Raw genomic sequence first — 144179 nt, forward strand, 5'->3', positions numbered from 1 at the left:
CTGGAAAACATGTGACAGCTGAAATTCAAATTTTTCATGACATGGCGAAAATTGTGTAAGACAGTAAATATATTATTATGTATAATATGTAAATGTTCATGCCTTGCATATACAAGCAATGGACTACATTGAAAAATGCATGCACCTGTGTGCAAAAATAGCCACATTAGAAAAACAGTATATATGCATAGTTTCTACTTTTATTTAATTGGTTGAGTTGTGTTCTGGGTTGGGCAAAAAAGGGGGGAATATTCTATTCTATTCCATTCCATTCCATTCTAAAAACTCAGTAAAAAATCAATAATAGTAAGTAGTAGTAGGCAGCCTACAGTTGCCTCATTTTTTAAAAAAAATAGAACAGAAGTTATAGCTCAGAGTTGAACAATCTGACCTTGATTGTTTTCCTGAAGTTCTTTCATTCGGTAAGGTAACAACTAGCAGTGGCAATGTTACCCAGCTGGGTAATGAAACATCTGTAAGAAAACAACTCAGCTTAGAGAACATCCATGGTCCTGTACAATGGCCCCGTATTATGTTCTATGACCTTCACCAAAAGGCAGTGTGGTCAGTTTTCTCTCTTGACCTTTAGCCTCTTTACTAGTTCCATGTTCTTCCAGGCCTATAAATCCAGGGTAATGATCAGTGGTGGGATTCAAAAAAAATACTACTGGTTCTGAGAGCATGGCTTGGTGAGCGTGGCAGAGGAAGGATATGTAAAATCCTCATTCCCTCCCCACCCCACTAACCTGCTTTCCAGCTTCGTTCTCCTATGCAGGGCAACCAAAGAAGACCCAGCCGATCAGCTGGGACTCAGGAGGCAATGAATAGATAGGAGCGGGGCCAATCAGAGGTAGTATTTACCGGTTCTCCAAACTACTCGAAATTTCCACTACTGGTTCTCCAGAACTGGTCAGAACCAGCTGAATACCACCTCTGCTAACGATGGAATATTGCCCTTATTCATTCTCTACAGTATATCATTCTGCCTCTCTTTTTCTCAAGGCCTCGTTTAATTTAATTATTCATTTGTTTTCTGTAAGCCTTCAAAAAAAACCTTATATCATTTACAGATGAATCACATGAGCAACATCCATTAGGGACACCAGATAAAAGAGCTTTGGCTCCAGCGAAATTGAATAAAATGAAATAAAATTATTTTTTGAGCGTGATATGTTATATCACAATACACAAAGCTTCTTGCGGATTCTGATTTTTCGTGCATGTCTTTCTTGGTCATTGGAGGCTCCCATGATCTTTGCAGCATTTTAATTTAAAAGCCAGACATTTTCTTTGGGTAGTACAGAACACACAATCAATTAATTATCCGATAGAGACTAAATGATGTATGCAATCCAAAATTCAATTAAAACGAGGATGATTGGTTAATATGCTGAGAGCTGTTTCTACAGGCAACCAAAATCATAATTACGTGTCGCTAACAAAGTATTGTTTTTATCTCCTCTAGCTGCGTTTTGCGTTGCCTCTAAATGTTTTCACTCTCCTCAATTTTGGAATGCAATTTCAGCTGCCATCCAAAACAACTTCAGAAACTCTTTCATTTTTATGACAGTCTTTATTCAGGAAGATTTTTCTGGTTTCAAGCAAATGTTTAGTCATCTTAATATTGTTTTTTAAGCAAGCTTAATTGCAAAAAATTAAAATAGGTGACAGTTTTGCTTACAAAAGTGAAGCAAGCTTTATTTCAGTATTTAATTAGCGTGCTATTAAAGTAAACCTGCAGTACTCCAACCTGTCTATAACTATGAAAAGATAATTTTACCCAAGCTGCATGCAGTATTTTGTCTTTCAGAGGCAGTTTCCTGTCTATTTGTTTATTTGGGATTTTCTTTACTCCTGTTCAAAAAAAAAAAAAAAATGACAAGATGTTAGCCCTTTTCAAGTTTTCTTTCCTTGCATTTTTTATATCCTGTAATTGAAACGGTGAAGAGGAGAGAATAGGGATTACTTCAAAAGATTCCCCTTCTCTCTTCCCAAATCACAAGAGGAAATGGCAGCAGATGTCATTTTCATCTGGTTTTAGTATCAGATTATTCATATTCTGAAATCTAGTTTGGAGTACAAGTAGTTCTTGACTTATAGCCACAATTGCAACCAGAGCTTCCACGTTATGTGATGCAGTCATTAGGTAAGTCATCTTGTAACTGGTTTTGGAACCCATTTTTTACTGAGGTCATTAAGTGAATACTCTGGTCATTCAATGAATCCAGCTTCATCCATTAACTTTGCTTGTCAGAAGCTGGCCTGAAGGCAACCGTGTGGCCTCAGGTTGCCACAATCATTGTAAATAAACGTTGTTTGCCAAGGGCCCAAATTGTGATCATGATAACCATGGGGATATTATGATGATTATAAGTACAAGGAGTGATTGCAACTTGCCTTTTTTCAGCAACGTAGTATCTTTGAACGGTCGTTAAATGGATGTTTACAAGTTGGGGACTACCTGTAGAACGTAAGGTACTGGACTATGAACAAAGACACCAAATATCTAGTCATGCCTTAGGCATTCAAACCAATGAATTGTGTGACTTTGGATCAGTAATCTTTTCAAAAACCCAGGAGCAAACAAACAGAAAATCTGCTAGAAAGCTGCTGAGGATTGGTCCATATCTGTGTCTCTCTGTTTATCTGTATCTATCTATCTATCTATCTATCTATCTATCTATCTATCTATCTATCTATCTATCTATCTATCTATCTATCTACCTACCTACCTACCATGTACATCTATCCATTTATATCTTTCTATCCATCTTTATCTCTCTCTATAACTATCCATCATCTGTCTGTCCGTCTGTCCATCCATCCATCCATCCATCCATCCATCCATCCATCCATCCATTATCTGTCTGTCTATCTATCTATCTATCTATCTATCTATCTATCTATCTATCTATCTATCATCTATCTATCTATCTATCTATCTATCTATCTATCTATCTATCTATCTATGAGAAGAAACAGCCATCTTGTGATCTCTGGAACTAAAATTATATTTATTATACTTACTAAACTTTTGTCCGTCTCTGCTGACATCATCAGAGTATTAAACTATCTACCCATCTATTTATCTATCTCTGCCTATCCCTCCCTCCCTCCCTCATTATCTTTATCACCTTTCACATTTGTTTTTCTCCCTGGTTGTTCATGCTGGATTTTATGAATATTGTGTCTGCATACTTTTGAAATTGGGCATCAGACATTTTTTTAATGTGTGCAAGTGTGTTCACTGAAAAAAAAGTCACAATAAAGGTTATCAATTCAATTTCAGTAGCATTGTAACAAACAAATCATCCTCAGTTATGAGCAGGGAATTGGACTAGATGACCTTCAAGGTCCTTTCCAATGTTGCTATTCTGTATTCTATTCTGTATTTTGGGGGGTCAGCATTCCTATGGAAAGGGGCACCCAATCGATTAAATGTTGCTGGTATGAACATCCATATCCAAGCTAATTTCTTCATAGGTGGTCTCCTGTTCCACCTTTTTAGAAGAAATACTCTAACTACACGCTACATAAGTTCTAGTTGTGCTTGTTATTTCCTCTGTGCTTCCCCACTTTCAGCCTCAAAGCCAGATTTATGTCTTCTTCAAAGCTGGCATCATGACTGCATCATGTTAATGTGGGCGCTTTGTTTACTCAAAGGGCAACATGTTGGACCAGATGAATGATTTCTAATAGTTATCTAATAAGAACATCTTATGAGAGGCAAGCCAGCTGGCTCTTGATAAATGATTAGCTACATTCTTCAGCTTTTGCTAGCAGGCTGGCACCGAAGATACAACAGTAGCCCAATAATTGGATAGGCACAGTTACAAATGTCTTGCTTCATTCTGCCTTTCCATCCCACCCCATCCTAGTGGATTATTTGTAATTTTCACAACCTGGTGCCAAAACAGAGGAATCGGGGATGTGTGGGTAGGAGGTTAGGTGAATGTGACATATTTTTGCTTAGATGGCATCCTAGCTTCTGGGAAATCAGGTGCAGCAGAAAACGTTAAACCAGGATAAATTAGCATTGACAGGAACAGCGGGAGGGTGAAGACAAGCAACCAAGAGGAAGAAACAGGATTCAGGACCCTGGAGAGCTCCAAATGAATCCTATTGATTTGAGTTTCCTCCCTATTAAGACAATGATACTATAATAATAATAATAATAATAATAATAATAATAATAATAATAATAATAATAATAATAATAATAATAATAATAATAATAATAATAAAAGTCTTATTCCAAGTCAAAGTTCAGGAATTTAGTGGAAGACTCTGGATCCAAGACAAGAGTCTTGTGGAAATGTTCGGCAATTTTCTACCATCTCTTCTAGGCTTATCTACAAATGCAGTGGGGAATTCCATTCCAATTCAGGTGGATCTGATTAATGTTCTTGGATCTTGGGAAAACTCCTAATTGCTGCCAACATTCTTACACAAGTGCACACCTGTACACCAGTGGTGGGTTTTAAAAAAAAATTCCTACCAGTTCGGAGAGCTTGCTTTGCACGTATATGTGCAGGGCTCAATCACTGCCCTTTGTATCAAAGCTGGTGAACTGTGCAGGTATGCCTAATGTGCACACATGCCAAATGCATGTGCAGGGCTCAGAAAGTACTCCCTGTACCAGTGCTGGTGGAGCTGTGCTGTTTTTTTAGCTCAGCTGAAGTGCGGCAATCCGCTCTGCCACGCAAATCAGCTGAGTTAAAAAACAACCTGTTGTAGTCTGATGGAAGCCTGCAAAGTCAGACAGTGGGCAGGAACATGGGCCAGTCTGGGAGTCTGGGAAGGACATGGATGAGGGTCTTGCGACTGATACAGAGATGGGGCCAGTGCCATCTGGGAGTTATGTGCTGACTCCAGAGCCTCCAGTATCTGACAGCAGCGAGGCAGAGGAACAAGGGGAGCCTGTTCCCAGTGCACGCTTGCACAGAGTTGCCAGAAGGCAAGAGCAGTTAAGACAAAAGGGGTGACTCAGGAGTAAGGCTTGGAGGTGATTGCCCCTCCCATAAGATATAAAGGAGGAGCTAAGGGACAGGAACCTTTGCAGGAAGCAACATCATTCTCTCTGTTCAGATTAAACCTTGAAGCTCTGTGTGGACTTTGTACTCCGTTTGTTTTTTTACAGTTAATTTGGCACTTTAGATGTTGGCAGCAATTCAAAGGAGAGAAAGGTGGGTGCTTATCTCGAGAGAATGTTTGGGACTCATTACAGGCTGGGAATGAACATAATTCCCAGCGTTGAAATAAAAAGAGAGTTGTTTGGACTAAGTGTGTGATTAATTATGGTCTCAGGAAGCCTTGGTCAGAACATAAACAACAGAATATAGGAGAGGTAAGAGCAGGGGCAGGTGAGCGGGCCCAGCCAGAGGTGGTATATTCTGGTTCTCCAAACTAGTCAAAATGTTTGCTACCGGTTCTCCAGAACTGGCTGAATACCACCTCTGATGCACACCCACACACCCACACACACCAAAAGGTTGAAGTCTGCTTTTCTGTGCATTGCTTTGTTACTTGCCAGGGACATTGTTGTCATAAGCATGGCAGTTGTGAAGGATTTTCAAATGACGGTAGGCTTGGAATTGGAAATCACTAGTTCAGGTCTCAAATTCTATTTAAGTGCAGCACAAACAAACTTCCTGTGGAACAACAATCTTTTCTTATCCTTTTATTAGACACAGTCACAAAGATCGTTGTAAAAAACCCAGAAAGGGGTTGGGGGGGAATGCCTTGTGTGAACTTGGTGGAAATGGTAGGTATGATGATATTCATAAAACTTTAGTACGCGTTCAACTGAGCGAACAATTTTATGGTACTTTTACAAGTCCTTTTTTGAAATCTTTTTTTATATACTTTCTCCCACTGACATAGGGTCTTCGGCAAAAGATAAATATTTGGCTGAAGATTTCTCCCCTTCGTGAACAATATAAATATTCCTGGAAAAGAAATGTCACTCATTTTTCACCCACTGCAATTTCATGAAAAAAGATCTTTTTAGGCAGGGATGCTGTCCAACTAAATGTTACCTCTACCTCCCACTACAAGTGCCAATTTTGAGAGCAGGGCTGGTTTGTTAAGCCTCTGAATAACAAACAGCATTTTCTAATAAAATTGCTGTCACGCCCATAACTATTGTGGTCAGGGACACTGCAAATTGTTGATAAAAACCATGGGCTGGAAGGGTTTGGCAGTCACAAATCTACTTTTGGTAACATGTAGTGATGGATTTGTTTTTAAATTAAAACTTTTTTTGTGGGTAGCTAAAATCCAAACCCATCAAGAAATGATGTTGCATTTCTGGATTGTTACAAAAAATAACAAGAACAATACAAATTGTGCATGATGTAATGGACAGAAAGTTTGCATGGCTTGAGTGGAAGATACAATAATTGTAGCAGGCTGTATATCTTGTTGACAGTAAATGGTCTCAAGTAGCATCATCAAAGACAAGAATGGGGACGCTTAATGTGGAATCTGAATCTAGGCAATCTCCTGCCAAGTTATTCTTCCTCTCTATCAAAGACAAAGACACCATTTCATGGATTGAAAACTAAACTTTGTGCTTAACTTAAAACTGTCCAGAAGCTTTTTCAGGTAGTAAACATTCCAATATCTGCTGAAGATTAATTGATTTGTATATTTGAAAGAAAAACAGTTCAGAATTCCTATTTGTTATTCACTGGTAAACTAGTTAAGTTTGGGCTGGCTTGCTAGCAAATTGATTCCTTGTAACCTAATTCCCAAGGAAAAAGACAACTGACATGCTTACTTATTAAACTCTAGTGAGGTACAATATTTATCCATAGCAAAACTGCTAAACTGGAACTCAGGCCATTTACAGATCAAATCTGCCGGCCAAAAGATAATTGATATCAGGCTGTTGATGTCACAGTAGACTTTATCTCTACATTTAAAGAGTCTATGATCTGTTTTTATGCACTGTTTAGCTATGATTTGTTTTATCCATGGTTTGTTTAATATATCACTGCTGGCTGAGTTAATGCAATTATAAGCATAAACCATAGTTTATAGGCAATGATAGCTAGGTCAGAAAACCCAAACTCATTGCACTATGGTTTAGTAGTAGCAAGGGACCTTGTAGTTCATCTAGTCCAACCCCCTGCCTAAGTTGACCCTACACCATTTCCTCCATCTTATTCTTGTTCTTTAATATTTGCTAAATGGACATTTTGAATCCCAGGCTGAATCTGCGATGCTTTTGTTTTCATCTCAGTTTCAGAAACTTTGGAAGTCAGATTGAGATGGAATTATTAAAAATCCTGGTTTATACAGATATGCTAATAAACCAGCTAAGCAGCTGAACAAAGCACTTTGGAAGTAGATGTGGCTTATTTTATTGTTTTCATTGATAATAAATTCCATAAGAATATACGAGAAATGAAAACCATTGATTCACACAGCTGGGCTATGGGAACCCACTTTTCAAAAATATTTTTTCTATTTATTTGAACCAAGTGTTTTATTTATGTTTGACATTGGCCAAGAGAGGGGCAGTCCTTTCTGTTTTCAAGTTATGGCTCTCTTCTTCTCATCCTTCTAAAATAACATTTAGAGTTTGTTTATCTGTCAAAAAATATTAGCAGTGGAGCAACAAAGAATTCCAGATCCACACAGCCAAACAAAACAGATCAGCTAACCCAAGAGGAAACAGTGTGGTATACACAAATTTAGCCTGTATCCAGACTCTGAGGCAGATCTGGGAAGAAATTACATTGGCTCTTCTTAAAAGAAAAGTCCATTTATTACAATGAAAACTGCCTGCATGTTTGTGCATGAAATAACAGATGCATGGGTTTGTAGAAGATACATTTAAATTGGCTTTATCTCAATGTATAATTGATTGGGAATTTCAAACAAACAAAATAAATTATATATCAACTGACCTGCTTATAAATAATCCAGTAGCCTCCAAAGAAGTGATTCTTCAACTTGGCCATGGATTAAGTATATTCTCTGACTGGGAAATACATGGAAACCAGTCCTGGCAAGAACATATTATGTGAGTTTCCTCCTTCTTCAGCAATTGTGTGACAAAGATAATGGCCTTGACTTTGTGGTCCTAGCTGGTCTTAGAAGTTAAGTCAAGCAGCCAAATTACATTCTGTAATTTTTAATTTGAATGCTGTAGTTGTAGATACTCACTGTGAGATGAGCAACATATAAATTTAACAAATAAATAATTTAAAGCAGGAAATTTAAGGTAATGTTCTTTTCCATATTTCTTTTCAGCCTGGTCACACCAAAACTTTATCCTTACTTTTCTAGGTTATTTTATGAATCACATCAATAGACCAGCTGACTTACCGGATAAGTCTCACAGTTCTAAAGTTCCAATATGCAGATGATTTCTGTGCAAAATCAAATAATTAGTGTTCCATGATATCATGAGTAAAAGTAGGTAGAAAGCAGGAACGATATCTTCAAGGTAGGCAGAATGCAGCAAAAATTTCCCCAAATTGGCCAATTAATGGACTGTGTGTATGTGTGTAGCAAGAGAGATAATTTCTGGGTTCTTCAGCAGGTAGGCCTGGTTTCTATCTTATCTGCAGTATACAACTTATCTGGCCATGGTGTGTCTGTGAATTTCTATTTCAAGTTCCTGAATAGGGAATTAAGTGCCTGGAGAATCAAGATTTATTGCTAAGCCTAGCAAGAGATCTGACACTGTCAGGTGCAAAGAATCAGGATCATCTGTTAGATTGCAGAAATAGAAGATTTGTTCAACCCCATACACAAGAATCTGATCAACAAAAGCAACACAAAATTGGTACTAGATAAGGATTAATAGAATTCGGGTGGGATTGGACATGGAGCCCTTGTGAGAATGCAACGACTCTAGGCTGATGGCATGTCTAACTCCACCTCCCAGCTCTGACTACTCTTCTCCTACAGACCCATGCGGACAGATCATGCCAGGGAAGAAGAGACCTGTCATTTGTTAAAGCAATGGAACATTTTTTCTCAATATCTTATTATCTTATCACTTTACTGTGCTTTATAGCCCTCTCTAAGCAGTTTACAGAGTCAGTATATTGCCCCCAACAATCTGGGGTCCTCATTTTACCCACCTCAGAAGGATGGAAGGCTGAGTCAACCTTCAGCCTGGTGGGATTCGATCTGCCAAATTGCAGGTAGCTGGCAGTCAGCAGAAGTATCCTGCAGTACTGCACTGCGCCACCGAGACTTCAATTTTCTACTTCACATTTCATTCACAGTATTTTAGTCGCATGCAGGCTGAATCTCACAGGCAAATGAGGAGCACAGGATTACTGTCTGTATGAATGGGCACCCAGCCCATATTTGCTGACTCAATGAGGTTTGCAAATGATGATTGAACATCTCTCCCAGCTTCATCTTCTTTTTATTTATTTGCTAATTGGTTATTGTTTCAAGAGCGCTCCCTTCACTCTAACCCCTGATAAAAACTTCGTAAAGTATTAATAACCCTAATAGCCTCCTTGCTACAGTGAAGTCTAGACTTTATAAAATACAATTCATGATTGATTTATAAAGTAGCAATCAATTTATAAAATCCTTTAAATGCATCCTCATTGTCTTTTTGATCTAATTTGCTCTAGGATTAATCTTTAGTCTTTTGCCATCTTCCATAAGATAATGTATGTTGGAAATGTGTAGGTATTTAAAAGAAAAAGAAAAAAAGACAAGAGGGAAAAAACATTCGGGATAAAAGCTTATTTTTTCTGAAAAAGAATGGGTGGTTTATAGTCTTCCTTCCTTCCTTCCTTCCTTCCTTCCTTCTTTCCTTCCTTCCTTCCTTCCTTCCTTCCTTCCTTCCTTCCTCTCTCCCTCCTTTCTTTTTCTTACTTAATCGTTTCCATGAATTTTTAGAGATGCAACAAGGATACCCTTTTTATCTCAAGTTATTTCAGTTACCTTCCACATTCTAGACAATTTTGGGAACATAATGTGGAAGGGATGTTCTACTGGAGAGCAAAAGGTTCAATAGGTTATGCTTCAACATCCATTTCCATTGCCCTTTGCTGCACTGTAAGCATTTTCTCCAACTTCCTTTTTGTCTCTTCCAGCTATACTTCTCTGAAAGTTCTGCTCTGCCTCACAAAATAACTCTATACTCAAAGGATATCAATATGCTTGGATCTCCCAAATGGCCATTGAAACTCACTCTGATATGCAGGGAAGACAATTTCAACTGTAACAAACCTTCATTTTGCTCCAAAATGTAGCATCCTTCTGTTTCCTCTGCTCCCTCCTCTTCAAAAATGAATTAGGAGAAAGTTAGATTTCTCCTGCAACCAGATACTGAATCAGATATAAGATCTGTGTGTGCAACTCTTCTGGGTGGTAGATGACAGTAATATTAAAGGTCATTTCTATTTCTATGCTTGTGGCCTTTAAAATGGGTCATTGCTCATAAACCAGAGAACTGTCATATTCAAAACAACTGAAGAAGAGAAAGCATCCTGTGGGGACAAGGCTGAGATTTGGGGAATCCTTACCTAAAGATTAAAGGTAGATGGGGGGGAGATTAGGGTCATCTAATCTTGCTATTTTCTGGATGACATATAAAATTAATTCCTCTACTTGGATTCAATGACTGGCATTTTCTATCCTGTCTTCTGTATGACTTTAACCTGTCAAGTGCGTAACTGCATAGCTTCCATCTTTATGTTAATTTACTTGTGTTTATTGCATTTCTAGCATACCATTTCTGTAATGGCTTGTGTCTACCAAGAGGAAAATGGTGTGATGGACTATAATGAAGCAGCAATTTACCAGGAAGAAGGGAACACAATCCAAGGAGGGGGTGATACAAGAAACAATAGAATCTGGAGTTGCATTTGAGTCAGAGGAAATAATTTAGGATAGACTCTTCCTAGAATTTTCTAGGGTATATTCATTAGGTTAGGATAATATACATTTATTCTGGTAAGATACTGTCTATTGATGTGAAAAAAGAAATAACTGAACTTTAGCTGGATTGTTCTATGTTATTCTTGGCCTGGGCCTGCCAATTTGTTAGACAATTCAAGAAAATAAATTAGGTAATAATTCTATTTACCAACTTCCAGAGAAGTATGTCAAACAGAAAATAGCTTTGCAAAATGGAACCATTGATGGCGTTAAAGACCAAGGAACCAGTTCCTTGAACAGGAGAAGGAGAGGACAGGAGATCACCCACATATGATTCAGATGGATGCTCCTCGTGAGAAGACAACAGTACATCATTCTTCTGTGTATTTGAATGCCAAAAGATGACAGGGTCAGCTATCTAGCTCCCACAGTCATGGGATCAAAATTTGAGTACCGGTTCTTAGCAAGGGATGTGGTGGCTAAGACGCTGAGCTTGTTGATCAGAAAGGTCAGCAGTTTGGTGGTTCAAAACCCAAGCACCGTGTAACAGAGTGAGCTCCCGTTACTTGTCCCAGCTTCTGCCAACCTAGCAGTTTGAAAGCACGTAAAAAATGCAAGCAGAAAAATAGGGACCACTTTGGTGGGAAGGTAACAGGGTTCTGTGCACCTTCAGTCTTTAGTCATGCCGGCCACATCACCACGGAGACATCTTTGGACAGTGCTGGCTCTTTGGCTTTGTAACAGATATGAGCACCGCCCCCTAGAACCAGAAATGCCTAGCACATATGTGCGAGGGAAACCTTTACCTGTACCTTTTTACTTAGCAACTAGCATGTATTTATGATGGTTACAGAATCCTGGGCTTATGTAATTGCAATTTGTTACCCTCCCAGTTTGCTTCTGACATGTCAAGTCAGTGGGGGAGAAAGCGAGATTGACTGAACACCCACAAGAAAAAAAATCACTTAACAACAACAGGAAAAAAGATTCACTTAACATCCATAAGATTCACTTAACAAATGGCTCATTTAATGATGGAGGTTCTGGTCCCATTTGTCATTGTAGATGGAGAACTATCTGTATTTGTAGCTAATCAATACCGCGTTACTTGGACACAAGTTGAGTTCTACACAAGAGTAAAAGATCAGCAGCATGTTTGAACCACCAGAATTGAATCACTGGCTGCCACCTCAAACGCACTGAGAATGTACTACCTAAATTTGGAGATATACATTGCATATTCTGTTTATGTATTGTTTTTTATTAAATCACTCTGTATGCTGCCTGACACCAAATGATTCTAGCTGCTCACCAGTAGAAATATTAAAAGCAAAGGGGAAAAAAAATCAAACAAGAGAGAAAAATAAACTAATAAAAGATGGGAAAATTTCAAAAATGGGATAGGAGCAAAAAGTGAAACAAATCCATTCAACCTTCACCAAGGGCTTAGAATTTAGGCTGACAAAAGTAATCGCTGTGGAATTGTCAATCAATAACATTGCCCAAATATGCAATGCTATATATGAATAAACTTAGAAATATATATTTCCAAGAAATAACTTAATTCATGATGTTAATACATTAAAAATATATATCTGATGACTTAGAAATACAAGCCCTCCCCACGCACACATATACACATACGCCCCAAGAATAGCTTTCAAATCATTATAGCTTTTGCCCTTTATTTTGCTGCATAAACTTGTGAAGAGAGTTATAATTGGACAGTAAGCATAAAACTTCCAGGGCTTATATATTGGAAGGCCATTAAATTTAGATTCACAGACACTGTGGCATCTTTTTAATGGACATTCTGTAAATAAAAAACTTTCAGATAATTTTTTTAGCCCAATTACAGCATTTGCCAGAGTCTGTTCTTTCATAATTAAATTCATGGAAGAGGCTCTTTTATATCATCTTTAAAAGAAGTCCTAAGTGAACAAGTCTCTTTTTCCTTCACACTTCTCGTAATAGGAAGTCATAATGTTAATCTCACAAAGGTAGTTTTATATATAATGTTCATCCCATTGTTTTCCTTTTGGGAGAAAAACACATATGGAATAAATGTAAAACTTCAGTGAAGTAGGAAAATAGAAACTTCTTGAGGTCTAATCTAATTTGAGAAGTTGTGACTTGAATTCTGGCATTATTATTATTATTATTATTATTATTATTATTATTATTATTATTATTATTATTGTTGTTGTTGTTGTTGTTGTTTTTCTTCCTCCTCCTCCTCCTCCTCCTCCTCCTCCTCCTCCTCCTTCTCCTCCTCCTCCTCCTCCCACTCTTAAATGACAATAATTATAGTAGTCTTCCTGGTATAGTAGTCTCCATATAGCCTAAATGGCAATAATTATAGTAAAAAGAAATAGGGATTACAAGGCTTGGAGGAATTTTAGCTCTGAAGAACTACCTTAAAAAAGCCCACAAAATTAACAAATTAATTGAATTGTATTCCAATGATATATTCAGGGAAGAATTCAGATGACAAATAGGGATATTGAAATATTTTTTGCTAGTGCAGAAATTTAAGAACATTTAATTAATCCTTATGGGGCATTGAAAATGAATTTATGCTTGTGTAACTGGCAAATGAAGTGAACAAGATACAAATTCATTTATATAGATATATACCTAGTAATTACTATACACGTCCATTGGCATGTTAAGACTGGCAGGCTGTTGGAGAAGATTTACCCCTCAAGAATCTGAATAAAAGAATCAAATAAATATTCTGGATTAGTGTATGGTTGATTGGATAGAAGACGGTACAACCTGAAGTCCATTGAAGAGCCAACTTACTATTTCAATTTTTTTTTCCCTCGTAATATTGTTCTATCTTTCTGAAGTTCCTTTTCATCAGTTGAACTTAGTTAGCTAGTTTTATTTCTGGAGAAACCTAAAATAGTTTGGGAGTAATGAAATAGCTAAACTTTTAACTCCATCCAGTCAGCTATAAGGGTATGATTGTCTTGAACACCTTGAAAAACCTTAAATTTTACCTGCAGAGTTAGTTTTGTTTTACCTCTTTGATTACTTTTTAGTACCCATTGTGTGAAAGGATTTCATTGGCTTATCGTTATGATCAGAAGATCAATTGCATGTGTTTGGTAAATGTTTCCCATTAGGGAAACTTTGTTTTTCATTAGTGTTTCTCACTCTTGGCCTCTTGGTGTGGACTTCAACTCCGAGAATTCCTGAGCTTGAAGGTCGCACATCTTAAAGTAGCCAAGATTGAAAAACACATTTTACACTATTATTAGGAGTGCAGAACCTGTCATAACCTATGGAAGATATTGGTATTTCTAGTTGAGTAAGCTTTGGAGGGCCACATATATTGTTCCCCTGTCCCAAATCAAGACCTACCACTTGAAGATACCTAAAGCTAGCCTAACATTACCAAAGAGATATTCAAATATTATTTGAACTTCTGGTATATATATAAAAAAAACCATAATAAATCTCAATTGCAAGATTGGGCAACTTAGACATAAGATCTTCCAGAGTCCAAAAGCATTTGTCTGAAGTCAACATTTGTTTTGGAAGACTGCCAGGAACCAAGAGTCACATCCTGAAGCATGGAAATGGGAATTAAAAGTGAACTTCACTCAAGGAAGATTGTATTTACATTGATTTGAAGCAATTTTGTGATGGAGAATTACAATAGATTTTGCAATTTCCACCAATGTTTCCAAAATGCCCTCCTAGAAATATCAGCTCTGGGTCTCTCTCTCTCTCCCTCTCCCTCTCTCTCTCTCTCTCTCTTGAGATCAATTGCTCATAAATGATTAGACATAGAATATATGTATCCAATATCTGAGCCAGCATGACCAGAAAAAGAGACTTACTGGGAACTCTTTGAAAAGTTCCACAATTAAACGTCCTCCTGGGAGACATTATCAGAGAATAATTTATAATGCCAAGGGATGGATGATCTTGTCAGATCTGTTTCATTTCTTCTTCTCTTCCATTTTACATCAGTTTCCATGATGTACAAAGCCAGAGCTTAAGTAATTCTATCCCCATTATTCATAATGGACACATTTCTGGCAAACGATGTACTTGTTATTTTATTTATTTTCCCCCATTTTTTATGACCAGTGTGTTTTAGCAAAGCAGCATTTCAAAATCTGCTAAGGACTGAGTATTATTGGATGATAATTTCTAGTAGTGGAGTTCATATCTGGTAGCCCTAACTTATACTACTATATACTATTTATATTATTCCACTGGCATATCCTGTAGTATTGTTTCTCAGATGTGGATAAAATATTGTGTGGCTGTACAAGTTCGTAGTATTCTGTACTACTACTAGTAACCTCCTGAGCCTGAAACTCCTAGAATGCTATTATTTGGACTCTTAAAACAGGTAAAAAGGTAAAGATTTTCCTGTCCAGTCATGTCCGTCTTCACTGAAGTGGTACTATTTATCTACTCACATTTGCTGCTTTCGAACTACAAGGCGGGCACGAAGTGGGACAAAGAACAGGAGCTCACACTGTTGTGTGGTGCTCAGGGTCTCGAATCCGGACTGTCAGCTTTCCAGCTGACAAGCTACACATCTTTAACCACTGAGCCATTGCACCCTCTAAACAATGATTATACAATAATACTAAATTGTACTGTATATACTATACAATGATTATTATACTACCATTTTAATAATACTATTATTAATAGGGAAACTTTGCTTTAGTGTTGCTGTTTCTCAAACTCAATATTGTGTGGTTGTGCAAATTTGTTAGCATTCTGTACTACTGCTAGTAACCTCCTAGGGCTGATGCCTAGAATGCTATTACTTGGACTATAAAAACAATTATTGTATTAGTATTAATTCTTTCCTCTGAGCCTAGAACCAGTACTATTCATTTATTACTCTGCAATTATTGCCTGTAGTAACCCTTTGAAAATGAAGTCAATATTACTGAGGTTACTGATCCCTCCGTGTCTGAGTTGATGCCGGAAAAGTCTTTTTCTCTAAACTACTCTTCTAGGATGCATTTGGTTCTGCCATTTCAAAATGTGAATGTGTTCCAAATCCAGATCATTTTTAAGCTCAATCTCATTATTTTATTTATTGTTATTTTATTATAATTATTATATTACAATTCATCGAAATTTATCATTATTGAAATTTTAGGCTTAGACAACCTAGAACTACGCCGCCTTCAGTCCAACTTAAGCGTAGTACATAAAATTATCTATTGCAATGTCCTACCTGTCAATGACTACTATCTTCAACCTTATGGGACCAGTTCCATGGAGAGAGGTTTTTTCTGTGGACCAGATGGGGCTTCACGTGTTGGCATGGCCCAGTTTCTGGCATGCCACAGCCCAATGCCAGTCTACAGATGGGAATTGGGGGGGACCCTGTTCTAGAACCCTCTCCTGCATCGAAATAAATATAACCTACTTATTACATCTGTAATATAATCCACCCTAACATAACTAACATCCTGGTGAGAGAGAATTTCCCTGAGGATGGGCTCCAAGACAAGTCTGAAATCTCGGATGACTAAATTTCTAGTCACCGTGACTGACCCAGATTGGATTTTGATTACTTTTACGCATCGGTCCTGGGATTTCCCATTCCTTTCGTGGCTTGATCATTAGCATCCTGTTATGATTCTATCCAAATGCAAGAAGCAGTTTAATGTAAGCTGTCACCGCTGACACATTTATGCTCTAACTAACTTGGCATCACAATGCGATGGTAATTATGTGTTATGCTAATTATATTGTCTTCCTTTCTTCCCCTCTTTCTCTTTGCTAGTGCATGGAGACCCCCATGTGCCACTGCTTATGATTGAACATGTGTTCATCAAGTCAACCCCATCAGCATTATTGAAATGTTCGTTAGTTCTTTCTTTCTTTCTTTCTTTCTTTCTTTCTTTCTTTCTTTCTTTCTTTCTTTCTTTCTTTCTTTCTTTCTTTCTTTCTTTCTTTCTTTCTTTCTAATTATTATTGCCAACTTCAGCTTGTGGTCATTGAATGTGATACATTTAATGCCCAGGAATAATCTTCCTTAAAGTATATGCTGTGCTAGGCTGTTTTAGTAATTGGATCTCCTTGAATATGCTGCGCTGAAGATGATGACTCCCATATGCACAGAGGTTTGCCTGAAAACCAGATTACTGTAATGTGCTCTTGATGAAGAGATGAAAAATGCGTTCTTGATGAGCATCCAAAAGTTAGGCTGGATTATATTATAGATATAATAAATAGATTATATTTATTTCAGTACAAGAGGGGATTCTAGAAGCATTGCACAGCACTTTATAATTTCTGGGAACTTTCCTGAATCATACAAACAAAATGGAAGGTGCTCCTGTAGTCCTATGAGGCCTTACATTGGTTTTTGTCACACTTGTGTTGTGGCATGAGAAGTATTAGGGAATTATGAGCCATGGTGGCACAGTAGTTAGAGTGCAGTACTGCTGGCTTCTTCTACTGATGGCTGCCTGCCTGCAGTTTGGCAGTTCAAATCCTACCAGGTTGACTCAGCCTTCCATACTTCTGAGGTCGGAAAAATGAGAACCCAGATTGTTGAGGGCAATAGGCTGACTCTGTAAACTGCTTAGAGAGGACTGTGAAGCGGTATATAAGTCTAAGTGCTATAGCTACTTTCCTCCCTCCCTCCCTCCTTCCTTCACTATCCATCTATCCATCCTTCTCAGCTCAAGGTTGACTCAGCCTTTCATCCTTCCAAGGACAGTAAAATGAGGATCCAAACCATTGGGCGCAATAGGCTGTAAACTACTTAGAGAGGACTGGAAAGCTATAAGTGCTATTGTTATTGCTATTTATGGAGTATTACTTAATGAATAATAATAAATAAGTCACATTTCATAATAATATTGTAAAATGTTATTGAAAGTAAATTTGAAAATATTTAGCAATATTTTTAAAGAGAAGACACAGGTGTTATTCTATGAGGATAAGGTGCAGGGAGAGACTTATATTTAATGAGTTAATTGGAGTTAGTTGGATTTTAATTGGTCTGATATATGTAATTGAAATAAAGTTTTAATGTAGTTTTGGGTTTGGGATTACAAAGTGTTTTTTTTTTTCCTTCACGTCTATAATGCTTGAATAATTTTTAAAGCTTGTAAAATGTTATTACAGATGAATTTTAAACTATGCATGTTAAGAGGAAGTTTTAAAAAGATGTAGTTACTGATTTTAGAAATGTTTTTAAATAAAAGTTTCGTGTTTTAAAGTCTGCATTGGCTTTTGACCAGAGGTGGTATCCGGCAGGTTCTGACCAGTTCTGGAGAACCGGTAGCGGAAATTTTGAGTAGTTCGGAGAACCGGTAAATACCACCTCTGACGGGAGATTTTGCAGTATCCTTCCCTGCCACGCCCACCAAGCCAGGCCCACAGAACCGGTAGTAAAAAAATTTGAATCCCACCACTGCTTTTGACCCAGTTAGTTGCTTTATGGTGTGAGACATATCAGAAATTTATGTAATGAGTTTCCTGAATAGGCCTAGTTAAGGAATTATGAGGGAAAGGAAAAAGAAAATAATTGCTATAGATATTATATCTGGGAATTCACAGTCAACATTACTGGAGACTGGAAAAGGCTTTTGAAAGAGGAAGGCAGGAGGAAATAATGATTATATTAATGAAGGTGTCATCATGCAAATGAGGTACACAGACTCCTTAAAAGGTGGGTTAAATTCACTTATAGTAGACCTGGGCATTTCACACACCCTAGGCAACATCTAGTTATTTGGCAATCTCTATCTGGCCCGCATAGATTGCTTCTGGTTTGAAGGTGACTACTGTTTTATTTTTTCAATGTATATATGTGCATGTACCTGTGCACCTTCATAGCCTTATTCGTTTGGCCCTCTACAACCATCTCAGTTTCTCTTTTGGCCCCTTGGGAAAATTAATTGGCCACCCCTGACTTATAGGTTTGCATAACAGTTTCACCAACTCAAAGTCTTTAGATATAACACTCGAGTGTCATCTCAGAATGCTTTTTAGGATAAAAGAAAACCAAGTCCTTTATAACAAAGTTGGAAAACAATTTGGCAAAGCTGCTAATTTCCTAATTAAATGAAACATCAAAGTAAAATAAATCAGTTATTTTCTGTTCCTTTCCTTTCAAGTGGAAGCAATAGGGCACTGTTTTTCATCTCGGCATTGAAATAAGGATGTATTCAGGTACATTCTTATACTCAGGTATGAACAGGAGCCAAGAGTTATGATGTACCTGGGGCTAGCCTGGTGTCATTAATTTTTAAGGACACAGTGAAATCACTGAGAATTATGCTGAAGAAAGTGATAGTAAAATATGGTTCAAGAGTCCTCTAATATCATGTAGCTTTCTAAGGCACACCTGCATATTTATGAATTTTCTAGAATCTACCTATATGCCATTGCAGGTCTAGGGGTACATTCAACCATCTGTTTTGTTTTTATTATAGCTGAAATTTCCCCATTACTATGGACCCTTGAGATTGGCTGGGCTGGATGAATACTGGAACTATATATTATACTGTGGTCCTCTCAGCATTTCTTGATCGGCTAATTTGGATCCTGGGATGCTTGATACGGACGCTGCCTCCAATTCAGAACAGACAAAAAAAAAAATCTCCATAAAGAAAATTAATCTGCTTTTCCTTTATCTTTGAAATGCAATATCCATGAACATCTAGGCAAAAGGGCTGCCATCTAGTGGAATAAATGTATCCCCAAAGCAGATTTCCTTGATCATTTGTGACCTGTCACCTTTGTTTAAAGTGGCTTTCCCTGATCTGCTGAATTTCAAGTCGGTTGGGATTGCTTCTTCTGAAACTGCCAGACAGATTGGCCAGCAAGGTGAGAAAAATCAGTTCAAGTTGTTGTTGTTTTTAAAAAAAGAGTGAAGGTTTATGATAGAAGTTCCCTAAATTCACTAGAGGATGAATAGAATAGAATAGAATAGAATAGGAGAGGAGAGGAGTGGAGAGGAGAGGAGAGAAGAGAAGAGAAGAGAAGAGAAGAGAAGAGAAGAGAAATATTGGGGACTAGCTGATGTCTCATTCTTTCAGTAGTTTTGTGTAATATATCAGAATAAGATAAAAGTGGGTTTGTATTTTTGCCTATTGTATGAACTGGAACACATAACTAGAATGCAGCAGGTTTTCAAGACAGAAGACTTACAGAGTTCATTCGATCATTTGTTCCCAATGAATAATGAACCAGAACATCAGACCTATTCATACTACCAGCTACATGGGTTATTTATCCTAGAACTGCCCAGCATCATTTTTCATGAGATAGGGAGCCATATAAATTTGTTTAATAAACAAACAAACAAACCTAGTTTTCACCTGTAAACTTTTACCTGTTATGTTAAGCCTGGTTCTGTTGGAGGTGAAATATAGCATTAGCTTTAACAAAGGATTATACAAATGGAAAGATTCTTCAGCAGGACAAAACAGGAAAGGCCAATGAATCTAAATGGGATTCTCAAAGAAGAATGAAGAAAGTACAAGTATTATGCTCTTAAGCCCAATAATGTAACCAACCAACCAATCAACAACACAAAAGCTGAGAATAATGAGAGGTTAGAAGAATGCCAGCCAGGTTAGGCCAGTCTGCATTTGATGCAAACTTAATATAATTCACACAGCTCCAACTGATAGATAATCCAAAATGTGCCCATATGTCTTTCTTTCTGAATGATGCACTGGCTTTTAATAATTAAAAAAGCAAAATAAATAATTTTTAAAAAGTCCTAAATGAATAGAGGAGAGTGCAACCAAAGAAGTGAAAATGATATTTTTTTTCAACAAAAACATTAATGAAAACTATGTAAAGGTAAAGGTTCCCCTCGCACATACGTGCTAGTCGTTTCTGGCTCTAGGGGGCGGTGCTCATCTCCATTACAAAGCTGAAGAGCCAGCGCTGTCCGAAGATGTCTCCGTGGTCATGTGGCTGGCATGACAAACGCCAAAGGTGCACGGAACGCTGTTCCCTTCCCACCAAAGGGGTCCCTCTTTTTCTACTTGCATTTTTTACATGCTTTCAAACTGCTAGGTTGGCAGAAGCTGGGACAAGTAACAGGAACTCATTCTGTTACGTGGTGCTAGGGATTCGAACTGCCGAACTGCCGATCTTTCTGATCGACAAGCTCAGCATCTTAGCCGCTGAGCCACTGCGTTCCTTCTAGGTGAGATTAGCCTTGCATTAAACCAGGAGATAAAAACAGAACTGTGTAGGAATGTGCAAAACGGAACGGGTGAAAAACATCCTGGAAAAATGCCTGACAAGCTAGGTAGAACAAGGGGAAAATAAAGGGGCAATGCCATCTAGCTTCTGCTTTTAAGCCAAAATGGAAGGTGGGCACCAGACAGAGTGAAGAAAGGAAGAAGTCAAATGCTTATAAGAGCATGGTTCATACGTACCCAAACCCCAAAGGCAATCAAAGCAGATGTTATAGATTCAGCAAAGCCCCCAAATCAAATTTCTTTGTTGTCCCATGTCTTTATTCTCAAGCAGAGTGAAGGCAACATTCAGATCTTTGGGCAGGAATAGGCCTTTCTATTTGGGAACTCCAGAGGCAAATGAAGAAGAGAAAGACAAAAGTTATAATCTGCATTTGAATTCTCTGGCTAAGAAGGGAAAAACCGCCTGCTAGTAGACGGCCATTCTCAACGGGTAATTGGCTGTTCCTTTGGGGCTTTCTTCACCATCTGATCATCATCTCATTGACATGCTGCTTCTGGACATTTTGATTTGCTCCTGTCACAGTTATTTCTGTTTTGTCCGTGCATCATCATTTCTGAGTCCAACAGGCTGTAGAACATTTCCATATCCTGTCGCTTTTCAGCTCCTGGGCTGGCTCTGCTGAGAATTAGTTAATGGTAAGGAAGCTATTGTGCTGTTGGAGAACGTAACTCTCAAATCTTCCAGGTCGAAGTGCCTTTCCTAGAAAAAAATGCTCGATACCACAAGTGCAATAATGACTTTTTATTTGCACTGGGGGGAAATGAGAGCCCATTACTTCTCCATTTGGGAAAAGGGAAACCAGAATATTCTCTGCTGACCTATTTAGGGAGGGATGATAGATCCATATGGTTGGCCAAGCATTGCTTAGTTTCATGTTAAAGGCAAACACAGCCACTGGGAGCCATCAAGGGCTAAGCTTGGCATGGGTTTTATGAGCAATTCATTCTGGACCTTATTCTCATTCACAGAACACTGCTCAACAGGACACCTTTGATTCCCTGAAATCAAAAGGTGAACAAAATGAGAACATTATGACCAATCCTTTGCAGGGCAGGAAACCAAAGCAGTTTCACACTGCAGCAGGTTTTTCAGGATAAAAGACTTCAATTATGAGATTCACAGGGCTCATTTGATCATTTGTTCCCAATGAATAATTAAGCTCGGTTTATTATATTCCACCACCACCCCCATCCCACCAAGTCTGTATAAGTTTACACGAATGTAATAGTTTATACAGAATGATTACATCCTGTCTGAGAACGGGGAGGAGAAAATTTCACACAGGGCTAAAGAAAGGGGGGTAGGGAAAGAAATAAATCTTCAATAATGAAGAAGCCCATGTATAAAAGCAAAGAAGATTAGTGGATGAATAAGAGCAAGGAGGAAAAAGTGCAGAGTTTTGAGCAGCAAAATATGGTATCTTGAAATTTTCCCCTACAGGTTTTCTGTGTTTCAGTTGTAGCTTCCCTTCCATCTTCCTCTCTCCCTGTCCCTTTCCCTCCCTCTCCCCTTCCCCCTCCCCTCTCTCCCTCTCCCTCCTCTCTCCCTTTCCCTCCCTCCCTCTCCCTTTCTTTCTCCCTGTCCCTTTCTCTCTCTCCCCCTCCCTCCTTCCCTCCCTCCCTTCCCAAATAGTTGAATGAAATTATCCAGGTGAGATGTGCTTTTCCTGTATTTTTTTTTATAACTGGCGTGAGTCTTAATATATATCACACAATAATATCTCCAGAATCTTTTAATACAGACTTCAGGGTTCCTGGCTTCTTATGCTTTCATTCTTTCCCAAAGGAAGACGGAATTCCTTCCCAAGGTTTTATTTTCAATAGTAGAGCTGCTGCCTCCATTTAAAAAAAAAAAAAAGGTTTTATCCTCAATAAATGGTTAGAGACTTTTAGAGGTCCACTGGAGAACTTTTGAGAAATCATCTACTCATTTTGCTACCTACAAATTACATGGGCAATTTCAAACAACAATCAAGGGCAATTGAATGAGACTAATATGAAAAATTCAGTGCATTTTCCCGTTATGAACCTCCTCCTCCTCCTCCTCTTCCCCCCCTTTTAAAAGAAAAGATCTACATCAAGTTCTATGTGAGGTTCAACACAATTTTCTATTTCCACCTTTTTCTCCCTGCAGTGATGAAACTTCTGCAACTACATTATATTATAGATAGAGGATAGTTCATTGTCCTTTTATCCACTATTCATGCTAAAAAAAAAATGTTGGTGTTATGTATCTTGCTGTAACATGCATTTGATTCTCTGAAACTTCCTTGGATGAGGGTTTTTTTAAAAATGTGACTCAGCCTTGACATTCATTTTTTAAAAAAAATATGACTTTCCAAATATGTGCTGATTTTTCCATAATTCTCCCAAGTGTATGCTGATGTTTATGAATGTTTGGATCTGGGTAGCGTTAGCCTCCAGTTATTATCACCATCTGCACTAAAGTTCTGGCACTTGATAAATAAGAACCTTTTATTTAACCAGCCCCTTTAAATAAGCTATTCTTCTTTGCCTGGGACTTTTCTGTTTGTTTTTGTTTAAGTTGCTTGTTGCATTGCTGATTATTTTGCTATTTCTGTTCTCCTGTTCTAGTCTTGCCTTGCTGTTGACCACCTAGAGTCATAAATGATTGAGGTGGCCTGCAAATATTAAAGTAAAATCAATAAACACAAATGAGTAAACTTTCTCCATGCTGATGTATTTTATTACTTAGATTTGGGTTCCTTCAGGAACTCAAAGACGGCATCCATGCACAGAGCATTCCCTCCTCCCACTTTCCTCTCACAATAACACTCTATTGAATAGATTGGTTCATAAGTACTAGCACGATTCACAGAATATACTTTATGAGGTCAAATGTATGTGGAGATTCTCAATCATCCAGGTTATGTTGTCCCAAATGTGTTTTTTATTTTCTCCTCCAAAAGAGAATTAGACTTTTTGGGTATTTTCTTTGAAAACATTTTTCTTCTCATCCAAGAAACTTCTTGAGTACTAACTGAAGAACTGAAGAACTATTAGAATGGAAGAAGATTGTTGGATAAGAAACAAAACATGTTTAAGGAAACCACCAAGAAAGTCCAGCTTTGGGACATGGATGAGGTCAACTATATTCCTAAGGACTGCATTTTCAATCCACCATATGCTAAACTGGGCCGCTTTTAACCAGATTCAACACTTATGGTTGTCAGCCTTGGAAGCCATATTTCACGTGGAAGCTTCAAGGTTGTCACATTTAATGGCTGGGAATTTGTGAGGTGGGGATTTCATAGAGAGGTGGAAGATTAGACTCAACAACATTATTTCACAGAAAGTCAAGGACAAGTCACCCTGCACCTGGAGAGGAGTGTCTGGAGGAATGTCTCCAATTGGGAGAACATTTGATTGGTGGGTCCAGGTGATTGACTTTGAATTTCTATTGGGAAGGGGAAACCTGGAACTCTCAGATTCAGGGTTTTCCCAGATACGCCAATATGACAACTCTAATAAAATGAGGAAATGCTTGTCTTGGAGTTTATTAGGTTGGAGTTTGTTAATTGGAACGCTGACAATGGTGCTATTTATGGAACAATGGATTGAAAGATGGACATTTTTTGCAGAAGGCTAAAGGTGTTCTGTAATCAGGTCCAAATCATAACTGAATTTCCATGACCAAGGGTGGATTTGAGCTCTCTAGCTTAGGCTGCATTTTAATGACTTATTCATTGATGATCCATGAATACAGCTTATGTTAGGAGTTAGCTATTTTAAATGAGTATGTGTTTAAAAAAAAAAAAAAAACCCACCAATAATCAGGGATTAGTTATTTTTGTTTCTGTTTTGCCATTTTTACCGTGACATTTTGGAAAACACATTCTTATTCATCAGCGGCCCAGTCATCTTGCTCATTATTTCCTCCTTTTATCATAAATGAGGCTAGTGAACAAGAATGGAAAAAAAAACATGTTCACGACATTAACACCAAGCTTAGGACAACTCATCAACCCTTTTTGTAAAAGCAATCAAACTTTGCTGCTCCCTGTATTTAGCAATTGCATCATTCATTAGGGATATTCTCTCTTTGGCAATTTTCTAACAAAATGAGGATGCAGCAGGAACAGGGTTTGGAACTAATGGAGGTTAGAAGAGCGAGGAAGGTTTTAGCAACTCATATTCTGTCATTCCACATTATGCCTGGTGTTCAACGATAATAATGAAGTTTCTAACTACAGCCGGGCAGATAATCAAATCAACCAGCTATTTTTAGTTGCCTGACTCAAGGGACTATAATTATCATTTTCTTTGTGGCATTGTTTATTAACCCTTAAAACTCAGTACGTTTTTTGTCTACTCTAGCCCAACTGTTCTCCAAACCAAAGCTTTCAGATTTTTATGAAATATTTGTGTCAGATTTGGGTTAATGTCAGCATTTCAAGAAAATTCTCCCTCTCCATTCACCACTGAGAGACAAAGTTAATCCAAGCAAGAATTTTTTAGAGAAGTCATATTGGCACATCTGGGAAAACCCAAATCTGAGAGTTGTGGGTTTTCCCACCATTCTCCTGCATCCATCAGTCCATTACATAGCCCAGTCAAATCTTTGTCCCATCTGGAAACATCCCTCCAGTCACTCCCCTCCAAGTGCAGAGTAGCTTGTCCTTGACTCTCTGAGAAAAGAATACTGTTGAGTCTAACCTTTTGCTTCTCTATGAAATCCCCCCTCCCAAATTCCCAGGCACTGAATGTGGCAGCCTCGAAGCTTCCAAGGTAGAAATGGCTTCCAAGGCTGACAATTCACCTGATTTGACTTCCTGAATTCTCATCCATCAGGAAATTCTACATTTATTTTATTTATTTATTTGTTGTCATTTGTCAAACAGAAACCAAAAGTATGTATGTATGTATGTATGTATGTATGTATGTATGTTATTCAGCTTTGTTTGGGTATTTTCCCACGTCTTTATAGTTGTGCTTTTAAAATAATATAATATAATATAATATAATAATATAACATAATATAATATAATATAATATAATATAATATAATATAATATAATATAATATAACAACATATAATATAATATAACAACATATAATATAATATAACAACATATAATATAATATAATAACATATAATAACATATAACATATAACATAGAGGCTCCAGAGGAAAAAGCAGAAAATAAGAAAATGAAATAGTTGCATCAGTGCAAGCTGATGTATTAAACATTGGCCTTATTAAGAAAGAATAAGCTGTTTTCAATCCCTTTCCACATAACACTTGATAAATCACCAAAGGAGTGAATGGAAGGCATATATTTTTTATTATTCTGAAATGATCCTGAAAAGTAACTTAAAAATCCATTCACTTCTCATTTACAGCAGCAGAAGATAGCTTTTGTTTATGATAAATTAGGGTCAAGCCAACGTTCCTTCAATTTGTGCTTTCTTGACTGCAAGAAAGAGAGAGAGAGAGAGAGAGAGAAAAGAAGAGAGAGAAAGAAAGGAAGGAAGAGAAAGTGAGGAAAAAAGAGAAAGAAAGAAAGAAAGAAAGAAAGAAAGAAAGAAAGAAAGAAAGAAAGAAAGAAAGAAAGAAAGAAAGAAAGAAAGAAAGAAAGAAAGAGAAAAGGGAGGGAGGGAGAAAGAGAGAGTGAGAAAGAGTGAGAGAAAGAGAGAGAGAGAGAGAGTGAGAAAGAGAAAGAGTGAGAAAGAGATTGAGAGAGAAAAAGAGAGAGACCAAGACAGCAAGAGAAAGAGAGTGAAAGAAAGAAAAGAGGGAGGGAGAGGGAGGATGGGTCACAATAACGACAAAAGTGCCACTTTTTCTCCAACTGACATGTATATTTAACTGACCAGAGCTTAATTACATGGCAATGCTAATCTCAATAGGTTAGTCTTCATTGTACTTGATTCTAAAGGTGAAACAAGACCTCTGAGTACACAGTCCACCATCGCTGGGTTTTTTGGTTTTTTTTTTTTTTTGTAGATTTTGCAAAAAATCTTTTGATTTCAGCAGATGGCAGCACTTGGCTGACCTTCTTTGAGCCTGGAAGTAAGCAGAGTTGGAATTTGCTAGCAGTTAATGGGAGATTCCACAGGGACTAATAAGGCTTTAGACTGGGATGTTGAATTAAGGTTCTGGAAAATGAAATAGGATATTGTGTCTATATTGTTGCTAAGAAAACTTCATGGGTGTATCTAGGACATCATGAGCTTTACACAAGGAAGGCTTCCTTTCTAAGAATCGTAAAACCACCCCTGCAAGGTTGGCAGAGCTGGAATCTCTCTCATCCTCTTTCATAAGAATGTAAGAAGACCCTGAGTAAAATTCTGACTATTTGCAACTGTCACCAACTGAAAGTTGCTACATTGCTGATAAACAGGACATTGGTGGTGTTATTAGACTATGGTTAACATTGGGTAATTGATAGAAATTTGAGATGGTGAAGAATTAACAACAGGAACAAATCAAGGATGTAACACTCAAAAAGGTTATGTTGAACAGCCCAGCGTTACAGAATTTCTGCTTTTCTCTGTTGGTGATGAAAACTCATCTTTTTCTGAAATGTCTGTCCAAAGGGAGTAGAATCTGGATGAAATTCACACAGGTGGAATGTGTTATGTTTGTATTTTTTTTATAGTATTCTCACCAAGGAGTTGCGTATGAATGTCCCATCTTTCGTGGTTTAATTGTCTCTTTTGCAGTTCTTTGATTTTGACATTTTAAGACAACTCTAGATGTGCATTTTGAAGTATCAGTATTCTTTAGCTGCTCTTAAAAATAAAAAAAAAAAGGTTAAATCTTTCCCCTGGAGAAATTCAAACAAAAATCTTCCATCTATTCTTTTCTGCCTGCGAATCTGAAAAAGCCATTGCTGGTCATTTTTCCTTTCCCAAATCTCATTTTACTTGCTCAAATCTCTTTCCACCACCTAACCTCTCAGGGCAGAATTGGCAAAATAAACAAATAAACAAACAAACAAGTAAGAGAGTGGAAAGGGTCAATCAGTAGAAGACGTGAGTTCCATCAATTCCTCGCCACACTTAGAGAAGAGGAATGAAAACCTTCCAAGCTAACACAAGGCTCGAGTAGGTTCATATGTGTCCTGAATAATTTTTAGTAAAATAGTAACACTATTTTTGTGTTCCTTTGAATAGGAAGGGTGTTTGGATTCAATCTTCAATGAATTAATAATATGAGGTCCATTGGTCTCCAGTCATTTTTTTTTCATAATTGGGACTGGGTTGATTTTCTTAAAGTTATGAGTTGAATATCTGAAGGTGATGCAATCAAGTCTACTGTCTAGGATAAATAGAAATGGGTATGTGGGAAGGGCAGAGGTGGTATTCAGAAGGTTCTGACCAGTTCTGGAGAACCGGTAGTGGAAATTTTGAGTAGTTCGGAGAACCGGCAAATACCACCTCTGACTGGAGATTTTACAGTATCCTTCCCCTGCCACGCCCACCAAGGCACACCCACAGAACCGGTAGTAAAAAAAAAAAATGAATCCCACCACTGGGGAAGGGGCAAAGCAAATAAACTCACATTGTAATAGGCAAAATATATATAGATGGCACAAATGATTTGCAAAAATCTTTGGAATGCATTCAGAAAAGTTAGAAAGTGGGTTGAATATTCATTACCTTTCATGCTGATGGGGTGACAGGATTAAGTGAATGAAAAGTAGGGAAAATAAGATGTTGAGTGAAATTGAACTTGATAGATTTAGCTCCAGGGAATATAGTGGTGGAGAAACAGAAGTTATTATAAGATAGACGGCACTGGTAAAGCAACATTTTTTAAGAACAGCCCTATTGGATCTGATTAAACACCCATCTAGTTCAGCTAGTAGTCTACCTGATGTTGCTCAGAAGCCCAAATTAGACATCAGGGTTGAAATATCCTTGGACTGCTCTTTCTTGGTAACTGCTAGTTCAAAGGGAAAGAAAAAAGTTAGGATGAAATACCTGATGCCTGAAATGTTGAAAGAACCCTACCTTTCAAACTAATGTCCTACAGAGTGTTCTTTGAGCTTGGTTGTTTTCTTGCAGATGTTTCATTACCAAGCAAGGTAACACCATCAGTGCACTACCTCATTTGGTAATGAACCACCTGCAAGAAAACCACCAAGCTCAGAGAGCACCGAAGACCCGACAATTCAACTCTGAGCTGCAAATTTTCTTCTGTTGATATGAACATCCTGCTTTGTACAAAAGCATGCCTGCCTACATATATCCTTTTTAAATCATAGAATATGGCCCATGTTCATTATTGTGAAGCAAAATTGGGAGATTTGGTTCTGATGTGGTACTAAAAAGCAATCTTTTAAGCCATTTTCTCTGTGCTTTTGGAGCACCTGATGGACTTTTGCAGCATTGACTTCCGCTGAAGTTAAAACTAGCTATCAATTGCTCGTTTTCCCCACCTTTCCTCTTGCAGAAGATGTTCTGGTTCAACCCCATTGTCTCTTTTCATAAACTTCTCCTCCCTTCGGGATGCTGTTTGCAACATGAAGCATCTTAAAAATTGAGGGAGGGGAAAAACATATTTAGGAGAGAGTAAAATAAGGTCTCCAAAGACTGAGATTGTGGAAAGCCACATGGCATTTTTTAAAACACCCTTTTTATGTGCATTTAAAAGACTTTCCAGGGCTTCGTGCATTCATTCCTGAGAATAGCAGGCACTCGCATTTATAACAAGCACTATAAACCCTATGGTGCCAGCTGAAAAGGAGTGGGCAACTACCCACTCGTGCCTTCATTTCAAAAGTCATTTAGAAGGGTCTATTCAGCCAACTGGCAAGAGTGATTGGCCTCTTCCATCATTTGATAGTCCACTTGGACTACGAGAAGAGCAGCAAGAGGCGCAATTAGACGAACTTAGACTTTCTGGGGATAAGGACATAGGAAGCCTTCCAACAGGAAAGTTATTTCCTGTATTCTGAAGTCATCATTACCGTTTTCTTTAGAAGGCTATGACTGCTATGGCTTGAGTAGTAAAGCGGGCAGTTTAACATTTTGCACTGTTGAAAGTGTAAACAAGTGAAGGAAAGAGGAGGTTTTATTTCAAAGAAAGGGGACAGAGGATGGATTTTTGCCATGAATTCTACCAGTCACAGGCTTTAGATCTACCCATTCTTGCCCTCCACAACCCCCAAAATAGCTCATAATACTTTTTAGACTTTATTTGCATGGTGCGTAGAAGAATCATCAGTGTGTTCCTGAATGCATCAAGCATGACTTCTCCATGTGTTCCTTTCAGAGGTCCATCTCATGTACGTTGAAAGTCAGTGAACTATAAGAAATCTGCTTGAAAGTGCACATTTATATACTTAAGGCCAATTCCAACCCACTTAGTTACTGTTTCTAGAGCGCTGGGCACCTTTTGTTTAAAAATGTTGGGACTTAAAGGTTAGACTATATATTTCATTAAGCCCATTCATTCTCTTCCCTCCATAGCTGGCACTGCTACATACCTTTTTTTTTGGAGATTAAGTCTTGCTAAGCCAACTGGGACTTATTTCTTAGTAAATACACACAAGATTAGCTTCATTGCTTTTGGTCTATACGCATTTCTTGGACGGGAACACAGTTAAACAAAGCAACACTTACTCCTGGCTAAATGTGCCTGGATTCAGGATGGAAATAAACATCGAGCATTGAAAACAGACTGATGCCCTCTCGTTTTCCCCTCTGTGGTTCTTTCTGCCATTCAGAAACTGGATAATGTAATGTTGTGTTGTTCTGCTGTCACCTAGAAACATATGTTCATTATGTTCTGGGCCACCAGCCTAAACTTTAAAGTATTGAAACAGAACACAAAGGCTTGCTTAAGAGATGCCTATTGCTTTGCTGTTACCAAGACACATTCATAACCAAAGCTCAGAAAGAAGTAATTATGGTTAATACTGGTGGTCCTAAGAACAGCTGCATGTGGTTACCTCCCTGTTTTACACAAGCAGATCTCCCCTCTCTCTATCCCGTCTTTATTAGTGTCATAATAGAAAGGGCAGGGTAAAAACAATGAGAGACACACACATACAGAGTTCATGGCCAATAACCACACTATTTAGAAACAGCGGGTACACAGAACAAGCTGCAGAGGCTTTGGAGAGGAAAAGAAAGCAAGATAAACAAGTAAACCAGTTAATGCAATTCCTGATATAGGTGGGAAGTTAAGAGAAACAGGTGTAATATCATTTTGCTGTGGGGTTGAGAAAATATTTCTGATTCAGAAGTGGTATTCAGCAGGTTCTGACCAGTTCTGGAGAACCAGTCGTGGAAATTTTGAGTAGTTCGGAGAACCAGCAGCAGAAATTTTAAGTAGTTCGGAATACCAGCTCTGACTGGCCCCGCCAACCCCATCTATTCTCTGCCTTCCATTGAGTCCCAGCTGATTGGCTGAGTCTCCTTTTGTTGCCCTGAACAGGAGAACAGAACTGGAAAGCAGGTTAGTGGGGTGGGGAGGGAATGGGAATTTTGCAGTATCGTTCCCCTGCCACACCCACCCAGCCATGCCCACAGAACTGGTAGTAAAAAATTTTTGAATCCCACCACTGTTCTGATTCTGCTTTATTTATATATGGATGAGAAAAGATGTAAAAGGTTGGTAGCAGCTGTAAGCACTAGGGCAATGCCAGCTTTGCAAATTTTGTAAAAACTTGTTGAAAACTGCTGCAACCAGAGGCGGTATTCAGCGGTAGCGAAAATTTTGAGTAGTTTGGAGAACCGGCAAATATCACTCTGACTCCTGGCACTGATCATGTTACTGAGTTTGTGTAATGAAACATCTGCAAGAAAACAACTGAGCTCAGAAATGGAGATGCGTTTGAATATATCAGATTTCTCAGAAACTAGCTGTTGGTGCCTTCCCACCCCTTTCTTATTTATTGTAGTTATGTATCCTGCTGGGAAGAAAAACACTATATTTTATTAATACCAAGTATTTCTTCCATTGCCAGAGGTATTTGCTGCCCTAATCCCCCCCAGATCATTTTGCAAAGTTTCGGATTGCATGCAGTTTTCCTGATTGGCAGAAAAATTTCTATCACGCCAAAGAATCCCCTGACAAAGAGAAGGATAAGGCAGTCATTCGCCGGGCATGTTTGTGATTTTTATTCACATCATAGAACTAATGGAACAAAAGAACTACTGGAAACCCAAAGATTTTGTTGCATCCCCGTTGCCAAATAAGGTCAGCATTTCAGTCTAATAACTTTTTTTTAAAAAAAATGGTTCCATAGATTGTTGTTAGTGCTTTACGCAACACCGGATTTGTCGCTTCTACAATAAAATAGTTGCACAGAAGGAAACCAGCTCTAAAACGTGTGCGTATGTGTGTTTGTGTGTGTGTTGCTCTTTCATTTTTCACTTTCTCATCCAAGACTTGGGAAAACAGTCTGTATTTACTGGTAGCAACTGTCGGTTTAGATTCAATTCAATTAGGCTGATTTATAATATTTGGAAGCACCAGAGGAAATGTCTGAATCCAGGTTTTTCACTCAGTGGTGAGGTTGCTTCATTTCAGTGAGAAATACTGGAGATTTAGCATTAACAGATAATGGGATTTAAAAATAGGAATTTGGAAGCACTTTGTTCTAATCCCTTTAGGTGTGAGTTAAAAATTAATCAGGGAGAAACCCGTGCCAAGTTTTCTAATTGCTGGCATGAGAATATTGTTAACAAGCAAGAGAATATAAGACACCTGTATTTCTTTTGGTGTTCTCAGTTCAGCTTGCCCCTTTAAAATGATGCCTCCGATGTGAGAAGAACAACTGGTTACAAAACTCAGCCAACTTCCACTTGTCACAAAATTATTTGAAAACGAGCCCAAGCCATGCCTCTTTCCAACTAAAGAACGCATTCATTTAAGAGGCCTTCAGCAAAACTTAGGGATGTGGTGGTTCAGTGGCTAAGACACTGAGCTTGTTGATCAGAAAGGTTGACAGGTTGGTGGTTTGAATCCCTAGTGCTGCGTAACAGAGTGAGCTCCCATTACTTGTCCCAGCTTCTGCCAACCTAGCAGTTCGAAAGCATGTAAAAATGCAAGTACAAAAATAGGGACCCCTTTGGTGGGAAGGTAACAGGGTTCCATGCACCTTGGGTGTTTGGTCATGCCAGGCACATGACCACGGAGACGTCTTCGGACAACTCTGGCTCTTCGGTTTTGTAACAGAGATGAGCACAGCCCCTAGAGCCGGAAATGACTAGTATGTATGTGCGAGGGGAATCTTTACCTTTACAGCAAAACTCCTCTCCTTTTAAGAACTAGCATTTTATGACTTTGAGTAGATATTCCTGCATTTTGGGTCAGTGGTGGATAACCTGAACTTCCCAATTCTGCTTTCAATGGGCCTTCAGAAAACTCAAATTACTCTTCCATTTCTCTACTTTGAGGTGGGAAAGCACCTCAAAGTGTACCCAAGCCTTAAAGGAAGCATACTTTTTTTTTTCTTTTTAATAGTCTCCAGTAACTCTGATTCCACTCATACATGTGATGATGGTGTCATCCAAATGGTAGTCCTCAGGCCTTTCAAAATCTTTAAGCACAGCCTTTCCCAGGCTCTTGTCCCATTCTCCATGTCATGGCAAAGCTTTGTAGACTACTTGAGCAGAAGGTTGTTTAATTTCTCTCAGTGGGGAATGCAACAGAGAAGATGTAGAGATTAAGCTACATTCTCACATAAACAGTTCCTGAATTCATAAAACGAGGTGTCCCAGGCTTTAAAAATTAAAACAATGTGGGCTGAGAGCAAAGACAGTCTTTCAGTCCCATCTATGCATTGATCTGTTGGCTCATGGTTTTCTCAACATTTCAAGGCCACCTCCTGCTTCCAAAGGAGCCACACTGAGCGGAGAAGTGCATGAAAGAGCCTGACTGGTTAATTTTAGATTCACTTCCGGTTTGGGAAAAAGCACCCAGGATCATAAAATCATAGGGCTGGAAGGGACTGTGAAAGTCTTCTAATCCAGGGATGTCAAACTCATGGCCCGTGAGCCAGTGGTGGGATTCAATTATTTTTTACTAGCGGTTCTGTGGGCGTGGCTTGGTGGTCATGGTGTGGTTGGTGGGCGTGGCTTGGTGGGCATGGCAGGGGAAGGATACTGTAAAATCTCCATTCCCTCCCCACCCCACTAACCTGCTTTCCAGCTCCATTCTCCTGTGAAGGGCAACAAAAGAGGACCCAGCCGATCGGCTGGGACTCAATGGGAGGCAGAGAATAGATGGGGACAGGGCTAGTCAGAAGTGGCATTTGCCGGTTCTCTGAACTACTCAACATTTCTTCTACTGGTTCTCCAGAACTGGTTAGAACCTGCTGAATACCATCTCTGCTGTGGGCCAAATGCATCACAGGCTGGCCATACTCATGCCTGGTTTAGCAAAGGGGGGGGAGGGAGTTGCAATACATCACATGATGATGCCATGACGATACGAGTTGGACACCCCTGTTCTAATCCCACTTCCAAGGCAGAAGTCCTTATAAAACCCCAGACAAATGGTTGTCCAGTTTCTTTTTGGAAACCTCCAGTTTCTAACCACAACTCTAAGAGGCAAGCTGTTCCATTAATTAATTAATCATTCTCACTGTCAAGACATTCCTTCTTATTTCCAGGTGAGATCTGCCCCTGATGAACTTCTACCCGCTGCTTCCTGCTGTTTGCCCTTTTGGTTGCTCAGCTATGAATTTAAGCAGTGCTATATAGTTTGCCCAACTTTTCTCAAATGGAATTTACCTATGTCCTTCAATTCACCTTGAAGAATTATTTGTTTCCAAACCATCACTAAATCCTGGCTATTTTAACATTCTGATCATACATTTGAATGATCCTTCCTTCCTTCCTTCCTTCCTTCCTTCCTTCCTTCCTTCCTTCCTTCTCTTCTCTTCTCTTCTCTTCTCTTCTCTTCTCTTCTCTTCTCTTCTCTTCTCTTCCCTTCCCTTCCCTTCCCTTCCCTTCTCTTCTCTTCTCTTCTCTTCTCTTCTCATCCTAACCTAAATCTTTCTTTATTCATGATAAAGCAGAAGGCTTGAAACAGTGCAAAGAGTTAAAAGCACTCTGACTGACTTACCCGAAGCTACATCTTAACAAGTTTATACAAAATCACAGTCCAATTATACACTGTGTTTGTTATCAACCACAATGAGAAGATAAGAGAAAAGGATAGCCCGGAGGATGAGGGTTGCATATGCTTCCAGGTTGGTGGTAAGAACAATATCGATTACATTTGAATTTTATTTCTAAATTTAAAGGGAAAACTTGGTGTTTTCCTGATCCGCATATGAATTAATAGCGGGCTTCTGGCGGGTTAGGCTTCGCTTAAGCCATTTTCTTCTTTTCTTTAAATTAGCCACAGTGCTGTTCAATAGGCTGATACAATAAACACTCTCAAACTTCTGTTGCAATCAACTTAGTCTTTTTTTCTTTTTTGCTTGTTTGTTTATATGTGAGGGACAAATAGGAGTTAGGGGAAAACATAATATCTAGCAGTAATGATGGGCAAATTATAGCTCATACGAGCAATTATCTCTTTCCAAGAAACGACTGGAACTCCTTCGAGTTCTTGGTGATTTATCCTGTAGATCAAGGGTATCAAACTGGATTTCTTTGAGGGCTGCATCAGCATTGTAGTTCTCTACAGGCTGGCTTTGGGGTGGTGGGGGGTGGTGGAGATGGGACAGATGTCTCCTGCAGCACTCCGCTGGCCAAAATGGGAATGGGGGCATGCATGCCCCCCCCCTGCACCCTGTTTTGGCTGCTAGAGGCCCCATGGGCCGGTCCTTTGCTATTTCCAGGCCACCCTGCAGGCCAGATTTAAGCACCCGATAGGCCAGATGTGGCCACAGGCCTTGAGTTTCACACCCCTGCTGTAGATTTTAAGTGAGTTTCTTCATGCTAGCTCAAACCATCTGTCCTATTGCTGTTTATTCTTCATGTGGGCCTATCAATCAGAATTCTAACCACCTCAGTGAAGGATGGTTTCAAAAGCTTCTCCATGTTTAATAAAACACAAAAAATCCACCATGGAAATTATCGAAGTATGGTTCACAACACGGAGGGCATGGAATCATCTTATTTATTAATTAATTTAGATCTTTTCTTTTTTGATCGGCCTTTATTATTTTCATAAATAAGGTGGCAAAAATGTGTAAAAGCTCCTTCTTCCTTCTATTTTACTCACAACAACAACCTAACAATAATGGTTTGGGCTGAGAGAGAGGGAATGGCCCAAAGTCACCAGGTTGGCTTCCATGCTTAAAGCGGGACTAGAACTCACAGTCTCCTGGTGATTGACTCAACGCCACCCAGCTGGCATTCCTGCCTAAGGTGGGATTAAAACTCACAGTCTGCTGGTTTTCAGGCCAGATTCTTAATCACCACATCAAACTGTCTTTTTTATGCTTTCAGCAAACCTTAACTTTCAGAATCGGTATATGCCTATAAATTAAAGAAAAATCAGAATAACAGCTGGAAAAGTTCTTACCTGTACATGAGTTTCCTAGAATCTGGAAACTCTGGAAACAGGATGCTGTGATAAATAGATTTTGGGGTTCTGTCAGTTGGGTTGTTTTACCTACAATTTCCTTGGCCACTAGGCATAGTTTTTTTTTACAACTGATTGGTTTAATCTGTGCAGCAAAGACAGCTCTGGGTCCATAAAACTTGTGTTCTATACGTATGGGGAGGCCAGAAGAAGAAGGGGAAACTTCTAATATTCTCCCTTTCTGCTTCACTTGTCCCATTTGCTTCCCACACTGTTCTGAAGAACCAGCTCAGTCATGCTATCTTGAAGACACAATTACACTCTAAAGACCAGTCCTGTTTTTCCTACCTTTGGCTTCATTTAGTACAACTTCCACAGGAACTAAAATTAATAAAAAATCAGGCAAATAATCCTATAAAGTGTTTTTCAAAACAACTCATCAAAATATCACGCGCACAGAGAGAGAGAGAGAGAGAGAGAGAGAGAGAGAGAGAGAGAGAGAGAGGGCTGAATAGACTTCAATTTCATACTATTGAGTCATCCCTCTTTATGTTGAATGTCTACTCTCCCATCTAAATGTGCTCCTCTTTGCAAGAACAATGGATCAAAAAATGCACAGTACTTCATCTTTCCTCCTCTTCCTCCTCCTCCTCCTCCTCCTCCTCCTCTCTCCTCCCTCCTCCCTCTTCGTTCCCACCACCCCTAAGCTGAAAGTATTGAAGATTGAAGAAAACTGATTAGCTTCTTTGTTGTACTGGAAGAACCAGTTTGGTGTCGCAATTAAGGTGCTGGCCTAGAAAATAGGAGATGGTGAGTTCTAGTCTTGCCTGAGGTAGGAAAGCTGGCTGGGTGACTTTGGGTCAATCACCAGGAGACTGGGACTTCTAGTCCTGCCTTGGTCATGGAAACTGGTGGGATGACTTTGGGCCAGTCTCTCCCCTCTCCTCTCTCTCTCTCTCTCAGTCCAAGCCACTTCACAGACTTGTTGTGAGGACAATAGGAGGAGTAAGAGGTATTATTTATGCCTGCTGCCTTGTGTTACTTAAGAAGAATAAAGGCAGAACAAAAATCTAATAAACAAACAAACAATGAATAAATAAAATAGGAATCCTACTCAATTTAATTCCATGCTGCTTCTTGATTCGTGGTGTTTATTTTATTTTGTACTGCTTCCTTCCTTCTATTCTCCACAGATTCTTCATCATTAGGATTTGCAGCAGTATCTATCTACTTGAAGATCTCTTTTCCGTAGCACAGTTTCCTCTCCTGGGCAATTATTGACTCTTCTCTTCTCTTCTCTTCTCTTCTCTTCTCTTCTCTTCTCTTCTCTTCTCTTCTCTTCTCTTCTCTTCTCTTCTCTTCTCTTCTCTTCTCTTCCCTTCCCTTCCCTTCCCTTCCCTTCCCTTCCCTTCCATTATTTCTCCTCTCCTCTCCTCTCCTCTCCTCTCCTCTCCACTCCTCTCCTCTCTTCTCTCCTCTCCTCTCCCCTTCCCTCCCCTACCCTCTCCTCTCTTCCCTCTCCTCTCCTCTCCTCTCCTCTCCCTCTCCTCTCCTCTCCTCTCCTCTCTTCTCTTCTCTTCTCTCCTCTTCCCTTCCCTTCCCTTCCCTTCCATTATTTCTCCTCTCCTCTTCTCTCCTCTCCTCTCCACTCCTCTCCTCTCTTCTCTCCTCTCCTCTCCCCTTCCCTACCCTTCCCTTCCATTATTTCTCCTCTCCTCTCCTCTCCTCTCCTCTCTTCTCTCCTCTCCTCTTCCCTACCCTACCCTCTCTCTCTCTTCCCTCTCCTCTCCTCTCCTCTCCTCTCCTCTCCTCTCCTCTCCCTCTCCCTCTCCCTCTCCCTCTCCTCTCCCTCTCCCTCTCCTCTCCTCTCTCCTTCCCTTCCCTCTCCTCTCCTCTCTCCTTCCCTTCCCTTCCCTTCCCTCTCCTCTCCTCTCCTCTCCATAATAAATGTTGCTCAGGCAACAGATTATGTTCTTAGCTATTATAATGATGTCACTACATTGCTTGGGGGGGAGGGGTGGGGAGTTGATGGGCACATTTTCTGTTGTGCCATATCCCACTGATAAGCAAAGAAAAGAGATCAAAAGAGGGAAAACAGGATTAAATGGGCTGCTTGTTTTTTTAAAAAACAACAGCTTCAAGATGCAGTCTTTGCTTTCAAAATGCCAGTGTTCTGCTTCTTTAACAAACTTGCATTTTGAATAGACAACAACATGACTTAACATGCTTAACGAGGTTCTCGATTTATGCTACAGACTCAAACAAATTTAGATAATTTTTGTTCCCGTTTTTTCCCCCCTTTGGAAATATGTAGCAAATGTCCACTTACCCTTTCTGAGTAGGATCTTGTACAAGTAGCCCTCAACATACAACAGTTCACTTAATGACTGCTCAAAGTTACAAAGGCACTGAAAAATATGACTTATGGCCATTTTTCAGCCTTACAATCATTGCTGCGTCTCCAGGGTCATGTGATCAAAATTCAGACACTTGGCATCTGTTTCATATTTAAGACGCTGTGTCCTGGGGTCACGTGATCCCCTTCTGTGACCTTCTGGGAATCAAAATCAACAGGGAAACCAGATTCATTTAACAGCTGGGTTACTAACTGATCAACTGCAAGGGATTTACTTAACGGGGACAAGGAAGATTGTAAAATGGGACAAAACTTGCTTAACAAATGTCTCACTTAGCAGCAGAAATGATGGGCTCCGTTGCGGTTGAGGACTATCTATATCAGAGGATTTTGTATCACCTGAAAAAAAGAACACTAAATACTAAGTAAAGCTTAATACTTTAGTCCTGACTTGTTGCTTTCTTTTCCAAGGCAGTAATTGTCTTGAATCAAACAGTGCATTTGTGATTTAGTCCTATGTATACAGCGGCATTTTAAAACTATTTAACTTACTAAATGTTTTAGATTAGGTTTTAGATTAGATTTTTAAATATTATTATTATTTTTATTATTTTAATTTTTAAATACTCCGTAGTGTGATTGTGATGTGGTGTTTGGGGCACTGTGCTGGAGTAACTTTCAAATTTCATGGTGTTTGTGGAATGCAATGACAATAAAGGTATTCATTATTCATTATTAAACTTCAGAGTTCTTTTAAACAGTCTTCATCTATATGCCGCTTTGAAAATTGCCCAGTTTTTCAGGTCTTGTTATTTCCTTGTTTGTTAATTTGTCTTATCTACCAAGGACCTGATATGTTTTTATATTAAATCCAATGTAAGATTTGAGTGAAGAGCTCTTTTTGACATACTCCACAGTGTGTGTGGGGATCAATTCCTCTTATATAGTCACATCAAATTCCCCCTATGCTCTTTCTTTCCTTCTGTGCTAGGTAATAAATTGTAAGGAAGAGAGAGCAAGGCATCTGTATCCATCCTATACTTTCATAATGGATGGATGGGTGGTTGATTGGATGGTTGGATGAGTTAATCAATGAATTACGATAAATGAATGAATGAATTGCATTGAATTATTGTGTTGCAACCTCCATCCCTTTCCTACATGAATATCTAGAAAGAAAGGGGCCAAGCTGTCATCTCAAGAATACAATAATGTTGGTTTCATCCACCCTCTATCCCATTGTCTTCTCTTCCTTGCAGATGCTTCTGGATGAGGGTGCAGTAAACTGGAATCCTTTTGCTATAATACTATGGTTCTATCTAGGGTAAATAATTGTACAGGACATTCAATCATTTTATCTCCATATCCATAAGGTGTCATTACATGCTCCTATCCCATATATTAACTTGTTTAAATTCTGCTAAGCTATTGCCCAATTTGGAACAGTCTACTGTAGAACATGAAGGGATGTGGTGGCTCAGTGGCCAAGACGCTGAGCTTGTTGATCAGAAAGGTTGGCAGTTCGAATCCCTAGTGCTGAATAATGGAGTGAGCTCCTGTTACTTGTCCCAGCTTCTGCCAACCTTGCAGTTCGAAAGCACATAAAAATGCAAGTAGAAAAATAGGGATCCCTTTGGTGGGAAGGGAACAGTGTTCTGCGCAACTTTGGCATTTAGTCATGCCAGCCACATAACCACGGAGATGTCTTCAGACACCGCTGGCTCTTCGGCTTTGTAACAGAGGTAAGCACCACCCGCTAGAGCCGGAAACGACTAGTACCTATGTGTGAGGGGAACCTTTACCTTTACCTTACTGTAGGAAATCTTGTCTTATCTTATCCTTAAACATGCCTACTTTTTTAAGGAGCATCTTTGGGTCTACTTGTTTTGGGTGACCTCAAAAAGATGGTGATATACTTTTCTCTGGATCCCTTATTATACTTTTAGTATTCTGAGCTGAATATCCTTTAGAAGGCCAAACACAACAGTTAGCATTTCTGTTCCACCAGGCATCATGGTAGGTGTTGAGGGAATTATTTGCTTAGCAGAGTGATGGCATTTGGGGAAAAAAAACTGTTCTTGTGTCTAGTTGTTCTGGTGTGCAGTGCTCTATAGCGTCATTTGAAGAAAGGAGCTGAAACAGTTTATGTCCGAGATGTGAGGGGTCTGTAAATATTTTCACAGCCCAGAGAAGAACCATACCCTGCTAAAATTCTGTTTTATGAGTGGTTGTATTGCCCATCCTAACACTTCTTCCAACCGATCCTCTGTTTATGATCTTCCAAAAAAGTTTCCGACCAGTCTTTTTCTAATTACTGTTGCCCAGGTATATTTAAAAAAAGAAGAAGAAGAAGAAGAAGCCTAACAAAAACAGATTATGCTGTACAACTGTTTTAAATTCAACTCTTATCTGAGCAGTAAAAGAGCAATTGCTGCTCAGGGCCCCCCAGTATTCACCGAACAGCATTTTAATAGCTTTCCATTTGGAAACTCAAGGTGGTGCTTAAGGGCCCATGTGTTCATTAGACATACCTGAATGTGCATCTTCAGGATGTGCTATTAAAATGCCAATGCCAGGAAAACAACAAGATATACTTTGTGGTTCCCTTTAAAAAAAAAAAAGTGAATGTAGATCAGAATGATTGCCTTCCATTCTGTTTCTGAAGCAGGATTCTGATCTCCAAGAAGATCAGTATGGTATACAGGGCTGTCTGTGGAGATTCTCAGTCATCCAAGGTCATGTCGTCCCAAAGGTGCTTTATCAGGACTTTCTTAGTTTTCTTTGAAGATGTCTCGCTTCTCATCCAAGAAGCTTCTTCAGTTCTGACTGGATGTTGGGGAACGGAAGGATTTATACTCCTTGCCAACAGCTGGTCATTTGCATCCTTTTAGAGGGTAGTTGAGGCCACCTGGAGGTTTATCTGTGTCCTCAGGGTCACCTGAGTGGTGCAAATGGGTGTGGAGCCTTCTTGGAACTGTTGAAATGACTGTTGTAGATTGGAGATAGATGATGGTTTTTCCCCCCTTAATTTTATTTTATTTTTTATACATCTTTTCAAGTGAGCAATGTGATTCCAGGTTACAACATACATACATAGTCATAGTTACATTTCCAGCTTTCTTATCTAGTTTTCTATCAAATCATTATCTATTCCATTTTTCTTTTAATAAATTTTTGCTTCATATAAAAAGGTGATGAATGAAAATTAAACATAATTCCATAGGTAAAACTTGGCTAAAGGGAAACAAAGAGGAAATATGAAATGGTTATATGAATATCTTTGGAATAAATGTAAGATTCATTGTAGATTGGGGGAAAATACTTTGTGGATCCTGAATGGGGAGAAAAAGAAACACAAATTTATAAAATAGTAAGCAGGGAATTATTGTTGTTAATTGGAAGATATTAATTAAGAATGACTACATTGATATTAGTTCTATTTTATTTTTGTTTTTTGTTTCGTATACATCAGCTTTGAGAAAGTAAAAAAAAAAGAATATATGTAAAACAAAATAGGTAGAAATTAAAAAAAAGGGATAAATAGTGGAAAATATGTTTTAGGGTGAAAATGTTTTTGTTACTGGATTAATGAATGAAACAATATGAAGCAGAGATAGATGATGTTGCATTACTAGCACATCCTTGGATTTATTCATGGAGGAAGATGTCCTGGCTCAGAGATATTGAACATCTGAAAATTAATTAGTTTTTGGACGGTGTCTTGATTTGAACCTAGATTTTCTCACTTGTTGGACTGGCAGTATGCTTCATAACTTCAGACTAATTTATGTACTGATTTTCACAAGAAGAAGGGCTCCTGCCTGAAGTAACAAGATATAAATCCCAATGGTGTTTTTTTTTTCAAGAGGCAACTGGACTTTCTTTGAAGACGTTTCACTTCTCTTCCAAGGAGTGTCTTCCATTCTTTTTGCATTCTGATTCCTTGCACATTGGGTCATTAGCATTCTTTCAGAGAGTTGTTGAGGCCACTTGGAGGATTATCCGTATATTAGTGCATGAATATCAACTATGTTGTATCCTCTCAATACCTGGATGAATTATTGCTCTCCCTAGTAATCAAGAATAATGAGGGAGACATACGGATGACTCACAGATACAAATATATTATGGGGTATTTCTTAGAATCATGTAATGTATGAGTTGGAAGGTATCTTAGAAATTGTATGGTCCAATCCTCTCTCCAACACAGGATTAAAATACTACAACATTCCAGACAAATGGCCAGCCAGCTTGTGTTTAAACACTTATAACAAAAGAAGAGCTGTGGGGTCTCTAACCTTGGTTGTTTCTTGCAGACATTAAATTACCCAACTGTGTAACATTATCAGTGAGTCTTTCACCTCTTGAGTTAATCAGCTCTTGTCTTTTAAAATATTTCCTGATGTTCATCCAAAATAGATACGCACTTGAAATCCTTTGTTCTTTGTCTGTCTCTTGGAACAGCTTTGAATAATTCTTCTCCATCATTTACGTGGGAGACCTTCAGATACCTAAAGACAGCTAGTTGCCTTTGTGCAATCTTCTCCAGATATATTCAATATATCCAAACTTTTTTCATTTTCTTCTCTGCCCTCTTATCATCTTCATTATTCTCTGAATACACACCAATGTGTCAACATCCTTCTTAAAACATGGTGCCCAGTGATAGGTGTGATATAGTAGCCCTTAGCAATAGCACTTAGCCTTATATACTCCAACCTGATAAGGATGGAAGGTTGAGTCAAGCTTGAGCCAGTGAGAATTGAACTGTTGGCAGTCAGCAGAATTATCCAGCAGTTTGATTTTTACCGGCTCAATGTTGGCGCAATTCTCTAGGAGCAGCAGACCAATGCAGAATGAAGATGAACTCTGGATAAAAAGATACAATTGAAATATGTTTTAAATTTTACTGGATGATATGAATGTTTTTCTTGAAGTCCTAAACAGAAATGACATTTCTTTCAAGAGATTTTTCTTGATCTTCCTTTTTAGAACTGTTCACAAATGAAAGATCATTACTTGATCCTATAAACCTTGAGCTTCAATCATGAATCAGTCCATCTGAAAAACTACTGTTGAATCAGATGCATAGTTTGTTTTCATATTTAACTTGAATTAATTCACATTAATTTTTAGATTTTATAGTCTGTCTTTGAATCTGTGCATCTTTTAATATGAATGTAACTTTCCATACTATGCTACACCTGTATTCCAGCAGCCTCAAGGTCTAGTCAAGAGGATTTCTTTGCAAAACAAAGTGGTAAGTGCAGATTTTACATTAAATAAGAAAGAAGTCTTGAGGTTAGTAGCTTAGGCTGGAGACAAAAGGCAGGGCAATCTACAGATAGAGACACAACCTTTGTCTATGTTGAAGGAACACAGTTCCTGCTTATTATAAAATGTCAAGGAAATTGCTTCATGCTGCTTAGTCTCTTCTGCTACATCACCATTTCACATTAGTAATAATATATTCTAGAATTTGATATTTGTTAGCATGATACTCTCAGGTGTAACCAGGGTCAAGAAGTTGTTTTAGTCAATTGTATGCCCTGAGCATCATAGACAAGGCAATTGGCACTGTTTTGGAATACAAAATAGAGAAACTGTGTTGGTAAACCCAATTTATAGTTTCCAAAGAAGAAAGCATTGCAAAATTGTAAGTAATTTCTGATAAAGCCTCAACAGCAAGATGTCTATGGTCCAGGAAAAGGTCTTTGGCATACTAAGTGTTGCTCATAATGCAATTATGTGGAATGCATTATACAAAATAGGAAAAGCTTACCAAAGAATTTAGGAGAAAGAAGAGTCATTTTAAAAAATGTTTATCATGAACAGATGGCAGGACTCCTGTGTTCCAACAGCCACTCAGTTAACCTTGATACTCATTAAATGTTAGGTCATAGGATTGAATCCAGCAGGGTCATGATGTTGTTATAGGGAGAAATGTATCAAAAGTTGAATATCGTTTGCATTATTTCTCTAATCTTGGTTTATGTAATTGCCTTTACAAAGTATCAGAGACCAAAACAAATGGAAGAAAAATGGAAATATCCAAAATGTTAGCTGGTCCCATGGATAGTACCTAACCATCCCACCTTTTTATGACTTATTCTAGATCACACTTTTGCACAGATTCCTCCATCCTTCTTCTGAATTTAGAAATTGAGATTGATTTCATTCTTAACTGTAAGCATCCAACTGTAAGCATCTGGAGATACGATCTTAGGATCATCTTGACCTCCATGTGTTAATGGGCGGGGGGGTGGATCTGAAGAGAAGCCACTGAATGTGTTACACTCCTCCATGAGCTCAAAACCACACAGTAGGGATTGTAACAGAGGAATTAACTGGACCACAATGAACAGTAGAAGTTAAATGTGTAAAGGAATAGATGGCATGACCGATTCTAGTGTTGTGAAGACTCAACAATTTGGAGTTCTGAAGGTTTTCCTAAGGCAAAAGTTGCAATGGTATGTGGGAATAACTTTGGGGATGGATGAGAAGAGATGCTGCCTAGGGAATGATCAGATAAGAGAGGAGGATGTAGCTCACAGCTGCATTATGGGCAGAGAAAGAAACTCAGAAAGGAACCTCTGCTGATACAGTTCTACAGATGAATTATTGATTCTGTCATCTGCACCTCTGTAACTGTCTGGTTTGGCTCTGCAACCCAACAAGACAGACACCGATTTTAGAGGGTAATTAGGACTGCAAACAAACAAACAAACAATTACTACCAACTTGCCTTCCACTGAGGACCTGTATACCACACGACTCAAAAAGAGGGCTGTGAAAATATTGACAGACCCCTCACTGTTTCAACTCCTACCCTCAAAATGATGCTATGATTTGATTGCTTATTGTACCCTGTGACTATTATTAAGTGTTGTACCTTATGATTCTTGACTCTTGATGAATGTATCTTTTCTTTTATGTACACTGAGAGTATCTGCACCAAGACAAATTCCTTGTGTGTTCAATCACACTTGGCCAATAAAGAATTCTATTCTATTCTATTCTGTTCTATTCTGTTCTATTCTATTCTATTCTATTCTATTCTATTCTATTCTATTCTATTCTATTCTATTCTATTCTATGAAGAGTGTTAGGCTGTTAAAGAAACAGCAAGAGAGGTGCACTTTCATACTTGCAAGACGGATGTCATCCTTCCCAAGTAGACCAGATCGGAAACACAAATAGGTGAGTTCATTCTATTTTATTGTAAGGCTACATACATAGAATCTGGCCATATTAAGTTTTATAATGAGGCTGACCCAGAGAGATAACAATAGATTGTTATCAGACTTATGCACCACTTCACAGTGTTCTACAGCCCTCCCTAAGCAGTTCACAGAGTCAGCATTTTGCCCCCAACAATCTGGGTCCTCATTTTACCAACCTCGAAAGGCTGAGTTAACCTTGAGCCTGGTGAGGATCGAATTGCCCAATTGCATTCTGACCATTGCACCACTGCATCTCCACCATTATTAAGTGAGAAGTAGAAATAAATGCAAATAGGTAAATCAATAAAAATTAAAAGGAGAAGATCCTTGTGGGGCAGAAGTCCAGAACTCAAACTTCCAAGTAGCATAGACACAATATTTATTTCTGGTTTTGTGAACCTGTACTCTTATGCTGGAATGGAACCCGCCACAAACAGTAAGGTGCCAAGATTTTGTTCTTTAAATGGGACAATTCACAAAAAAATGCATGACTTTGTTGTCCCATCGAAGTTAAAAGGAAAAGCATTGCATAAATGGTTGAATCTCTTCCTAATGGATAGATTTGCAATTCATAAGGCAACCACTTAGCAATTAAAGCCTGAAACAGATTACACTAACTCCATTCAGACACATAGTAGCAGAACTGTAGTAATAACATGCATTAATGGGGTTGTTATGAGAAGATGGAGAATTAGCATTACTGATCTCATTGAAAAAAAAAATAAACAGCGTAAGAGGGGAATACATGGGATAAGACTCTACATCATCAAATACCTTTGGAAGTCTCAGGTATAAATTCATGATGAGTTTGCTAGGGTTTGTTCTGAAGACATTATAAAACAACCTGAAATAGTTGAAACATAGCAAAATTGACTTCAGTCAACAGGAATGGAAGGTAACTGATTCAAAGCTAAATAACCAATTAGGGGTTATGGTGTCTACCTAATTATGTCATGATACTATGCATTTGTTAGAAATTAAGGTGTTTTTTTTTTTACCAAGGATAAAATAAGGGCTCACTTAATAAAGAAGAGAAAACAGTGTCTCATTACACTGGCAGCTTCATTATACATTAACATATTTTACCAAACCAGATAATATGCACATGTTTATTTACAGAAAGAAGTCAGTAAACATTGCACAAGAACATGTTTACATCTTTAAACATATATGCTCACAAAACCTCCACTTCTACTACTGCAGTGCCTCTATCTTGTGATACCAATAGTAGTTAGAGTAAGTTGGGTCAGCTGACTGAGGATCGACTCTTATAAATATTGTAAACAGTTCTGCTTGGGAGTAGACATCTTTACAAGATTTGCAGAAAGTCTCTTTTTTTCAATGGGGGTTTTCTAACAGACAAAACATTTTCATTCTGTATCCAGAGCATGGAACGTCTTGCCTTCGTAAGCTGTGCGTAAGAAGAGATTGGACAGTCATTTTGTCTAGAATATGGTATAAGGACTCCTGCCTTCAGCTATGAGTTGTTGTTGTTGTTATTATGACAGTGTACACAGCAAATGAGATAACTACGCTGGGTTTTGTATCACAAATTACAAGTTGAATACTTTCCAAGCGTTTAGGACTGTGTGATGTATCGGCGGATTATATGAGCAGATCCCAGTAAGGTGGCTTTCTGCAGCTGACTAATGGTGATCTTGTCAGCGCCAATTGTTCTTAAGTGCTTGCCTAGGTCTTTAGGCACAGCACCCAGTGTGTTGAGTGCCACTGGAACTACCTGTACTGGTTTATGGCAGAGTCTCTGCAGTTCGATTCTCAAGTCCTGATATCTGTGATTTTTTCAAGTTGTTTCTCATCGATTCTGCTGTCACCAGGTATGGCGAGGTCCACGACCCACACTTTTTTCTTCTCCGCAATTGTGATATCCAGGGTGTTGTGTTCCAAAACTTTGTCAGTCTGTATTCAGAAGTCCCACAGTAGTTTTGCATGCTCATTTTCGACCACTTTTTCAGGCTTATGATCCCACCTGTTCTTTGCTACAGGCAGATGGTAGTTGTGACACACATTCCAGTGGACCATCTGAGCGACTGTGTTGTTACATTGTTTGTAGTCAGTCTGAGCTCTTGTCTTGCAACAGTATGTGATTAATGGTTTCGTCCACTTATTTGCAGAGTCTGCATTTGGGGGTCATCAGCAGATTTTTCTATTCTGGCTTTGATTACATTCATTCTGATGGCTTGTTCAATAATAATAATAATAATAATAATAATAATAATAATAATAATAATAATAATAATAATAATTGTCAAACATATACAAGATAACAAGTATGCTTAGTTTGAACATAAACATAAACAAAGGAAGTAAACACAGATAAATGGGGACAGTAAGCCAGGGACAGTAGGCACACTGGTATGCTTATGCACGTCCCTTTAAGGACCTCTTAGGAATGGGGTGAGCCCACAGTAGACAGTTTGAGAATGAAGCTGTGAGGGGTTGAGGCTGTAACAATGGAGTCAGGTGGAGAATTCCGGGCATTGACCATTCTGTTGCTGAAGCCATATTTTCTGCAATTGAGTTTGAAGTGGTTTACCTTGAGTTTATATTGATTGTTTGCCCGTGTATTATTGTGGTTGAAGCTGAAGAAGCCATTGACAGGCAAGATGTTGTAGCAGGCAATTTTGTGTACAGGAAGATCCCTTCCAACTCTCTTATTTATAGTTCAAAAGTTGGATTTTAAACCCAACAATTCATATCATCCCCATGCTTTGGGGATGTAGACACTGAATAATGAAAACCCGTCTCTTCAAGACTCTTCATGGCTTCTTATTATGGATTATCATCATCTTTTCCAGCCAGATACAAGAACAACATGTCACTATGATGATTAGAAGGCCATTGATTTGAATATTTCCATTTATTACTATTTCCAAGAATAGATCCAATTAGTAATTACTAATTCCAACAGCATGTATCTATTCTTGTGCATGAGTAGGCTGAATTGTAAAAAAAAAAAAAAGTGCAAATAAGAGAAGATGGTGAGGAGAAGAAACAAGTCCATCTCCAGAATTTCTTTTACTGTTTCATTTTGTTTTGACCACTTGTAATCTCCTTGTCTCAGTGTGGCCTCTTAAGTATGCCCAACTTCTAATCAATGACAAAGTTTGCTATTTCTGCCAGCTGTATGGATTCACTATTATATTTTTTGCTGGTTGACAAAAGCAATATAGTTATACCACATGGGTGTTTCTCTGGGTATTAAGGTTTTGTTCATCATAACAAAAGGACATTTAAAGCCATAGGTAATAAGCATCGTTAATTATTGTCCTGACATTTTGCTTTGTAATAGCTATGCAATTTTGTGAAGCAATGCTGAAATGATTTTTGTTGGCAATCTGATTTTTTCCTGATTTGTATTAATTAAAATGATGTAATAATTGTGAAGACAGATGTATAAATAGCTATGTAGATTTCATTTGTAGTATCCTCATTTCATGCTGAAATTAACCTGTATCATAGTGCTTATATTTCTAACCTGGAACCTATTTGCAACCATCAAAGGGAATAATTGCATAATTATGCAACTTGAGCAATGTAGATGGAATCTTGGATAGGTAGTAGAATTAGTAGAGATTTCCCCCCCATAAAATTATGAAGTTTGAAGTGATGAGGGAATTTGCTATACCTAAGGACCCAGATTACGTGGATCAAAAACTGTTAGCAATTTCTGCTCTAAATAGTATAGGAATATAAGCCTCTAAACTGGCGTGGTGGCTCAGTGGTTAAGACATTGGACTTGTCAGCTGGAAAATTGGCAGCCCAGGTTCGAGTCTCAAGCGCTAAGTGATGGAGTGAATTCCCATCCTCACCCCAGCTCCTGCCAACCTAGCAGTTCGAAAGCATGTGAATATGAGTAGATAAATAGGTACCACTGGTGGAAAGGTAACAGAGCTCCATGAATTTGGGCTGGCTACATGACCGTGAAAATGTCTTCAGACAGCACTGTCTCAATGGCCTTGAAACAGAAATGAGAAAAGAATATCTTTGGAGCAAACAGGTTTGGTGTTAGCTGCTCTTTGGAGCTACTGGTTCTATAGAACCAGGCTGAACCAGTAGAATCCCACCCCTGTTCCTAACTGTAGTAGTATTTCCCATTGTGTCAGGGGAAAAATTAGTTAATTTGGAAGTCTATTAACTTCTTATCTCCAAAAACATCCTAGATAGCCAGGTGAGGACATTCAAGACAGAGATGAGCTATGAATGCTTGGCAGCCATTAATCCCTTGCATTCCACTTTGTGCTAATTTTTAAGCATGAGAATGCACTTAAACTGTATGCAATTTCTCCTCTAATGCATACTTTATATATCACATAGCAAAATTTAGAGATAGGCACAGCTGAAGGGATAATACTTGTATTTTTGTCCACATAATGGGCTCATTTAATTGCAAATTACATTGGTTTGCTTACAAACAGATGGAATGAAGTTCTCAAAACTTCCATTAAGGAGGAAGATTTTATTGTCAAGGACCAATGATGATAGGAGTAACTGTATTTAAATAATATGCCTGGATCCTGTGATCTTAGTGAATTCAGGATGAGGTTTTGTGTGGGTGTGTTTGTATGCGCTTGCTAAACTTTTATCCTTCCTTTGTACTGGACTCCTAATTTATTTTATTTTTCCAGCACATGTTTTAAACGAACAAAATTATGTCTATTCCCAGGAATAAACTGTGGCTAGAAAATTTCATTTAACAATCAGCATTTGCTAATGCTATTTTCCAAATGCAGAAATTGTGCAGGCAGCCTGTCTGACTTGTAATGACAATTTTCAAGATGGATGAAGTCAATTATAATGTCCGTCTAAAATGTATTTGGGGTAAAGGTCTATAGATCCTCTATGAAAGTTTAAAAGCATCGATTGCAACTTAGCATGGCTTCCTCCCTGATTTCTCTTGCATTAATATTTTCTCCTTGCCCAATTCATTTCTGCCACTGCTTTGGCCTACATGGCAGGATAGGAAAATCACAGTTGGCTTGGCCTGCTCTGGGCTTCCCCTATAGATATTCCTCTTTCCAGAAATAAAGAGTAACTTTTAAAAGAAACAAGACTTTATTCCTTGCTAAATAAGATATGGGAATCTTCTTTGAGTACAGCTACTTCCAAAGGAAAGGAAACCAGTCTTTCATGAGATAATACTGGAGATCCCCCACACACACCCAAGAATAACAGAATTACAGATAACAGAGTTTGAAGGGACCTTGAAGATCTTCTTGTCCAACCCCCTGGTTAAGCAGAAAACCCTATACCATTTCAGGCAAATGGTTGTCCAATCTCTTCTTAAAAGCTTCCAGCATTGGAGAACTCATAATTTCTGGATACAAGTAATTCCACTGATTAATTGTTCTAACTCTCAGGAAATTTCTCTTCCTAGCTTGGTTCTAGCTTGGTTGTCTCCTTAATTAGTTTCTATGTATTGCTTCTTATCCTGCCTACAAGGTGCTTTGGAAAATAGATAGACCTCCTCTTCTTTGTGGCAACCCCTCAAATATTGGAGCAATGCTGTCATGTCATCCCTAGCCTTTCTTTTCGTTAAACTAGACCTACCCAATTCCTGCAACTCTTCTTCATATGTTTTTGCCTCCATTCCCCTCGTCAAAATCTACCCTCCTCCTCCCCGACCCCACAAAGAGGACAGCAGTGCTTTCACTTTGAGCAGGATACACAAACAAGTTTTTGAAAGTGGGACCAGGGAATGGACTTGTACCCTCCATTAATGTCAATCAAACTTCCGTGCAACTTTTACTGATAAACATCCAAACCAGTTGCAGATGCTTAAGTGAAGCCTCTGGGAGATACCGAACTCTGTATCAACATAAATAGTTTTCAGTACACATCCTAGATCTAACTGACCCTGCCAATCTTGAAGAAAGCTAAATAAAGTCAGATCAGGTTTGGGTCTTTATTGGGATAATGAGGAAATCCCAGAAGCATAGAATAAAATGGGGAATAAAGAAAGAAACAAATTAAATCTCCCAAAAAAGAATTGGAAAACCATTTCTGCACTTTGGCCAAGAAAATTATTCTGGGACATATCATGGGGAACCTCCTGAATTGAGATCAACTCCAGAAAAAGCCATTTCTTTTTTATGTTGTATATACACACACACACACACACACACACACACACACACACATTCCACATAGATTTTGCTGAAGGCATTTTCATCTTTAAAAAGTCCTACCATCCTGCTGTAAAATGCATTAGGCGGTTATAGATATAAAATCAATATGTCTCATCACACTGGCTGGAGTGTAGGTGTGCATCTAGTTAACATGTCTGGCTCCTTGGTTGGTTCATTATTTCTTCTATGTATACTGTCTCGAAATAAGTAATGGAATAAACTCGTGCCTTCCTGTTATAAAATATAATAGGAACTCCATCCTCATATCAATGAGGCTTCAAAGAAGGGAAACTGGAATAGATGTCAAACAAACCGCTGCCAGAATAAAAGAAGAATTCTAGCACTAAAATAAGAATTGTGGACATAACAGATTACTGAAGAAGAAGGAAAAGGATAAATGGAGTCTGACATGAAGGCTCTTAATTTTTGCTAAATATTATTTCCTCATTCTGTTTCTCCTAATGATGACATCAACTATCCTAAAGGTGCTTTTTCAAGAGGCAATTGGACCTTCTTTGTTTTTCCTTGAAGATGTTTTGCTTGCTATCCAAGAACTGATGAAGCTTCTTGGATGAAAAGCGAAACAAGGAAAAACAAAGGAAGTCCAGTTGCCTCTTGGAAAATCAGTTTTGGGACAACCATGACTTGGATGATTGAGAAACTCCATAGATGATATCAACTGTTCCTTAATTCTATAATTTGACACAATGATGCCTCCAGGATTTGGGTACTCCTTGTGCCATAGGTATATATGACTGCGAATCCTTCCATACATGGGCTGCAGAACTGCAGCCAATCGCAAAATGGCAACATAAACTCAAACTTTTCTGTTTCCGAATTATTTTAACCAAGGCACAGTAGTCCTAAATCAAGATATGGGGATCAAGCCAAGGAGCATAGCCAGAAAACAAAGAAACACATGAAAAGCTATGACAACTCAGTCAAGATATCTGGCTTCATGTACTCTCCTACAAGGTCACTCAAAGTGTGACAGATCCACAGTTAAAGTAAGGAGGCACCTACATTGGACAGCAGTAAAAATAAAATAAGCAATGGATCATTGAACAAATACACTCAGAGTTTTTATTCCAGGCACAAATAACCAGGCTCAAATTATTCTACTTTTTGACTTGTATGAAAACCTAACTTTCTGTAAAACTTTCTTTTATCTGGAAAAGATAAAAGGAAAAAGAAGACAATCAGTGGCTAAACGGATGTGTTGAATTACAGTGGCAAGGGAATGTACCATTGGGAGACCTGAAATCTCAACCGTCCTGGAGAAAATTGGTCTTTATGAAGTCTAAAGTTTGACGCTGACTTAACAGCACAGCAACATAATCAATTCAAGAGACTGCAGAAACAGAATGAGCAGTGTTTTATTTTTGCCATAAATAAAACTAAGGTCTATCATTATTCAGTTATGCACAAGAATTCGTTGCCATGTTGTATTGATTATTTATATAATTCCCGAGAGAGTAGTTTTTTTTTTTTTTCTGCTTAGATGTTAGGTTTCATGTTAGAACCCCAGATGTTTCCTGCTGATTTTTCCTTTGTTTTTATTATTCTGTAATCAGTCATAGATTTTCTCCTGATTGATTTCAGACTTGCAAGAAATGTTAGTGGTAATCTTAAACACAAAACATTTCCCCTGGGAACTGTATTTTAATTCTAAATAATGTTAGATATTAGAGAGTAAAGAACTAAAGTATTGAGAACGTGTGGTCTGTTGTTCATGGAAAACACACTTTTCCCCCTTCTTTTAATGGTGCAACTCTTCTACAAAGCTATGAAATATTCACACATTTAAAAGTTTGAAAAACTTCAAAAGCAAAATCCATCTACTTCTAAAAAGGGCATATCTGTACCAGTATCATAAACATATGCACATACAAAATTAAATATTTTGTTTTATCTTTCTTGCTGTGGAAATAATATGTATTTCTGTTTGCACTTAATAATCTTTATAAACTATCATCATTTATATTAACAAAATTCACTGTAGTCTTTCAGATTATTTAACCTTAAAGAGAAAAATACTTTTTGTCCATCCATTTTAAAACACTAATTTTTTTTTAAAAAAAATCCAAAATCATTTGCAAAATCAAAACTTTCTAATACATCTTTTTAAAAAACTTCTTTTTAACATGCATACTTTAAAGTTCACTTTCAGACCAATGAAATTCCAACTAACTCCAATTAACTCATTAAATTTAGATTACTCCCTCCAAGTTACCCTCATAGAATATATAACTTTTGTTCTTGTATTCATCCTTTTTAAAACTCAAACTTTCTTGAAGCTAATAAATCTTTTTCTTTAACTTTCTCTTAGAATGAATAGAATAGAATACTTTATTGGCCAAGTGTGGTTAGACACACACGGAATTTGTCTTGGTGTAAATACTCTCAGTATACATTAAAAAAAAGATACATTTATCAAGAGTCAAGAATCACAAGGTACAACACTTAATGATAGTCATATGGTATAATAAGCAACCAAATCATACTAGGAAACAGTCAATATAAATCGTAAGTATACAAGCGACAAAGTTACAGTCATACAGTCACAAGTGGGAGGGGATGGGTGATAAGGAGTGATGAGAAGGTTAATAGTAATAGTAGTGCAGACTTTTAGATACTTTCACATTTTTTGACTTGGATATCACTTCTCGATTCTGTGCTTGTGATGAAAAAATATTGAAACTTTGACTTTGGTTTTGCCGATTAGATAGAGTCATTACAGAAATGGCTAGTCATATACTAATGTGTAAAAAGTAAAAAAGTTGTGGCTGTAATGTTGTTATTTGTACTGTGGTAAAAAATGTGAAAAGTCAATGCTTTTATTTTATTTTTTCCCTTGTACCTCCTATTTTCTTTCCTCCCGTCTTTTTCCTTCCCTTAATGGGCTGTTTTTTAATTTTTCTGTATACTTTACGCATCGATAAAACAATGAAAGTCATGAGATGTGGGGGGAGGCGAGTTTTTTTTTTAAAAAAGCAAAAACAAAATTAAAGATCCATAATTGCTTTGCCAATGCAGAATTAAATGGCAAACATCTTCATCTATTCCTTCAGACCCAGCACATTCTATCTATTTCAGCTTGTCAGGCTGGGAGTCTCTCTTTTCAGTTTTTATCAGCCCGAAGTCACTCTCCCAGCAGGAGAAAAGAAAAGGTCTTTCCTAAATGCAATTAACCTTACGGAATGTATTATTTCAAAAAACGACTGCAGTCTGACAACTCTGAATTAAACCGCCGAAAGCTGATACATCATAGAATTAATTAGGCAAGTTAATCGGGAGGGAGAGGGAAAACCCTCCCCTGCCTTTTACGGGGGTGGACACATACCCGGATCTCACTCCTTTTTGTCATGCTGAGTGAGCACCTTTCTGGGAAAGCTCTCTGGTTGGAACTTAGGTGTGTTCTTGGAGTCTGCCGGCTTTCCTAAAGTACAGGTAAGAAGGCCCACCCAGACATTTGTAGGACCACCTTGAGCCAAACAAAAAACACCAGGCAGAAGGAATTACTAATGGTGACTTGGTCAATGCCAATGATGTTGGGTGCTCCAGGCGCTTTGGGATTTGTTCCAGAAACCGTTTTACCAGTAGATGTTAGGGACTGAAACCGAGTCCTTCTTGTGCAAAATATATATTTCACCATTCAGCAAGGTCACTCTGTCTCTCTGTCTCTCTCTGTCTCAGTCTCTTGGTCTCTCTCTCTCTCTCTCTCTCTCTTTCTGTATCTCTCTCTCTCTCTCTCTTTCACCCTCTCTTACTATATATGTAGCTATATTGTGCAATAATTTGCCACAGATTTCAATGATAGTAAAGTGATATACTTTGTCAAAATAAACAATAATATTTGGAATGAATGAATGAATGAATGCACGTTTTCCAGTTTCCCTCCATTTAAAAATTGCTAAGAAGCAAACAAGCAAAATAGAAAAAAATAGATAAAATAATAGATATAACCCCACTCTCTCACTAGGGATTGAATATAGATTATTTCTCGCATTCTCAACCAGAAAACCTCAACCACATTTTTCTAATGAAAGCTTGAAGGACGTTGCTCCCCAAAAACTGGTGCAATGTTGGATTGCTTTTTTCAAGGGAAAAAAGAAAAAAACAAGATTGCAGTTTGTAAGTTTTATGCAGAGAGAAAGAAATGAAGAACAATTTAGGGCAGCCGATCTCCTGCAGGCCCAGCAAAATACTGGATGACCTTGAATAATAATAAAAAAAAATTGTCCATGTAAGGTGCTGTTAGTTATGATTACAGTATAAGTGTGAATGGCACCTGTAACCTATAATTCATGCAGAAGGACGAGGCAGGACTTTTGAGAGACTCAACTGAACTGGTGTGAACATTCAAAGTAGGGAGTCATTTTTCTTCCAGCCCAGCACAGTGGCATGTAGAAAGGGGCTGTAAATAATAATTCCAAAGTGCTATTATCTAGCAAGAGTCTAATTATGGGCTTTGCACAAAGGGAGGAAGTGAAGATAAAAAGAGAGAGAGAGACTGTTTTGTTGACAATACCTGCCTTCCAAAGTCAACCAGGTTCCAATGTGACCTTTCCATACAAGGGATGTGTAAAGTCTACTATACTTGGTGTTCGTCCATTGTGTTTGAAGAGGACCTTGATATCTAACAGATTTGGGGCTGTCCACAGTGTGACTGCAGGTGGCTGGTAAGGCCTATAGGGGCATGGAATGTTCTGCCACATGTTGGGCACCACTGTTGCAGCATTTGCAGCTTTGGCTTTGTGGAGTGCTCACTTCTATTGTGCTATGGTTATCCTGTCTTCAAACATCTGGCAGGCTTGGTGGATCAACATATGCCATGTCGATCAATCTTGTGCCAGGGTTTCCCAGGGGGTGGGGTCGACATCCAGGGATTTGAGAGAGGCTTTCAGCGCATCTTTGTATTTGCTTCCTTTGTCCCCCATGCAATCGCTTTACTTGAGACAGCTCACCATAGAGGAGCTGTTTAGGGATGCAATGGTCTGGCATCCTTGCAACATGGCCTCACCAGTGTGTCTGGTCTTTCATCAGCAGGGTGTGAACTGATGGCAGGCCTGCTCTGGAGAGGACTTCTGTGTCTGGCAACTTGTCCTGCCACTGGATCCTCAGAAGTCTGCAGAGGCAGGTCGTATGGAAATGGTTCAATTGCCTAGCACAAGGGTCTTCAAACTTGGCAAGTTTAAGACTTGTGGACTTCAACTCACAGAATCCCTGAGCTAACATGACTGGGGGAGGAATTCTGGGAGTTGAAGTCCACAAGTATTAAAGCTGTCAAGTTTGAAGACCCCTGGCCTAGCATCTACAATACTACAAATGTATTTGGAGAGAGATCCGCGTCTGTAATATCTCTGTAACATCTACAAAACTGGCCATCAACAGACACTTAGACATAAACAACAGCTGAATACTATTGGAAATAGTTCTTATGTTTCCATCTGTGGCAACATAAAGACTCTAAGTTTATGATACATTTAACTCCACTCCTCAGTTCTATCTATTCTTCTCCTACACCTGTCAGTTGACATACAAGAGCACTCAGAATAGACTGCTAAATTTGTGAAGCTCTTCTCCTCCAAGTTGACTGTCCTAGTGTCAGGCTACAGAGCATCTTTTAACTCTTCAGAAGAGCTTCATCTATAAACCATGTTGTTGTTATTGTTGTTGTTGTTGTTGTTCTGAAAAAGCTTTACTATCTATTAATCTTAAGGAGATATATGTCAGTGAGGGATGTGTATGTGTATGTGTATGTATGCTAGTCAAATGATGAAATACTTGACATTACAACACAAACTCTTCCTCTTTTGCATCTGCATTATGATATCGCACAAGCGAGTAAGGCGCGAAGACATCACAATACATCTGTTGGTCATTTTGATGAAACCTCTGTCTGCTGTGGACGCCCCTGCTAACAAAGAAAGTGAAACTTTAATTTTTCAACACAACAGCAGTTCCATGTTATATGATTACTCCATCAAGCCTTAATGCTCCTAATCCCTTCATTTTTATTCACAAACAATAATCTCTGCATGTGACAGAGAGAAAACGTGTCTATTCCTTGCTCAGAAGTTTAAATGGAGACTCTTGATAAAGACGTGGCAATGAGAGTTGCAGTTTTTGGAAGGGAGCTATCCTGCTGGGCCTCTTCATTTCCTTCTTTTTAACTATCTGGACGCCTACAGGCAAAATGAACATGGAAAGAAATATCAAGGTAAGACCTTCAGAATGGAATGTTGGATTCAGCTCCCAGTGACTGCAAAAGTCTGAAGGCAGATTAACATGATTGACTGTAATTGCTGGAAAGGGTCTGTTTGGATGGAGTATTTTTTTTTAAAAAAGAACCCCAACCCAATCTGCCATTAGCTAAAAATAAAAGCAAAGAGGGCTGTCCATTGCATTAAGTCTTTGGCTGGGAGTCATCAAGGAAAATTAATATATAAAGGAGCTTGGCAACTCATTCCACGCTGAAGTCTGTTGCGTTCGTGTTCAGGTTGCTGTGATTCACAGCCAGTTGTTACTACTTGCAACCCTGCAGATAATAGCTTGCGTGCATTTGAAGCTTTTAATATACTGTACGTGAGCATTGGTGATTTGATCAAATCTAGTAGGCAGCTGTAGATGATTGTATACAGCAACATAAATTTTTGCAGGACATTAGAAAGACTTTCTTCTTAAGAAAAATGCTATGGCCATAGTCATGGGGAGCAAGGAGAGAGAAAAAATTTCAGGATAATGATTTAAGAGCTGACCAGCTGCTATATTGATGTAATACTGGGAATAAGTCAGCAAGGTTTTTGGGCTGATATCACTTTAAGAGCCTGTAATAAAAAGAGGCCCTGTTGGGGGGCATATTTCTTTCTCCATGTGTGCTTCCGTGCTGTAATTGCTGGTTGCAGTTTGTTTGAGGTCTGACTAAAGTACGTGCATGTATATATTATTTGTAGATAAAAACCACTATTTAAAATACAAACCTCTGTTTACTGGTTTTGCTCCTGGGTTGTCTCACATGATCACACTGTGTGCACTCTGACAAAAGAGGTGATAGAAATACATGGATAGGATCAAACAACGTTATAGGTGGGCAATGTTATGGGTGGGGAAGCTGTAGTACTTCAAATCCTCCTGGAGGGCAAATCCTAGGAACGCTAAACAGCATAGTTAATGGTGAAGAACATTGCAAGTAGTCGTTGATGTTCTGGAGGGCCATAGATTATCTATCCCTGCTGTAGAATGATTTCAGCTTGAGAATTTGCATTGTACTCAAGAAGGAGAATATTTGTAACTCAGGGTTGAAACAAGAGGCCACTGGCCCTGATGATATTACTTAGTCTGGGTTAATGAAACATCTGCAACAAAACAAGGAAACTGAAAGAACACCAAGAACACCCCTCAATCTGCATTGTCCAACCAAAGCTTCATCAATGACTAGATCTGGGAGTATTTGGTCTGTATGGACCACAACTTTGTATATACACAGAAGAACCACCAGAATAATTCTCTAATGGCTAAGTTGGACCACAAAGGTGACACGCTGAAACTTCGGAGAATTAGACAGATGATAAAGCAAGCATGGCAGTGTTGGGATGGCAATGCTATCTACCTTATCCATGTGTGCAATATCACAATACCTTCAAAAAGAGGCGGACTCACATTTTGATGCCATAATGTTTGTTTCATTATTCCCTGCCTCCACAAGACCAAATTAAACTTCTATCACCATATTGCTTGCTACTACACTAGTGTTACTGGAAGAATTAGCCTTACAATGTGAGGAAAGTTACAAGCAACAGCTTTCTGTGCTGTTTTTATTTATTTATTTATTTTCTGGCCAATTCCATCTACTGAAAAACAGATTTATGTAGCTACCCAGATTTTCCCAGACTTTTCTCAATTAGTATTCAGGCTCTGATACAATATGCTAGAATGGGTAAGATGCTATCACATGCATTGCTTCCTCATCATCATTGGAATCACCCAATTTGCTGACTTGGTGTTCTAACATTTACAAATATTGATTTTTTTTTTCTAAAAGTTGAATTGCTTCAGATTTTCTGGAGTGTATTGTTATTAAATTATTATTACAAGCTTTGTAGTAGAAGATTTCTTGTGGACAAAACGAATCTGTGATTCATGATAAATAAAATATATGCACATAAGGAGATCTGGAAGGAGATTAAAAATATTTCCTTGCATTGAGCAACTGTCTGAAATTTTTTTTTTACATCAATAGGTTATTGATGAATATTTTTCTAAGTGCAACATTTGTGGTGAATACTGACTTAAATAGAAACAGACATAAAAATATAAAAGAAAGTCAACATGCATTCATACATTATGAATATTCAAAATGAATCACACTGCTTTTCAAGGATGTCTTTTTCCACAACCAGTGGGAGATCATTTTCAAATTAAGGCTAAAACTTCATAATGAACCTTCTGCTTTCATTTTCTAATGTATTATAGAACCCAGGGCAATGTGTGATTAGATATTGAAATACATTTGCTATGTGAAATAGATAGCCTCTTGGACAAGACACCCATCCCAAATAAAAAAAGTCCCTGGCTGGGTAGCTAAAAATTTTTCTTTCTTTTTGTTTCAAGTGGATGAATGATTATTTCAATGAAATAACCATTGCTAATAGATACTCGTTGTGAAGATAAATTATATTTGCATATGTAAATGCATATGTATCATCTGCCACTATATGGTAACTACTTTTCCCTCGACACTTTTCTATCCTAGCTAACCATATTTGCTTGTACAGCAACTTGTACAGGCTATGATTTGATAAGAATAATTAGAATAATAGAGTTGGAACGGACCTCAGAGGTCTTCTAGTCCAAACTCCTGCTCCAGCAGGAGACCCTATACATTTCAGATAAGTGGCTGTCCAATCTCTTAAAAGCCTTCAGTGATGGAGCACCCACAACTTCTGGAGACAAGCAATTCCACTAGTTAATAGTTCTCACTGTTAAGAAATTTCTCCTTAGTTCTAGGTTGCTTCTCTCTTTGACTAGTTTCCACCCGTTGTCACTTGTCCTTAATTCAGGTGCTCTGGAGAATAAGTTGATCCCCCTCTTCTTTGTGGTAGCCCCTCAAATATTGGAACACTGCTGTCATATCACCTCTGGTCCTTCTTCTCATTAGACTAGACATATCCAATTCCTGCGGCTGTGTTGTAGTCTTGAGCCTCTGTCATGCCCCTGTTGGAAACTGACTTCAAGGGAGAGGAGAAACAGCTGAGAGGGAGTGGAAGTGTGGCTCTGGAGGTTGTGGAGGAGGCTAAGGAAGGGCAGAGGCCAGCTGGGCAGTCAGAGGAAGACCCAGGCCCATCCCCTCTCCATCCTAGGGCACACAGGGAGGAGAGGATAAGGGAAAGATGGTTATGGTGTGACAGGACTGGTTAAAAGGACGGACACATATATGGGCCAGTGCTGGAAACAAAGCATGGAAATATCATTAGTTTGTTGTTCCTCTCTGAGTTTGGCATCCTTCCCAGTGTGTGCTCCGATATCTGTGGACATCTTCAAGCCCTGATCTTGCCTGGTTCCCTTAATTGTTTCAGTGTGGTTTGTATTGTTTTTACTCTTTATAATTTACAAGCATTTTTAGTTTAAACGGCATTTCCTCCTTTCTGTAATTGTTTGTGGGGGAGTTTTTTGTCTCCAGTCAAGGATATTTGGAGCTTTGAAGCAAAGTGAAGGAATAAAAGGGGCTTCATCTGTTTTGGGGACTTTATTTATTTTGCATTCCACCCTGGGTCATCACAGCTTCAAGTTTTGTTCTTTACAAATGAAAGCAAATGAACCAAGTGATGGAACATCTTCTAAGACCCAACCAAACTTTCAAGGGAGTAACCCTTGACAAGAATTGCAGTTTCCAAACATTCAAAGTCATTCCCCTGTATAGCATCACAGGAGTTTGTCTGGATCTGATTCGCACGATCCAAGAAACAACAAAGTAGAGGTCATAAAAGTATGGTGATGTGTTTTTTTCATGGTTTAGAAATTTCTCGAAGTATTTCTTATCGTCTAAAGAAAATTCTGTTCTATATGGCATCAGCCATGTTGCCCAACTCTTCCAAATTAAGAGCGTTCTTGTGCAATCCATATCCGCAACTCTATATTCAGCATACATTAAAATGAAAATGAAAAAAAAAAAAAAAGAATTGCTGATTTTCTTTCAGAACATGGCTGTCACTTCATCCAAAAGGCGGCACTGGATATAAATGGTAATCCATTTAAATACCAAATTGATTAATTATATTCAGTGGCATTAACATGAATGCTGAATTAGCTAGACATACAAAAAAAGGATCCCGGCTTACGCTGTAGGTCATTCACTTTCTTTCATTCCACCCCCCTCCTATTTATTGCAATTAACTTCCTCTTCAAAGAAGTTTTAAGTAATGTGGTATTGGGTCGTTAAGTTAACAATGTCAGTGTGCTCTTGCTATCTCATTTGGCTTAATTAGAGGGCACAATCTTATCAATGATGGCAGCAAGTGGATACTAGTAGCCATTATTCAATGATTCTGAATTTTAAATGCTGGCCTTGAACCCCAGGAGAAATAAGAAAGGACTTACTACTTGTCCCTTATATTGGGAAACTTATAGGGGAACACAAATTGGGAGAATGTGACCCTTTCCAATATAAGGTAGAACGATCTACACGCAGAAGCTAGCTGTGTTTTTGCTATATTAGGTTTAGATCAGTTTGGTCAAGCTAGAAACCAAGGAGTCTGTGAGTTTTAATCCTTCCTTAATCATGAAAGCCCAATGGATGACTTTGGGCCAATCACCAGGAGACTATGAGTTCTAATCATGTCTTAGTCATGAAAGCCCAATGGATGACTTTGGGCCAATCACCAGGAGACTGTGAGTTCTAATCATGTCTTAGTCATGAAAGCCCAATGGATGACTTTGGACCAATCACCAGGAGACTGTGAGTTCTGGCCCTTCCTTAATTAGGAAAGCCATCTGGGTGACTTTGAGCCAATCACCAGGAGATTATGAATTCTACTTCCACCTTAGGCATGAATACCGATTGGGCGATCTTTGGCCAGTTGCTGTCTGTCAGGCTAGCTCAGCTTACAAGATTGGCATTGTGGGGGAAACAGGAAGGAGAAAGAATATTAGATATGTTCATCGCTTTTGAGTTTATAAAAAATAAAAGTGGCATATAAATAAATAAATAAAAAATTTAAAATATTAAGCGTGATCTAGGGTGCCTTTGAAAAGAAGGGGGGGGTGGGGAAGGCCAGGGTGGCAGTGGAGAGAATAATTTAAGGGGAGTTGGCCTGTCCCTAGGTGTACAGTTTTAGAAAACCTTTTCCCCATCTCCACTTATTAATGCAAGCACTTCTCTTCCCTCCAAATGACATTCAAGAGCAGAGATCTCTATGAAAACCATATTTATCTCTCTTCAGCCCACTCCAAGCGGGGAAGTGCTCCTGTTCAACAGCTCTCGCCGACAAACCAACGAGGAAGCATACTCCGCACGATGGGGACCAAAGCAGCAATTACAGATGTTATGTAAATCAGCTTTCCGTTTTATAGTCAGATCATAAATCATAATTGAGAACAGAGGGACCCGCTCAAAACCCATTTACCCACTAATAGGCAGACATGCAGATGCTTTGAGTGAATGTGGGCCATTCTTCTGCAGGAATAGCAGGTGGGCAAGCTAAGGAGGGGCCCCTTCTTGAGGGTCCTGTTTAATTAACTAGTGAATTTCACCCAGTGGGATGTTTCCTTTAATTTGATTCTATGCGAAAGAGATTGCAACTGAAACTCGGCCCAGAAAGACCACATGGGCATTTACTGATTGCCTAGAAGAAAACTATCTATCAAAGGTAAGTTGGTGCAACACACTCATGCTATAAGATCAGGAGCTATTGTTATTGGGGTTTTGAAGGAGAGAGGGGTACCATACATCTATGGGCAGGGGTGGGATTCAAATTTTTTAACAACTGGTTCAGTGGGTGTGGCTTAGGTGGTGGGTGTGGCTTGGTGGTCATGTGACTGGATGGACATGGCTTGGTGATCATGTGATTGGCTGGGTATGGCCAACTCAACATCACTCATATCGAGGCACGCATCTCCTCGCCTGGCCTCTCGTGACTGTGGGGATGCTGCAATAGTCGTAACCCTTCCTTACAGGATGAGGCCAGTCATTTCTTCCAACAACTGGTTCTCTGAACTGCTTAGCATGTTAACAACCGGTTCTAGCGAATAGGTGCGAACCTATAGAATCCCACCCCTGTCTATGGGGTAGGGAGAAGATATGTGTCATGCCCCTGTCTGAGTCTGAATCTGCGGGGGAAGATGAGCTGGAACAAGAGCCGACAGAGAGCAAGAGGACAGCTCCGTTGGCCTTGGAGAAAACTGGGGAAGGGCAGAGTCAGTCCAGGCAAGGCTTTTCTGAATTAGTAAGGCCTGCAGGCAGGGACGAGCAGGAGAGAGAGAGCTTAGGCGAAGAGCGAAGACCACCCTCTCCTGATCCGAGAGCATGGAGAGAAGAGAGAAGGCTAGAACGACACAGACTGATCTGGCTATGAGGGAGGAGAGTGCCCTACCCTCCTTTTCAAGGCATACCTGAGAACTGAGATAAGCAGGTGCTGGTGGGAGGAGCATTTGTCAGGAACAAGCATTGAATCTGGAGCCTTGAAGCCTTATGTGCACTTACTGATGCCTGAGGGGTTACTGTTTGGCTAACCTGGCTTACTGGATTGCTGGCTCTGGTTACTGTTTGGTTCATCTGGCTTACTGGATTGCTGGCTCTGGTTACTGTTTGGTTAATCTGGCTTACTGGATTGCTGGCCCTGGTTACTGTTTGGCTAACCTGGCTTACTGGATTACTCACAGCCAGAGGCTGCTGAAGATGCATGTGACAGCTTTACTCCAGGACTTCTAGTAAACATGGGGATAGTTGGAGCAATAAAGGGGAGTTAGATCTGTTCTCTGGCTGTGTTGCTTTTGTGCCATGCCCTGGGTCATCACAAGACGCTACTGCTTCAAGGAACCCACTCATTAAGGTTAACACTGCTCTTAAAGCTGAATAATAGAGTAATAGGGGGGTGCTATTTTCTCATGCAATGTTTGAAGAATTCCTCTAGCAACGTTTTCATGGGAGCTTCAAAGGGACCCAGGATGTCAGAAGCAGCATCTCAGTGTAAGTTTATTTCTTGAAGATTTGTTGTGTAAAACCAGAAGTAACAATACAATTAAAGAGCAAGTCGGAGGTTGGGTAGCTATAACTTCTGAGACCAAGAATAGCCAAGCAAAATTCTCTTGGCTCTTCAAAACCCTTGAAGATCTGAAGATACAGCAATTAGTGATCCTGTCTTCTAGCTTATAACAGAATAGAATGAATGAATGAATGAATGAATGAATGAATGAATGAATGAATGAATGAATGAGCTGGAGGTCTTTTAGTCCAGCCCCTGCTCAAAGCTTCCTGGATGTCATAACCAATCTTATGCATTTTATCAGAAAAGCTCAATTTTTCAAAGATAGCTTTGCTTTGGACTCCAACCTTTTGATGTCTCAAAATCAGACTAAGGACATCCAATTTCTGACTTCTCTCTCCCATCTCACAACAGAAGGGAGTCAGTGGTAAATTTCATCCTAATGCAAAGGACAAAGTTTTCTATTGATTTCAAGACTGCCTCCTCTCTTAAAATTGTTATATTCCTGAGGTGTGACAAACTTAAAAGCTTGGGATGTCTATGCACAGAAGCATGGCAAAATCAGGCCCAGGGAGAATATTTTTCACTAGAATATGGGATTGTTTATAGTTCCTAGAGGGAACACTTTCTTGTAATAGAGTCGCTTCTAAACTTTATTATAATAGCTGCAGTTCAGGACAGGAAAAGCGAAAGAAAGAAGAAAGACTACAGAAAAAATAATAATGACTAAATATTTTCTAGGAGATCAAAGAATTAAAAAAAAAGAGAGCTAGATATGGTGCTGGACTAGGACTACAAAGACAAAAGTGCTAATCCATTTTAAACTCTAAAAACCTTCTGGGTGACTCTGGGCTGGTCTTTCTCCTCCAGCCCAATCTACCTCACAAGGTTTCTGTTGTGTACAAAAAAACGGAGGAGGGAACAAAAATCCATCTACGTATAGGTAGTTCTTGACTTATGACCCCAATTGAGCCCCAGACCTCTGCTGCTAAGTGAAACATTTGTTCACTTAACAGTTGTTAAGTGAATCTTCCTTCCCCATTGAATTTGCTTGTTACAAAAGTTGATCGCATGATCCTGGAACACGGCAATCATCATAGATATGAGCCCATTTTTAATTTTGATCACCTGATCAGAGGATGCTGCAAATCATCATAAGTATGAAAAACAATCCTACCTCACTTTTCCCGGTGCCATTCGAACAGTCACTAAATGAACTATCATAAGTTTAGGACTACCTGTACCACATTAACAACAGTGGTTAGACTTTTGTGATCAGATTTGCAAGACAGTCTCATGTGGATGACTGTGGAGTTTGTTATCCTGTATATTTAAATCTCTCTTCTCGTTGCCTTAATGTTTCTTCCCCTTGTGAAAATAACATTTGTTTTTCTGTTTATTCTCAGGATAGTCTGGGAATTCTTTTAATAGTGTTTTATTTCTCCCTTTACTGCTGCAAAGAAACAGAGGGTACTAAAGATATTTTATCCCCTGTTCCCCATCTCTCCATCAGTGCAGCCTGCTTAAATGCTTTTCCCCTCCCCTCTCTTCTAAAAAAAGCTCCTTGAGAAAAAGGCATCCCCGATATCTTCCCTTAGAATTTAAGTGAACCATAGGAAACAGGCTGCAGAGAGTGGGGGGCTGCTGGGGGTTCGCAGGGGTTCAGGAGAGCCCCTAGCTAAGATTCTGTGCAGTTTGGAGATCCCCCAAATCCAACTCCTAGATAGATCCACCCACCCTGCCCCTCCCCTCCCAAGAGTCCTCATGTGCCCCATTTTGGATGCAGGTAAGTGCAGGGAATACACGAAGGCTCAGGGAGGGGGAAAAAAAAACAGGCCTTCTGGAAGTTTGGAAAGGCCGGAAATGGGCCTGTTTCCTGCTTCCAGAGAGCCTCTGGAGCCCAGGGAGGCCATTTTCGTCCTCCCTGAGGCTCGGGAAAAGCCTCCGGAGCCCTGGAAGAGCAAAAACACCCCCCACACCTTGGTGCAGGAGGCCGACTAGGCCACGCCCACCATGGCCATGCCACTCAGCAACCAGGCAGAGAACCCTTTGCTAAAAATTTTAAAGCCCACCCCTGGAGAGATAGAGACCAGGATGAAATGAAAGCAGATGTCAACCCTGGAGCCATCTTGGAATGCCTTCAGGGTTGCCACAGCGAGGCGGGATAGAGCTGTGGGAAAGTGAGGGGGGGGAGCAGAGAAAGCTGGCGAACTTTGTAGCCCAAAGGGACCAAGGACATTCTCACCAGCATCTGATGGGGCATCTGTGGGAGTCGTCCAGGTTTGGGACTGTGACCTGATTAGGGCATGTGATGATTGTGTGTAATGGTGGGGGAAAGATCTTTGGATTTTGAGTTGGAAAACCCCGGGGAACTTCAGAGTCAGGTTTTCACCAGCCCTGCCAATATGACATGCCTAATAAATTTATACTTTGAGGAAGCTTCTGGCCTTGGAGTTTTGATTTCATCCGGGCTGTTATTGTCATGATTCCAGCAATCACCCTAATTAAATCATGATTCTTGAGCCAAACTTCAGAAGACTTCAAAGGATTCATTAGAGGCGACATACTAGCAGTGCCCTGCATGAAGCCAACTCTGGCATACAAAATTTGCAGTTCCCTGTGACTCTGTTTCCCCCCTCCCCACTGGATGTCTTATAAACCAGGTTCTCCAATTGAGCACATTCATGGGCTGAGTGTCATCATTCACGTTCTCCAATTAAATATATTCACGGGCAAAAGCTCTGGTATTTTAGTTACAATCTTTTAAAGATAAGAGTTGGAATGTACTATCACTTTCAACTGCTGTTCCAGATTTCTTCCTCCCACCCGTTTTTTTTATGGCAACTACTAAAACAGGCATAGGAATATTTTATGAGTTGATAGAACCCTGACAGCATGTTCATAAGCTCATATTGGTTACTTCATAACCAGGATAACTAGAAGAGTCCTGCATCCACCTGAGAATTTCATTGGATTTTCCTTTCGCCTCTGGGGAAACCAATTTTTCATTATACTGAAGAAGAACAGGGGAAAGAAAAGTGAGAAAATATAAATAAAAATGTGATGTATTGCTATGTCAGTCCTTCCCAACACAAGACGTGTGACGATAAGGTGGATGCTTGAGGCAAAGCTGTACAACTGTTTTAAGTTGAAGTGGGTGATTTGTGGCAAAGCCCATTGTGCTTTGCTTTTTAATTCCACCTGATTGTAAGGATGAAGTGCAAGGAATACCTTTGAGTGGTGCTAGTTGCACAAAATGGTTTGGTGTTATTAAAAGTTGGCAGTTATTGCATGCGACTATGACATATCACTGTCATTTTTCAATTGCTGCTAGATCTCAGTAGAAGAATATTATATTACCAACTCGATGACCCTTGGTTAGGGAAATTAGATTAGAAAGAAGTTAATTATGGGTGTTAGGTAGGTACCCAAAGTCGAGAATGGTTCCCTTCTTTGGGTCTGTTCAAATTTGTTCCTGTGCCAAGTGAAGATGTGTGTCGGAGTTCCAAGCAATAAATCCATTGCAAGCAAGACTCTGAGGCAATTGAATTCCTCAGAGATTACTTTTATTGGAAACATCATATCGACACAGATCTGGTGAAAACCGACTCTGAAAACTCCTGCAGTTTTCGCCTTATTAAAAGTAAAATATTTTCTACTTTCTCAAAACAATGTCACATGGTACAATCAATGTGCAGCCCAACAACTGGGTGGTACCACTTCATCTTTTTCTGACCAGGTGTGAAAATGTCCTTGGTTCCCAAGAGAAAGTATTTTGTTTTGATTACAAAAGTTTCTCCATCTCAAATCCCCATTCCCTGACCCTGGGATTCTACCAGTTTGCACCTATTCGCTAGAACCAGTTGTTAACATTGTAAGCAGTTTGGAGAACCGGTTGTTAGAAGAAATTACTGGCCTAGTCCTGTAAGGAAGGCAGGAAGGAAACATTCTGGTGTTGCTTACAGAAACTGTTAACCTTTATTACATTCTTGGCAGGACTAGACTTCCTGTCTCAGGAACTTCTCTTGAGTTTGTTTGCCCTCATTTGCTGGTAATTTGTTTGTGTGGAGTGACCATTCAAAGTTACAATGGCACTGAAAAAAAGTGACTTATCACCATTTTTCACACTTACGACTGTTGCAGCATCCCCACGGTCATGAGAGTCCAGGCGAGGAGATGCGTGCCTCGATGTGAGTGATGTTGAGTTGGCCACGCCCAGCCAATAACATGACCACCAAGCCATGTCCACCCAGTCACATGACCACCAAGCCACGCCCACAGAACCGGTTGTTAAAAATTTTGAATCCCACCCCTGATCTCTGGCATTGGATTAAGGAACAAAGAATGCAAGCAGAAGAGGTTTTTCATGAAATTCTTATCAGCAGCGCTTCCCGCCCCCTGCCTTCAGGGGTTGTGGATGTTCCATCACTTTTAAAAAGAGACCAGACAGCCACTTGTGATACAGGGTCTCCTATTTGAGAAACAGTTGGACTACAAGACCTCTAAGGTTCCTCCCAACTCCATTATTCTGTTATTCTGCCTTCCTTAATCAATTAAAGGTACCCAAAGAGGTTTGCTCCTAAAATGTCACGAAACTATGCTGCTTTACCTGTTGGCTCTTCTCCGAGAAACCATGTTTGGTCAAAGCAGCATAGAAGAAGAATTTCCAACAGACTTTTCTTGCCATTGTAGAATTTTGGAGACATGTTGCAATGCACTTCAGATCAAATTATAATTTTATGACTGCCCTGCATCTCCAGATACTTTCGTAGTACATGAAAAAAAAAAAATGGCACAAATATACTGATTGAGTCTGTTTGAGAATGTGCCCGGCCTTCATCACTTTGTTATATTCCATTCAGGATCATAAGCCCCCACGAAGTTAGTTTTTGTGTGTTGTAGTAGGACACACAAGGACCCGTATAAATGGGATTCCTGGAATTTATTTAAAAACACAATGCATTTGATGGGATGTGTGTGTGTCTGTGTGTCTGTGTCTGTGTGTGTGTCTGTGTCCACCTGCCTGCCTGCCTGCCTGCCTGTCTTGTCTGTCTGTCTGTCTGTCTGTCTGTCTGCCTGACTGTCTACTGGATGGTCTCAATAACTTTTGAGTTATTGAACTATGAATACAGGATAACAGACTTGGAAGGGACCTTGGAGGTCCTCTAGTCCACCCTCCCTGCTTAGGCAAGAGACCGTACTCCACTTCAGATGAATGGTTATCCAATCTCTTCTTTAAAACTTCCAGGGTTGTTGAAGCATTTACAACTTCTGGGCACCTGTTGTTCCACTGGTTAATTGTTCTCTCTGTCAAGAAATCTTGGCTGCTCCTCTCCTTGATGAGTTTCCATCCATTGCTTCTTCTCCAGCCTTCAGGTGCTTTGGAGAATAGCTTGGCTCCCTCTTCTTTGGGGCAGCCCCTGAGATATTGGAAGACAGCTATCATGTCACCCCTAGTCCTCCTTTTCATTAAACTAGTCACCCCCAATTCCTGCAATTGTTCTTCGTATGTTTTAGCCTCCAGTCCCCTAATCATCTTGGTTGCTCTTCTCTTCACTCTTTGAATCTTTTAGCTGGGCACACATCTCCCGATATCTTACTATTGTAATTTCCGGGAAAAAAAGAAAAAGAAAAGCAGACCATAAACACACACAGCTGTGCCGTTAACAATCCAAACCCATTTTTTCCTTTCTCCCCTTTTGTTCATACCCTTCTGATAGATACCGGGGTTGATTCATTCTCTGGAAATGAAAACCTTGACCCAAAGTATATGGCATTCTGAAACCCCAGTAAATATTTCACACTCTCTGTTCTAATTTGCACAAAGGATAAAAAGGCTCCCTGAACAAAGTCTGTTTTCAGGGGGGGAAACTGTCCTTGAGAAACGTATCCTGAATTTTACCAGAGACTATTTTTTTAAACAAACAAACAAACAAACAAACTAAAAAACCTACATAATTGCTAAATATGCAAATGAAAATGTCAACTTTGGCACTTTGGCTTGGAGCACTTAGTATGTGAAACTGTAAAAGAAAAATCAGGCAAGCAAAGTATTTCTTTTCTCTCTTACATTGTATTATGGCAGCATAGAGATGTTTTAATTCTTTTTGTTTTTGTTTTTCCTTCTTCTTTTTCCCTCAGTTTAATCCATAGTTCTTAGACTTTCCTCTCCCTCCCTCCCTCCCTCCCTCCCTCTTTCTTTCTTTCTTCCTTTCTTCCTTCCTTCCTTCCTTCCTTCCTTTCTCTCTCTCTTTCTTTCTTTCTTTCTTTCTGTGTCTTTCTTTCCTTCCTTCCTTCCTTCCTTCCTTCCTTCCTTCCTTCCTTCCTTCCTTCCTTCCTTCCTTCCTCTCTCTTTCTCTCTGTGTCTTTCTCTCTGTGTCTCTTTCTCTGTCTCTCTGTCTTTCTCTCTACTTCCTTCCTTCCTTCCTTCTTTATTCCCTCCCTCCCTCTTCTTTCTTTCTTTCTTTCTTTCTTTCTTTCTTTCTTTCTTTCTTTCTTTCTTTCTTTCTTTCTTTCTTTCTTTCTTTCTTTCTTTCTTTCTCTGTCCCATCTCATCCTTAGAGCAATTCTGGGCCACTTACAAAATCATGATAATTTAGGCTGGGTGAAACCTCCCGACATCGTGTGTGCAAGCGTGCACATTAAGCACACAGATGAGGCTTTCCGTTATTTGCAGTGGGAAGAAAATAGCAAAGATTCAGCTTACCATAGAAATGATGGAGAAATTCCTGGGAGGAACCCCAGAAGCCCTGAAGTGCCTGTTTGGTGTGAAGGTGTGTGTGTGTGTGTGTGTGTGTGTGTGTGTGTGTGTGTGTGTGTATCTTGCTTTCACTGACAGCTCTTTCGGTTTTGTTTGTTCCCAGTCAATCTCTGGGTTTTCAACGGAGAGGATCAGGAAAACCCTTGAAGCAAAGCAAGGACACAGTAAGCTGGTTCTCCTGAGCACCCAGGACTGGCTTTCTCTTTGACTCGAGTGCCCTTCGCCATGACAGTTGCTTGGAGCCCCCACTGAAAATCTCCCCTCAGAATATTCTCCCTGTCTTTAGAACAGCTTCCTAAAATGGCAGGAGGAACAGGAAAGGGACTGTGGGAAACTTCTTTGTGTGAGTTTTCTTGCACCCAGAAAAGATTACACCAAGAAAGGATTGGACACCATTGTCACCTTTGGGAGCCATATTTTACTTGGAAGCTTTGAGGCAACCACATTTAGTGCCTGGGAATTTGGGAGGTGGGGGGGATTTCCTAGTGAGTAGAAGATTAAACTCAACACCATTCTTTTTCAGAGAGTCAAGGACACGTTGCCCTACACCTAGAGTGTCTGGAGGAAGGTCTCCAGTTGGGATGACGCTTGATTGGACCATGTGATGGACTTGTGGGTGCAGGGGATGGATCTTTGAATTTCTTTTGGAGAAACCTGGAGCTCTCAGATTTGGGTTTTCCCAGATGTTCCCAATATGACAACCCTAATAAAATGGAACTTTGATGAATTGCATGTCTTGGAGTTTGTTGGGTTGGCGTTTGTTTGCTGGAACACTGACAACCACCTGTCCAGGGTGGTATAAAGACTCCAGCTTTGCACAGGGGGTTGAACTACAAGATCTTTGAGGTCCCTTCCAGCTCTAGGAATTCCATAATTCTATAAAGTTTGGCTGTTTTTCTCTAACCCAAGATCACCCAAGCTGATTTGCTTTGGATTCCCAGGATCAAAAGAGGACAGTATTTCACATTATTTGCTACTCAATTGCTTACCCTGCAGGTTGAAGCCAGAAAGGTAGGAACTTCTGCACACAAAGCACCTGATGAAAAGACAAACGTATCCAAATAATTATAACTGTGTGTCAGAAGCACATTAGTTCCTCACTTAAAAGCCGCAACTTCAAATGTCAGTGGAGAAAGAGGTACATTTTTTCTCTCCCTCCTCATTTCTCGTGTAAACACATTTTGGCTTATTTTTAAAATCACTCTCCTTTGGGGCAATTTTCCAGTGATTCATAGGAAGAAATGGTCATTTAGCTCTCTTTCTCTCTCTCTCTCTCTCTCATTCTGGGTATGTGTGTGTCACATTATTGTGCAGCTGTTCTGAACGATACAAAGGTTACTTTTTTGGGGGGAGCGTGCTTATTATTATTATTTAACTAGTGCTCACCACAGAACAAAAGAAGGCTGGGTGGTGACAAAATTATGGGGGAAATGGTGCTCCTTAGGCAGCAGAAACAGCTCTTTAAACTTTTAGGAGTTGGTTAAAACGCCTTAATTGGGTCCTAACCAAAAGACATCTTGCCCTAGAACTTGGTCCAAAACAAAACAAAAAACAAAAACAGAAAGATAACTTTGCTGTCTGTATGCACTCAAGTGCTGCCGGCTTCCCTAAAAATCTGATGTGGAAAAGAAACAGCCTATTGGTATCCTAATTTTTGAAACTTTTGCCTTAAGGCTTGGACTGCCTGGGTGCATAACTAGGTGTACTTCATTTTTGATCACAGAAATGCCACAAGCTTTGGAATCTCCAAAATGTTTCACGGAGAAGAAGACAGGTGTGAACTAGCGATATGCAGGAAGTCTCGACTTACAAAACGATTCATTGAATGACCATTCAAAGTTAACGCGGCACTGAAAACACGATCGATGCCGGTTTATCGTATTTACGATTGTTGCAGCATTCCCTGTGGTCAGGCAATCAAAATTCAGATTCTTGCCATCTGGATCATACTTCTGACAAGCGTCCCAGGATCGTGTGTGATCGTGTGTGATTCTGACAAGCAAAGGCAGTGGGGAAGGCAGATTCGCTTAACAGCCTTAAGTTACCAACTTAAGAACCACAATGAACCATTTAACCATTGTGGCAAGAAACGTCCTACAATGGGTCAAAGCTCACTTAACAACTGTCTTGCTTAGCAACAAAAATGTTCTGGAGAACCGGTAGCAGAAATTTTGACTAGTTCAGAGAACCAGCAAATACCCGCCCCTTGACTGCCCCTCCCCCAATCTATTATCTGCCTCCCGAATCCCAGCTGATTGGCTGGGTCTTCTTTGGTTGCCCTGCATAGGAGAACGGAGCTGGAAAGTAGGTTAGTGGGATGGGGAGGGAATGGGGATTTTACAGTAATCTTCTCCTTGGAGTGGGGAGAGAATGGAGATTTTGCAGTATCCTTCCCCTGCCATGCCCACAAAGCCATGCTCTCAAAGCCACACCCACAAAGCCACACCCATGACACCACGCCCAAAGAACCGGTAGTAAAAAAAAATAAAAAATCCCACCACTGGCATAAGTCAAGGACTACTGTAATGTTTTCCAAAGCACCAGAAGGCAAGACAAGAAACAATGTATGGAAACTAATCAAGGAGAGAAGCGGCCCGAAACTGTGGAGAAATTTTCTAACAGTGAGGACAGTTAACCAGTGGAACTCCTTGCCACTCAAAGTTGTGGGTGCTCCACCACTGGAGGCTTTTAAGAAGAGATGGAACAGCCACTCATTTGAAATAGTCTAGGGTCTGCTGCATGAGCAGGGGATTGGGCTGAAAAAGCTCCATGGTCCCTTCCATTATTCTGTTATATTTCCAGAACAAACGTTCACCTGTATGCACTCTACAGATGTCTATCCTCCCCTACAGAGTGCAGAGTTGTTGGTCTCGGGCCACTTGAAGAGACTAGAAGTATTTGAAATGTGGAGTTACAGGCAGCTGTTACGTATAAGTTGGGTTGACAAAATCAGAAATGAGGAGGTGATAAGCTGCCTGGGAAAGCCAAGGGAAATCATCAGAACCATTAAAAAACGAAAGTTAGAATATTTCAAACAAGTGATGCAGCACTTGGAAAAATATGGCATCCTTCACTTAATCCTCCAAGGAAAGATTGAAGGCAGATGAGGTCCAGGCAGAATAAAACACATCATGGCTTCGAAATCAACGGGACTGGGGTTTGGACAAAACTCAACAGCACTTTTTCATGTGGCTATTGATAAAAATAGGATTGCCAACATCCAATAATGGCACAAGAAGAAAAAGAAGAATGCACGGTATGTAAGAAACCTTTTCCTGGGTGCTATGAGCCAAAATAGAGGGCCAACATTTGTTTTATAAGGGTACTCAATACTAAATGCAGTAGTTAGATTGCAGTACTGCAGGCTACTTGTGCTGCCTGCTGGCTGCCTGCAATTTGGCAGTTCAAATCTCACTTGGCTCAAGGTTGACTCAGTTTTCCATCCTCCCAAGATGGGTAAAATGAGGACCCAAAATTGTTGGGGAAAATTGGCTGACTCTATAAACTGCTTAGAGAGGGCTGCAAAGCACTGTAAAGCGGTATATAAGTCTAAGTGCTATTGCTAAACCCCATGCAATATCTCCAGCCCTGACCTAAACACCCATTTGTGCCCCAATGACTGCAGTTGGAATCTCCCATATACAGTACATCTTCTTGTGATACAAGTAAAAATAAATGCTAATCCCTATGAAAGGTTTGCTATCTTCTTCACATTAACACTCAAGGTGCTGATTCATATTAAGCGTGAACCTCAAAAAGCCTATATCTGGATTTACTCTGTCTTCAACCTGTAACCCACAATCAAAGATTGCTTTAATCACCTAGTAGGTAGAGCAGTAAGAAGTCTCCTTCATTTAGAACAGCTCTATTCATTGCTAGAACAGTTAGGTATCTGCTCTCAGAGTACAAAACATTGGCCGAGAAGGTATTTTTCATCTTGTGGATGTTGTAAGTCTCTCTTCTAGAGCAAAATGCCCTGAAGCTTTCAGACTTCTTTCAGTGTTTGTTGTTTGTAGTAGAATAATCTACTGACAGTCATTACTACAGCAAATGCTTTTTTTTCCATTATAAAGACTAAGCATGGTGCCTCTTCCTTCTACTTCGAACAGACAGTTTGACTGATTATATGTCATCAAGTCAGTATTAACTCTTGGTGACCACAGAGATTTTTTTTTCCTGATGGTTCATCCCTAATCTGTTCTTACTAGTCTTCCAACAATGTACCGTCTTCCATATATTCACCTTCCTATTGTTCTTCTCATTCCATCCACCCTTCTCAACTCTCTTCAGACAGCTAGGTCTTCCCATAATGTGGCCAAAGGATAACAATTTGAGCTGGTCATTTGGGTATTGAGTGAGAAATCTGGGTTGATTTGTTTGAATATCCATTTGTTTGCTTTCTTGGTCATCTTCAGGAGTCTTCTCCAACACCAAAGTTCAAAAGCATCAATACTCTTCTTGTCCCTTCATACAGTGTCACAGGGAATACCATAATTTGCAGTATTCTAATCTTTGTGGATATAGACACATAAACAGAGAGTACAGGAAGATGATAGATAGATGATAGATAGATGATAGATAGATATAGATAGAGAAATGGATGATAGATTAGATAAATGATAGGTAGGTATGATGGATGATAGTTAGGTAGATAGATGGATAGATTGAGAGAGATGAATGAAAGGTAGATAGATGATGAATGAATATGTTAGATAGATAGATAGATAGATAGATAGATAGATAGATAGATAGATAGATAGATAGATAGATAGATAATCAGACACACGGGTAATTTTTTTAGAGTGCTATTCTGATCTACTTGGAAACAATGGATGTTGTTACCAAATGGTGTTTTTTAATGTGACAGAAGAATGAAATCATTAAGTACAAGCCTGCAGGAAGAATATCTGTGTTAACTATAATGAACTTTAAATTACATTAGATGTAAATGAAATCAGCCCCAATTCAGTTAGTATCTTGTTTCCCCCTCACCTGTATCCTTTTTGGAGAGTAGCCTTCAGCTTATTACTTAAAAGGTTGGGATGGCTTTTTGCTCAACAAAAATTGTGCTTCTCTGCTGTAGGATTTAATGATGTTCCCGTGCTTCTCTCAAAAACCAAAGAAAAATTGGCATCAATGTTTTTTTTATTCTTTTATTTGAAATTATGAGCTGGCCATCTCCAGTCGTCTTTGAAGCTTTATACAGATACAGAGTTGGAAGGGACCTTGTAGGTCATTTAGTCATTTAGACTCTTTTTGAAAGACTCCAGTGATGAAGCTCCCACAACTTTCGAAGGCAACTTCTGTTCCATGGGTTGACAGTTCTCAATGTCAGAAAATTTCTCCTTATTTCCAGATTGAATCTCTCCTTTTTTTTAATGGGGTGTGATATACTAATGTTTCAAATCCATACCAACATATAGCTCTAAGCTTCACTGTGACTTCTGACTTGTTGCTCAGAAAAGCACTGATTTAAATGTTAGATGTGCAGCATTTTTCTTCCCCCGTGTCATTTTGGATGTGCAAAACAACTCAACTCACATTCGCAACTTAATCCAGAGAGTCAGTTCAGGTTTGATTTGAATTGAAGTCACAATTGGAACTATCATATCTAATATATCAGATTTGAGATAGATAGATAGATAGATAGATAGATAGATAGATAGATAGATAGATAGATAGATAGATAGATAGATAGACAGACAGACAAAGATATAGATATAGGTATATTTTACAAAAACACTTCCATGGTTCAATGAAGCAGGAACTTGTCCTATGTTTAAACTGATTCAAAAAAAAAAAAGGCACACGATTGGATTAAACACAATAATCAGTGTAGCAATTCAATTTGGTGATTCAATTTGAGGTGGTGATTTGATCCAATTAGGTGCAAATCAAGGTTTTTACGAGGCCCTAATTCTGGTAGAGCTCATCTGGATTTACTGGCATCCAGAGAGTTCTTTCCCTCCCCATCTTTTGAGGTCAATGTTTAATATATGGGCATGAAAGCACATTGATTGGTGCAGAAAAAAAAAAACACGTAGAAATCAAAAAGACACAAAATCAAAGTCACGAGTGTGTCTTTCTCTCTACCTGGAAGCTAAGCAGTTGTTTTTGCAGTCAAGCTTCTTATGTGCAAGGAAGAACCAAATAGTTGTAATTTATCTATTCAGGGTTTTCATAGGTAGTGCTGTCAGCTAGAAAGACAGCTAGACAGCTAGTCAGCTGCTGTCTGTCTGTCCGTACATACGTATACCTGTCCATCTGTTCGAATATCCATCCGTCCCTCTATCTGCCTGTCTGTCCGTCCATCCATCTGTCTGTTCGTCTGTCTGTCCATCCATCTGTCTGTCTGTCCATCTGTCTGTCTGTCCATCCATCTGTCCGTCCATCTGTCCGTCTGTCCAACTGTCCGTCCATCCGTCTGTCTGTCCATCTGTCCGTCCGTCCTCCGTCCATCTTCCATCTGTCTGTCCCTCTGTCCATCTGTCTGTCTGTCCATCTGTCCATCCGCCTGCCCGTCTGTCCGACCGCCTGTCCGTCTGTCCGCCTGTCCATCTGTCTGTCTGTCTGTCTGTCCATCTGTCCATCCATCTGTCTGTCCGTCTGTCCGTCAGTCTGACAGATAGTCGGACAGACAGTCAGATGGATGGAAAGACAGACAGAAATGGATGGACGGACGGACGGACAGACAGAGTTGTTCTGATAAAAGAGACACAAGAAAGAGAAAGGCAGGTGGAAATCAGAGGGTTTTAAGAAAACCTTACAATGAATGCAGTGGGATTATATCTAATTATCTGGGATTTACCAGAAGGATAGGCTCTCTCCTCCTCGGATTTTTGTTTATAATTGCCTGTGGTGGCTCAGTACACTGACCAGAAGCTAAAATGGCGTCCGTAAACCCTACTTTAGTCATAATACAGTTCCCTCCTGCCTGCCTGCATTCCTTCCTTCCCGGAGAAGCTGAAATGTGATATAATGTCAGAAAGGATTTTTTTCTTCTTCTTTGCTTTGTTTAGAGGGCAAGATCTCAACCTTTGCTCAACATTTTTGGAACTTGTTACAGTTGCTTGGCAGAATCCTAGTGAAGTTAAAGCAAATAGAAAGGGGACATGAGCTAAACCTCAGATTTGTTTGGTCAGGAAGAGAAAGGGGGAAAAAAAACTTCAACTTTGATGGCTAGTGATATCATCTAGGCCAATGAGAGCTTTTCTGTCTAACCTTCATTTGTTTTTGAATAAAACAGTTCATAATGCAACAGTGGAGAATCTGAAATTTAACAGGTAACAGATAATCAGAGTTGTAAGGGATCTTGTAGGTCATCTAGTCCAACCCCCCACCCAAGTGGGAGACACTACACCATTTCTGACAGATGGAAGTCCAATCTCTTCTTGAAAATCTCAAGTGATGAGATGAAAATGCAAGGGGGATTCCTGGAAACTTGACATTGTGACAAATCAGTCAACAAGAAGTAAACTTTATCCACATTATCCACACGCTGTTTAAAAGATACAACCAAATATCAAGGAACTCATCCTCTCCAGCAATCAACACCCAGATAAGCAAGAAACAGCATCAACTAACCAATCAGTGAAGAATTGATACCCTAAATCAGGGAAGAAATCACATTCAGACCACGACTGGTAAGGGAAGCAAGCTTCACTCCCCCGTACACTGATGATGTTATTAAGTCTGGTAATGAAATGTCTGTGGGAAAGCAACTAAGAGCTGAGAACACCAAGAAGCCAACAGTACAATGCTATACTATTAATTATGTCTTCTCAAGAAAGTCTTGTTTGTCATTTGACTGAATTTTTTTTAAAAAAATCCCTCTTAACTTTCAAAGTAATGTATTATTTATAATAACTCACAATAATAATAGCTTACGAACTTACATTCCTGACACTCTCCTATAGCAAGCATCAAAACTATGTTTTGTGCTGTCTGAAAGAGAAAAGAAAAGCTTTATAAAACTGTCTGGGCCGTTTGGTTGGATCATATGAACCATTGGGTGTGACATAAGCAAATGGCATTCCACACTAAAAAAAAAAAACATGGTCCCAAAATAGATTAACAGAGTTGGAAGCAGTGGTGGGATTCATTTTTTTTTACTACCGGTTCTGTGGGCATGGCTTGGTGGGTGTGGCTTGGTGGGCGTGGCTTGGTGGGCATGGGAGGGGAAGAATACTGCAAAATCCCCATTTCCACGCCACTCCGGAGGAAGATTACTGCAAAGTCCCCATTCCCTCCCTACCCCATTAACCTGCTTTCCAGCTCCATTCTCCTGTGCAGGGCAACCAAAGAAGACCCAGCTGATCAATTGGGACTCAATGGGAGGCAGAGAATAGATGGGGGCGGGGATAGTCAGAGGCATTTTTTGCCAGTTCTCCAAACCACTCAAAATTTCCGCTACCGGTTCTCCAGAACTGGTCAGAACCAGCTGAATCCCACCTCTGGTTAGAAGTGACTTTGGAGGTCTTCTAGTCCAACCCCCTGCTTAGGCAGGAAACCCTACACCACTTCAGACAAATGGCTATCCAACCTCTTCTTAAAAACTGATGGTTCTGAATGCCTGGTTCTGAATGAAGAGCATGCAGTCTGTATGCCTCCAAATCTTTGGGGTCCTTCAAGACTCTCCCAGAAATGCCTGAAAGTGATTAGCATTCAACCATGTAAAAGCACATGAAAGGAGACAGGCTGCTTAGCATAGCATCAAAGTGAAGGTCAGCCTCTTGTAGAGTTCTCTTGGGTGATTGTTTGCAGGGCCGCCCATCATTTGATCTGGCAACATTGAAAAAAAAAAATGCCAGAGCTTCGTTTAAAGGGAAAAGAACTTGAGAATCTCAGACTAATGTTCTGGCACATAATTTTTTTGAGACAAAGGAAGGGGTGACTGTTGAACTGCAGAGGGGTTGCTTCAGGCGGGGTATTCAGCTGGTTCTGATCAGTTCTGTAGAACCCGTAGTGGAAATTTTGAGTAGTTTGGAGAACCGGCAAATCCCACCTCTGACTGGCCCCACCAACCCCATCTATTCTCTGCCTCCCATTGAGCCCCAGCTTGGTCTTCTTTGGTTGCCCTGCACAGGAGAACGGAGCTGGAAAGCAGGTCAGTGGGATGGGGAGGGAAAGGGATTTTGCAATAACCTTCCCCCATGAGTGGGGAGGGAATGGAGATTTTGCAGAAACCTTCCCCTGCCGCGCCCACCAAACCACAGAACCAGTAATAAATATTTTTGAATCCCACCACTGGGTCGCTTCATCAAATGGCGATGAATTCAAGTGTATTCCTTTTGAAGAGAAAGCATAGCTTGACTTAGCCTGCAATTGTAACATTTATCACAATTAACATTCACTTAGGACCAATCAAGAGAGTTTGTTCTGCGATAGAGATCCAGGCATCCTACTAAGCTATGGTTTGTTTATCTATAATTTATTGAGGAAATCAAAATTGCCTCGTTTCACTAAATATGGAAATCCATAAATCACAATTTGCATATCATGATATTTTTTTATTTTTTTAAAAAAAGGTGTGATTTATAATCTATTTTTTTTAAAAAAATCCAAGGTCTGGAGGGGCTTCTTGGTATTATTCTCTGAGTAGCAGCTCAGTGAGTCTGCCTGAACTGAAACTTATTTAGCTCCATGGTTAGGCAGAGATTTTAATCTGGATACCCCCAATTCCCAATTGCTAGTCTAAAATTAATTCAACAAATCTTGGTGGTTGTAACAAGCCATAATGACTTCAAAATGACACCACAGGCCTGATGGTGTCCTTGTGGAAATGACCCAATTTTATTCTTGCACCGTGGCTGATGTCAGTGCTACTTTTGGCACATATGCGTTTATGTGCTTTCAAGTCGTTGTTGACTCCTGGCCACTGCCTATACAAACCTGTTCAGTTTTCTTGGCAAGATTTCAGAAGACCTTCCAGTTGATGTAGTGATGCTGTTGCTACGGCCCAGCAAGTCAGCCCTGACTCCTGGTCACTACAAGGACCAACTCCCTGCAGTTTCCTTGGCAACATTTTCAAAAACAGCTTGTCCTTGCTTTCTTTCCAGGGAGGAGAGAAGGGGTGGGATTCTAGAGGTTCTCACCTAGTTGCTAGAACTGATTGTTAACATTCTAAGCAGTTCGTAGAACCAGTTGTTAGAAGAAATTACTGGCCTAATCCTGTAAAGAAGGCAGGAAGGAAACATTCTGGTGTTGCTTACAGAAACTGCCTCCCTGTTAACCCTTATTACATTCTTGGCAGGACTGGACTTCCTGTCTCAAGAACATCTCTGGAGTTTTTTTCCCACTCCTTTGCTGGTACTTTGCTTGTGTGGAGTGACCATTCAAAGTTACAATGGCACTGAAAAAAGTGACTTATGACCATTTTTCACACTTATGACTGTTGCAGCATCCCCACAGTCATGAGAAGCCAGGCAAGGAGATGCGTTCCTCGATGTGAGTGATGTTGAGTTGGCCACGCCCAGCCAATAATATGACCACCAAGCCATGCCCACCAACTAAGCCACACTTACAGAACCAGTTGTTAAAAATTTGAATCCCACCTCTGGATGAGAGAGAGTAATTAGCCCAAGGTCACCCAGCTTGCTTTATCCCAAGGCAGAACCAAAACTCATGGTCTCCTGGTTTGTAGCCTATATTTCAACCTCTATACCAAACTGGCTGTGTATTTGCACATGGTGTAAAGGTTTCCCCTGTTCATTTGTGACCAACTCACGCGAGGGCAGTACTCATCGCTGATTTTCAGCCAAGGAAGCCTGTATTATCTGAGAGATGCTTACATCATCATGTGCCCAGCATGTAATTACAGAACATGGAACCTTTCCTGCTGAAGTGGTAGGAATAGCACTCAGACTTTTATACCACTTCACAGTGCTTTACAGCCTTCTCCAAGTGCTTTACAGAATCAGCACATTGTCCTCAACAATCTGGGTCCTCAGAAGGATGGAAGTCTGAATTGATCTTGAGCCAGTCAGGACCAAATTCCAGAAGAGAGCAGTGTCTTAGCCTGCAGTACTGCATTCTAACCACTGCACTACCACAGCTTTTGTACCATGGTACCTATTTATCTACTTGCATTTGCATGCTTTCAAATTGCTAGGTTGACAGGAGCTGGGATAAGTAATGGGGGCTCACCCCTGTCGTGCAGTGCTCAGGCCTCTGACCCAGGCTATTAGCTTTCCAGCTGGCAAGTGCAGTGTCTTAATTGCTAAGCCATCTCACCATCCTATGTTCACATAACATCATGATAAACATCACTGTTTGCTCTCCATACATCTCTTGCAGATGCTATCCTCTTTTGTAAGATCTTTTCCTGTAATAGACAATAATATTTGTAGCTCAGAATTGAACTGCAGGAACCTTGGTGCTCTCTGAGCTTGGTGGTTTTCTTGAAGACATTCCATTACCAAACTAGGTAACATCATCGTATTTGATAATGTTACCTACAGTATTTTGGTAATGGAACATCTGCAAGAAATCCACCCCAAAGCATAAAAAACCCACATTTTTTTCTGCTTCAGTTTCTCTGTATTCATTTATCTTTGCTTATCTCTATTGGGATCCCTGCCAAGGAAACTGTAGCTCTTATGTCTATAAACAAGATACTTATACAGTGCCCATAAAGTAGAATCTATCACCTTCCAAGAAAGAGAATTACTATCAAATAATCACTTAATGTTTGTCAGCATCTACTTCATCTAACTTTCCATCAGCTTATTCTTGTGTTACCCTCCAGGGCAACAAAAAATAAATTCAGTGGCTCCATATTCAGCTATATGAAGCAGAAAGAATACAGGAAGCACATTCACAACGTGTTGCATTTTGTCCTGGTTAATGACCACAATAAAGATTGATTTGATTTAATTAGATTTAATTTGATTTGAAAATGTAACTTTTGATGAAGAGTAATGACAGGGACAAGTACCCTCAGGCCACTGCGTCCACTGAAATGTATGGAAAGTGTAGAGACAGAGGGCTAAGCATTTGCAATGCACAAGGGGCTGTTGAGCTTACCACAAGGACTGTAGCAAAATGCAATGATGCCAGAATGCTAACACATGCACAGTGACATCATTATCATTGAAGTGATAGCTGTGTTCCAATATCTCAGGGGCTACCACAAAGAAGAGAGGGTCAACCTATTCTCCAAATCATCTGAAGGCAGGACAAGAAGTAATGGAGGGAAACTAATCAAGTAGAGAACCAACCTAGAGTTAAGAAGAAATTTCCTGATTGTTAGAACAATTAATCAGTAGAACGACTTGCCTCTAGAAGTTGTGGTTGCTCCACCACTGGAGTCTGAAATGTTATAGGGTTTCCTGCTTGGGCAGGGAGTAGGACTAGAAGACCTCCAAAGTCCCTTCCAACTCTGTTATTCATTATATATTGACTGTTTCCTAGTATGATTTGATTGCTTATTGTACCCTATGACTATTATTAAGTGTTGTACCTGATGATTCTTGACTCTTGACGAATGTATCTTTTCGTTTATGTATACTGAGAGCATTTGCACTAAGACAAAATCTTTGTGTGTCCAACCACACTTGGCCAATATAAAGAATTCTATTATGCAAATACTACTCTTGCAGAGATGGTATTCAGCAGGTTCTGACAGGTTTTAGAGAACCGGTAGCGGAAATTTTGAGTAGATTGGAGAACTGGCAAATCCCACCTCTGACTGGCCCCTCCCCCATCTCTTCTCCACCTCCCATTGAGTCCCAGCTGATCAACTGAGTCTTCTTTGGTTGACCTGCCCAGAGCTGGAAAGCAGGTCAGTGGGCTGGGGAGGGAATGCAAATTTTGCAGCAACCTTCCCCTAGGAGTGGAGAGGGAATGGGGATTTTGCAGTATCCTTCCCTGCCATGCCCACTGAGCCATGCCCTCCAAGCCATGCCACACCCACCAAACCATGTCCCAGAACCCGTAGTAATTTTTTTTTAATCCCACCACTGTCTTTTGTCACTTGGCACTTTCCCACTTGTCCTCTTTTTTCCGCTGTGCACTTTCCCACTGCACAGAAGCCATCTCCATATTAGTACACGCATATTAAAAAAAAAAAATTCACCCAATTTCATTTCTTGCAATATTCCAACTGCAATGTTGAATGATGTCTACCTCTGTATATGCAGGTGTTGATGTTGAAACTTCAGCTGAAAGGTGTAAGGCAGGTCAGGTCTGAGTACAGGGTTAATTGTGAGATTCTCTTAATGTTAGACAATTGCCTTCTAAAATAGGATTAGTCAATTATAAGTTGATTGTGTCACTTCAATCCAAAGTGATCTTGGCTTTTTTGCGCAGTCTACGATGGCTATACCGATCTTTAAAAATGAAAAGGCAAATATGGGAAATGAGAGAGAAAATCGCTAAATCAAAGATTGGTTCAGTTCATTTAGGTCGAAGTGTGAAATTAACCTTGGTCCTCTTTCTCTCTCTCACTTTTTACCTAATCTAACATGGCTCCTTGTTAATTTTGGCTGACTGACCCAAAGGCACGAGTGGAGATGTTGCAAGCATATAGGCATAGGTGAAAGAGATCTAAAGTGTTTCTGGATCATGAACTATAAAGACAACAATCTTAAAAGGTTGTCTGGAGCAATCAGAACATTGTAAGAATCCAAATGTTAGAGTAAAATAACTTTTGACCTGATCTGAAGAGCCATGGTGGTGCAGTATTGTTGGCTACTTCTGCTGACTGCTTGCTGCCTGCAATTTGGCAGTTCAAATCTCACCATGCTCAAGGCTGACTCAGTTTTCCATCCTTACAAGGTGGGTAAAATGAGGATCCAGATTGTTTGGGGCAAGATTCTGACTCTGTAAACCGCTTAGAGAGGGCTGTAAAAGCACTGTGAAGCAGTATATAAGTCTAAATGCTATTGCTATCAGAGCTCTTTCTTATATTCCAAGCATAATTACCCTTATTCCTTATCTAGCATCATTTTTTTTTCTTTTTATGACCCTTTAATCTCTTTATTCGGGGTAGAGTTAAGGCAACTGAATGGAGCTGATCATTTACTGTCTGGATGCTCTTTCTGGCATCTATGCAGAGCTAACAGCAGATGTTTCCTCTTTGCTCCCAGAGAGAAAAAAATATCTGCCGCTTCCTCGAATTGAACTCTCAACCTTCCAAGTGGAAGGCATGCATCTTAAACCTCAAGGCCACCATGCTGCTCCAAGCATCAAATATATTTTATGCAAATACGTGGAGCTGACTTTATGTTTGGGTTATTTATCTCTTCATTACTTGATATTAATCGCAGGAGATCTGCTCTGCGATTCATTAAATGGTTTATTTTCTTCCCCCGACTCCCATATTAGATTTAACTTTTTGAAATCTTCAACTGCCTTAAATCCGCACAAGCAGAACTTGTCATTCAGTGATCTTTATCCTCCCACTGCATAAGATATGGAAGGATGGACTTAAGTTGATGATCCATCTTCCGAGAAAGATTTTCTAAAAAGAAAGAGTAATTTGATGGTAGAATTCTTTATCAAGAGAAGACATGAAGTCCTCTTCATTGGGATCTCAGCATAAGCTAGCCATCCATTTGTTTGGGCTGCTTTAATTAGCACCCCTCCATGGAATACGTTGGATCTTAATTTAATTTGGATATGGATCCCATCAACTTTTAATTTGGATTTCTTCACTTTAAAAGCTAGAAAGGTCTCATTCCAACTGAGCTCTACTCGGGGAGTTTATGAACCTATTATCAGTGTTGTGCTTTTGGGGTGTGTGGGTGCTTTTTATGACCCTTTAATCCCTTTATTTGGGCTGGAGTTGGGGCAACTGAATGGAGCTGAGTATTTACTGGCTGGATGCCCTTCCTGCTGCCTACATGGAGTTCGCAGCAGATATTTTCTCTTTGCAACCTGATAGAGGAACATCCGCTACTGCCTAAGATTGAACTCTCAACCTTTCCAACAGGAGGCAAACGTATTCACCTCTAGGCCACCGCACCATCATTTTTTTTACAACAATAAAAATATCAAAATCATTTTCTTTTCTTTTCTTTTCTTTTTGCTGTTTCAGGATTTTGTTTTGTTTTGTTTACTTCTTAGCCTAGCCTAAAACTCTGGAATTCCCTGGTTATATTCCCCCTGCTAGTAACCGGCCTGCAATTTTTCCAAATCAGCTAAGGTTGGACAGTGAAGAATGTTTTAGTTTCAGAAGAAATTCTACCAGGAACTTTTGAGCTTGAGTTGTGAAACAAATTAGACAACAAACATGTTCAAGAGTTTGTGGCAGCCCTTCAGAAAACAGCAGGAACATGTCATATCAGACAGAAAATCAAATGACAGATTTTCTGCTGTGTTGTGTTGTGGCTACTTGAATTGAAAAACAGTTTGCTGTCAATCTTGCCTCACTACAAAGTTTTTCCCAGGCTGAGAATTGGGAAGACAATTTTGTGTACTATGCTTAGATCAGACCGTGGGCAGCGCAACTCCAGATTGTGGAGGCATAGGGAATTCTATTGTCAGTGGAGGAGTTAGAAATTGTTTTCAAAAAATCCAAATTTCGGTGTTGTATTTAACCTGAAGGTTTTGATCCAGCAGGTGAGCAATCAGCCTGGCATTAAGTGAATGGTCGATGGTCGATGGCACTTTACTAAAGACTTGTTAGAAAAGAAACCTACTTCATCAGAGGCATAGACTGGCTGAGAGGGGATAAGTGTAGAGACAGATGGATTGCAATTTTTGCAGAGTAAAAATCATTAACGAAGCAACTGTTAATGCAAGGAAGGGCTTCTGCTTGTGGGGATTTAATGAATTGCTTAAATAGAGCCCACATTTCCTGAAGCAGTAACGTTACTAAACCATTTTTTAAGTGCTTTTTATGGAATCAGTCTAATATCAACAAATTGTTGTAAAATAATGATTGAGCGTTTGAGTATCAGACTAGTTGTTAAGCAAAGCAGGGACATTTAGTATTTTTTAGTATTTATTTGACTTGTCAATCACTTACAAGATACAGGTGTAAGAACAAACATAGTTTTGAATACATAAGATAGATACTTATAAGAAAAAAAAAACCCAATAGGACAGGGACGTAGGCACGATTGGTGCATATAGGCCTCTTAGGAAGGAGATGAGGTTGATAGTAGACAGTCTAAGGTTAAAGTTTTTGGGGTTTGGGGAAGAAGGTAAAGTATTCCAGACATTGACCACTCTGTTGCTGAAGTCGTATTTTCTGCAGTCAAGTTTGGTTCAGTTAACCTTGAGTTATGAGTTATAACGTTGAGTTATGTGTGAAAAGAAGATGGTTTGAGACTGGAGCTACCACATCCACCTTTAATCCACAGTTTAAGATGAAGTTGTAGGTGCAAAATGGCTTAATTAGATCAAGCTTGATCGATTAAGCAACTGCGTGGATGGCAGGCTTAATCTTTTACAATAGAACTTTCAATTGAACGTATTTATGATCTCCAGTTGCAGTAATCCAGTGGGAATCAATCAGAACTATATCCAACTGATTCCAACTGCATAGCCATCTTCCTGATGGGAAAAAAAAAAAACAGTTTGGGAAAACTTTTTGATCTGGGCTGATGTAGCCAGCTCACTTTTCATTTCAAGGACTCCTGAACATTTTTGCAAATAATTCCTCCATGGCATTTTTGTTCAAGAGGAAATGAATTAGGGAGATGACGATAATCACAGCTTTACTGAAGCACAAAATTGTTGTAGCACTACTAGTCCTCCCTATTTTCTTAAAGCCATTGTTTTTGTCTGTTGTCTCCTAATTACTTGCATACTAATAAGGTGGTTGGATGGTTTTAAAATATCCAGAGAACTGGCTTTTCTTTTTCATTGCATATGATAAAAGAAATGTTTTCTTTTTTTAAAAAAAATATCCATATTTATTTATATGGATTGCCAAGTTTATTCAGAGCAGTTACATATATTGGGATTCTTTTTTCTCACCTTACCTGATTAAAATACACAATCTGATCATTTCATTATTATCTCATGGCCAACAGATGGTTCAGATCTGTCTTCTAATGTTGCCTATTTTGCAACTGATGAAAAAGTCAGAGAAGAGAACTCTTCAACTGTGGCAAATCTCATTATTTTTGTAGAGCATCCTTTCAAATATTTTAAATCTGTCAATTATTCATATAATATCTCCAGTTCATTTTTTTCCTGGCTTCTTCCAAAATATTTTAATTTTCCTCATTTGATGGATTAATGTCCTTCTCCCTTCACCAATATAAGAGAAAGAAAATTTTAGACACGTACCTAAGATAGGGGATTCATGACTTAGAAACATGGCTCAGAGTTAAGACAGCTACCAGAAGCACTAATTTGTCAATACAAGAGAATATTTGTAGCTTGGGGTTGAAATGAGGGGTCCTTGGTGTTCTCTGAGCTTGGTTGTTTTCTTGCAGATGTTTCATGACCCAACTGGGTAACATCATCAGTGCTAAAAGAGTGTGGACTTTGAAGGGAGGAGGAGGAGAGGGAGGAAGAAGAAGAGGAAGAAGAAGAGGAAGAGGGAGAGGAGGAGGAGGACTGTAGGATCCTCAGTGTTCTCTGAGCTTGGTTGTTTTTTGCAAATGTTTCATTACCCAAACCAGGGGACATCAACAGTGCTAGTCTTGATGATGTTACTAGTTTGGGTAATAAAATATCTGCAAGAAAAAAGCAAAGCTCAGAGAACACCAAGCACCCTGCACTAATTTGCTTCCGGACTATTTGAAAAGAAGCATTATATCAAAAATGTGTGAAGTCTTTATTCCCTTCTGTCCTGCCACTCCTGGAATACAATTCTGGGCCTTATAATGGGGGAAGCACCACATTGTAAAGCCACTGAGAATAATTTTGAAGTTAGGCAACCCAGAAATTTAATAAAGAGATGAAAATCCAGATGGCTATTGACAAGTTAGAGAAGATTCAAAAGAGGAGCAATGAAGAGGATACAGAAGCTCGAGGCCATGCTATAAGAGCATAGATATTTGGGGTGTTCAGTCTGGAGAAAATAAGAGAGGTACTCACTCATGATATAAATGTTCAGGCAAATAATAGAGTTTTTTTTTAAAAACAAAGACAGGAAGTGTTTTCCATTGCCATAGAAACAAGGAACGGAAATAATAGTAGAAGTTATGACCACCTAGATTTCACTTAAATATAAGGGCAAACTTTCTGATGAGACAGTCCACCTACAGATGTGTGTTGTCTATCTCTGGGATTGTTAAGAAGACGCTGAACAGCTAGGTGTCTAGAATATTGTAATTGGTTTGCCTGCATGTTGCAGACAATTGGACCAGACATTGTTCTGGGGTTATTTGCAACTCCAAAATACAATGATTCCATGTTAAATTTAAAGTACTGTGAAGGTTAGCAAAATAAGGAAGATACACCCTGGGAGGAGGGAGGAAACAAGATCATAGGTGGGCAGTAAATTATGTAAGGCAGAGCCGACTGCCCTTGGGAAAAGTGCCGACATGTTGCTCCTAATAAATAATTCAATTTCTTTTGAAACTTGGTTCATGAATTTATTAGGGCATCCGTTGGAACCCTGACTTCATGCATGAAAGACATGCACAGATGGTCCCAAAAGCATGTAGGGAAAGGTACATCAAAACCTTATACTGGACCCAGAGTTTCCAGTATATTGGATAAAGAGCTACATGAAGACCAAAAGTACGTATTAGGAACAGAACAAGATAACACAGCTGGAATTTTTCTAGACCAACGCACTCCTCAATCCTATCCCATTTTAGACAAATGGTTGTTCCAGTCTCTTCTTAAAAACCTCCAGTGTTGGAGCATTCACAACTTCTGGAGGCAAGTTGTTCCACTGATTAATTTTTGTAACTGTCAGGAAATGTCTCCTTAGTTCTAGGTTGTTTCTCTCCTTGATCGTAGGGACATTTTTTGTAATATTATGGAAATGGAACGAGATAAACATGTGTTTGTCTTTCTAAAGTATTCATATTTTCCTGGTGGTTTTGTTTGTTCCTGGCTGAGGCTTCTTCAAATCCGAAACTCATTCCCCCGCCCCCCCCTAAAAAAAAAACATGTTGAAACAAAAGCTTCTATAGTTCACCTCTCCTCTAGAAATATTTGAATAATTTGATCTTCACGAATTTTGAGAATAACAAATCTGATTCACGCATCCCAGATGAAAGTGCAGGTCAGAACACAATCATTTGGATTCAGAACATTTCCAACTTGTTTAAATGCATTCGACACATTAAAAAAAAATGTGTATTTTCTCCTGGAAACACTTGTAGAAACAAATCTTTTGAGAAAGATGCATTTACATATGTTTATGATGCACAAGTACATTTTGAGTTGAAAATATGTACTTTAAACATACATCTGTATGAATATATGATTAAGGCAGAAAAGAGATGGAATGAATTTATGAATTAAAAGATGATATTTTGATGTAGAAGGGAAATAAACCCCTTTCATTTCTATTTCTTTCTATTCCCATTCCTAATTGCTTCCTAGCTCTTTATTCCGTCTTTATATTTGATTTAGAGCAGAAATAATTATTTCATGTGACTGAAATTTAAAACCTCCTGTTGACCTGACAGACATAGTGTAAAGGTATGGGTTCCCTTCACACATGCATGCTAGTTGTTTTCAGCTCTAGGGGGTGGTGCTCATCTCTGTTACAAAGCCAAAGAGCCAGTGCTGTCTGAAGATGTCTTTCTGGTCCTGTGGCCAGCATGACTAAACACTGAAGGCACACAGAACGTTGTTATCTTCCCACCAAAGTGGTCCCTATTTTCATGCCTTCGAACTGCTAGGTTGGCTGGGACAAGTAATGGGAGCTCACTCCATTAGGTGGTGCTAGGGATTTGAACCGCTGAACTGCCGAGCTTTCTGATTGACAAGCTCAGTGTCTTAGCCACTGAGCCACCGTATCCCACATATATACTGTACCTACTTCTTAATTTAGTGGCATTGGAAGAAATAAAGAATCCACCTATTCCTTGTTTCAGTACTGAAGTGGATAATGAAGTGGGGTGAAATCTTGGGGTCACTTAATGCTGGTTTAGTCTACGAGGCACTCGATTGTTTGATCTGGACTTGGAAGGTGATATTGTACTGAATGTAGCATTCCAAGTTCCAAAATGACAGATATCTAAACTTCAGTCCTGGAGGCCTGGCCTGCCTATTGTTCACACCGAGTAGATGGATAATTCATAAATATTTAAGGTGCTCATTTTTAGACGAGTTGAACTTCATGGCTTTATATTTATTGCCTGTGAAAAATCAATATTTGAACATTTGCATTTCAAATGTATTTGATCTCCTGGGAATTGCCATGCCAGCTTCTCTGGTGTTTGTTTGAGAGCAGGAAAATAACATCCTTGGGATCAGGGTTTTTTAAAAACTGTTATTTATAACATGGCTCCCTCGGAGCCCAGTTCAGAGGAGTAGGAGTTGGAACTGGGACCTTCTGACACTTCAAGGGCTGAGGACGATGCTCTTCCGGGTCCCTCAGGCATTGGGGGAGATGGTCAACCAGAGGGGAGAGCTGCCTGCCTGCACAGGATCAGCCAATTTCCTCTGATGAGTAACAGCTGTCTTCTCCACTGATCCAAGGACAAGGAGAGTGGAGCTTAGGCAACAGTGGTGTATTCTACCGGTTCAGCCCAGTTCACCCGAACCGGTAGCTCTGAGAATCATATGTGAACGAACTGGTTCGCTCCAACGATCAGCTGATGGGACTTCCATCCACCCCAGCTCTATACTGACCCTTATTTCCTGGTTTTGAATCTCAGCTGCTTTGCATGGCACAGCAGTTTGCCACACAGGGGAAGGTCAGTAGCCAACCCTCTGTGTGCATGCGCAAAGCGCACATTCATGCATGAAGCATGTCCACAAAGCCACGCCCACAGAACTGACGGTTAAAAAAAAATTGAATCCCACCACTGTTAAGCAAGCCTAGAGAAGGGCTGCAAGGCTACACTTGGAGGGAAGTAACTTAAGGAGGAGGGGTGGGTTGGCCTCCTCCTGAGTAGCCTCACAGACCTTCTCTGGACTTGCCTATGCTCCATTCTCCTTGCCCTTGTATTGAGTGAAGGAGGCAGCAATTCCTCATCACAGGAGATTGATTACCTATCAGCATCACTGGTGGTCACCAGGTGATCAGCAGGCGATCCTCCCCTATGTCTGTGCACGACTGATTACCTCCTTTTACCGGTCTACAATAGAAAGCATCCTCACATATTGCATGATGGTGTGGTATGTTGGCTTGAAAGCCACAGATAGAAAGATACTACAGAGGGTGGTGAGCACAGCACAAAACATCGTGGGATGTTCCCTGATGCCACTAGATGACCTCGCTAGGGCTCGCTGTCTTAGAAGAGTGAGGAAAATTTTCAGGGATGACTCAGACCCCGGTCAGCACTTCTTCACTCTCCTACCATCGGGTAGGAGATATAGAAGCAGAGCCAGCCGCACCAACAGGCTGAAGAACAGTTTCTACCCGTGGGCTGTCAGACTCCTGAATGGAAAATAACTTCATGTCAACCTAGTATGATAGACACGCAGGGCCGACGTGTTGTGCAACAAGGTCTCATAGTATAATAAGATTGGGACTGGGTTAGGGGCTTCTGTCCTCACTGTGAGTTTTGTTGGGGGGAGTTGCATGAAGGGAGGCTCAGACAATCTCACTGTATACATGTTGTACTCTGACAATAAAGTTAAGAATTAACTTGTAGTTAAGAATTACGTGTGAACAAAGTCACTGCTGTTCATGTATCTAATTTTGGTTTTAAAAATCTTGGTTTTCCCATTTGTGTGAAACCACCAATAACATTTGCAAAGGTTTTTTTTTTCCTTCTTCTTCCATGCTATTGCACCTTTCCATTTAACATATCTATTCAAGATTTGGTTCCCCTTTGCATTGCCATCTTCTGTGGTGAAAGATTTATGGACATGTATGTATTCTGCAAAATGAATATATAAATATTCATTTAATTAAAATGAATGAGGGAAAACTGATTCACAAAACAGTTTCCTGTAATGAAATTTCAGGCTGGATAGTGCAGTTTGATGGATGACTTAAGGCCAGAAAAGTAGTCATTTAATCCACCTTTCTTTTCATTAATTCATTACATCCCTGAGATTCATTAGCAGGCGTATTAAAGGAACTACCAAAAGGCCGGTCGGAGAGAGGAAACAAGCATGAGGTGATTTTTTCTTTCTTTTTAACCTGTTCATCTTCTGAAAATAGCAAAGAAGGAATGGGTTGCTTAACGCAACGAGTCCTCTGGTCAGAAGCGTGCTTGCTTTCTTTATTTCACAGTATATATTTCACAACTTCATGTACACAATCACTTGTTTTTTCTTTCTTTTTTCTTTTTTTTTTCTTTTCTGCAGTTCTGAGCACAGCTGGGTTGAAATTGCAGCTTTTAAGCCTTTGGCTGGCAAGCTAGACGAATAGCTTTCTCCTGAGCCTCTGACAAGGAGACAAACTGGGATACATTGCACGCTGAATGGTGGGGTCTCCAGAGCCAGAGTGTCATTGCTGTGATGGCATCCAATGGCTGGAGAATTGGGAAGCCTTGCTCTTTTGTGAACTGGGTCACTTGACTGGCATATCTGCTAATCTTCGGGGTGGCCCTGAACTGGCCTTCCGCACGACAGTATGAAAGTGTCAGCAGAAAATTCTTCAAAACATCCTAAATCATATTGGGTGGAAAGCTATGGGAAGAGAAACATTTAAAGTTAGCCCGGAATCATTTTTTTTTCTTTTTGCCTTTGTGCATGTTCAGTGGCACTTAGGGATATCTTCATTTTCAGAAGGTACCTAGCATCGTCTACTAAAAACAGTCTTTTCCAGCATTGGTCCTGAGTTTTAGTTGTTTTCTGCACACAATTCAATGCTCAGCCATACAGAGATCCATTCTAAAAACCGAGTCAGTCTATTGAGCTATCAAGTCTTAAATCATCTTCCTTGTGTGTCAACAACTCTCCAAGGTTTCTGGTTCATCCTCACCTGAAAATAATCAAAGAGCGTGGAGAAGAGCAACAAATATGATAGGGAACTGGAGGCTAAAACATATGAAGAATAGTTGCAGGAACTGGATATGTCTAGTTTAATGACAAAAAGGACTAGGGGAGACATGATAGCAGGGTTCCAATATCTCAGGGGCTACTACAAAGAAGAGGGAGTCAAGCTATTCTTCAAAGCACCTAAAGGCAGGACAAGAAGCAGTGGGAGGAAACTAATCAAGGAGAGAAGCAGTTAGAACCGCTTCGCTAGCAGCAGTGGCTCTTCCATCCCAAGGACTGGCCCATAGATTTCCACTGCTCTCCTCTCCTCTGCCTTCTGCGCATCCACAAGTCAGGCACTGGGCCAATCTATTCCTCCTCTTCCTCATCAGCCACCTCCAGACCTGGGAGTTGTTGACTCTCCATCTGAGGGATGACGGATGGCCCAGTTTCTGCCTCTGTCTGTCTGTCTCTGCCAGCTCCATTCCCTCTTCCCCCTCAGAGCTCTCAGGTTGCCTTGATGCTGTTCCTGACTTCCTCACCTCCTTTTCCTCATCCGATTCAGCCGCTGGAGGGGCTGGCAGCTGACAGGCCATAACACACTCTCTATTCACCAAGTCCGTCTAAAATGTCCCAGCATATTTGGGCATGAGAAAGAAAAGAGAGCCAACGTGGCTTATATAGTAGAAAATAGTGCAATATTCCTTGCAACCTTCTCCAAGTTTAGGGTACATAATTTTTATTACACCCCGTAAAGAGTCCCTCATCCCTACTAAATTTATAAGAAGTCACTCTGCAGGCACTGTGCCAAATACTTTTTTTTTTTTTTTTGAAGTCAGGAGTTCAGAAACAATATTGGCTAAATTTACTTCAGCTTCCTTAAAGGAAAAAAAAAGTAGAAACCCCTGAGGAATACCTGGTGGGTTGTTATCAGCTTCAATACCACCTCCACCCGCTTCTACCTCCTTTCTTTCTTTCTTTCTTTTCATCTAAAAAAACATAATTTCTTTAGCTGACTTTTTACAAAATGAAAAACCTTTGAAGGGAAAAAAAAATGTTTGCATATCAAGCGATATCGCTAGAAGTCTAATACAGGCTCCGAAGACTTGATAAAACCCTCAAACAGCCAATGTGTTTCCTGTATCTCATAGGTGGAAATCTGTCAACAGCTATTTATATCCTGACACATTTCTAATATGATCTTCATACTATTTATGCTTCACATCAAGTGCCTAAGTAATTGGAACAGTCTGCAATAAAGCGATTGTCAGTTTCCTTTTTCCTCTTCTCAGCTCAGAAGAAGGTACCCAGCAAACAACAGTTAATGCGAGGATGGCAAAGACAGTGGATTAAATTACATGCTTGTGTGAATAGTTAAAAGTAAAACTGTGCCAGAATGCCTCTGCATCTTCCCGTTTTGCTTTCAAGTTTTTCAACCAGCAACTTGGGAAATAACATCCCTTTTCTTTTTAATTATTCAGCTATCAAAGAGTTGAGAGGGAACTTTTTCCTTGAGTTACTTTGGCCACACAAGCCGTGTCTTTGGACAGCTTCACACTATATATCGTGGGTATATGCACAGGGATGCGAGCAAAAAAAAAAGGGCTGAGGGGGGGGGATATTGTAGCCATTACTGCACTAAGTTTAATTTTTCATAGGCCCTGAAAACGTCCTTCCTGAATGTTGGTTACTGTGTTAAGATTTTATGTTCTTCTCCTGCCACTCTCCTGATTTTATTTATGGTTTTAAGGGGAGGTGGAAACATGCAGCAGAGTCAAGAGAGGAATCAGCCTGGAATTATTATGTTCCTGCAAATGGTCAAAGCCCAGCTCCCCTTGAATTCTGTAAAACTCTTTATCGAATGCCAGTTTAATGCTAGATCCTTGTATATAGGCAATAGCAATAGTATTTATACTTATTTACTGCTTTATAATGCTTTCCAGCCCTCTATAAGCGGTTTGCAGAGTCAGCTTCTTGTCCCCAACAACCTGGGTCCTCATTTTACCCACCTTGGAAGAATGGAAGGCTGAGTCAACCTGGAGCCTGGTGGGATTTGAACTGCCAAATTGTAGGCAGCTGGCTGCAGAAGAAGCTTGCAGTACTGCACTCTACTTATGCTAGTAGTTAGAAATATGATCAAAATTGAGGGTCTACATCCGTGTTTTTCGAACTGCCAATCAGCAGAACTAGCTTGCAGTACTGCACTCTAACCACTGCGCCACCATGACTCACTGTGGCAAAAAACAATGAATCAGATTAACTAGAATGTAAATATATGGTCGACTTCCGGTTTACAAGAGTTTGGCAGCAGCAGGGATTTGCATTTCTGCACGATCCCTGCTGCGCTCGCTGCTGAGGTGCCCCTGATCTGGGTGGATTTGGGGGATATAGCTGCCCCGTAGAGGCAGCTGAAGACAGGGGGGATCCGGACAGAGTTTTGGGGGTGTTGCAGACCCCCTCTCCAGCCAGAAAAACCCCCTTTTCCCGAAACTCTGTCCCCTTTTTATATGGGGGGCAAAACGAGTTTGTTAGTGAAGTTATGGCTACTATTTTGACTTTGTTTGATCTCTACCACCACCCCATTAAAAAAAAAAAACATTTCCAGAAGCTGCAGCATTATATCACTTCAGTGAGTCACTTTCTCTCACTGACTGTGGTGGAATGAAGGAGGAAGGGGTTCAGTTCCGGAGGAGCAAGTGACAGTGAAGTTTGTGTGGGTGAAAGGGGGTGAAGTCAGGTCCACCCTAATAATTCCCAGAGTATATGTCTTATACTGGAAATAGCCTGTTTTAGTTTGGCAAGATTTCTGTCTCTAAGTAAGGAAAGGAGAAGAGAGGAGAGGAGAGGCCACTGAAGTGCTCAGTAGCTTCTTCATGATCCATATAATTAAATAATTTGGATTTCGTTTTTTTTTTTTTTCCTTTTTAGTGGTATCTGTCCATGGCCTATAGGGAAGAATTTCCAAACTGAATTTAAACATGTCACTCTCCTCGTTAACTGTCAGCAACCCATTTATCTTTCAGATTTAAAAAAAAAAACTGTAGCATATGCGCAAGGCTTTGCAAAGTCTTGGAACCTCATTTTAAATTACTCCCCCCCCCTCAAAAAAAAGCAATTTGATTAACTGTTGCAATTTTAAAGCATTATAACACGGTGACTTGACATGGGTTTATAAGATTGCATGCATATTGCTCAGCTAGGCTTTATCTAACAAGAACAACCAACAGGAGGAGCAATCTTTTTGTCATTATTGTTGAGGTCCACATTCCATTGGGTGGTGGGAGGGCTTGAATCAAATACTGGGCAGGGTTACGGGGAGTGTAGGAGGCAGATCTTACTTATCTTTATTGTACACATCCAATTTTTAGTTTTTTCTTTCCTGCCAGACAGGCGGTTGTTGCCAAGGGATCAGGCTACCTTCTTTGGAAATCTAAACATATAGCAATAGAACTTAGCACAGACTTATATACTGCTTTACAGTGCTCTACAGCCCCCTCTAAGCAATTTACAGAGTCAGCCTATTGTCCCCCAACCATCTGGGCCCTCATTTTACCCACCCCGGAAGGATAGAAGGCTGAGTCAACCTTGAATCTGGTGAGTCTCGAACTGCCAAATTGGAGGCAGCCGACAATCAGCAGAAGTAGCCTGTAGTACTGCACTCTAACCACTCAGCCGCCACAGCTCATATGATGGTTTTCAGAGGACCTCAAATTTGTTCAAGAAACGTTTCTATAGGTTGATAGACAGATGGATGGATAGATGGATGGATGGAAATAGATCTTACCAAACAAGGAGAATACCCTTTTCAAGTGGCAACATTTTAAATCTCTCTCTTTAAACAGAACCATGTTAATAGACAAGGTACATCATCAGTATATTTTAAGATGAATGCTGAACTACAGCTGCAGAACTTGAACTGAGGTCACAGCTCTTCCCGGATTCAACATGAAGGCAGCCAATTATGCTTCAGAAGGTGTAAATTGCTTATGTAGTGAGCATCTGTAGGAGTTACTCTCACCTCTTCCTACTACACCAAGGGGATGTCAGGTTAGCCTGCGGCTTCCAAGGAACTGAAGACGTACTTCACTAAACTGGCTATTTTTATTCTCTCTTCACCTAGAGTTTGCACCTCTGTTTATATATTATTTACTCTTAAGGTGTGTGTGTGTGTGTCTGTGTGTGTGGTTTTACCTGTCTGTTGTGTGCAGCACAATTGCTTTCAGTGTGATGGCTATATAAATCAAATGATAGATAGATAAATAGGTAGGTAGGTAGGTAAGGTATGTAGGTAGTAGAAGTGGTATTCAGCAGGTTCTGACCAGTTCTGGAGAACCGGTAACAGAAATTTTGAGTAGTTCAGAGACCCGGCAAATACCACCTCTGACTGGAGATTTTACAGTATCCTTCCTCTGCCACGCTCATCAAGCCATGCCCACAGAACCGGTAGTAAAAAAAAAAGAATCTCACCACTGATAGGTAGGTAGGTAGGTAGGTAGATAGATAGATAGATAGATAGATAGATAGATAGATAGATAGATAGATAGATAGATAGATGATAGACAGATAGTTTTAATATAAAAATTGGCACACTCTAAAATGGCCACCATATGTATTAAGAACCCTATGGCAAATCAAGTAAATGCAAACATCGTAGTAAGAACCAGAGCAACAAATGTTGGATAATCTGGATGTCCTTAAACCATATTTGTCCCTTGAAATCCCCTTCTTCAATCTGCCTAGTGTTTAGATTCATTATATCCAAAACATTGAGGTAAAATCAGAACATTTTTCTAGGAAGATATAATGTTGATCATATTGGAAAAGGTCTGTTTCTTTTCCACTTAAAAAGTAAGAGCTCCAAATCTATTTTTGTTATTTTGAAATTTATTAGAAAAGTGCATTCCAGGAAAAGTTTCAGTTCAATGATCCTAAATTTAACTTCACCCTAAAAAAAAAAAAAAAAAATCCTTCCGGGCATATATGAGGAAAGACAGATCAGAAAGCTTTCTTGCCCTTTGTTTTCAAAAGGATAAATAAGTATTTTGGCTAAAAGTATTATGCCCTTCTTCAGTGGTAAAGCGGAGATGAATAAAGCAAAGGCAAACTTGAAAAAAAAAACACCATTTTTTTTCTTTTTCTCCTCTTTCTAAAATAGTGAGATATTCCCTGGGGTCACCTTTCTTTCTCCCTTTTTGCAACTTGACTTCTTTGACTTGTCACTGACAGAATGAAATCTTGAAACACGGAAAACCTGTCAGGGTCACTGCTCAAATGTGAATGTGAGTTTGGTCGAGGGGCTGAAAGAATTCTTTCTCCTCAAGCCAACACTAAAAAGCAGTTCTTTATTCCTTCAATTACAAGTTTTGGCATATTAGGAAGCTAAATTCATTCTTTCTGTCACCTTCTCTCTCCTTCCTTTTCTCCCCGTTCTCATTCAGTTTGATGAAAGAGAATTTCCTTTTCAAATAATTTTCCCCTGCCCTCCTCACAAGTAAAATACAATTTGATAAAATTCTCACGGGTGGATCACAATGCATTCAAAAGGTCACCAAGATGTGTGCGACTGTCTTATATTTCGTTGCAGAATCATCTCTGCATTGGAAGGCTTTCTAAGTCTTCCGCTAAATCCAGAGGGAAATCTTATGAAAGAACTCTTAGGAAGTGTTGCATAACCAGTGAAAGTTAACAGTGATGAAGTATGTGTAAGAATGAAAACAAACAGTTGCACCCTCTGTTATTCCAATAATATGTTCAGAGGCTCCATCTGGGAAATTGCAAGAAATTCTCAAGCAGCCTGAGAATAAAGCAAAAAAACCAGAAGTCTCTTTCATAGGTAAGTTTTGAGAAATGTTGGCATAGCACTGCCAGGCAAGTTTCATAAAATTGCCAACTTTAATTCTGACCTTGATATAAAGAACACTCAATATATGGATACTTACTGTATGTAAGTAAGTATGTGATTTTCATGTGATTGGAATCTTTTTCATGTGATTGGAATCTCTTCGAGGGGTTTATTTCATTTATTTAATCGATTTATTTGATTTCTCAATCACTTACAAGATAATAGGTATAAGTATAAACATGAGTAAGAATACAAGAAATAGGAACTAATAAATGGGGACAATAGGACAGGGACAGTAGGCACGATGGTGCATTTATGCACTCCCCCTAAAGACCTCTTAGGAATGGGGTGAGGTCAATAGTGGATAGTTTGAGGTATTTCATACTCACAATATGAAATAATGTGATGATCTGGTTCAATAAAGGAGATTACTTGTACCTCAGGGTTGTAATGAGGGATCTTTGGTGCTCTCTGAGCTTCATTGTTTCTTGCAGATGTTTTATTACCTGAACCAGGCAACATCATTAGTGATGTTATCTAGTTTGGGTAATGAAGTGTCTGTAAGAAAACAACCAAGCTCAGAAAGCAGCAAGGTTCTAGATCTGGTTCAAATATATGAACAAGATAAACCACAATTCACAAAAGCTAGTGCTTGGCTTCACTGATCAGACTAAACCAGAACAAACCAGCTTCATTATGGTGCAGTTTGTGATGTAAATCAAGACAATTTGAAGATCTTTGGAATTTCTTAAGCTTGTGGTCCATCAACATCCTCGCGTGATCATTTCATACCCCTTATGAGATGTTCCTAAATAGAAAATGAATTTATTGTAATGGGAAACTGACCTGGTCTGTAGCTGACTTTTTAACTTGAAACAAGGGTATTAATTTTGGGCTACCAACATGTTTTGAGTTTTGCCTTTATTTTATGTTTTGCATGGTTGATCCAGTTATTAACTAGTCCTGCATCCAAACTCAGAGCACTAACATCAAACAAGCTTTGATTCATTAAAAATCAGAAGGCCCAATGAGAAATATATAAAAGGGTTGGTTTGTGGAGAAGGAAGGAAGGAAGGAAGGAAGGAAGGAAGGAAGGAAGGAAGGAAGGAAGGAAGGAAGGAAGGAAGGAAGGAAGGAAGGAAGGAAGGAAGGAAGGAAACCATAGTGGCACAGTTTTTACAATGCAGTGTTGCAGGTTGACTCTGTTCACTGCCAGAGTTTGATTCTCACCAGGCTCAAGGCTGACTCAACCTTCCATTCTTCCAAAGTTGGTAAAGTGAGGATCCAGATTGTCAGGAGCAATATGCTGACCCTATAAACTACTTAAAGTGGGCTGTAAAGCACTGTGAAGTGGTATATAAGGCTAAGTGCCATTGCTATTTTTTTTTAAAAAAAAACATTTTGCTTCTCATCCAAGAGGATGAACTGAACCAAATAAGCTTCTTGGATGAGAAGTTAAAACATTTTCAAAGAAAAAACAACCAAGAAAATCCAGTTTCCTCTTGGAAAAGCACCATTGGGAACATTTTTCTTATATGTATATTTATATTTTTCTTGTATGTATCCATGTATTTATAGCTACGTTTTCACTTATACCTATTATCTTGTAAGCAATCGAGAAAAATAAGTAAATAAATAAATAAACAAATGAATGAACAAACAAACAAATAAATAACATTATTTGGGATGTGATCCATTTTTTCTGCCATCTGCTTCGGCAATACCAAAAAAGCTACTTTGCGTTAAGTTGGACTATTTGTTGAACCTGACTCACCGCAAATCTCAGGTAGAGCTGGCATTCATTTCAATATTCTGATCCTATAGATTCCAAAGTTTGAACTGGGAAGTGGGGGAGAAATTTCTGTCTGTTAAACAGTGGCTCCAACAACTAACTAATAACCCTTCTTCAATAGTGCATGCATTTATTTATTCTGGCACATTTTTTCCTCTCTTTCATGGCTCATTTTCATCACCACACTCCCTGAAGAATAGAGAGCTGTGTATGGTGGCCCAGGTCTGTCTGCACAGACAATACATAGTTAGAATTCATGAGCGGGAGATGAATTTTGGCAGCCAGGGAGAGAAATATTCAATAGCCAGCTCATTTTTCCTTTCTTCTTTTTTTTCTAGACTACCTGCCAGCTGACAGGAACATAAAGGAAGCTCATTTGTGAAAACGGTGTTACTATTTTCTCAGTGACATTAAAATGTATGAACATGCTGGGCAAAGAGTCTGTCACAGATTCAGTGGTGGGGTGTTCACCCCACACACAAAGCTGAAATCAAAGAAATCACTTGAGGCTTCAATGCCATGGGTGAACCCAACCGCCATTCATGACATGTATCAGGCCCCTAGGCCACTATAGGAAGTGAGAAGAATGCTGGAAGCAAACCATTGCTCTAAAGAGATGGGCGAAGCTAGCCAAGGTATAGCTTTATAGAAGCCACTGGACTACATATAAAAGCCAGCAGGGGAAAAAAAAAATCACACAAAGACACATCAAAAGACATACGAGACTATCTTGGAGCAATATGTTCCATTGCATAGAATTCACAAATGTCAAGGCCTACATTCCAACTCATAGTCCAATTTTCAGCTAGGGAGTTAGATCTTAAGCAAGAGATCTCTAGATCCCTGACATGATCATTTAGACAAGATGGTCCCTAAGATGCGATGCTACCCCAAATGTTGGCTTATTGATCTACCGATACTGATAAATTTAGACTCTCCAGTCGTCATCCTCATCCTTTCCCAAATCCTTGAAGAACAGCTACTATTTGTGTATGGGCAGATGGTGAGATGGAGACACATGATAAACTACTACATTTTAGAAGGAATAAGAGGAGAAGGCAACTATCACCTTGGGTGATCAATTTGTTGTGGTCCACCAGCAAACTGTGGAGATGGCAGCAGAATTGGATGGTGAGGAAGAACATGGGCCAGTCCAGGAGTCTGGGCAGGACTCAGAGGTGGGTCCTGTGTCTGATACAGAGATGGAGCCAGGGCCACCTGGGAGTTATGAGCTGATTCCAGAGCCGCCAGAATCTGACAGCAGTGAGGCAGAGGAACAAGGGAAGCCTGTTTCCAGTGTGCATGTGCACAGAACTGTCAGAAGGCAAGAACAGTAAAGACAAAAGGGACAATTTGGGAATAAGGCTTGGATGTAATTGCCCCTCCCATAAGATATAAAGGAGGAGCAAAGGGACAGGAACCTTTGCAGGAAGCAATGTTCTTTCTGTTTGGATTGTTCTTTCTGTGTGGACTTTGTACTCCATTTGGCCTTTTACAGTTAATTTGGCACTTTAGTTGTTGGCAGCAATTCAAAGGAGAGAAAGGTAGGTGCTTATCTCAAGAGACTGTTTGGGATTCATTACTGGGCTGGGAATGAACATAATTCCCAGTGATGAAATAAAAAGAGAGTTGTTTGGACTAAGCCATATGATTAATTACAGTCTCAGGAAGTCTTGGTCAGAACACAATTTACCTCTAGAACCAGGCCTTATTCCTAGGTTGCATGCAGAAGTTAGTCATTTTGTCCCCTCCATAAATGATCTCTTTAGTTTCCCATCATATAAATGAAGAAAAAAGAAACAAATGTTACATATAGTATAAAAATGTGTGGTTTACCTTCTGCCAAACTGGAGGAGAAAAATAAACTTGTCTTCAAAGTTTCCATGGGTGAAAAAAAAAAGAAGAAGCAAAATGCATGGATTAAACACATGCAAAGTACTTTCTGACAATACTATTAGATGCCCTGATCTGAAGTCACAGCCAACATTATCATTCAATGAAGCTTTGTTCTTTTTCTATCCTGTTGACATTCCTCTTTCATCTTGTGCCAGATTATTGAGCTGTCAGCAACTGTGACACTGTGTGCTTCGGATAGGAAATGTACTAAATGCCAACCAAGTCAATCTCCAATGTGAAATATGAATAATAGGGAAGATGAATGAAGATGGAAGCAAGCCTACATTAGTCTTGGTTGCAATTCTCTTGAGGCTCCCTGATTTTTTTTTCTTTTTACCCTCTTGTTATTGCAAATTTTGCAATCTCTGTCCTGAGGTAAAGTGAAAATATGTGGTTTTTAAAAGGGTGAATTTTCATAAGTGGAAGAAAGCAGATGAAACTCAGTTTAGTACCAGGTCTGAATGATATTGTACCAATATAAAGGCTTCTCTTCTCTTCTCTTCTCTTCTCTTCTCTTCTCTTCTCTTCTCTTCTCTTCTCTTCTCTTCTCTCTTCTCCTCCCTTCCCTCCTCTCCTCTCCTCTCCTCTCCTCTCTTCTTCTCTCTCATATTATTTTTCTTTCTCATTCTCTCTCTCTCTCTCCCCCTTCTCATCTTTCTCTTGAGAGTATAATTTTCCAGGTGACTGAATAAAGCCAAAAAGGCCTGGAAACAATACTATAATTCCCAACCCCCCCAATGGTCTCTCCTTTTCTCTCTCTCTTTCTCTCTTTCTCTCTTTCCATTCAATTTTATAAGAAATTTTGTTTTTTGAACCTTCAAAATGGGGAGCGGGGAAGAACCCTCAAGTGTGAAATACATTGTACCTGGCTTTATTAAGTTATGGGCATCCCAAGAAGTAGATGTGAATGGTATGCCATTCACCATATAATCACATCTCTAGTGCTTTAATAGCCTCCCTGGTTTCTAACACATGAATTAAATCCCAAGGGAAGACACCATTATGAAACTCTGAGCTGTTTTCAGATTGGGAATGTCAGAATGATGGAAAATTTATATCAGAAAACAAAAGTACCTAATATTACAATCTTCAAGAACACCAAAAATAGATTTTTTTTAAAAAAGCTAAATTATCCTAATAGAAGAAGCCTCTTCCATAGGGGAAGAAAAAAAAACTTGAAATACTCCAAGGTGGACTTCAGCAAGTATTATTTATGGTAACTTTTGTCTCTCTTTCTGAGAACATCTCCTTCTCTCTTCCCTATTACCTGCATTCTTCTCTGTGTTTTCTTCTAATTGCCATCCAAATGACACCAGATCACAACAATGTTCCCTAAATTTTGTTACTCAAAGCTATAGTGGTGGCACTTAATTTTCTGCAGTAAAACTTAAGTGCGTCGAGACTTAAGCTTACTTAGGTGATCTTACCCTCCTCCTATGAATAAAAACCTGATATTTAATCCTAAACAGGTACAGATAAGTCCTCGGGGTTGAAAGAAATATTTTCCAAATAGGAAAGAGTGTGTGTACATAGGTAGATGGATAGATATATAGAGCTGGAGAGAGAAAGAAATAGCAAGGGTGATAGAGGATTAGGAAGATAGAAGGATAGGGCAATAGCTCTGTGCATCAAATACTTCTATCAGCAGAGTGTTGTAGCTTTATATATAGATGAATGAATGTGTATTATTTTTACAAAAAGAACCAGTATTTGGGATATTCTTTCCCCATGTTTGATGTTCAGGCTCTCTTCTTCCTTTTCTTTCTGGACAGATTGCTTGGCTTAGTTGTATGGGGAAAGCTGTATTACTGCGTGGTTCAACCGACCACCCATGCGTGGCTATCCTGTATAAGTATGAAGTCTGAATAGGGCTAGGAAGCAAAGAGATAGATACTCCATCTCTTCTCTTCCTTGCAGAAAGATGCTGTAAACACAGGGATGTCAAATTTTGGACCTGGGCAATCTGGAACTGTGGTGCCCGTGGTCCGATCTAAGTATAGTTCATGAAATTGTCTGCTATAACATCTTGCCTGTCAACAACTTCTTCAGCCTCAATCACAACAATACATGGGCAAACAACTGATACAAACTCAAGGTAAATCACTCCAAACTCGATTGCATAAAATACTACTTCAGCAACAGAGTGGTCAGTGCCTGGAACGCCCTACCTGACTCCATTGTTACAGCCTCAACCCCTCACAGCTTCAACCTCAAACTTTTTACTGTGGACCTCACCCCATTCCTAAGGGGTCCTTAAAGGGGATGTGCATAAGCGCACCAGTGTGCCTACCATCTGTCTTACTGTCCCCATTTATCTGTATTTACTCCCTTTGTTCTTGTTTATGTTCACGCTATACTTGTTATCTTGTACATGTTTGACAAACAAATAAAATAAATAAAAAGAAAATAAATAAACCGGCAGCCCATGGTCTGGATGCATCATGTGCAGGCCACACCCACCGCAGCTCCACGAAGGTGAAAAAGTCATGAAATGTCATGTGATAGTCACGTAACACTGTGAGTTTGACGCCCATGCTGTAGAGCAAGGGTGTCCAACCTTGGCAACTTTAATAATGGTGGACTTTTGCTGACTGGGGAATTCTGGCAGTTGAAGTCCACAAGTCTTAAAGTTGCCAAGGTTGGACACCCCTGCTATAGAGAATCAGAGCGGGACACTCGTTCCAAGTTGGAAAGAGCAACAGTCCTAGTGCAGTAGAGGCGGATATCCCAAACAGATTCAAATCTCACCGTATGCCCATTCTCGTAATTGAATGAACTGCAGCAGAATGCCTAAAGGGGATGCCGTGTGGAGAAGGGTGGACATCTGCTGGGCAGCTTACAAATGCAACAATCGGTCATTAGTCATTGCTGTATTTCATACCATAGCTTCAGACCCAGAGTTGGGAGAGAGTGCTTTGGTGGACCAATCATATTCCCCCCAGCTGTGCCTTGAGCTATGTGCTAGATCAATTGTAGCACAGCTTTCTCCTTTTTTTCGGATCCAGGATTCTGACAACCACTCCACAGGCTGCAAGCTGCTGAATTGACAAACCGGGTCTTTCGCTGTTGCAAAATTTCTGTCTCTCCCCCTCTTTAGTGCTTCCTCTTTCTCGCCTTCCTTTCCTCCAGGTTCTATTTGGTGGCTGAAGCTGCTTGGCACTAATTTGCCAAATCGTTTTATTAAGCTTGAAAGAGAGATTTAATTAAGAAAAAAGGGTTCAGAGTTAGGTTTTCTTTTCTTTTTAAGAGTAAGATTTTTATTTTGCTGATCTGCTGGATTAACTTTCTGGGATGGAGGCCTAGAGTTTTCCTGCACCTACGAATAATTGCCACTGTGAAGCACCAATGACCGAGGGAAGCGCTGGACTCTCTTTCACTGGATAGGTTCATTCAGAAGCTGATCAGCCATCTGTCAGGATGGTTCAATTTGCTTTTCTGCACTAAGCTGGACAGGGTTGGATTCGATCTCCTGAATAGTTCTTTCCAGCTCTGTAAATTCTAGGAATGTCATGTTTATAAGCTTCTTGGAGACATCTGTTTTAACAGGGATAGGTCCCTTTTTAGATGTTTAATTCAGTGGTAGCCCGACATGATAGGTTCCTCCAAGTCCTATCTACAAGCAATGGTTCCCAGGCTGATCTGTGTAATTTAACCATTTAATTCAGTTTTGAGAGCCTTGGAGCTAATTTGGTAGATCATAAACCGGGAGATAGTGAGTTCTAGTCCTGCCTTGGGCATAAAAGCCGTTTGGGTGATCTTGAGCCATCATCCTCTTCTCCCTATACATTGCCTTGTTGCTTTGGCTTGTATAACACTAATTGGCTTAACATCCCTTACATGTTTTTCAAGTATGGGCTGCTAATCCCATCAGACTAAACTAAATTAATCTCAAACTAAATTAAAAAAAATATTATCCATCTAGATTTAGGACTTCAAAAGCAGTGGATAAAAGCTTGCCTCCAGAAGTTGTAAATGCTCCAACACTGGAAGTTTTAAGAAGACGTAGGGTTTCCTGCCTAAGCAGGGGGTTGGACTAGACGACTTCCAAGGTCCCTTCCAACTCTGTTTTCTATTCTATTCTATTCTATTCTATTCTATTCTATTCTATTCTATTCTGTGATTCTCTCTTCATGGGAAAAATGCCATCTGTATTTTTGTATCTGGTTTTTTTTTCTACCCGAGTTTATATTTAAAAAGTTTGTTCCCTACATAATCAATAACTTAAAAGCATTTCCTTGCAGAATCTTTCAGTTCATCTCATAACCATAATGCTTCTATAAACTCTTGAAGTTCTTAGGAGATGTTAGAGAGCCCACAATCTTCCAATGTGTTAGGCAAACATAAGACGTTGCCTTACTTTGAATCAGAGTTGTCATCCATTTAGTTAAAATGCCACTGGTGTGAACTTGAAGGAGTCATCCAGGAGGCAGGCTAGTATTTCTCAGCTCTGGAGTAAACTGGGAAAGAAAGGGGACCTTCATCATTCAAAGCATGAGCTCTACAGATTGGTTGGTGTAAAGTTTCCATCACCACATCAAAAGAATCTTCTGAATCTGTGTTGGGCTCTCCAAGTCCTTCCCAGGTATAGGCTGATATTTCAACACAAGATTTGAGAACCGTTGTTCATATCACAAAATTAATACCCCTATGTACGTGTATCCAGATATCTGACAATTTTACCCAGGTATTGATCAGGTTTTCTACCCATATGTATAACAATTTGGGGAGGAATATAATCTATCCTCCGAGGTACGTGGTGGCTCACTGGTTAAGACACTGAGCTTGTTGATCAGAAAGGTCAGCAGTCTGACAGTTCGAATCCCTAGCCCCGTGTAATGGAGTGAGCTCCCATTACTTTTCCAGCTTCTGCCAACCTAGCAGTTTGAAAGCACATAAAAATACAAGTAGAAAAATAGGGACCACTTTGGTGGGAAGGTAACAGCATTCTGTGCGCCTTCGGTGTTTAGTCATGCCGGCCACATGACCACAGAGACGTCTTTGGGCAGCACTGGCTCTTCAGCTTTGTAACAGAGATGGCACTGCCTCCTAGAGTCAGAAATTACTAGCATGTATGTGCGAGGGGAACCTTTACCTTTATAATCTATCCTAAAGGAATGACACAATCGGTAGACAGACAAAATAAGTGTCTCCTTAAAAGTCTGTCCACAAATATCCTGAAGATACAGAAGAAACATTATGTTACCAAATGCATCCCTCAAGATTCTTTGGGAAGTTTGCCTGCATAAGTGATATTTCCAAACTTTGTTGTTACCAGATTCAGAAGAATGTGCATTTAACCATAATGCCATGTGAGAAATAACACATTCTAAGAAGGTTTTTTTTCTCACCTTCTTTTTAAAAACTTTCTCTAACTCCAAAACTACTTATCCAGTTCCCAACTGACTTGGCCATTTCACAGCAAAACATTGTGCAAACAGGTAGGGGGTCCCTACCTCAACAACGTTGATATATTGTTCTGGCTTAAAACAAAACAAAAGTTGTCATCCAAGAGAGTATTATGTGAATGATTACAATGTCAGCTGCACCTAGATCAGGCTAATCTACCTTCTCTCAAATGAAAATTTTTAACTTGTTTTGATTAATAACATATGAACCTGGCAGGGTAGTTTTAAAATGTTGTAGTAACTACACAAAACTCGAGTTATTCATGTACAGTGCTTTTCATGCTTTTGAAAATTCTCCTCTTCAAAACCATTTTCCAGAGTAGATGGATAGAAGAATTTTGGGGTCTCTTTGACTCCTCTGTCAAACCAGCGGTCTTCTCTGTCCAAAATGTGGACTTGGCTATCTTCAAAAGAGTGGCCTGTGTCTTTTAAATGCAGACGGACTGCTGAATCTAGTCCTGATGTGTTTGTTCTCCTATGTTGTGCCATGCGCTTATGAAATGGTTGTTTTCTTTCCCTGATGTACAGATCTGCACATGGCTTGCTGCATTGTACTGCATATACCATGTTGCTCAGGTTTTGTCTGCCTAAATGTATTCTTCTGCCTAAATGTATTCTTGAGTTTGAAGTACGCACGTATGTTATGTTAGCTGAAGATCCTTCTGAGCTTTTCTGATATGCCTGCAACATGCTTAAGTTCAAAGAGGGGCAGCTGAAGCTCTCTGCTAAGTCCCAAAAAGTAAATCATAAAAGCAACACTATTGTAGGAATCGCCTTGGCCTTTCCTTGTACAAAGAATAAGATGACTTGTGTTCACTTGTTGTTGAATGAACAGTTTAAGCATTCTGGCTTTAAAAGTGCATCAGTGTTTCCTTGTAGCATTTTATTGGCTTTGCCATTTGTGTTCAAGGCATTTAATACATGTTGCAGAGTGATGGATGTGTGCTGTCTACCAATGGCCCTTTACAAATTAATTTTTTCTGAGCAAAATGTTTCACTCTGCTGATTCTGGAAATGAGTACGTGGGTTTTCCACCAGCGATCACCAGGTTGTGTCTTAAGCAACAAAGGATATCAACATGCTTCTCCATAAGGACATGTTTCAGTCTTGTATACTGGACCAGGAAAACGACAAGTACTATTGCTTCACTTGGCTTGGCCAAAATGTCTATGCAAATCTTTCCCCATATTTGTTTTTGTTTTTGTCTGTTTCCTCCTCCATTACATTTTGAACAACAGAAAGAAATAACAGATACTAGATTCATGAAGGAAGGAAGGTCCTTGTAAGTTCAACAGTGTGTCAATGTGTTATGTTGGTATGAATTATCTTCAAAATGGACTTCATGACCTAGAATTACCATACAGGAAACACAGGTTAGGAAACGAGTTTTAATGAACAGTTAGAACTTTTTTTTTTTAAAGCTGATTGGCCACATAGCTAACCTTTTAGCTGGAGTAAATATACTTACCATTCAGGAGATAACTAATAAGGTTTCGGTTTTCTCCTGCACTTTCTGAGGTGAGCCAAGCTTTAAAATGTGAACTAAGAGAGCTGCTTTTCCTCAGCAGGTGAATTTTGCCATTCTTTTTCTAACTTTAGAGTCTCTGCAATAAACCACTCTCTGTGATTACAGAGAAATAATTTAATCATTGTTAGCCATTGACAGGCTTGTATACTTGTTTTAGAAGCCTCCTATCTAATGAAGAATGTTTTAAAAGTGTGTGTGTGTGTGTGTGTGTGTGTGTGTGATATCTATATTAGTATGAGAGCCGTCTCTATCAATTTATCTAATCTGGGAACAGAAATTCAGGAAGGGTTCGCTGAATTCTCCTGCAAATAGTTTCTTTTGAACTGATTGGATTGACTTCCCACAAAGAGAAAAAAGGACATTGAAAAGCAATTTCAGACATAAATTAACTCACCCCTGCTCACCTTAGGACCTGGTGGTTGTTCATTTCTGATGCATAGGATGAATAACAGAGTTGAAAAGGACTTTGGGGGACATCTAGTCCAACCCTCTGCATGAGCAGGATACCCTATTCCATTTCAGACAAGTGGGTGTCTGGTATCTTCTTGAGAGCCTCCAATAATGGAGTACTCACAACTGGGGCTGTGGCGGCGCAGTGGTTAGAGTGCAGTATTGCAGGCTACTTCTGCTGCCTGACTGCTGCCTGCAATTTGGCAGTTTGAATCTCACCAGGCTCAAGGTTGACTCAGCCTTCCATCCTTCCAAGGTGGGTAAAATGAGGACCCAGATTGTTGGGGGCCAGAGGTTGACTCTGGTAAACTGCCTAGAGAGGGCTGTAAAAGCACTGTGAAGTGGTATATAAGTCTAACTGCTATTGCTATTCTGAAGACAAGCTATTCCATTGCTCTCACTGCCAAGAAATTTCTCCTTAGTTGTAGGTTGCTTCTCTACTTGGTTAGTTTCCAATGATTGTTTCTTGTCTTTCCTTTTGGTGCTTTGGAAAATAGGTTGACCCTCTCTTGTTTATGGCAGCTCCTCAAATATTGGCAGACTGCTATCATGAATTACAGCATCGGTGGTTGAGACCATTGTATCGAGTTTGGCCCTTACAAAGAGGAGAATCAAATATCTGGATATATGCTCTCCTCCCCTCAAAAAAAAGATATAGGAAAGAGGACTAAATGGCAAAGAGTACAATTCCTTTGGACTTCCACCAAGAAAATAGTCATTCAAGAGGGATTAACCATTGATGAAATCTTAAGTAATACAGAGGAAGCAAAGCTTAAAATATAAATCCCCATGGAAAGGATTATCACAAATAAGTTGACATTGCTTAGTCATATGGCATTTCTGCAATCCCATTGTTACGTGAACATCTCGGCTCATGCTGCATAAACTGTAATTGAGGTGAAGGAAAACTGGTAATATCTTATGAGAAAAATCTCACTGTTGCACAAATGATATCAGGCCGATAGAAACATTTAGGGGACTTATTATAGTATCAGCTCCAAAATGAACTTCTCAAACAAGTAAGTCTCTTAAAAATTAGATTTCGTGGATCAAACATGAGATGGGAGATAGGAGGAGAAAGACAGTGATGGAAAGGAATGAATCTTTATATATATGTGTGTGTGTGTGTGTGTGTGTGTGTGTGTGTGTGTGTGTATATGTATATGTATATGTATATGTAATATATATATATATATATATATATATATATATATATATATATATATATATTTGTTTTCTGAGGTTCTCATGGTATTTATATGTGGATCTTTGGTTGTTCGGGTTTTCTCCCGCGTAAGATTCAAGTATCTAGGCAACGTTTCGATGAAGTCTCATTCATCATCTTCAGGCTTCTGTCTCCGGCTCTGTGCTTTTCAGAGTAATGTGAGATTGCAGCTGCTTCCTCCTTTTAACTGCCAGTGGGGGTGGGACTTGATTGGGTGGGGGCTTGGCTGTGTTCTGATTGGGTGGGGTGTGTTCTCATTGGTAGGGGTTTGGTTGTGTTCTGATTGGTTGGGGGTTAGCCGTGTTCTGATTGGTTGGAGGCGTGTTCTGTTCAGGTGGGGCTTGGCTGTGCTCGGTTAGTCTTAGTTGCTGGGGATTTGAGCTGGTGAGTTGTGATCTTGCTGTTTGGCTTCTAGTTCGTGGTCCTGTTGCATCTTCATAGTGGGTGTCGGTTTGCTTCATGTATGGCTCGGAGGGGTTTGAAGTGGGTAGTGATGCAGCTGTAGTGCAGCTTCTGGTCCATGGTCGTGTCTCATCTTCTGAGTGGGTGAGAGTCTGTTTTCTACATGGAAGTGTGGTGGTGGCATCTTGTGTGGCTCTCATGGGTGTGGGTCTGGTGTCCTTCTTCATGTTAGGTACTCGTCTGTTCATGAGGGCGGGTTTCCAAATGGCTGGAAGGCGGGAAGTGTCATCTCGTTTGTTCATGCTGTGTGGGCGTTTTTCTATCTCTATGGCTTCTCTGATTATTCTGCTGTTGAAGTGTTCGGTTTTGGCGATAGTTCTGGTGTTTTTAAAATCAATTTCATGTCCTGTGGCTTTGAGGTGTTGGACCAGGGAAGAGGTCATTTCTTCTTTTTGATTGAGTTCTTATGTTCTTCAATGCGTGCATTTATTCTTCTGTTAGTTTGTCCAATGTATGTGGTAGGGCAGGCAGTGCAGGGAATTTCGTATACTCCTTGGTTTTCTAATTCGATTTTGTCTTTGGGGTTTCTTAGGATGGTGGATATTTTTCTGTTTGTGCAGAATGCTGTTTTGATGTTGTGTTTTTGGAGGATCTTGCTGATTTTGTCTGTAGTGCCTTTTATATATGGGAGGAGGGCTTTGCCGTTTTCTTGTTCTCTGTCTTGGATTTTGGTTGGGGTTTCTTTTTGGATTAGGTGGGTAATCTTCTTTCTTTGGAATCCATTGGCTGTAAGTACGTTGGTGAGAGTGTGTAGTTCGGTTTTTGGTGTTGTTCATCGGCTAAGCATTTTGTTCTGGAGATGAGTGTCTTGGCTACGGAATTGATCTGTGCTGGGTGGTGTGTGAGAGTGCATGTAGATAGCGGTTAGTGTGTGTTTTCTTCTGGTAGATGGTGTGTCCTAGGGAGCCATTGGATCTTTTGTATACCAAGACATCTAGGAAGGGAAGTTGGTTGTTGGCTTCTGTTTCCATGGTGAATTGTATTTTGGGGTGTAGGCTGTTGAGGTGTGTGAGGAAGTTGTTCAGTTTTTCTTTCCCATGTGGCCAGATTATGAAGGTGTCATCTACGTATCTGAGCCAGAGTTTGGGTTTGTGGTCGTATTTTTCTAGAGCTTGTGTTTCAAAGTGTTCCATGTAGAGGTTAGCGATGACAGGTGAGAGGGTGATCCCATGGGTGCTCCTTCTATTTGTTTGTATTTTTGTCCATTGTAGGTGAAGTATGTATTGGATAGGCAGTGGTTGGTTAGATCTAGGATGTGCTTGGGGGTTGTATTTGTTTTGGATGGCTGTCAAGGCTTCTTTTATTGGCACTTGGGTGAAGAGGGATATGACATCGAAGCTTACTAGTAGGTCGCTAGGTTGTAAGTTTTGTTTCTTTATGATCTCGATGAACTGGAATGAGTTTCTTACGTGTGAGTTGATGGATTCTGCATAAGGTTGTAGTTGTTTGGCGAGAAATTTGGTTAGGTTTTGTAGAGGTGAGCCTATGGAGCTGACTATTGGTCTGAGTGGGGTTCCTTCTTTGTGTATTTTGGGGAGACCATAAAGCTTGGGGCATCTGGATGATTTTCTCTGGGTATGATTCGTTGCTGGATTTCTTCACTGATGGGGAGGCTTTTATTTTGGATTTGGTAGTTTTTCTAGGTAGGTGGTGGGGTCTGTCTTTAGGAGTTTGTATGTGGGGTCTTGGAGTAGGTTGGTTAGCTTGGTTTGGTAGTCAGATGTGTTCATAACCACTGTCGCATTGCCCTTGTCTGCTGGTAGGATTATTATGCTGGTGTCTTCTTTCAGGTTAAGTAGTGCAGTTTGTTCTTCTTTGGATAAGTTGCTTTTGGGTGGTTTGCTAGTGCAGAGGATGTTGGTGATTTCGAGTCTGATTTTGTTAGCATCATCAGGGTTGGTTTTGGTCAGGCTGGTTTCAACTCCACATATGATGGTTTCTGTGGGGATGTGTTTGGGAGCGACAGCAAAGTTGAATCCTTTTGAAAGGACCTTGGTTTCAGCTTCAGTGAGGATCTTGTCTGAGATGTTGTGCAATGTTTGTTTCATGTGTGGCTGTGGGGAGGGGGAGTTGGTTTCTGGCATTGTTGTAGTTTCCTGAGTTTGTTGGTGTGAGTATCTGTCTTGAGGGTGGTCTGTGTTTCGGCTCTCCAGACAGCAAGTTGTTTGGATTTGTCCCAAAGTAGAGGGTGAATCTTGTTGCTGAGTCTGAGGTGGAGTGTGAGGAGATCTTTGTTGATTTGGTCTAGGAGAAACCTTTTCGTGTGAAGTTCATTTCTAATTAGGGCCAGTTCTGTTCTTTTAAGGATGCGTTTGGTGGCTGCTGTGTTGGTGTGGAATTTCAATTGGAAGCTTGTGGGAATTAAATTTTGATCTCGGCAGTTGCATAGGAATGCAAGGTCACATAAAATGGATGGATGCTAACAAAATCAGACTCGAAATCACCAACATCCTCTGCACTAACAAACCACCCAAAAGCAACTTATCCAAAGAAGAACAAACTGCACTACTTAACCTGAAAGAAGACACCAGCATAATAATCCTACCAGCAGACAAGGGCAATGCGACAGTGGTTATGAACACATCTGACTACCAAACCAAGCTAACCAACCTACTCCAAGACCCCACATACAAACTCCTAAAGACAGACCCCACCACCTACCTAGAAAAAACTACCAAATCCAAAATAAAAGCCTCCCCCATCAGTGAAGAAATCCAGCAACGAATCATACCCAGAGAAAAATCATCCAGATGCCCCAAGCTTTATGGTCTCCCCAAAATACACAAAGAAAGAACCCCACTCAGACCAATAGTCAGCTCCATAGGCTCACCTCTACAAAACCTAACCAAATTTCTCGCCAAACAACTACAACCTTATGCAGAATCCATCAACTCACACGTAAGAAACTCATTCCAGTTCATCGAGATCATAAAGAAACAAAACTTACAACCTAGCGACCTACTAGTAAGCTTCGATGTCATATCCCTCTTCACCCAAGTGCCAATAAAAGAAGCCTTGACAGCCATCCAAAACAAATACAACCCCCCAAGCACATCCTAGATCTAACCAACCACTGCCTATCCAATACATACTTCACCTACAATGGACAAAAATACAAACAAATAGAAGGAGCACCCATGGGATCACCCCTCTCACCTGTCATCGCTAACCTCTACATGGAACACTTTGAAACACAAGCTCTAGAAAAATACGACCACAAACCCAAACTCTGGCTCAGATACGTAGATGACACCTTCATAATCTGGCCACATGGGAAAGAAAAACTGAACAACTTCCTCACACACCTCAACAGCCTACACCCCAAAATACAATTCACCATGGAAACAGAAGCCAACAACCAACTTCCTTCCTAGATGTCTTGGTATACAAAAGATCCAATGGCTCCCTAGGACACACCATCTACCAGAAGAAAACACACACTAACCGCTATCTACATGCACTCTCACACCACCACCCAGCACAGATCAATTCCGTAGCCAAGACACTCATCTCCAGAACAAAATGCTTAGCCGATGAACAACACCAAAAACCGAACTACACACTCTCACCAACGTACTTACAGCCAATGGATTCCAAAGAAAGAAGATTACCCACCTAATCCAAAAAGAAACCCCAACCAAAATCCAAGACAGAGAACAAGAAAACGGCAAAGCCCTCCTCCCATATATAAAAGGCACTACAGACAAAATCAGCAAGATCCTCCAAAAACACAACATCAAAACAGCATTCTGCACAAACAGAAAAATATCCACCATCCTAAGAAACCCCAAAGACAAAATCGAATTAGAAAACCAAGGAGTATACGAAATTCCCTGCACTGCCTGCCCTACCACATACATTGGACAAACTAACAGAAGAATAAATGCACGCATTGAAGAACATAAGAACTCAATCAAAAAAGAAGAAATGACCTCTTCCCTGGTCCAACACCTCAAAGCCACAGGACATGAAATTGATTTTAAAAACACCAGAACTATCGCCAAAACCGAACACTTCAACAGCAGAATAATCAGAGAAGCCATAGAGATAGAAAAACGCCCACACAGCATGAACAAACGAGATGACACTTCCCGCCTTCCAGCCATTTGGAAACCCGCCCTCATGAACAGACAGTACCTAACATGAAGAAGGACACCAGACCCACACCCATGAGAGCCACACAAGATGCCACCACCACACTTCCATGTAGAAAACAGACTCTCACCCACTCAGAAGATGAGACACGACCATGGACCAGAAGCTGCACTACAGCTGCATCACTACCCACTTCAAACCCCTCCGAGCCATACATGAAGCAAACCGACACCCACTATGAAGATGCAACAGGACCACGAACTAGAAGCCAAACAGCAAGATCACAACTCACCAGCTCAAATCCCCCAGCAACTAAGACTAACCGGAGCACAGCCAAGCCCCCACCTGAACAGAACACGCCTCCAACCAATCACAACACGGCTAACCCCCAACCAATCAGAACACAACCAAACCCCTACCAATGAGAACACACCCCCACCCAATCAGAACACAGCCAAGCCCCCACCCAATCAAGTCCCACCCCCACTGGCAGTTAAAAGGAGGAAGCAGCTGCAATCTCACATTACTCTGAAAAGCACAGAGCCGGAGACAGAAGCCTGAAGATGATGAATGAGACTTCATCGAAACGTTGCCTAGATACTTGAATCTTACGCGGGAGAAAACCCGAACAACCAAAGATCCATATATATATATATATATATATATATATATATATATATATATATATGGTATTCAGCTTTGTTCAGGTATTTTCCCACATCATTATAGTTGTGCTTTTAAAGTTGTAGCAACGTTTGGCAGAATCTCATCTGCCATCATCAGGCTTCTGTATTGCCTTTGTCTGTATTGCGTTCGTTCAGCAGACAAACACAATACAGAGCCTGATGATGGCAGATGAGATTTTGCTGAAACGTTGCTACAAGTTTAAAAGCAAAACTATAATGACTTGGGAAAATACCCAAACAAAGCTGAATACCATTCATGTAAGTACCCGCAAAAACTTAAGAATATATATATATAAGAATATATATACACATACACATACACACACACACACACACACATATACATAGCAAATATTGAAAAAAAAAACCCATTAGATTAGGTTCATGAAAATTTCTAAAGTGCTGTTGCGTCTGTCATCACATCACTCAATTATTACTTTTTAAATGTCAAAGCAGCATTGTTGTTTATTAAATATTTTGGCAGCGTGGAAGGTTTTTTTTTTGCTGTGTCTATGCTTTAGTATTGATTCATGGCAACTGCCTGTAATAGTCTATGCAGTTTTCTTGGCAAGATTGACAGAAGTAGTTTGCCCTGCCTGCTTCTTCCTAGGGTTGAACAAAAGAGACTGGCCCAAGTCACCCAGCCAGTTTTGTGCCCAAGGCAAGACTAGAACTCAGAGTCACCTGGTTCCCAGCCTGATGCCTCAGCTACTACACTAAATTGGCTCTCATTGAACAATGCAGGTAGTCCTTGACTTACAACCAACATTTCTGTTGTGGAGTGAGACATTTGTTGAGTTTTGCCCCATTTTATAACCTTTCTAGCCACCTTTGTTGAGTGAATCACTGCAGAAAGAGTGCAGAGAAGAGCAATCAAGATGATGAGGGGACTTGAGGCTAAAACATACGGTGAATGGTTGCAGGAACTGGCATGGCTAGTCTAGGGAAGAGAAGGACCAGGGGAGACAGGAGAGCATTCTTGCAATATTTGAGGGGCTGCCTTAGAGAGGAGGAAGGGGTCAAGCTATTTTCCAAAGCATCCAGACAAGGAATAATGGATGGAAACTGAACAAGGAGAGATTCAACCTGGAAATAAGGAGAAATTTCTTGACAGTGAGAACAATCAATCCATGGAACAGAAGTTTCCTTCAGATGTTGTGGGAGCTTCATCACTGGAAGCTTTCAAGAAGAGATTGGACTGCCTTTTGTCAGAAATGGTGTAGGGTTTCCGGCTTGGGGGTTGGACTAGATGACCTACAAGGTCCCTTCCAACTCTGTTAATCTGTATGTATCACATAAAGAACTGTTCTAGCTGTTAAGTGAATCTGGCTTCCCCATTGACTTTGTTCGTCAGAAAGTCGCAAAAGGGGACCATATGTCCCCAGGACAGAGTGACTATCATTAATATGAACCAGTTGTTGCCAAATATCAAATTTTGATCAAGGACTACCTGTATTTGATTCAGATGGGATCACCCTTTTTAGCCTTTGTTCCAAATGACATCATTATCGTGTAAGTCAATCTAATGTATCATATAACTAAATCTTTCTTTGCTTGTTTTGTAAAGTCAGGTCCATATTAGCCTCAAGTACACAAATATTGTTGAACCACAATGTGTTTAAGTCAAGCTTGATGTATAAACCGCATATAATTAGCATCATACATTGTGGTAATGAACTTAACACCCTCTATTGGCCTAACCAAATAAACTACATTGTGAGTGATTTAATCATGCTTTTGTTACACTAAGAGAGGGAATTGAATCCATTGAAGTAATGGAAATTGCATCAAACATAATTGTTTTAAAACCTACTGATCTAGATATAAATAAGTCTTGATCTATTTTATTTTCTGCCTGGCTGAAAAACAGTATCAGTGAAGAGGTCAAAAATGAGAAATCAAATGCAAGTCTAAATTAAGGCCAGTTGATGCTTTAAGCATAGCCCAACAATGGAGGAGCCATTGCTTAGCTTACAAAACACTACAACTCAATAAACACTGGAGGTGAAATTAGATATTAAAAATTAAGGTTTTCTTTCATGCTATCCCCTAGGCCAGACCCCACAGCAATATTAAACTTTTTTATTTATTCATTTAGCACTAAATAGTAGAAAGTGAAATAACCAAATTATTTACTTATAACTAGCGCAACAGGAAAAAAAAACACACGTGCAAATTTTCAACACTTTTTAATGCACTTTTAAAATTAATTGTTATAAGGAAAAAAAATGCAAATACCAAGATTTATGGGAAATTATTTTTAATCACCCAAAGGCAAAATAAGTTAAGGACATGATAGTTGGGGGAACAAAACCTTTGCTTTCCCTGGTCTCCTAAGCACTTATTTATTTTACTAAATGTTTAAGCCAGGGATAGGCAGATGCAACAGGGATCTTTAAATATGAATATTCTCATAGTAAGTGTCAATTTCCGTCCAATTTCAAACTAGGTTCAGGGAATACTTGCAATAAGTAGGAAGTAATTAGCCATAAGGAAGTTCTTTGCCTTAAAAAATGGAGAGGAGAAGAGAAGGGACGAATCTCTGATTTTCTCTTTCTAGTGTCTGGATTAGGATCAGCAATGGTAGACAGTCTTCCCCAAAAAGAGTTAAAGGGAAGGGAATGAAAGGGAATGAGAGAGGAGAACAGAGAGGAAAAAAAAGGAAGGGCGAGGGAAGGGTGGGAGAAAAAGAGAAGAGAAAGAGTAGGGGAGGTGTGGGAAATGAGAGGAGAGAAGAGGGAAGGGGAAAAGGAGAGGAAGCGAAAAAGGAGGGAGGAGAGGGAGGGAGGAGGGAGAGGGGAGACAGGGAAGGGGAGGTCAGAGAGGAAAGGAGAAAGCGAAGGGTGGGAGAAGGAGAGGAAGGGAGGGGAATGGGAGAGGGAGGGAAAGGAGAGGATGATCTACACTCAAAGGACAGTTAGTTGAATCCATACTTTTGGTATGAGGCACCTGCTTCCTAGCTCCTGAACAAACTAGTGAAAACTGTGAAGAGTAGAAAATAGTTCCACTTCTCTTAATAATACAACTTCACTTTGCGGCTGCATCTTTGATCTGCATTTCAATCCACGGCTTGCCTCATTTTTATCCATTGCGCTAAATTTGATCTAACAGATGGCTTTGGCGGTTCCAGCTGTGCCTCTGACCAGCCATAATTAACCTTTCCATCTGACGGATGATATGCTATACCTGCCTCCATTTTTTACATGTCAGCTTGGTTAATTATGGAAGTCTTCATTTTGGGAGCTAGTCAAGAAGAATCATGGAGTTCTCAATGACTGGGATTCTTAAAAAGCAAAAAGCAAATCACACCCAGCCAGCTAAACCTCACACCATTTTAATGGTTCCTCCTTAATAAACATTCATCATTAATTAATTCTGCCCCATTAATTATAAGCACCATCTTTTTCTCTCTCTTTTTTAATATACTAGTAGGACCTCCTATATATGAGATGCACAAATGAAGAGCACAGCTCCTATAAGTACTGCTACTATTAATTCCATTTTAATGGAAATGATATTGCAGGTAAGACAAAGGTTAGAATTTGCAATCTCTTGATTTGTTGCTTCCCTGAAATGCTGAGGCTCATGATAAGAGACCCAGTGTCATCTAGGGGTTAAGATACCAGGCTAGGAAGTGGGATATTGTGAGTTCAAGTCCCACCTTAGTCACAAAAGCTGGGTGGCTTTGGGCCAATCACCAGAAGACTATAAGTTCTAGTCCCACCTTTGACATGAAAGCCAGCCAGATGGCCTTGGCCCAATTCTTCTCTCTCAGCCCAACCAACTCACAGAGTTCTTGATGTGGGGAAAATAGAAGGAGGAAAGTGTGCTGGATAGGTTTGCCACCTTGAGTTATTTGTAAAAAATAATACAAGCTGGATAATAAATAAAAAATAAATAAATAATAATGAAAGGATTTTGAAACTAACCTGGAAATCAAGATAAAGCAAACTGCTTCCGTGGAACAATATTTAATGGCATTGCAAGCATTGGTGCTGAAATTCTTTAAAGCAGCTCTATTATTTTCAAACATTTTGAACTCAGTAGCTAGTTACTACACTAATGCAAAGACATTCAGGCAGGTTTTTCTGGCATTTGGTATTTACATCTTGAACCTGCAATTATTTTCTCCGGAGAACAATGTAGTTAGATGCTTAGTCTCCTGGCCTCCAAGGACCTTCATGAACTGCAAGATTTACAGGTGATAATCTGCAAGTTCTCTTCATTATTATTTAACACTAACGAGAACAGCAGAGGGATGGAGTGGAAGTCACACTTGTTATTATGACAATCAAGGTTGATGGTAACTAGAAAGGCACGAATTAATCCACCGAAGAACTTTGGGCTGGTGAATTTGTGTGATTTTAACCAGCCTACCTTTGTTGGAACAATGTTCCATGAAACCATTTTTTCTCTGAAGTGGTACATGGCAGACATTCCTATCATTGATACCTACCACTTGGACCATTGATAGGAATGAAAGGAAAAGAATAAAGCCAGACCTGGCCTTAGGCAAAGTGGACTGTCTCAGGCAATCCATACTGGGCTTAGGGTTCTTTTTCTCAATACCTAGACTCACCTTACCTCTTAGAGGTAAGATGGAATTGTGTGTTGCTTATTATTTCTTCAAGTAACCTAGAATCACCGGGAGACCTTTTCTTGCTAGACTTAAAATAGAATTTGAATATAGGTGGGAAAGAATGGTGCTGTCTTCTTATCCCTGAGAACTAGTTTGGTCTTGTGGCTAAGATATCATGCTAGAAACCAAGAGATTGTGAGTTCTAGTTGAACCTTGGGTGCAAAAGCCAGCTAAGTGACCTGAGGCCTCCCTCTCCCTCCCTCCCTCCCCCTCCTCTCTCCTAAGCCATGGTAGTGCACTGGTTAGAATGCAGTACTGCAGGCTACTTCTGCTGCCTGGAGGCTGCCTGCAATTTGGCAGTTCGAATCCCACCACGCTCAAGGTTGACTCAGCCTTCCATCCTTCCGAGGTGGGTAAAATGAGGACCCAAATTATTGGGGGCAATAGGCTGACTCTGTAAAATGCTTAGAGATAAAGCACTGTAAAGCTGTATATAAGTCTAAGTGCTATTGCTATCTGAAGTTTTGCCAAGAAGACCTTTGATTGAGTACATTGTATCGGCGCTTAGAAAGTTGAAACTAGCTCTGGGTAATTCCCACACTTCAAAGTAATAAAAAGAACAGAAACTTCCCACCCTCCTCAGGTGATTTGGGTCCTGTTAACCAATCAGTCCAGTGATATCTTCCCCCTTGGTCTCAGCAGATGTCCATTGCTGTGACTTTGGTTCACATGCTGTGTCTGATAGGTGTTTTGTCTAGGGCATTCTAGTCCTTTCTAACTCCCCTCTTTCCCCCCCAAAGAGTGGGAACTAAGTAACGAAGCAAAAGTAAATATGATATTAAAAATGATTGATTAATAATGATACTAGAGTATTCAATCTTTGATTGATAATATGAGTTATTATGCAATGTAACTGTAATTGAGACTATGAAATGGATGCACAAAAAAATTGTAAACCAACCGACACACTGCTTGTACACTTATGGAAGAAAGTTGGATGTTTTTATCTTTTGTTTGTTTTTGTTTGTCTTTAAAAACCAATAAAATTTACAAAAAAAAAAAAAAGCAAAAGTAAATATGGCATCAGCCACAGTTGTTTCGATGTTGGCATGCTAACTCAGTGGTATCAACTTCCCTCCCAATGTCTTGTCTTTTCTGCCTCTTGTTCCTCTACATGTAATTAAATACCATGTTATCTGGTAATCTTATTTTGTTTTGGAATGATATTCAGCATAGATGTGGACTATATAATTGATGTTAATAGCGTGCCCAAGGGCTGAGCTCCAAAAACAAGATATGATGGTCAACCTTGCATTCGTATACAAAGGGAAAAGTCTTTTGCTACACTGACGTGACTGTACCTTTTTAAATACTTATAATTCCTTCTTTTCTCTTTCTATTCCGATTTTATTCCCTATGGAAACCAAAGCTGATTGAAGCAACGGACCTGGCATTGATACTCCTTGTCACAAGTTCACATGTGGCCATTGAATTTTTGGTCAGTTCGGTGAAGTGTTGGTCACCGCTTATAAAGATGAAAGAGCAATTAATTATCATGCTCACAGTTTATATATAAATAGTGTCAGAAGTTGGCACTTGCATGAATTAAATGAGTATTTTAAAAAATGATAAAGCAGGCCAGTGAGATAAAGAGGAGGAAGATCTGCAGATTTTTCCATCATAATGCCAACATTATGGGCCTCTTTCCCCCTTGAAATTTAATTGGCTTCCACCTTATTAAAGATAGAACTGCTGAAGAAGGCTTTCGGTTCACAAAAGACATCATCCATTTTGCTCTGTTCCTCGGTTGGTTGTTTTTTATGATTCCTATTTTGTGATTTTAACTTTTTATGATCTTTATGGCTCTTTAGCTAGTATGTGCTGTACCATGAACATTTCATTGGCATGTGTGAGAATCTCTTTATTGCAGCAGGTAAATAACTTTTGCTAGACCAATATTCGAATACAGCTCATCTGTCTGGAATTTGCACTGTATTTTGGACATTAATACAATTGAGTGAGTCCAGAAGTATTTCATGAGAAGAATACTACACTCCTCTGCTTGCAACAGAATACACAATATAACCAGACTTAAAATTTTGGGCTTGGACAATCTTGAACTACGCCTCCTACGGTTGGATTTAAGCATAGTACACAAAATTATCTGCTACAATGTCATACCAGTCAATGACTACTTCAGCTTCAACTGCAACAATACAAAAGCACAGATACAACAAATACAAACTCAATGTTAACCTCTCCAAACTTGATTGCAGAAAGTATGACTTCAGCAACAGATTGGTCAATGCACTACCTGACTATGTTGTCACATGCTCAAACCTCCCCATTCCTTTAACGTCAAACTATCCACTATTGACCTCACCCAATTCCTAAGAGGTCTACAAGGGGTGTGCATAAGTGCACCATCACGCCTCCTATCCCTGTCCTAATGTCCCCATTTACCTATTTCCTGCATTCTTACTCATGTTTATACTTATACCTATTATCTTGTAAATCAAATAAATAAGCAAATATATAAAATATAAATAAACCTGGAAAGAATACATCAAGAATTCCTTGGACTCACAGCAGAGACAACACAGATGTGTGATACAGAGGAATTTCCAGCTTGCTAACTGAACAAACCCAAAATTTCTGAGATGTTTGACTTAGCAGTTACTATTAGATTTCTTTGCTTCTCACATTAACTGCATGTGCAATCCCAGGAAAAGTTATGGCTGCTTTAAAGCATTGCAGCCAAGTCTTACATCTGTCATACTCTTCCTTCTGGAGCAGAATCAAAAGTTCTACCTAGCCCTCCTTACAACCAAATATTACTATTACTATTCATCCTTCCTTTCACCTATCCCCTTCCATTTATGACTGTATGACTGTAACCTTGTTGCTTGTATCTTAACAATTTTATTGACTGCTTCTTAGTATGATTTGATTGCTTATTGTACCCTATGACTATCACTCTAAGTGTTGTATCTTATGATTCTTGATGAATGTATCTTACGTTTTCTTTATGTACACTAAGAGCCTATGCACCAAAGACAAATTCCTTGTATGTCCAATCACACTTGGCCAATAAAGAATTCTATTCTATTCTATTCTATTCTATTCTATTCTATTCTATTCTATTCTATTCTATTCTATTCTATTCTATTCTATTCTACTCTACTCTACTCTACTCTACTCTACTTTATTCTATTTTAGGCAAAGGACATTCTCATGTTCATAACTGTCAATGGCTAAGGAATGCATTTCTCCACCAGTTCTTTCTGTAATTCATGGCAGAATTTTAGTTTCTAATGAGATAGAAAGGAAGAATAATAAATACAGAGGGAATAGACATAACGAATGAATTCTAAGGAAAATAAAAAGTAGACTTTCTTCTAGTTCCTCTGTATCTTGCTCACACCCACTCTTTATAGCTTCTGGCAAAACATTCAATGGCTTAACCTAACTTTGGTAGGCATTTAATTAATTAATTTGCTGCCCATCTTGCCTAGAGATAACTCAGGTTGCTTACAAACCTTAAAACTATTACACATTAAAATAATAAAGCAATAATGATAACAGCCACCTGTAATCAACCATCAGTGCAATCAGTGCAATCAGTGATATTTGTGATACATTTTTAAATGTTCAGTTGACTGAGTTTCAAGTTTAATGAATAAAAGAGATAATAATAATAAAAACAGCAATAGTGTGTTAAAAGATGCGGAGGAGGGGAATGTGAAATACATGGGGAGAGGTGGGGTCTTTCCCAATCCAATAGCCAACTTCCCAAATGGTGTGGCACTGTTGGGACTCCAAGCCAGCTGACAAAGCCAGATGTATATATAAAGTGGCTTATATTGTATGAAGGTTTTAACAGTCAGTCATTTGAGTGACAGGGCATTTCTTTCCTTTTATCTTCCAATGTCAATGGGGTGGCATGATGGTGTTTCAACAGTGAAGATGTGTTCAGAGCATTGCAGCATAAATTCAGCACCAAAAAAGTAAACACAGATGGCTGAGGCTTCATTTAACTTCTTTACAAACATATAAAGTAAATTTTACAATACCAGTTGTAGATTTCTCCAACATGAAGCAAACTTAAACAGAAGCAGAGATGTTACAGGTTCAGAGCAGAGCAGCAACTTGGGAGCCCAGAAACAGACATCAGTTTCACTTTAGTTCAGCAGGCAAGCAAGACACACAGCAGAGGAGAGAAGCAGTTTCATTTTCAATAGACAGACTCAAAGCTTAACATAGCTTCATATAGAACCACACCTAGGCTACGTCTAGTTTCAGTTTCCAAGAAGTCCTCATTAGTTGCTATGCCTATTCATTGGCTGACCGTGTTACTATGCTCTATTCCAGTTCATAAATATACTCTGACAAGATGCTGGACTTGTCAGCTGGAAAGCCAATTGCCCAGGTTACAAGACCCAAGCTCCATGGGATGAGGTGAACTCCCATCCTCTCCCAGCTCCTGCCAACCTAGCAGTTCAAAAACATACAAATGCAAGTAGATAAATAGGTACCACTTTGGTGGGAAGGTAACAGTGCTCCGTGATGTCATTCTGGTCATGTAACTGCAGAAATGACTTCTGACAGTGCTGGTTCAATGTCATTGAACATAGATGAGCACCACCCCTTATGAATCCAACAAATCTGATTCTTGGAGTAAAAACTACAGTGACTTTTTACTTTCCAATGCTAGCAAACTATGAATGGTTTTTACACCACGTTTGCGAGTCTTTGAAAATCTGAAGTCAGTTACCGAAGATTGCCACTCCTTGCAATCTGTTTTCCTTGGCTACCCGAAGCATTAAGTGTGCTCATTTAACAAGGTATATGCATTAGAGAATCAATAACGGCAGAATAGATGGGGCCCAATACGCTGGCATGACCTCAATGACAAAGATGTTTAGAGTTGGGTCATTTATTACAGAATTACAAAGAAATGTAATCCGGAATAACAAATAGCCCTTCTGGGGCTGGTTATCATGAGCATTATTGTGAAGGGGAGGGGAAATAAAGGAATATTCATGTGCCATTACTCACCCCCCTCTTGTGCCAAATCTTACCGTGAACTACAAATCGCACATATTATAATAAGAGGGCCATTAAAAAAAAACATACTTGGTTAATAATCAAGAAAGGAAGGTGTCTCAAGCTCTCATCTTCCAGGCATTTCCCATTTTTCAAGTCTCTTGACGGTTGGTGACCTTATTTTTAACATTCTGATCATGGGCGGCAAAGCAATAGATTGTCCTTCATTACTTCAGCCTTCATTGATTTCCTAATGCGTATGCCTCGTGTTAATAAATAGAGCCATTTCTCTAGCAAAAAAACAACAACAACCCACGGAAGGCAGTTCGTGAGTTGTTGGTTTTTTTGCTTTGTTAGTTTGCTTTTCCTTTTATTTTGTTTTACAAAGGACCATTATTTTTCATTTCCCCAACCTGGTGTTCAGAGATGGATGTACTGGGTAAGTCACCTGGCTAAAAATAAATAAATAAGTGGTTTAATGGAAGTTGAACAATTGTAGGTGTGCCTTCAAAAGGTGAGGATGGATAATATTTGGGGTATTTCTTTATAGTTTGAATGTTTTGGTCTGTGTTTTATTTAAGGTCTGTGAGCTGCCTAGAGCTGCCTTTAATGAGATGGGCAGCAACCAAGCTTGATTAATAAAATAAAATAAATATAATTTTGTCTGAATCAGGATGAAGAATGGACAGGTTTTCTTCTCCCTTTCACCTGTGACCTGAGATTCAGGTCATGGTTGTCCCAAAAGTGCTTTTTAAAAAGGCAACTGGACTTTCTTTGTTTTTTCCTTGCAGACGTTTCGCTTCTCATCTCCAATTGCTTTGTCTTTCCATTGTTCAAAATTGTACTGTAACTTCTTCAGGGGGAAAAAAATAGTTCAGTTCCCTTCTTTAAACACATAAGTTACATGTTATTTAATAGATTGAATTAAGCCTACTGGTATTTTTGCATGGTCTACACAACGATGATAATAAACTAGGTAAAGACATATTGAGAACAAGATAGTTCATAATGATCTCTAATTAGAAGTTGTCTTACAAAAATCAACTACATTCGTTGTAATGAGGAGAAATGCAACAGAACACTGGATTTTTTCTCCCCCTCTCCTGTTAAGTTAACATTCTCAAATTTAATGGATGCCTTAATTAGGCTTCATTATTGATGCACATATTTTGGGAAATAAAATGTGTACAGCCCTCTACAGCCAAATCTATTCAGAGGGGGAATCTTATTATAGCTGAAGGATATATATAAATATATATGTATATAAATATATATAAATATTCACTCTGAGAAGCACAGAGCCGAAGACAGAAGCCTGAAGATGATGAATGAGACTTCATCGAAACGTTGCCTAGATACGGCCAATCTTACGCGGGAGAAAACCTGAATAACCAAAGATCCACATACAAACACCCGCGAGAACCTCAGAAAACACACACACACACACACACACACACACACACACACACATATATATGTATATGTATATGTATATATATCTGTGTGTGTGTGTGTGTGTGTGTGTGTGTGTGTGCATATATGCATATATGCATATATGTATATATGTATATATGTATATGTATTTGTTTTCTTAAGTTTTTGTGGGTACTTACATGTATGGTATTCAGCTTTGTTCGGGTATTTTCCCACGTCATTGTAGTTGTGCTTTTAAAGTTGTAGCAACGTTTTGGCAGACTCTCATCTGCCATCATCAGGCTTCTGTATTGTGTTCGTCTGTGAGTCAGACTTTTACAGTTGTTGTAAAAGCACAACTATAATGACGTGGGAAAATACCCGAACAAAGCTGAATACCGTACATGTAAGTACCCGCGAAAACTTAAGAAATATATATATATATATATATATATATATATATATATATAGAGAGAGAGAGAGAGAGAGAGAGAGAGAGAGAGAGAGAAACAATAGGACAGGGATAGTAGGCACATTGGTGCACTTATGCACGCCCCCTACAGGCCTCTTAGGAAAGGGGTGAGGTCAATAGTAGACAGTCTAAGGTTAAAGTTTTGGGGGTTTAGGGAAGAAACCACAGAGTCAGATAAAGTATTCCAGATATTGACCACTCTGTTGCTGAAGTCGTATTTCCTGCAATCAAGTTTGGTGCTGTTTACCTTGAGTTTGTATCTATTGTGTGCTCTTGTATTGTTATGGTTGAAGCTGAAATATTCATTGACAGGTAGGACATTGCAATATATAATTTTATGTACTATACTTAGATCATAGATGTATGTGGCTGCACAACTCACACACAGTGATTCCAGGTGTTGAACAGCATCAAACTCAACAATATAAACTGGTTCATTTATATGTGGAATGGTATTCAGATCTATGTCTTTTATAAATGAGGATACATTCATTTTAGCACAGTCATTGCATTTGTTTGTGTGATCTTCGTTATCCTCTAACCGCAACATCTCTCCATTTATCTCATCAGTGGAGATCATTGGGAAATCACAGTTGGCTTTTGATCCAAATTAGATGGCAGCGTTGTCAAAGGATGTGACATTATACTGCTGGCCTTGGTATATGATTTGGATGTGACTTTTGAAGGATAGCAATAGCACTTAGACTTATATATCACTTCACGGTGCTTTACAGCCCTCTCTAAGCAGTTTACAGAGTCAGCATATTGCCCCCAATAATCTGGGTCCTCTTTTTACTGACCTTGGAAGGATGGAAGGCTGAGTCAAGCTTGAGCCTGTAAGATTCAAACTGTTAAATTGCAGGCAGAAGTAGCCTGCAGTATTGCATTCTAACCATTATGCCACCACGGCTCTGGTGAAGAAGAGAAGGAAGCTGGAAACTGAAAAATAAAGATATGAAGGAATGGATAAAAATAAAAAGGATGTCTTCTGTGGATCTCTGCCTAAATAAATAAATAAAAAAAATCTAAGCTGGATTTGTACATTACATTAATAACACAGCTGGCTAGGTTCTTTTTACTCCTATGAATCTAGCCATTGTTTTCGTTGCTAATCCTCATAAACTGAGAATTTTGTTGCAGATAAAGACTCTTCACCAATTTCACTTTCCTCTTGCCTTACAGTATAGAACAATTTATCCTCTATATTAAAACAATAACAACAACAACAGCTCAATAGTTTGTCACTTACGGTTCTGCCTCTTTTTCAGTTAAGTGAAAATAATTTTGCTAATTTGCCAGCTGGCACTAAAGGCAACGTGCTTTATCAGCTCATCCTAAGCGCACATGCCCCAACATGTTGGGCTGCAATTGTGAATATTGCAACATCTGCAAATTTGATTAGGCATTCTCTGTTTGAAAGGCTTTTGTTGGTGTGACACAATGCAGCTTTCATTCTCAGTGGGGTCACAAAAGATGAGATCAAAATACATTTATATTGAAAGAGATTGAGGGAGAGAGAGAGATTATCTGAATATCTGCCAAACAGAAATCGTCTTTAGTTAAGATATAACATTTTTCCCTCTTAGTTTTAAAAACACTGAAAATGCATACATTTAAGCTCTTTGCCTGCTTAATAATCAGTCACTATAATTAAGAGTTCTAAAAATCTTGGTTGTTGTTTCGATCATTTGCATAAGCTGTTTTTAAGATGTAGGTTGGGAGGAAGAAGAGAGGGAGGGGTTCTTTTAACATTTATTTGCATTTGTTATAATTAGCATTCCATTTCATTGCTTTCACTTTTTTAAAAAAATATAGTGTAAAGTAAGAAAACGTGTTTGTTGTTGTATCATCCTCTACCCAATGGTATGCAACCTTTTTGGCTTCTCCTGCTGCCATTAAGTCCCAAGGGATGCCCAGCAGAGGTGGTATTCAGCCAGTTCTGACAGGTTCTGGATAGCGGAAATTTTGAATAGTTTGGAAAACCGGAAAACCAGAGGTTTGGAAAACCTCTGACTGGCCCCACCCCATCTAGTCTCTGCCTCCCGATTCCCAGCTGGGTCTTCTTTTGTTGCCCTGCACAGGAGAATGGAGCTGGAAAGCAGGTTAGTGGGGTGGAGTGGGAATGGGGATTTTGCAGTAACCTTCCCCTGCCCCGCCCACCAAGCCATGCCAAACCTACTAAGCCACACCCACAGAACTGGTAGGTTTTTTTTTTTTAATCCCACCACTGCCTTGTTTGTTGTTGTATCATGATCTACCCAATGGTATTCAATCTCTTTGGCTTCTCCTGCTGCCATTAAGTCCCAAGGGAACCCCATTAAGTCTCCAGAGATCTCAAAAGATCTCCCCTTGGATTCAGGTGTAGACTTCAAAGTGCTGAAAGATCTGTAGCCAGAAACAAATTTCTGAGCATCTCACATCAGTGAAACTCACCATCATCCCTCTTCTCATTCGAAAGTACGCTGAATAAATGAAGCTGCTTCAGAAGAGATTAAAACTCTTTGAAAAATTAAAAGAGCAATAGTGTCACTGTATTCATTCCTTGAGATTGGAAACAAGGCTGAATCTAGCTGGGAAAACCTGGGAGAAAATTAGCCTTCTGAACTCAATTTCTAATGTAAATTATTATGATACCAAACAACAGCATGTGTTCCTCAGGATAACATCTTTCTTGAGGTTAATAAGCGATAGAAAGTTTCACCTGTGTGCAAGTCTGTATTAATAGAACTTTTGTTTACCTGGTTTTTATTCGGCAACATGAAAGAATGTTGTAATGTCCCCATTGTGTTTTTAAGTCAGACTTGACTTGTGGTGAGTTGCTGGAGTTTTGTTGGCAAGTTTTGTCTGCTTTCTAGGGCTGAGAGAGAAAGGCTGGGCCAAAGTGACCCAGTTGATTTCATGCCTAAGGTACGAATAGAACTCACTGGTTTCTGGTTTCTAGACCGCTGTCTTAACTACTACACCAAGATCTCCCTTAAGCCTCCACTACGCAAGCAAGGCACATGATTGAAGGTGAAATCATTCTCTGTATGTTCAGATTTCAGATACTGTAGACCTGAATGCTGTTTCCAATGGATATAATCATAATCCCTTCCTGTTAGTTTGCCTTATGTTGAAACCAGCAAACTTGTATTCTTTCATGTTCAAAATAACTTTTTGTTCTGTTAGGGAGCTGAAGTTCTCACTTCAGTCTAGTAATGCAGAATAATGGGAAATAATTAACTTGAAATTAAATGTTCAGTTTTTATGGTGTTACAAGCAGAGTTCTAATGTGAATTTCAAAAAGATATTCTAAGTGCATGCATAAATCAATTAAATACAAAGAATCGTAACTACTTTAGAAAGTAATATATTTGTTGGATAAAAGACTGGTTCATAAAACTGAGCCCTATTATGATCCAATGTGCACACAACACTTTGCAGTGGAAGTGAAAATTTTCTTTCTGTGAAGAGATATTCCAATTTTCTCTCCCCAAGCCACATCTGTGAATACATTTCTAGAAACAATTGCTAGTTAATTGCTGTACTGTCAGGTGACACTTGAAATACTATTTCATGACCTATTCTTTTTATAATCTCCTTTGAGTGAATAGGAAACTAGAAAAAATCTTCCCAAAAGACCTTCTGTTGTGCAATGTAGACACTAGTATCTTCTTCTTCTTCATCATCATCATCATTTCCTGTATTTTGTTCCTAACACTTCTTTTTAAAAAATTTCTTCAGAAGAAATTTTTTAGTGAAATGCTCAAGGATGGAATGTGATTATTCCTTCCTAACTTAAGCCCTTGATAGCAATAGCACTTATACTTATGTATTGCTTTGCAGTGCTTTACAGTCCTCTCTAAGCAGTTTACAGAATCAGCCTATTGCCCCCAACAATCCGGGTCCTCATTTTACTGACCTCGGAAAGATGGAAGGATGAGTCAACCTTGAGCCTGGTGGGATTTGAACTGCCGGCATTCACAACTTCTGGAGGCAAGTTGTTCCGCTGATTAATTGATCTAACTGTCAGAAAATTTCTCCTTAGTTCTAAGTTGCTTGTCTCCTTGATCAGTTTCCACCCATTGCTTCTTGCCCTGCCCTCAGGTGCTTTGGAGAAGAGCTTGACTCCCTCTTCTTTGGGGCAGCCCCTGAGATATTGGAACGCTGCTATCATGTCCTTTTTTTCATCAAACTAGACACCCCCCAATTCCAGCAACTGTTCTTCATATGTTTTAAGCCTCCAGTCCCTTAATCATCTTTATTGCTCTTCTCTGCACTCTTTCTAGAGTCTCAACATCTTTTTTACATCATGGTGACCAAAACTGAATGCGATATCCCAAGTGTGGCCTTACCAAGGCATTATAAAGTGATATTCACGTGATTAGAGACAAAAACTTAAAGACAAAGTAGTACTATCAGAGTACTTCGATCTCCTTGAAATCTCTATGTAGACTGTATCTATGGAAATCCTCAGTTATTCAGGTCATGGTTGTCCCAAGGTGTTCCACAACTGGAGAAACTTCTTGGATGAGAAGTGAAACATCTTCAAGGAAAAACAAAGCAAAAGCACCTTTGGGACTATATGTAGACTGCATAGGGACTTTATCATGGAGCGATGGATTATGAGATCACATAAATCAAAAATTGGAGGTGCTTCTCAGGAAGTCTCAATAGATACAATGATAGCACCTTGCAGTTGTTGCTGTTGTTTTAAATTATTATTATAGGGCGCTGATGGTCTGTCTCACATATGGCCTGCATCTTCATAATCATCCTGTCTTCTCCTTTTCTCCCTCCTCCCTCAAGTGTAAATCCTATGCCAATTTAGCTACTTTATGCATCCGATGAAGTTAGGTACAGCACACAAAAGCTTATGACTTTTAATCAAATGGGCCAGTCTGGGAAGACGCTATCCAACTTCTCCTGACTTTTTTTGCTATATAAATCCAACAACTTTCCTCTTACAAATTGAAGAGTGGTTCACTGGATGGCTTATATAGGACTCGCTTTTGGTATCCAGCAGATGCTGAAATTCTTTATAATGGCTTCTTTGCTCTTATGCCACAGAACTGTTTGTAATTCTTGGCATTTTGTGTTAATTTGGCCCTCATTTGGCCCATGAGGGCTACGTTGAACTGAGTGTACATGCCCTGCCTTTCTTTGTTATAATCATCTTTTTAATCTGCAGTGTTCTCCATTTTCCATGCTGTAATTGCATCCCCTGGTGTGAATAATTGGGACTATGAACTTTTTTCCTCCCTGGCTTGGAAAGACGGGCAGAGAGAGAGGCTTCAGGTATGATGGAAAGATGAGTAGCAATAGCATCATGAGCTGCGTCAAATGCAGGTGGATTGGACAAGAATTTTGGAAGATCCAAACTAAGCATAGAAAGGACTAGAATTTGGCAAAATGTTTTGGGTTAGAAATCTGTCATCCCTGAACATTGTTCATCTTATGGGAGGTTGAACTCAACACCACTTGAAGGACACACATCTTCTTCCCATGTTCCATCTAGCTCCTTCTCTTTTCTCCTGCTGTCATTTCTCCATTCCTCTATTCCTCATAATCATTTCTCTTCCTTTATTACACTCATGATATTATCACACTTCTTCCCTGTCTCTTGCTGCCCCGTATACAAATCCTTTGATAATCTCAATCCTTTGAAGTACAATAACTGATCTTTTTAAAAAAAAAAAAAAAAATAGGGGTGGAAAAAGAACCTATATCTTCCCATGTTAATCTGTTTGATATTTCTGCTGGAAGAATTATTTCTGACTGGTGAGCATATTAGCCTAGAGCAATCAGCGGTCTAACAGGAAAGACATACATAATTACAGAATGTGATCTATAAAATTGTCCTTCCTGAAAAGAATGAGACTTTCATTCCCGTCCTAATTGTTTTCCCTGTTGAGAGATTTGAATAGGATCATTCTTTTAATAAACAGAAGGGGAGTCCTAAACAATAGCAAATGCCAAGGTTATTGCTTCCATGTGTCCCTTTTCAAAAGCAAACCGAACAAAATCTAAAGGTCATTTAAAAAAAAAAAAAAACTAGAACTACCTGAGTGGCTCTTTATTCTGCCTTTCTCTTCCCTCCCCTCCTCAATTTTTTTGCTCCTGTTGTGACGCTATGTGATCGCATACAAAAGGCAGAGTGCACAAAAGGGCAGATATCACTATGACTTATATCATTTTCTCTCCTGAAAAAAAAAGGGGGGGTGGGGTGGGAGAAGATAGCTGTGATAACCCATCAGGAAAAGAAAAGAAAACTATCTACTAGAAACAACGGAATTGACATATGGGAGCTCTGGAATTTCCTCCAAACTTGTTGACAAGTTCAAGAGGGTGAAAGACTATCAAAAAAGTTCAAAAAAACAGACTTCATGGTTACAAATAGCAATAGACTTATATACCACTTCACAGGGCTTTTCAGCCCTCTCTAAGCAGTTTACAGAGTCAGCCTCTTGCCCACCAAAAATCTGGGTCCTCATTTTATCCACCTCAGAAGGATGGAAGGCTGAGTCAACCTTGAATCAGTCAGGATCGAACTGCTGGCGCAATACTGCATTCTAACCACTGTACCACCACAGCTCTCGGTGCCAAAGCAAGCATTTCTCAACATGGACAGCAGTAAAAGTGTCTGATGAAATCTACCATTAGTTCTCCATTATTCTTAGATAAAGATGAACAAATAAACAGCCAGTTTGCTCTAGTTGTTAAGGCATCAAGCTAGAAACCAGGAGACCAAGCACAAAAGGGTGACTTTGGCTCAGTTCTTCTCATTCAGTGCACCTCACCTCACAGGGTAGTTACTGTATGGAAAACAGGAGGAGGAAGGTGTATTGTATATATACACTCACCACTTCAATTATTTGTAAAAATAATAAAAGTGAGGTATCAATCAATGGAGAAGCAAAAAAACATAAAACAAGGTAGATGTAGAGGTGTTCCAAGCATCATTATTTGAGAATTTAGTGAACAGGAATGCGTATATTACAATTCTGCACAACAGCAGAACTTACAAGTAGTGACATGGTTTCATACAAAAGTGATCCAGTTGTGAAAGCATAGGTCACATCTACACACAATGAGCAACTATGCATTTCTCTGTGCATTTTGGTGCTTGGTAGTTTTATTTGTTCAGAATGGCATGTCTTCCTAGCGATAGAAGGGAATGAATGAGAGTTAATAAGACTATTAAGAAGTTGGATTAGGATGAAGGTGACATAGGTTTAAATGGACTTTCAGACATGGAAATTATGGACAGGTCAGTATTTCTCAACATTGTGTTATGGGGAAGAGGCCTCATTTGGAGTAAAGCATCATATAGATTTATGAATAAATAAAATGCCCTAATAAAACTGTGTCTCTTTAAAACTCTACTCTGTTTTTCTTAGATAGTATTTCTCTAACTATCTAAAACAACTGTAAACCAGTTTTGGGTTAATCAACGCCACACATTGCATTACATAGCTGCTGGAGTTGCCATAGTGAAAGTATACCATGTCACGTTGAACTATTCAAGTTTGATATTAAACCAGAGCCCTAGGTATGGAATATATATATATATTTATATTTAAAATCTTTCCTCCTCCTCCTTCTCAGGCAAAACCAAATCCAGAATCTTTCTTTGAATCGAGAAGACTGTAACCCTCTTAGCATGATAGCTTTTTTTAATGTAGTCCACTCTATAGAACGGTTATGTTCAGAAATGAATCCATACACAGCATGAAATGATAAAAATCCTTAATATTAACTGATAGATTCAATTCATCTGAGAAATGTCATATTTATTATTTGAAAGGCATTTATTTTATGCATGAAATAGTCATAGCCTATTCCATTCCATGTTCATAATTCTTCCATGTGTCTTTGTATAATATTTCCAGATTTACTAATGGATAATGGCTATGGTTGCTTTTTGAATCCATGATACAGTTCATTTAATCTGATTTGCAGCCGAATAGAAATTTTGAGTTATACAATGGCAAAGGAATGAAACCAGTTTTGAAGTGGTGGGTTGATAGTTTGTAGATCAGAGATCCTATGTTGTAGAGAATAGTTTGGATTGAAATTGGACTCTATTTGCTCTTGTGCCATTTTGCACCAAACATGTAAAACTCGTTCTACTGTTTTTAATTGTTAAGATGGAACATTTCATACGGCATGGGTGTGATTACGTCTGATACTCCTATCGGATGCATGAACCATAAACCATTGCTGCATGAAATCTGTGGATGTCTGCAGATATAGTCAAGAGAAGTTGTGCCAGATGATGAAAAGAGCAGTGTGGTGCCATCTGCCCCTTGATGGATGAGCATCATGACATTTCACCCATGTATATAAGGTGTAGTGTTTGGCTTCTGAGATTATAATGCTCATTTTGTTGTTTTGAGGAAACTCTTGGATTTTGAGAGTGCCTTTGATAAAGGCAACGGCCAAGCATTTTTACATTGTTGCCAAGAAGATCTTGCAATTGGAAGTTGAGGTCAATATGAGAGAACTTTGTCTTTCTATGCATGCAGCCATATTATGTAGAACTAAAATTGAGGGAGGGAGAGCAGTGTGGTGGCCTAGCAGTTTTGCTCTCACCTCACAATGTGAGTTTGATCCTGGGTAGCGGCAGATATTTCTCTCTCTGGGTGCAATGAGTCTGCTGTGAACACTGTGTAGGCATCAAGAAGGGAATCCAGCTAGTAAACTCAACTCCATTCGGTCGCCTTGACTCCACCCTGATGCAAGGGATTACAGGGTCATTAAAAGAAAGAAAAAATGAAAAGAATGAGAGAATGAGAGGAAGAGAGAAAATGGTAAAGTGAATATGATGGTCTCAATGTTTAATCCTGAGCTATAGGATGGCGTTGGAGTGGACAAGTGAATTGTTGAAATCCAGTTCACATTTGTGTTGACTCCTTCAGAATCCTTAACATTTACTCCTTTTCTTCCTCATTAAAATTATGCAAATACTTGCAGAGAAATTGGACAAGATTAGGGTAGAAATAATAATAAAAAAGTTTGCAAGGTTAATAAACAATTAACATAGCACATACATAAAACAGATAAGTGAGTGATATATATGCATAAACTATTCAAACCAATAAAAGATCATTAAAACATTATAGCAAATTAAAATATAATTATAGATTTTGGGATATTGAATGTAACTTTCCAAAAATTAATAAATTGAAACTAATTAAGCCTAGACCTGTCCTCTCTCTGCCTATTCCCCTTTGCTCCCATTTAATTAGTCATTTTGGCCATTAACTGCAAAGTGTTACTATTTTAATATTCACTCTGTTAAATTTGGTATGTTAGCAACCTCCCACTATTTGATATAAAAATCACTAGCAATTATTCCTATGTAGCTAGCATGTACAGATAATAAATCTCTGACTTTCAATTTAATTTCCTTATTCTGAAATTTTGTAAAAAATAGAGCCCCTTCCACACCAATATCCAAATCCCACAAGACTTTGTGCATGCTTTCTTGCTAATTTTCCAAAATTATACATTATTTTCTGCCCTTTTTTTCATTCTGTCAATATATTCATGTCATTTTTCTTTTAATGTGATATGTTTGGGGGAACACATTTCCTAAGCAGATGCAATTTTATGTAGACTATTATTCAGCATACCCATTTTAACTAGGCAAAAATTTGATTTGAAGATATGAAGGCAGTTTGATCATATCACCCTTCATACTTAAATATTGATTTGTTTTGATGTGTCAAATTGCATCGGGTGCCTTTGAATTTAAAATTCATATGCAATTTGCACATGCACAAACACACTTTTTTTTAAAAAAAAACCGAACCCATTATTCAAATCAATTCACTTCGACCCTTCCTTCCTCCCTCCCTTCTTTCCTTGTTTACTTACTTAGCATAAAACTGCATTTCACTTAAATACATTAGGTAAGTACCAATTATCTATATTCCGATTAAAATAAAACAAACCAAATTTATCTTTCCTGCTCCATGATTGCTAGTAAAGAACAGGGTATAGTTAGGATAGAATCTGGTCAAATAATAATTAGAAGATTTAATCTAAAATTAAAATATATTTTTTTCAGATCTCCATAATCATGCTGCTTGCATAACAGTAAAATCATCTCACTGGTTGTGGAATTTAATTATGATCAGTCTTCACCGAGACAGCTTTCATTGAGGTCAACAAGGAGAATAGAACTACTATAGTTACTGCCATTCTCAAATGGTCATCAACTTTCATGATGAACTATGACTGGTGTGTGGCCATCTAGTCTAATATAAGATCAACTGATCAACACTAATGTTGGGTTTTGCTTTCTTTTGTTCCTGTCCTAAGTTGAAGGTGCCCAACTACACCTGGGACCTTCTGTTCTAGTATTGATTCCCACTTCACAAAATCCCAACACACCAAATAAGCTGAAATGCCACTAATCTGACCTCATGGTGTTTGCTGTGAACTATATGTGCTGATGTAATGTATTATATATTACATATAAAACATATAATAATTGCAATGTGTGGCTGTGAAAGTTGGACCATAAGAAAGGCTGAGCATCAAAGAATCAAGGCCTTTGAACTATGGAGAGTCCTGCAAGTCCGTTGGATTGCAAAAGAAGAAGGGGACGACAGAGAATGAGGTGGCTGAATGGAGTTATGGAAGCAGTCGGCATGAGCTTAAGTGGACTCCAGAAGATAGCAGAGGACAGGAAGGCCTGGAGGAACATTGTCCATGGGGTCGCAATGGGTTGGACATGACTTTGCAATGAACAACAACAATAACATGTGCTGAAGACACAATAGTTGTTCTACGTAAAAAAAGACAGCTATAATAAAGTGATTTTCTGAGAATTGAACCTGCCTTTTTCCTCCTTTAAATTGTTGGTTTTGCTACTCTTCATATAGAAGGGCAGAGTGTCTAATTTAAAATAAGAAGTCGGCTGCCCCTTCATCCCTTTTTAATCAAGCAAAGGTGCTGCAGAAGTCCTTTTAAATCTCTGCATGATCAGAAGTCCTCGAGGAAAGAATAAATAAGAAAGTAATGAAATACCAACCACAATATGGGCAGCAACGGTAATAACAGCCAGAGAAATAGTCTGGCTACAGATATAGAACTTTGCAGCCAGATTCAATTCATGACAATTTGTTAAAAGAGAGAAGGTGGGGTGGGGGCATTAACAGAGTTTGAAAGGAAAGTGATGGAGATTCCCTTTGCTGGCTTTGCTTTGTTCTGCTCTCAGGTCTGCATCATGCATTGTAATATCACTATCAGAGAAAAAGTCATTTGCTATTGCACAGATCAGGAAATCTCCAGCATGACAAAATGCCATTAGGGCTTCTGTACATGTGATAAGGGAGAAACAGGGTGGGGAGGGCAACCTCTTTTCTCCCTGAAACAAGGCTGCCCTCTACAGAACTGAAAACTCAGGAAGCAGATGACTTACTTGCAGCCCTTTAGCAAGGAAGGAGGATGGGAAAACTGAATTACAAATGTATTTGTAAAAGTTAGGTTAAGCCTTGCACACCAGTATGTGCTTGAATGTTTGAGCTATGGGTATGCATGTGTGTACAATTCACCATGAATAAGAGAGCAACAGCAACAGCATATCTACCTATCTATCTATCTATCTATCTATCTATCCTCCCTCTTTATGACCCTGTAATCCCGTAATTTGGGATAACATCAGGCTGATTGGATTATCAGAGCATTTACTGGCCAGATGTTTTTCCCGATGCCATGTGGAATTTGCTCCCTAGGAAAGAAATATCTGCTGCTACCTAGGTTTGCTACCTATCTATACATTCGTCTGTCTTCTATCTGTCTGTCTATCTATCTATCTATCTATCTATCTATCTATCTATCTATCTATCTATCTATCTATCCATCCATCCATCTATCGTCTATCTACCAATCCATTATCATCTATAATCACTATATTTCCTTATTTGTTTTGTCATATCCCTCCCTCTCCTCTCCTCTCCTCTCCTCTCTCTCCCCCTTTTTCTCTCCCTCTCCCTCTCTCCCTCCCTCTCTCTCCCTTAGATTTGATGGATTAACAGACCTGAGGAGGTCTGTCGCTAAGCTACTTTTTATTCATCAAACTGATCAGGATGAGAGCTGGAAAAGACAAACACTAACACTGAAGTAGATATCCCAAGCAGCACGACAACATCGGTTCTTCTTAGAAGAAGAGTTGCAAGCAAAATATCTCATCTGCTGTTTTTTAGTTTGGAACTTCCACCATCCTCAATATTAGTAAGAGTGATGGGGAATGTATAGTCCCTTCAATGCTGATGAACAGCAAATCCGAGGAACTTCGATAGGGACCATGTTGACAGAGACCAATGGCAGTTGGAATTCAACAAAGTCTGGGAGGAAATAAGAAATAACTTAGAGAGAGGAGGAAAGTATATGTATCAGGTTGTTTCAGAGAGAGGCCCGTTTCATTCCTTTAATGGAAATTCAGTTTCTGACTGTTCTGCCTACTGTGTTAGAAGAAGACTGCAGAGATCAAAGTCACCCATCCAAGAAATTATCGAAGCTTCCCATCGAAGCTGTTGTGGTGAATTTGTTTAAATGCATACTGAGTTAAAAGCAAAGGGCCATCAGCTGACTGCTGATGAATCCCTTATTTATTTCCATCATATATATATATATTTGAACAATGTTTTCTATCTAGTAAATGTTTAAATGTCTGAAACAGTTTTCTGCCTCTGGCAAAGCATAACAATCCCTTTGAATCAAGCTTGATTTTGGGTGACTACAATGAAACAAACACGCAGTTTCCTTGGCAACAATATGGAGGTGGTATGTGATTGTCATCTTTTAGGATGTCTCTTTGACTTCCTTGTCAAGGCTTGCAATCCTAGGATTCTCTGGAAATCTCCAAGCCAAGAATTAACCAGACTCAACTCTGCTTCACTTCCAAGCATACAAAGGGTCACTTAGCAAAATACTTAGCTGCCTTTGATGTGTGTTGGAAGGGCAAGTAGGGCTTCAGCGTGTCATAGATGGGTTAATTTTGCAACTCGGTGCTTACAAATATTTCCTCTGATTCTCATCTCCATCTTCAGTTTTTCTTTTAGATTCCTTGAATGAAAGGAAGTGGGTAGTTGCCACGCAACATGGCAGTCATCAGCCTGAAGTTTCATCTTAGGTTGGCAGCATCTGAAGAGGTTTAGAAAAGAAGAAAAGAATGAAGCTTTATTTTATAGTTGATTTTTTTTGTGTGTGAGAGAGAGAGTGGGGAGGGAGAAAGAGAGAGGATGGGAGAGAGAGAAACAAAGAAATCAGGGCATATACTGGCAAGTTAGAGTGGATGGCAGACAATATCTTCAACAATTTCTTATAGTAAATAGATACCCTTGGATGTTGCATTCAGAATGTTACTCCTATTATTGTGTGCATCTGGGCATGTCATACTCTCCCATTGGAGTATGAATCCGAGGACGAAAGCAAACAACTGACAGGGAGTGGGAGTGTGGCTCCATTGGCTGTGGAGGAAACTGGGAAAGGGCAGTCAGGCTGGGCAGAGTAGGGAAGAGGTAGAACAAGGGAGAGAGGTTTCAGAGGAAGACCAAGGCCTACCCCCTCTTCATCCTAGTGCATGCAGGGAAAAAAGGAGAAGAGAGCAACATGGGTTGCATGGCTTACGAGGGAGAAAAGGGCCCTGGTTCCCTTCATTAGGCACACCTGGGAAAGTTTAAAGGAGAGGCAGTTTGAGAGGGGCCTTTGAGTTTATCTCATGTTGGCTGCTGTTATGTGAGTTCCTGGCATCCTCCCAACTGGTTTGATTTACTACCGTGTTACTTCACTTCTGGAGCTCCTTATCTTGCCCTGCCAGATTTATTACCTTATCTTATCTTGCTGAACTTCATAGTTTAAAGTTTTCTGTTTACAACATTTTGGACTGGAATATCTGTACTCAAAGGCTGTTGCAGGTTCTTGGGAAGTTTTTCTCCAGACTGGAAGGTAACGGGGACATTGGGGGCAAAGTTGGAGCTAATAAAGAGACCCCTACTTATTATTCTGCCTGTGTTACCTTTGTTCTACGCTCCGGGTCATCACAGGACAGTCAGTATGTCCAGATGCCTGGTGGGTACCTCACGGGG

At 39.5% G+C, this 144179-nt stretch overlaps 1 long non-coding RNA gene across 2 annotated transcripts; it reads left to right on the forward strand.

Moving 5' to 3' along the window:
* Positions 1-10404: 10404 nt before the first annotated feature.
* LOC148124786 (uncharacterized) lies at positions 10405-103243 on the forward strand. 2 transcript variants are annotated; one of them, XR_015745016.1, is made up of 3 exons: positions 10405-10524; positions 46016-46114; positions 103180-103243. It is a non-coding gene; the product is annotated as an uncharacterized LOC148124786 (long non-coding RNA). The 2 variants fall into 2 exon arrangements; XR_015745017.1 differs by lacking the exon at positions 103180-103243 and adding an exon at positions 53462-53573.
* Positions 103244-144179: the final 40936 nt, after the last annotated feature.

The sequence above is a fragment of the Pseudonaja textilis genome, chromosome 12 (genome assembly GCF_049901715.1).
Source record: "Pseudonaja textilis isolate UNSWEBS1 chromosome 12, rPseTex1.2, whole genome shotgun sequence".
NCBI lineage: Eukaryota > Metazoa > Chordata > Lepidosauria > Squamata > Elapidae > Pseudonaja > Pseudonaja textilis.